At 39.5% G+C, this 125,184-nt stretch overlaps 5 protein-coding genes and 1 non-coding gene across 6 annotated transcripts; 5 read left to right on the top strand and 1 right to left on the bottom strand.

Moving 5' to 3' along the window:
• Positions 1-11,824: 11,824 nt before the first annotated feature.
• Positions 11,825-28,164, top strand: LOC117560852 (myelin and lymphocyte protein-like). The gene is made up of 4 exons (XM_034237932.1): positions 11,825-11,943; positions 25,217-25,381; positions 26,304-26,486; positions 27,131-28,164. Exons 1-4 carry the CDS (start codon positions 11,857-11,859, stop codon positions 27,203-27,205), a joined length of 510 nt encoding a protein of 169 aa, XP_034093823.1. The 5' UTR covers positions 11,825-11,856; the 3' UTR covers positions 27,206-28,164.
• A 6,814-nt stretch (positions 28,165-34,978) lies between these two features.
• On the top strand, positions 34,979-47,976 carry LOC117560850 (myelin and lymphocyte protein-like). Its single transcript, XM_034237930.1, has 4 exons — positions 34,979-35,118; positions 43,302-43,466; positions 44,401-44,592; positions 46,924-47,976. Exons 1-4 carry the CDS (start codon positions 35,032-35,034, stop codon positions 46,996-46,998), a joined length of 519 nt encoding a protein of 172 aa, XP_034093821.1. The 5' UTR covers positions 34,979-35,031; the 3' UTR covers positions 46,999-47,976.
• A 1,108-nt stretch (positions 47,977-49,084) lies between these two features.
• On the top strand, positions 49,085-54,054 carry LOC117560851 (myelin and lymphocyte protein-like). The gene is made up of 3 exons (XM_034237931.1): positions 49,085-49,176; positions 52,957-53,113; positions 53,443-54,054. The coding sequence occupies exons 1-3, from the start codon at positions 49,130-49,132 to the stop codon at positions 53,515-53,517; spliced, it is 279 nt and encodes a 92-aa protein (XP_034093822.1). The 5' UTR covers positions 49,085-49,129; the 3' UTR covers positions 53,518-54,054.
• Positions 54,055-57,675: 3,621 nt separating this feature from the next.
• trnai-uau lies at positions 57,676-57,768 on the top strand. Its single transcript is given in 2 exon segments — positions 57,676-57,713; positions 57,733-57,768. It is a non-coding gene; the product is annotated as a tRNA-Ile (tRNA).
• A 437-nt stretch (positions 57,769-58,205) lies between these two features.
• On the bottom strand, positions 58,206-86,059 carry mrps5 (mitochondrial ribosomal protein S5). The gene is made up of 12 exons (XM_034237957.1): positions 85,960-86,059; positions 84,833-84,982; positions 81,744-81,869; positions 81,545-81,658; positions 80,654-80,773; positions 77,908-77,942; positions 64,297-64,387; positions 63,819-63,865; positions 62,640-62,697; positions 60,450-60,512; positions 59,453-59,589; positions 58,206-58,773 (listed from the first exon to the last, which is right to left on the bottom strand). Exons 1-12 carry the CDS (start codon positions 86,006-86,008, stop codon positions 58,549-58,551), a joined length of 1,215 nt encoding a protein of 404 aa, XP_034093848.1. The 5' UTR covers positions 86,009-86,059; the 3' UTR covers positions 58,206-58,548.
• A 3,424-nt stretch (positions 86,060-89,483) lies between these two features.
• On the top strand, positions 89,484-102,986 carry LOC117560783 (myosin heavy chain, fast skeletal muscle-like). Its single transcript, XM_034237800.1, has 39 exons — positions 89,484-89,690; positions 89,764-89,907; positions 89,990-90,146; positions 90,240-90,267; positions 90,364-90,460; positions 90,571-90,663; positions 90,752-90,815; positions 90,895-90,993; positions 92,097-92,200; positions 92,320-92,458; positions 92,571-92,689; positions 92,921-93,070; positions 93,171-93,341; positions 93,440-93,740; positions 93,888-93,952; positions 94,052-94,139; positions 94,251-94,368; positions 94,451-94,574; positions 95,011-95,147; positions 95,226-95,481; positions 95,567-95,809; positions 96,952-97,128; positions 97,207-97,352; positions 97,445-97,535; positions 97,634-98,023; positions 98,146-98,272; positions 98,362-98,480; positions 98,568-98,764; positions 98,989-99,172; positions 99,282-99,447; positions 99,554-99,678; positions 99,778-100,086; positions 101,351-101,554; positions 101,659-101,784; positions 101,872-102,042; positions 102,131-102,235; positions 102,331-102,426; positions 102,552-102,683; positions 102,887-102,986. Exons 1-39 carry the CDS (start codon positions 89,484-89,486, stop codon positions 102,905-102,907), a joined length of 5,790 nt encoding a protein of 1,929 aa, XP_034093691.1. The 3' UTR covers positions 102,908-102,986.
• Positions 102,987-125,184: the final 22,198 nt, after the last annotated feature.

Genomic DNA, 125,184 nt, shown 5'->3' with positions numbered 1-125,184 from the left:
GTACTTGGATTGTGCCAACTAAATAAGAACCCCAACATCTTTAGGTAAACTAAATAACATATTTCAATAGCTCTGAATTTCTGACAAGCATCTGTGTTTATTTTTAAATGAAATCCTTGAGATCCTATTTAAAATCCAAATCTAATATGAACTGCTAATGTTTCTGGTAAAGAAACACACTAATGTTATGGATTCAAAAACAACCAAAATCACGATACTAACAAAGTGAATGATTTCCTGGTGATACTGCTTTTACCTGTCAGTGCTTAGATATTATCACGCTGAAAAAATGAATACAGAATTCCAACAAACTGTCATCAAATGTCTTATAAATTTAGATGAAATGTATATCCTCATAATGACCTAAACAATAAAGTCTATGGCTTTTACTTCTTTACCAGGCTAGTTACATGATGTTGTCTAAATTAAATTCTGTCATTACATTACTATGTTTTAGCTTTAACTGTAATATGTTCTTTCTACATTTCAAACCTCAGTTACTTTTATACCTGTTGAAACATTACTCACAGGTCAACTTCTTCCGTATTCCATTCTGGAGTTACATCTCTCACAGTAGCCCCTTGGCCACTGATTCTGCATCTGTGTTACCTGCTATAACTCAATCAATATTAGAGACATGTCAACATTCACCAAACAGTATCTTATCCCCAGATATGGAGCAGGTCAATTCTAAAACCGTCAATCAATGGTCAGATTGAACAATCGAGTTGGGGCAGCCGTACACTCCCCCTTTTTACACATGACTCATGTGTAACCAAAATCCTGTATGGGAAGAAAACCTTCAGGTAATAATGGATTCTAAGAAAATATCAAACATTTTTTCCCAAATGTACATCCATCATTTCCACAGTAAACACTCCAGTGAAATGAAGTGTTTCTCTCCATCCTTCAGTCCTAAAAGAAACAGAATCTTCATGTTTTAGTTTGAGTTCCACATTCTGCAAACTGCCACCTCCTGTGGGAGTGCACAAGTGAGGTTTTCCAATTCTGTGGAATGTTATTGAGGCCCAGAAAAATGTGTTAGTCCAAAAACATGCTTGATTAGTCATTGTTTTAAATCATGCAGTTGCACTGATCACATGCAGACATACACTCACATTCACACTCACACTGTCAGGTTGTAAAGTCAAGTTTGGTCAGGTCCACCCCAGAGTCAGTCATTCACAGTGCCTTGTCAAGTTACACTGTCGGTCAGGGTCAAAGGTCAGTTGGTCTCAGTCTTTTTTGGCCATGTGTCGTGCTCTGCAGAGACTTTGACATTTCAGCATAGGCCAGTATCCTTTGTCTACACAAATATGTATATATGGAGCGCCATCATTTATTAATTCACAATTACAACTATAATGTTCAAGATATCTCTAACTTTTCATTGAGACAGCTGCTTCCCACATTCCCCGAAAAGTGTTTAGCCAAAAAATGTCACTTCCTTATTGTACTACTACTGCAGTTTATCAACACCTAATCTATATTCAAATGTCTAATAGATCTATTTCAGAAACTTGTGCACATAATTATCATCTTGAGTCAAACCATTACTAGGATCTGTAAAGCTCTGCTATGTATTTCATAACTCATATTCATTTATCTTCAAATCTGGTCCACTTAAAAACAATGTTAACCTCTTTAACAGTGCGTGGAACCTTGGGTGTCCGAATATGTAACAATCACTCCTTCCTTTATCAAGGATTCCAAAAACAGAAGTCATTTCATCAATGGTTTGTAGCTAAATTTAGGAATTATCACTTATGGTAGGTATGTTTTTACTCTTTAACATCTCTAAATGTCAGTTAATTACTAACTAAATTAATGTCCATTAGGAGGTGGTGACGCTAGTCTTCCAAACTCATAATCTGGTGCCGTGCGCTTCCTGTGAAGCTGCATAAGATTTTAAAAACCACTGCAGGGTGGGTCGAGTGACCCCTCCTCCCTATTAGTCGTCAATAATATGCACCATCACAATGGGTGATTGAAGGCCTCACATTATGTCCAATTACAGCATCAGTCTTCTTTACTCTAAAATTACTTTTTAAATAGGAATATTTAGAAATGGAACAAATATTCAATCTTCAGAAAAGTTCTTAACCAAAGTCTATCTAGTGAATAGCCAACATATTTGAAAATGTCAGATGTATAAAAATAAGCCTAAATACTCCCTTACCATCAAAGTCCAAATCTAGACATAAGGTGAACAGTTTTGGTAATGGACAATTTAACCTAAAAACAAAACAAAATTGGACTTGTGTCCTTGTTATTTGTTCTTCAAAATACATTAGCAAATACCTTGTGAAGTATTCGCAACATAACCAACCCTCTCTAGGATATAAAATCCATTCATCTTTTTACTCATAGTTAGTTTATATGTCAAGATTATTAGGTGTGACCTAATAATCAGATGTGTTGTTTGCTAAACAAGGATATTAAACTTTAATCTTTTCAGCATTCCAGACCATCGTTTAAACAAGCAGCCTCCCTTCTCAAACACTAAACCTATTGTTGTACACCACCCTCTGGAAAACTGTTGCACAGTTATGCTGTAAAATCATCGCATAATTTCTTCAGAGTCTGAACAATCTGAGACAAGCCTGTCTCAGAACTTGTCATAATGTGAACAGTCAGTGATGCGTTGTCTTCTGCAGCTGTAGTGAATTGGATCAATGAAACTCTTGTTTTGCACTGGGATGTCCTGAGGGGGAAGGAACCTCTGGATCAATGTGGTACAATCAGCAGACACACGTTGTCCTCTGCACAGCAGGAATCCCCAAAAACTGCAGTTCCTCTTCACACCACTGTTGCCTCGGCAACAAGGCCCAAGCAAAATGTCAAACCCTCCTCAGAGATGCGTTCTTTGCACAGTTCTTCTGTTTCTGTATGGAGCAACTCTTCACCAACACACTGATTCAGAGTACAACCCAAAGGTGGCGCACATCTATCCAGTGCTGCTGTAATCACAGCAAATCAGCAACTGGAGAAAAAACTCAATTTAAATCTCTCCCCCAAAGGGTTACAAAATAAAACGGCTGAATGTCTATATGGTCAGGAATGCTGAAACATGTGAATGTTAAAACAAACCAATGGCAGTAGTCTACCCAGATTCTTTACTCCATTAAAAGTAGTAAAACCACATCGTAAAATATCTTGTCTAGTTGAAGTCCTGCTTCTAAAATTCTAGTCAGAAAAAAATAAAATAAACTTCATCTTTAAAATCTTTTTTTAATTTGAAACCAAAAAAGGTCTTCCTTCTCCACCCCGATCCTATTTTTACCTCAAAGTCCAAACAAACTGATGATTTATCTTTAAAAACCATGAGGAATGACAGTTCTCATAAAACACTATTCTTCCTTACTTGACTTCCAAATCAAATGAGCAAAACAGGAAACCCTCCTTAACCACTTGCCTATTCTATTATTTTTCAAATTGTTTATCTAAGTTGTGTTACAAGCAGGTTAGATTTGTAACAGAATACAAAACTAACTGTATTTAGCGCTATATTTGAAAAACAAGTAATCTGATTACAGTTACTGAATATATATTTTGAACAGTTATTATTGGTGGAAAGGTTTCCTCACAAAATGTAATCTCCATTACTAAAGCTAAAACCTAAAGAAATCATCGCGGAACAGTTTTCTGTCCTTACCACTTAATTGTTTCAATACAAACTAAAAAGCGTTGTGAAAACTCCCACTCTTGAGAACATCTCAACACTTTATTCCATCCGAGCACGAATGTTTATGACAGACACGCCCTATTAATCCAAAACGGCCTTTAATGGTATCAATTGTGAACTTTCTTAATATGAATTGTAAATGCAACGTATGTTCTCTTTGGAACACAGATAGGACAGTAGCTGCTGAAACTGGTTAATAGCAGCTTTCTGTTAACCTAGATAAGCATGTTGTTCTTATATTTTTACTTCATGTTTACTCACAAAACAATATAACATTCTTCAGACTAGTAGTTAACTTTATATAAGTTGTACTCTCTCTGAACTCTTCAAAACATCTACTTCTCCTGTCTCTCTCTCTCTGTGCCCTGCAGCTGCTCCTGCACAAGCTTCTCTCATCAATCACCTCTCTGTGTTTAGCCAACAGTGTGCTTTTAGCCTCGTGCAGCACCTCTGTTATGTTTAAACATGAACAGATCCCTCCTGTTTACTTACTCTTTCTTCATAAACACAATTAATGTCTACTAATGATATTACAAAAACTACCTAATGACAAATAGCACAAAATTCACAATGCAATGCAATAGTAACAATCAGTTCTCAAAACTTCTCATGAAAACCACAATGTGACGTAACTGCATCCCACAAAAACTATGCTAAAAACGACAAATTATAGTTTCTTATTTATTTAAATATCTACGACACATTGATCTATTAATTTTCAATGTTATTCACTCCAACTTCAGACCAGTCGTTGATTATTCACTCCTTGTTTTAAATTCAACGCTCAGCAGCCATTTTTGAGGCATTTTGAGAAGAAGCACAAGCAGTCACACTTCTGGCTGCTGCTTCAGCAATTAGAGGAAAGCTGTGAAGAAAAAGGGGGGCTTTCTTTAACCCCTGGTGACCACGCATTTCTTTATCTGACTTTTCTCCCTTATCTATTAGTAATTATTCCCAGAAAATTATTCCCCGTACAGTCTATCCAGCTTTATGGTGCGATGTTTATTTCAACAGATAACATAATCTCTTTATCGTCACCTTTGGCTAGATAGATTAACCCCACAGAACAAGAGAACGAGATTCCGGTCCTTTCAAAATGGTTATTTGAAATTTGCGTATCTCCCCTTGGATTCACTTATAATGCAACTGCAGCTCCTATGAGACTGGAAAGCATTATTCAATTTAGTTCTGGATGGAATCATTAGAAACCACTGGATGGAATCATTAGAAACCACTGAACGCCCCCGACGAGTTAGCCGTGTCGAGTTCTGAAAAAAACGCACGGGGCCTTTCACCTTCTTCTTACAGTCCTCATCGCTTCACATGGAGCTAACGAGTTAGTCGTGCGATTCTGAAAAATCCACGAGGTTCCTAACCGTTGCTTTATTAATCTTATTATTCTTAGTTAGTTACCTACCTATGCTAAAATATGCATTGCATTATCTTTAGCGTGAAGACTAGACACTGAGAAATATTCCTGACAACTCTAAAAAATTTGAATATAGCCAAATCACAGATTTTGAGTGTAACGGGTATCCGTGCTTACCTGATATTTTGTATAGAGCTCTGTTTTTAGTTGTCAGAAAGTATTTCGAGGTGTCACCCCTGGACAGCTTCGTCCGCTGGCTGCTGATGTGACTCCCGCTGAACGCCCACTCGTAAACGTCGGGGTCACCACTTGTTGGAGTTTTGAGGTTTTTACAACCCCACTCGGCTCCGCGTGTTGTTTTGACGAGTCCTGCTTAAAATCATAACAGGAAGGAAATCAGACAGAGAACACCCAGATACCAGTTTAAACAATCTGTTTTAATTATCAAAGGTAATAATACAATGCACTATAATACATTACAACACCATATAATACAATATACTAAAATCATATTGTAATGTTTTAAGAAGTAGCCGGCCACTTCTGCCCTGGTTCGCGTGCTGCGGAGATCCTTCCGGTCCTGACAGCATGTGAAGAGAGGCCGAACTCAGGAATCAACAGAATATATACCAGAAGACAGAAGGAAGGGGTGAGGTCAGCTGGTCATCTTTTCAGGTCCTCTCATTGGCAGACGCAAAATATGCTTTGTCACAATGACCCAGCGCTGGCCAGCAGAAAACCAAACGGGCCCATTTTACAACAAAACACATCTTATCACCCAAGTCATGTGTTTCTTTATGAAAGCCATACTTGTTGGGAATATAACAGTCATTATCCCATGACATCCTCAGAACTAGCTCACCAACAAGCCTAACTGTCTTCATACCCCCCCAATCATCTCTGAACTTTTATTCACCCGAAGTAAGCTCACCCTTAGTCTAAAAGGACCATTGTCTCTCTTAACTGTGTGACTAAATTCTCAAGGCCTGCAGGATGCGCATAATTAACTTAGAACGAATTTAGCCACTATATCTAATGGTTAACCAAGAAAAACACTCAAAAGGGTAATCTTTTCACTCAAAACAGAACTCACAAGTAATTCTGCATTTACCCCTCAAAAATAGCCTTTTGATGAAAAGGGTATAAGTGAAAGAAAAAGACTATTGCGCTAATCTACTTTAAAGAAAAAGGGAACATTGTTTCAGGAATCTATAAAAAACCTCTCTATATTTAAGAGGAAAAATGTATTTTGTTCCTTCAACTATTAATACACAGGAATGTATATACCCACACATATATTTAGGGATAACATGATGCAATACACCTCTTATATATTGGTGAGATTAAAATGAATATACCAAAAATATGCTGCATCACATCTTCTGCACAATACTCTTCATAAACTTCCGCACTGGTCGTGCTAATGTTGTCTTGTGTTCACCTCTGCATGTGTGTTCTGTGTGCACCTCTGCATGTGTGTTCAGTGCTGTGTGTCTGGCAAATAAAGTCAAGAGCCCCTCAAAAGTTACGGTTTATTTAATTTTAAGGATGAGCACCAAGCAACATCTCCAGGTGCTCCTTTGAGAACCAGGGCAAAAAAGTTATGTGCACCCCTGGTTATAACCCACATCCAACAAACGGCCTCTTGCTCTGAATTAAAGGGGCCCTATTCTGCTCATTTTCAGGTTTCATATTTGTATTTTGTTCCTCAACTGTGACATGTCTCCATGCTTTAATGTTCAAAAAGGTATTTGTGTTTTTCATACTGCCTGTGCTGCAGCATCTCTTTTCACCCTCTGTCTGGAACCAGAGCCCAGTTGCTCTGATACCTCATTCACACCAACGCAACTCCGGTTCAAGCTCCGTGCTAGAGCTTTTCAGGTTCAGAACCCCTCACAGCTGACACCGACAACAACAACAATGGCCGATTGTGCTCCAGCTTCCTCTGTACCTCTTCAGAAGACCAGATTCCCAGTAGGTAGCTGGTCTCTTCAGTGGACCACTGCTGCTTGTTAAGTTTCTCCATTGTTGTGTACAAACTGGATAAAACGCCGGCTTTTTGTTGTTGTTCAGGAGTTGATCCCGCCCCTGCCCCCGCCTCGACGTAAGCGTGACGTATGTGGTGCTTTTGCTCTGGCCGGACACATTTTTGGTGCTTGAAACAAACCGGATTCCGGAGCTAAGAGGCTGCTCCGCTGCGGTGTGAACAGGAAAACCCGGTGCTTTTCAAGCTCCAGCTCCAAACCGGCCCTGAAACACCGTTGGTGTGAATGAGGTATGATTGGTTAGCTAGCCGGCTCTGTTGTGATTGGTGAACCGCTTAAAAATGTCCCACCTCTTAGTCTATCAGGGGTTAGTGTGTTGGAGACAAAATGACCCTTTCTCTGTTGCAGTATTTGTCGGTGTATAATAATTGAGCATCCTGTATTTTCACATTCCCTAGCGCTGTTGCTATGGTAATGGTGCCCGTGGTGACCAGCTAAGCAATAGAATGTATAAAGGCAGCATTAAAGAAAAAGGGAAGTGGGCTCTGACCACTTCGGTAGCTTTAATCAAAGAGAAATATCACTTTTTCACAGAAACATGAAGTAGTTAGTGACTTCTCATTTTGGAAATCAGCGCTCAGGTGAACAGGAGAAGTTTGTTTCAGGTGGTTCATATTTTTTTTGTTCGCCATCTTCCCAGTGTGTCAGAGGTTAGGTTCAGCTCCAGAGCATAAACACAAAAGGGTTTGAACCTCGTTGATTCTCCCCAGGTAAAGTGCAGTCTGTCCGACCCCCCGCTCACCTGAAGGTCAGAGTTCAAAGGAGTGGGGTCAAATTGTTGTTCTTCTTCTTTTATGGAGAAGTGTGGATTCAGAACACAATGCATTCTTTATCATTGTTTGTGGATGTGTGTTATAGTCTGTAACTGCACTTGACATGGACAAACGGCCATTGTATTTTGACAGAGCTGGCAAGGGTTCCCATGGAGGTTTCTATTGTGTGTGTGTGTGTGTGTGTGTGTGTGTGTGTGTGTGTGTGTGTGTGTGTGTGTATGTGTGTGTGTGTGTGTGTGTGTGTGTGTGTGTGTGTGTGTGTGTGTGTGCTTGTGTATATGTGTGTGTGGGTCTGATGGATGTAACCAGATCCACAGTGGAGGAGCTAGTCAAAGGTGTGTCTCTCAAACATCTTATTGGTTCCTTGATGAGTGTAACCCCCCTCCCACCCCCATTTTACCTGTCACACCAAACTTACAGTCTGACAGGTGCTTTCTTTTTTGGCTCTGTGTGTGCAAGAGGGAAGATGTCTGTGGTGTGTGTGTGTGTGTGTGTGTGTGTGTGTGTGTGTGTGTGTGTGTGTGTGTGTGTGTGTGTGTGTGTGTGTGTGTGTGTGTGTTTGTCTGGTGGTTAGGGAAGATAACACAGTTTCACATCCAATTAAATGATCATCCAAACAAAGTAAAACATCCCACGGGTGCTTTGAATTTTAGTTATGGAACTTATGTCAACAGATTACACATAATTGTGTTAGTTGAACCTAATATGTTTTATTTAAACTTCATTGCATTGCTCTCAACTCCCTAAAACAATTAATTGTAATCTGTGGACATAATACACTTAATTAAAGTCAATATTTAACTTTCTTCATTGTAATAATACTCTAAGTTGCGGTACTTTAACTAATTTGATGCTAATATTTTACACTATTGAATGCCAGACGTATACTTGTTTTAACAAAGTCTTCACTCCAGTACTACTTTTAAAACAGAGATCTGAGCACTTCTTCCACCACTGACTTGATCACATCAGAAGAAAAGAAGGTCACTTTGATAAGACGTCTCGGGGACCTTTAGCTTTTGGCGACAGAGAAGCGTCTTCACACACTTCAGTGACCTCTAACAGATGGACAGGTTGGCTCAGGGTGTGTCAGCATCTTCAGAAGAAAGCATGCTACCCACTCTGAAGGAGAAACCCTCCATTTGGACCACATGAAAGCTGCTCTGACAGAATGACTCACTTTACAATATTACAATTCTGTTGTACCTTTAAAGGGTTAGTTAGCTAAGTGTGTCATTGGCACAAATCTCAAGATACAAGAAAAGCAGCCGTCATTGAGGCTGTGATTTCATGCTGGTAAAGTAGTGAACACACACACATGCATTGAAGTGAATGAGACATTATTTGCCATTAGGATTAAGCGTAATTTGAGCCAAAGCTTGTTTGCAGTACTCTCTCATTTGAGAACGCTGTACTCAAAGTCACATCTAAAAAAAAAAGACTAAAAGCTTTGAATCACAATGTCGTGTGCCTATATTTTATTACAGTGTCCTTAAAGATTTTTTGTTTTACATTAGATTTCTTGTTTTATATTTGATGTATGCACCATGACATCAAATCAAATTCCTCGTATGTGTGAACCTACCTGGCAATAAACCTGTTTCTGATTCTGATTGTTTTAAAATCTGTCAATACATTGTTCGAAATTAACATTTAAATGGTTTCCATGTTTGTTTTCTGAGATACAAAAGTCTGCATGGTGTGACTTGTTTTGTGACACTGCAGCAGTCTAAATTATATTGAATTGAGAAAGAGATTTAAAAATGACTAAGAGTCGTCTTTTGTTTTGTACAATCCCTCTGCCTGGAAACTATGACATTATGTTTGACGGTTAGACATCAGACTTCTATCAAATCATCAGCACTTGTCATACACAAAAGGTAACACAAAATAACAGACAATAAACTAAATAAAAACAATACTAATTCCCCTTCCCAGGTAATCAGGGAACTTATGTGTAACTTCCCTTATTTATTATAATTTAAAACACTTAATAACAAGAGAAGTCAGTGAGCACAGGACTGAATAAAACAAGAAAATTAAATTGTCTATTGTGTTTTACTTGTACTTGTTTTTTTACTTGTACTTCTTTTATGGTGTGTGAGCTGTGCTGTGATTTTTGGTATGTTTGTTTGTTTATTTGACTGTACAGCACTTTGGTTTTAAAGTGCTTTATAAATAAAGCTGTATTGTATTGTAAGAATAAAATATGAAATATTATTTTAAAAAATCCCCCAAAAAAACAATACAAAACCTGGGTCTTGGGTTAGCTCATAACACACCACTCAACAACGTATTCATAGCTGATTCATATTTTACATCTGAAAACAAACCCTAAATGAGATTGGAACTTTAGGAATGACTAGTTTGCATTTGTAGTCACATTTCAATGAGAAAATGGACAACGAGGGTGGTTTGTTGTTCGCTGGTTGAATCGTTTATTTTCAGTTGTCAGGTGGAAAACTACAGTATTACAGGAGATAAAACTAATTGGAGCCACCTCCCAACTCTCTTAGCTGGCTCCTGTGTTTGACTCCATTTCATCAATGTGTGTGTTTTATTTAAGTCTTTAAGTTGACTTAGTAGGAATGCAGTTCAACAGGTTTCCATACAAACACATTGTCAAAAATAAACCTAAACTCAGGTGTCCAATTATCTGTTAAATTATAAGTTAAAAGGTTTGGTTTGGTTTAAAATACCGTAAACAAGAAAATGACTTTTTTTAAAGTTCATTTTTTAAAACATGAACATCGAAAATAAACAGAAAAAAAGATCGGATTTAGATTACACAGTTTGGCTGCTGGATGCTAATATCTCCCAGGCGACGGATGTATTATAAAAACTGAATAAAAGCCTCTTTCAGACATGAACCTAGCTGGATAAATGTGGATTAATGTCAAGGCTTCAGGAGCACGTCCAAATACACACACAGAGAGAGAGAATTCATTATTTATTGCTTCCCTTTCAATAACATCCTCACTGTATTAAATTACGCACGCACGCATCATCTGCATTGCTCGAACATCCGTATAATAAACTATGAAACACTGTGAATGAGCCAATGTTATAATGTTAGAGAAGAAAACAATTGAAACACCAACCCTTACATTTGTTTCCATCTGAATTGCAAACCATAGTGCTGACAAACAGAGGTTGCCATAGCAATAGTAAAACAGGTTTTAGTAATGTAACTTAATCGCAGACTATAATATATGGATGATAAATTCTACATAATATCCTTGTCTGTTAGCCTCGTGACGACGCAACAATATTTGGATCAATATGCATTTTTTTTTAACAATGCTCTATATCTGGGTCTAAACAGTTACATTTTACAAATAAAAAATATTTAAATTCAGCACAACACATGAAACACTGCACGTCACAACAAAGCATTTTCCTGACTTTTAAAGAGGATCGTCTTTATTCTGAGTGAGGAAACTGCCATGATATTCAAATACAATTCAATAAAAACTAATGTTGTGAGTACAGTATCTATGTGTTAACCACGGCTGTATTCAATGGAGATTACCTGCAACTGCTTTTATATGCCACGGTGATCCATTAGTTGCTTCACAAACACTTTTTGTGTGTGCATGTAAATGGGTGCCACCTACACACAAAATCTATAAACATGTGGAGTGACACAAACACCTACAAGTAAACACACACAAACACACACACACACACACACACACACACACACACACACACACACACACACACACACACACACACACACACACACACACACCACAGACATATTCCCTCTTGCACAAACAGAGCCAAAGAAAAAACACCTGTCAGACTGTAAGTTTCTATCTGAGGAACGTGGAGTGGGGAGGAGACGTAGAGGGAGGTGTGGCAGGAAACATGGGGATGGGGGTGGGGGGGGGGTTGATGGCCTTAAAAAGGCAGAAATAAATAGGTTTCACATATCATTCTACAGGAACTCACACACACACTCACACAGTGTTTGGGACTATGGCTTCCACTACCATGGGCGATGTTCTGCCTACAGGCGGCAGGGTCTTTACATCCATCCCCGACCTGTTCTTCATCCCTGAGTTTGTGAGTTTCCTATTTGATCATTGCAGAAGGATATATCGTTTTTGATGGCCTCTTTTACCTTAGACTTTATATTTACCCATCTGTGTGATAGACTAAGTTACAGGGGTGGATGAATTACTCAGTTTCTTTAATTGGGTAAAAGTAACAGTGTAAAAATAATCAAGTAAAATGACTGTATTCAAAATGTTACTTAGGTAATAGTACACAAATATTATTAGCAAAAGACTCTTAAAACATAAAAAGCAAAGGTATATTCTCTTCAAAAGTGTTATATTTTTATGGATATGATGTACTTTTTTGCCACTAATAAATTAATATAACAGTTTTAAATGTTGTAGTTCGGGCAATATAGGTACTTGGTTGTAAAATACTGGAACACATAGTGTAAGATAATGGTTTTTTTTATGTAAAAGGAAACTAAATATGAAAGAAATGTAATGAAGTAGAAGTAAAAAGTTGTGGAAAATGGAAATAATGTATCACAAAATGTGTACTCAAGTAATGTATTCGAAAGACTATATTCTGTTTTATTCTATCACCCATGTCTTTATTTATCTGTTACCTTTTTGCACATTTCCTCTATACATTATATTACATTACATGTCACTTGTTAGACGCTTTTATCCAAAGCGACTTATATACTCAATACTGTGGGCAATCTCCACAGGAGCAATTTGGGGTGAAGTGTCTCAGGGAGAAAATGACATGCTGACTGCAGTGGGGTTTGAACCTGTGCTCCCTTGATCCGAACGCTCTATCCACTACGCCACACGCCCCCATTACTATACCATTCTTAATTCGGCTCAGCACAATTTTATTATTACTTGCCGCCCTTTCTGCCCTCCCTCCCTCCCCTCCCCCCCCCCCCTCTCATTGCTTCTCTGTGTCGGATAGGAATCTGTGATGTCTTGTTTTGGTCATCAGGGAGTTGAGCAAACAGAGAAGAGTCACCAGCAAAACAAACTGTGAAGATTAGAGGATTTAAGAGGTGTGGTGTTGCTAAAACCGGTTTCTGAGAGCCATGTCGTTAAATAAACACTTTTATACTGATTATTGCATTTGCATGGCACAGAGTCTATCAACTCTTGGCAACCAGTTGGGATGGTCCTTACATTTGTTTCCATCTGAATCGAAAACCATAGTGCTGACAAACAGAGGTTGCCATAGCAACAGTAAAACAGGTTTTAGAAAAATAGGTTAAGTAACTCAATGTAACTTAATCGCAGACTATAATATATATGGATGATGAATACTATATAATATCCTTGTCTGTTAGCCTCGTGACGATGCAACAATATCTGGATTTTTTTTAACAATGCTCTATATCTGGGTCTGAACAGTTACATTATAAAAATTCAGCACAAAACATCAAACACTGCAAGTCACAACAAAGCATCGTCCTGACTTTTAAAGAGGATCGTGTTTATTCTGCAGGAACAATACAACAACAAAATGTTGAAAATCCAAACCATTAAAGGTTATAAAAAGTTACACTTCCAAAGCTGATGCTATAACCTCTTTTTAAACGTATCTTTCTTTAATTCCTTTCTGTCAAGATCTTTTAACATTTGATAAATACTGAATACTGCTTTTATTCCAGCTTTTCACAGCCGTTTGGAATGGCACCATATGTCTATAAAGTGTTGCAATGATCATGAAATAGTAGTCATCCACTTTTCAAGAAATTCAGTTAGTCGTGGCTTACAAACAGCTCAAAATTGTTTGGGTTGGGCTTTTCAAGCTTTTGTTTTGCATTCAAAAGTCAAGTAGTGACATGAAGTTGCACCTTCGGGGACCGTGCCTTCAGTGTCGCTGCCCCCACTCTCTGGAACTCCCTCCCTGAAGAAATCCGCAACGCCCCTTCTCTCAACATTTTCAAATCAACCCTTAAAACTCATCTGTTCAACATCGCCTTCCAACAATAACTACACTTCCATTTCTGCCCCCTGTTTTATGTTTATGTTTTTTATGTCTTGTCCTTGTATGTTTCTTTGTAAAGTGACCTTGAGGTTATGAAAGGCGCTATATAAATTCAAATTATTATTATTATTATTATTAGAAACTCTTAAAACCTGCCATTCCCTAAATGTGTCATAAGGTGTGACTGTCCTTTGTGGATTAACATGAGTCAAGACCCCTTGCAGTTTCTGTTCAGGGAACTGAAGATTACATCTGTGTGAGGAGGTGGAAAACCAGCTTTAATTGCAGAGGGAGGTGTAAATCTAAACCAACCATCCACTCACATGGTTAACTTGCTGTTTCTGGTCTTTTTTTCTGGCTGCTGTCCAGTGCACCTTTTCATGAAATAACTTGCTGCTCAGGTATGGAAAGGTACTGGTAATGTTTGGGGTTGGCGCGGTAAAGTAACCCATCTCAGATATAAAAAGGGCGGGAAGGAAACCTGACAGAGGGCGTTTGAAGAAGCTGTCTGTTTCATTTTCACAGAAAGGAAACAGATGGAGCAATTTCAAGCTAAGAAAACCAGCCAAAGGATAATGACGAAATATGAGGCATCCACACTCGGAACCCTATGCCTTCAGCAAGCACAAGACATTTTTTATTATTTGAAATGTTGTGTACATGAGTATATTAATGTGTAACACTGGGAACATAGACAATACTGTACATGTATGTGTAGTTTGCAGTAGTTTTAAATAAACCTTGAATCTGAGGTAAGGTCATATGGGCTACTGCAGGTTAGGTTCCACCGATTTATACTGTTTTTCATTACTTTATTATCGGTCTCACAACACATGTCTCTGAAGTGTTTGGCTGAAATACCAAACAGATCATTGTAGCATCCCATAATCCCCTCTATTTCAGCCCTGTTTCAAAAGTGCTGATTCTCTGTCTGTTACTTTAGATGAAAATAAGGAGCCCCTCCCCACGCCCCTCTGAGAGACATTTGGTTAAAAAGAACTCAATGGTGCTCTAGGAGGAGATGCAGGTGATACGGTGGGGGGGTTACCTTGGTTGGTGATCAGTGTTGGGTGTAACGCGTTACAAAAGTAACGGAGTTACAGTATTGTATTACTTTTTGCTGTAACGAAGTAATGTAGAAGTAACGCATTACCAATGACATTTGTGTAATATACTACCCGTTACAATTCTCAGTGACGCAGTTACAACACATTTTAACCTGAAAAAAATAAAATGAAATGGTGTTTAGTTTTTTAAGAATATACTAACATCGCGAGACATTCCGACACCGGAGAAAAATTGTGCGGGTAGATTAGTAAACCTGGTGTTTACCCTTCGTGCTCATCATTATTGCGCAATCTATGCCTGTGATCATGCTGCGCGAGCCGAGATGATGTGTGTGTGCGTAGTTGAGCCTTTTCATATTTAAGTTTGAGTGTGTGTGTGCGTGCGCGTGCGTATGTATTATATTTTGGAAGTAACTTGCCAAACACTGTTGGTGATTGGCTAATGGTTACACAAGCCAAAAAATCGTTATGACATCATAAAGTGACACACGTCACACGTGTTTATGTATAAAAGTCATGAAAAACTGGATTTTGCATAATAGCTGACCTTTAAAGAGATACTCCACTGAACATCTACTTGACTCTAAAATGCTCACAACTTGGAAGCACAAAGGGCTCTAAAAAAGCTTGGATTCATCCTTGAAATGGATGAATTAAAGGGGACCTATCATGCAAAATACACTTTTGTACGTCTTTTATACATGAATATGTGTCCCCGGTGTGTCAGGGAACTCACCAAGTGTCAGATAACACAACCCTCTCTCTTTTACTCCATACCCAAATCTCTAAAACGGGGCTGCAACGGATCTGATACAGACTGATACAGATTTGAAAATTCTCTGACGTCAGGAACGAGGAGCTCCGCCTATATGGGCAACTCTCCACCTATCAGGAGGAGACAGCCACGGCCATTGCCGATCGAAAGCGCTGGAGACGCTGTAGTACATATGCCAGGCCTGTAAGTGGCGCTGTAGTCTGCCACAAAAGCAGCGAAGAAGACTTCCCGTGCATGGTTGCCCTTCTGTTTATTCTCCGCTGTGGCTCTTTTTCTCCCTCCCCGAGGCAAGCGTTTGCGCCTCCTGCTGCTGTAAATCGATGCAATCCCTCCCCGTCGAGGCAAGCACTGTAATTCTCTCCGTTAGTCCACCAGCAGATGACAAACACCCACCTCTCCGCCTCTTCCAAGGAACGAGGGGACCGTGCGGCAGAGTTTCGCTGGTCAACATGTCCGTTAAAGTTTCAATCTTCCGGACAAAATTAGAAAAGTGCCGGTCAAAGGTCTTCTTTGTTATTTATTGAGCTTTAAAACAAATAAATAATGACTCTATATAATCATATAAGAATAAAACTCTTTTTCTCCCCCTCTTCTGAGAGCCCAGCAGCTGATCTCAAAGCATGCTCCCCTCTCCTGCAGGGGGGCGTGGCTAGCTGCAGCTCATTTGCACAGAATCAGCCCCTGCAAAAACAGGGCTGGAAAGAGCAAATAGAGTGAAATGAGGCTTGGCTAAAATGCAGGATCTGTTTGGTATTTTGAAAAATAAACTATATTTCTATACTTTATATAGGTATGGCCCTACAATATATTGTTCAAATATAGCATGATAGGTCCACTTTAAGATAAACTGTATAAAGCGCTTAAGGTGGGGCCCTGTTAATTTTTATGAAAGTTGCTCAGTAAAAGCTGGCCTGACTCTTGAGAACAATAATCTTCTGCATTAAAGGTGGGGTAGGTCATTTTGGAGAAACCAGCTCGAGTGCGCTGGAATTTGAAAATACACAGCCGGAAAAAATCTGCCACTTCCTTACAGAGCCCCTCCCCAACACACAAATACGCGCACATGACCAATGAGGGCGCGAGACAGTGCTTTTTACAGTATTACGGCTTCCACAGATGAACTTTTTTAATGGATTTTTTGTCAAAGCACTTAAGATATTCATTGCTATCGGGATGTTAAGAGCATTCCATGGAATATAACAAGTGTATCTCGAGCCGGTTTCTCAAACTTACCTACCCCACCTTTAAGCACCTGCATTTACTTAAACCCGCCTCCCAGCAGCTCCACCTCGCCTTGTCTCAGCCCAGTCAAATACATGGAGAATCATTTAAAACCCTTTAGGACCTATTTATTTAAATAAGGGCTGTTCAAGTATTCATACTGTGGAGTAACCTTGTTTAACTATTGATAGAGTGATTAACAGACGTCTCTTTCCCAATGTAAGTCACTAACCAATCACTGATCTATACAGTATGTTCCAAAGTAATTTCTACACATAGAAGTAGCAAATGAAGCTATTAATTGCCAATGCAAGGGTTTTCAGAACATATAAACAATAGTATGAACATAAGAAATGAATCATGCTGCAGGAGGGATTTAAGAGTTTTTCTTGTACTCATTTTAGAGTATTTTATACTTCAGAGGAAGTTTTTTAGTGGCGATTTAATAAGCTGGAGGCCAATTCCCTTTGACCTGGAAAAGAGTAAATATGAATACATAATGTTCCTCTGGTATGTCCTTAGATAAGACTGGAGTAGTAGAGATAAAGCGAATGAAATATTTGCTGATAACACGATTGCTTAAGTTCAAGTTTGCATTAAGTATTGTTTTCATAGCATTGAACTGTGTTTGCTCACCTCTGTATTGACTTTCTTAACGTGCTTTGCTCGAGCACAATTAATCAATCAATCAATGTTTATTTATAAAGCCCAATATCACAAATGTTACATTTGTCTCAGTGGTCTTCACAGTTTGTACAGAATATCAGTATGACAACACGACACCCTCTGTCCTTTGACCCTCACATCGTACAAGGAAAAACTTCCGGAGAAAACCCACAGTTTAAAGGGGAACATGGGAGAAACCTCAGGGAGAGCAACAGAGGAGGGATCCTTCTCCCAGGACGGACAGACGTGCAATAGATGCCGTGTGTAAATTGAAAAGATAATACATTTACAACATAGGTAGACCAAATGTTTGGAAATGCATGTGTCTATAATGAAGATGAATCCACAAGGATGTCAGCAATCCTGTGGGAGCCATCAGGGAAGTAGTATGGTGAGAGTCAGGCAGGACCGCAGAGACAGGTTCAGCCACGACTCGAAGTCCAGGACTCAGATCCAGTGCTCAGGATAGAGGATCCAGGACACACGACCACAGCAATAGGATCAGCCTCGACTCAGGATCCCGGCGTATATATGGACACAAAAAAGAGATTTGGGGGAAACTGGGTTAATCGGAACATGAGAGTACACAGGTACAAACAGCCAGAAAGACGGAGGTGGCCCCCTCAACAGTCCAAGCCTATAGCAGCTAAACAAACGTGTCTACATACATGCACTCCCGTAGGATAGGTTGAGGGAAAAGGGTAGGAAGTAGGAAACAGAGGAGGAGAGGCACACACAGGGAGAAAGGTCCCCACTGGAACCTGAATTGATTAGAGGTAAGGAGTTGGTCTGTGGCTACGTTCCACACTCCCCGGCCAGGCTAGGCCTTCTCTGCAACCTGTTACCGTCTATTAGAACCTCGAGAGGTCAGAGAGGGGAAAGGTTTTGGATAAAGTTTTAAATATAAGATCTAAGTTTTTAGGATTTAAGTGAAAGAGTAAGAACTAAAATGCATAGGTGAAGAGGCATAACCAGAGAACAATGTTGCTTTCTTTTGGTAAACCAGAACAGATAAAGCATTACTTTCAAAGTTGAAAGCACATTTTAAAACTATAAAGAACAGGAAAAGCTTTATACATCCACACATACAGTACATATTTCAAAGCTTTCCCTAATGTTAATTGGACAAACATTATTTAAACCATTATAACTTATTTTCAATTATATTCAAGATTGCAAAGTTTCAAATATAACTTTCAAGCGTAACGTTAAACATCTAGAAATGTTCCCATCACGTCTCGTTTGGAAAAAATCAGTCAGTTAAAGAGCCTGTGACACGAGTTTCCCCCATCATCCAAACCCATCAATTTGAGTAAATATTGTCCCCTTGAAAACCGTTACTGGACTGATTTTGGATATTTGTACTTTGATAACCATTAATCTGCCCTTCAATGTTGACCATTTTCTGGATCTTCTCGGGGATTCTTCAAGTCCCGCCAAATTATGTGTGACGTCATTGCGGGCACAGCGCTCCAGCTGCACCGTTCAGGATCCCAGCATCTGCATGTAAACGCACGATGGCGCACACAGCAGCAAGCTCAGACAAGCGATGACAGTTTAATTTGAACGTGTCTGAGAGCTCATATGAGGCTGAAGGATCGGTTTATGTTGTATCTGTTAGAAGTTTAGGAATTAGGTGCGTCAATATGGGCGATCATACGGTCATGTAGCCAGTGGTGGACTGGGACTAAAAATCATCCCGGGACTCTCGACCGGCCCACTTCGGTACCGCTAGTAAATTGTCAACGGGGGTAGTGGGGGATGTCAGGGGCGGCGGGTGCTGTAGATAGTAAATGTAAATATGTAAATATTTGTGTCACTGCATCCTGGTAAAATACAAATATAATGCAATGTCTGTGTCTTTGACATTAGCGCTGCTAGCCACCTGTGCCCTGTACTACGAAGCCAGTTCAACATACCCTGGATATGTTTGAGTAACAAACTAACAACAACAAACTAACAAACGAGATCTCGCTAAGCGGTCCTACGACGCTGGTTATCAACTCGGTAAATCAAGCCAGGGTTTCTCTCACCAGCTGAGAGCGCGTTCACGTCTAAGACACGAGTGGATCTGACTTTAATTACATTTGACTCGAGTGTTTCGTCAACATAATGTGTTGCTTAAAATAATACTTCTGCATACAGTATGTGACACTGTAAGTGTTGCACGGCCAGATACGGCTGGAGAAGCTGACTCAGATAAGGAAATACATGATATATTATGATATTATATATGATCGATGATCTGATTGATGATGTAATATGAATGATAAGTGCGACACGTCGGCGTCTTCTCTGCATACGGCAGTTTAAACTGTATTTCCTTTATCCTGTAATATGACTTGAGAGATTTAAACTCCGCACACTGAGTTGATCTCTTTTCTATAGACGCCGGAGGCGGACAGCGTCAGGTAAAAAAAAGTTATTTAGCCTTCCCAAACCTGAGCCTCACGCGCCGCCTATGGGGATGTGCTAGTGACTTATCCGACCGGCCCACTTCGGTACCGGCCCAGTCCGCCACTGCACCCAGCCCACGTAAACTGTCAACGGGGGGAGCCTCGCTGCGGGGAAACGGTGGACCTAGTGTCCCGATCGGAGTGGGAATAATAATAATAATAATCCGTGCATTTTATCCATTAATTTCCCCAACATTGTGGTGAAAAAACCACACGTTTAATCCATGTTGGTGTACTACAACTACAAAAAGCATCAGTTTGTTTTCTCATCAGGAAATGCAGACCGGCACAAACAAACGATTTTTAATCATCATTCTCACGATCATTTAATGTATCATATGTTCGCCGAATTGACATGAAAGCACTAATAAATGTATTTTCATCCACTTGAGTTTACAACTACAAAAATAATCGATTTGTTTTTATATCACATCCTACGGGAGGAAATTCAGTAGCTCTCACTACCGATTTTTAATCCTAATGTAATCATCATCTTCACCACGATCATTTATGTTTATGTTCGCCGAATTGACATGAAAGTACTGACAAATATGAATATACTGTAGTCAACTTCATTAAAACGTTATTAACGTGCCTAAACTCAGTAATTCACAATTTCTACGCATGACAACACACTTTGTCCGTGTTTGGCTCTCTCGCCGCACAGTGAAGCGTTCCCGTATTGACGTCACTTCCGGCTTCCCCCAAAACTTCAAAATGAGTCGAAGGAATTTCCCCGCGATGTTCGAAATTATTGATATTTAACGGAACGGTATCGCTTTTTTCTTTTTAAACTGACGGTTCGAGATTACTAGTAGCCCAATATTTCATTGCACAACAGTTGTTGGGATGCTGTCACAGGCTCTTTAAGCAGCATTCAGTTTCAATACGGAAAGTGTTAGGAAAAATATCACTCGACTCGTTACCGGCTTGGTCTTCAATATCAAGTAGGGATGCACGATAATTATCGGCCCGATAATTATCGGTCCGATATTAGGAATTATGACGTCATCCCGATAAACCCGATACCAGTATTAATAGCCCCGATAATATACAATATATTTTTTGGGTAAAAAAAAAGAAAAAAATACTGCGGTGTGGGTGGATTGGGATGAGGGGCGCTTGTTTTTCACTCGGCTCCTCCCGTTTTGCCAGTACTGTGGTATTAGTGGTTTAGGAAGAGAGGAGTTTTTCACAAATCCAGCGCTCCCTAACTCGTGAAGCCAGCACAGTAAACAAACATGTCGTCGGTGGTATGGGCGTTGGAGCTATGTGCAACTCAAGGCATGCTCGAACCGGAGCTGCCTGGACGCTGCAATCATGTTGCGCACTATCCGTGCTGAGTGTGCTGACTTTTTCGTACAATGTCCCACTGTCTGGCTTCCTGCATAAAGTCAAGTGTGGCGAAATGTCGCTCCTCTGTTTTCATTTAAACAGCTCCGTATATCCGTTAGCACAGCTAGCTAGCACCAGATGCTAACAACAACAATGCACGTAAGGTCTCTCTCTCTCTCGCTCGGGCCACACCCTCCCGGTCCTCCAGATGGCCAGTCGGTGCCTGCCGGTGAGCGTGGAAGTGTGGTCTGCCACAAGCGGGCGACAGAAGCGGGGCTGTCAGCATCAGCTTGTAGATGGTATTTTAAACTCGATGCGCTCTGAAACTACGGGGCGGCCGAGGAAAAAAAATACACATGCGTTAATCGCCTTAAAATAATTAGTGGCGTAAACATTTTGTTATTATCGGTATCGGTCTTGAGAAGCAGGAAGTTATCGGTATCGGTATCGGAATACATGTATTTATTATCCTTGCAAGAATGGAAGTAGTCATCACATACAGAGCTGCGTGGGACAAATAGTTCCCAGAGTAGAGTCCTTGATATGCTTATACAAGAGAGGGTGTTACAGCCAACAAGATGGAAGAATACTGGTTCAAAGCAGTATTCTGGCCTTAGTTCAGATTAGCTAAGGCCTGCGTAAGCAATAAACATGACAGTCATATGTCTATCTCCATAGAGGCCAACTTGTATTTCACCTTTTAGTTTATGATTTGAGTTACAGTTGAATGGTTAAATAAGCTATGCTCCAGTTATTTAGACTGAATGATTGTATTATAAATGTTTAGGGGTGTAACGGTTCACAGAAGTCACGGTTCGGTTCGTACCTCGGTTTGGAGATCACCGTTCGGTACGGTACGGTACAACAAGAAAAAGCAAAACAAAGTCCCAAATGCATAATTCCAGGTTTGTTGTTATTTTGAACAGTAGTGCAAGTTTCAGTTTAAAAATAAAGAACTCTGACATTTTGAATAATTAACTGTATTAAACAGTTAAAAACAAACCACAAACAGTACCACACACACTCAGATGGCCAGATTATCTATAATGGCTGATGTCAAACAAAAAGGTTTCATCAAGCTGTAAAACTAAAAAGAATGTCTTGAAAATATTACATCATAAATAATAAGAAAGTGTTTCAAGAGCGCAGTCGTTGAAAAACATTATGCCAAAAGCTTCCGTTATTTATTTTGGTCTCTCGGCTCTCATTTCTATTGGTTTCTTAAAAACAGAGGGATCAGCTGCTGAACTGCTGTTGTCTTTTGCCGGGCTCCGGCAAATCTGGGTGATGCCTTCTGATGTGATTTAGCATGTTTGGCGTGTGTTTCTATTAGCATACCACTGTAGAACAACGGCGACACACCGTCCACGTCCGATCCACCACTCGCACTCCACCGTTATTGTAGTCCACAGGGAACCCGAAATGTTCCCACACAGCTGATTTAAAAGAAGCAGGTGGGTTCTAGCTCCTGTGTGTTATCTGAAATCGCCATACTAACTTTTCTTCTTGTATTTTGTTCGTTTTGTTGTTGTGTTTTTTATTGTTCTTCATTTGTCGTTTAAGGGCGGCTGGCTAACAGCTTTTAGGCGCAATACCGCCCCCTGGATTATATATAGTGTAATGGATACTGCCCTGAATGACAGACTTTTTTCCCACTCGTAAAAAAAAGCGTATTCGTCGTGTGACTGCGTGTGCCGAACCGTGACGTCTGAACCGTGACGGTACGGGACGAATACGGATACCACACCCCTATAAATGTTACAACACCAAATGAACTGGTGCTGACTTAACAGTTAGACCGTTAAAGGTGTGTCAGTTGTTGAATTGCTAAATTCTAATGTTGTGCATGTCTATGCATTTCACTTTTCACTTTTGTTTTAAACAATTGGTTTTGCATCCGTTGTGTCAACTAGTGTCGCACGACATGTCTTGTGAATTCTCCGGCCGAAGCTCCAAATAAACCATCAGTGTTTGCCATCAAAGTTCCTGCTCTCCTCGTGTCTCTCTGAGTTTGGTCTCCATTGCTTCATACGTTTCCATCACAAGTCCCTGTTTTAATTGTGCCACAAAATCATTCAGTTTTATTGCAAAATAATAGATAAAGTACGATGGCCAACACGCCTCATCGGCCCAAAACACTTCCATTATGAGTAACAATCAACAACTTACTGAAACATGCCAGTGTTTACTAAAAGCGCTGAATAAACGAAATGCTTCAAATGAAAAATGCTGAATGAATCTCAAAACACATCGGAAATGGGGACACTAAAAAGTGAAGCACACAGCTGGGACTGTAGTGCTTGTTGATGGTCGGGGACAATAACATTGGCATCGTTTCTGAAACTGCAGCATGTTTCCCCTAATGGAAATAGTTTGGGCCGTTGTGATGCATTTGCATGGTTGGCCACCATATTAAAGGACATGAACAGAAACAGGTTTTCCCCTGTATACGGTGTGTACAGGGAAGTGCCTCTTTTCATGAAACAAATTAGTTTCATGGCTGTGATGCCAAAACACTCTTTTGAGCTTACTGTTTGTCAAAGGAGAAGAGACAGACTGCGGAAATAGTGTGTCTATGTGTGTGTGTGTGTGTGTGTGTGTGTGTGTGTGTGTGTGTGTGTGTGTGTGTGTGTGTGTGTGTGTGTGTGTGTGTGTGTGTGTGTGTGTGTGTGTGTGTGTGTCGGGCAATCACATAGGGTCAAGTTGTATTTAAGCAATTAATAATACATTTTAAAAGTAGAAACAGTACTTTTAGTGATAAACAGACAGATAATTTCCACCTAAATCGAGAACTTTAAAATGGGTTCAGATGTTTTGGTTCTTTATCACTGACAGACATGACTCCAAAAGTAAGATATCGTGGTACCAGAGGTTGCGCTAGACTTTTTCGCTGCCCGTCATTTTGACGGATAGGATCGCAACATTTCCGTCAAAATCCATTATCACCCGTCGGCCTGTACACAACTCTGCCGGGGGGCGGAGAGAGCACGCTCGTGAACTGTCAACGCCGTGTTATGCATGCCCACAGCACCTCGCGGGAGCGCGCACAGCGTAAAGCAAATACTTTTGTTGATCTGTTCGGCAAAGTTAGGTCTGGAAACGATATAATTTCCTTTGGGCGGGCATGCATAACACAGCATAATACCGGAGCCCCGCTGCGGGGATACTTTGGCGCTGTTCTGAGTTTGTTCTAATCTGTCAAATGACGGACGGCTTTCAGATTTTTCCGTCATTGTTTAAAAAATTCCGTCATAGACGAAAACAATTCGGTTAATGCGACCTCTGCGTGGTACATAACGCATGGAAGTATAAAACTGTTTGCTTTACCACTTCAAAGCTTACAATATGTCAATGTTGTGTTAAAATTATGTTTCTGCTGCCCCCAAGTGGCCAAAAAAGATTTTGTTTTTGATTCTTTTATTTTTTATTTGCATTTTAAGAAAATATTCACAAAGCATACATAACAAAATAAACACATCTAGGTACATAGATTAACTACATAACAGATGACAAGTACGAAAATAAATACTAACATAATAGTAACACAAATATTATAAATAAAGGAATGGATACATTGTTAATACTCAGGTATATATGAACTATATGAATTATGTTGTTCTATACTTGACCCATGTTCCCCAACTTAGTAAACTCACAATGGAATAATTTAGCAAATGAAATCTATGTAAGGGAGAAAACTGAGAATTAGAAACCAAATGCAAAAAATAATTTAAGGCAGTTTTTAAGATGCAACATTGTAATTTGAAAAGAACAAAGCTGTAAAATGCCCCCCCCCCCCCCCCCCCCCCCCCCCTTCCTGTGTGACCCTGCAGGTTTTCGGAGGTCTGGTTTGGATGCTGGTGGCATCGACTGAGGTTGTATATAAAAACCCGATGGGCTGGGTGATGTTCGTGTCCATCTTCTGCTTCGTGATGACGACACTATGGTTCTTCATCTTCCTCTGTGGAGCCAATCGGAGCAGCAGCTGGCCCGCCCTGGTTAGACACGCCCATCACCAGCTGATTGGCTAATTCAAATACATGAGTCTGATAATAAATTGATTAGCATTTTACTTTGTCCTAAAGGCAACGTTATTTTTATTGTGTTTGTGGTTGGATGCCTTAGACGAGATCTGTTTTTAACACCAGCTGAAGATATTTAAGTAAAATCCTATGTGTCCGAAACTTCTATGTGTAATTTTAATGGCGGTTGCAGACAAGCGTCAAAATGGGACTAATAAAACGTCATCAGGGCAAACACAAGTCCATCTTTGGTGGTGATGAGTAGCCAATAGACCAGGATGTAGTTCCTTCATAGCCTTACGTTAGCCTTTTACTTCTGGCAATTGCATGTATGCCAAATCACAAAGGGGTGTTAATATGTGAAGATTATCCTGCTGAACAAAACATGCAAACATCATAAACATATGTTTGCCAAAGAGCTTATTTGATCCAATATTCTGAAATCCAATGAAAAAATCCCATTGCTTTTTGTCGAGGGAGCCAATTCAACGCTTACTTCCAGGTCTGCCTACAAAATACGTCATCCCACCGCTCTATAGGCAGTACATAGATGGCCAAAAGTGCAGGTGTTTTAACTGCAAAAAACAATCACACTACTGCCACAAAGTTGGAGCACAGCATTCAGACTATTGGAAATGTCCTCTTATGCTTTAAAACCCTTTAATTGCCAGACCAAGAAAGAAACGTTGGAAATTTGTTTGCATCTAGAAGTGTTTTTGTGCACAACATGTCAACCAAATGGTAGAGATGGCTAAATCAGATGGACTTAAACTTTTTTATTTTTCAACGAGATATCAAGCCACAAAATGTGCACAGCCAAATGGTGGTGCTGGCTGTTAAAGGGTTAACTTCATACCTTCATCAACATGTAGCCCAACTTTTTTTTGTTTCTTTTCAGGATGTGGGTTATCATTTTGTTGCGACGGTGTTCTACCTCAGTGCGTCGGTGCCGCTGGCCTTCATCACGGTCCTGGATGGCCAGGTTTTAGCAGCATTAGCAGCATTAGCGCCTGTGTCGGGGTTGAACTCAGATTTGCCCCTTGACACTTCCAAGATCTACAAGCTGCACATTGCTGCAGTGGTATGTCAAACAATCAGAAACACACACAAGCACGCATGTACACACACACACACACACACCACACACACACACACACACACACACACACACACACACACACACACACACACACACACACACACACACCACACACACACACACACACACACACACACACACACACACACACACACACACACACACACACACACACACACACACACACACACACACACATACAGACTTCTTACATATACTACACCATTCTGATAACTGCAACTTAATAAAGATACAACTCTGGGGATCATAACATGTTATCAGCATTTTGTGATGATTCCAACTTTAGCTTTTTTTTAAGGGATAAAGTTTGTGATAATATTAGTTTTGACAAAATAACTCCATACGTTAGTTATGTAAATGCTTTATTCCAGTGTCCCTACAGTTTTAAGGTGGATTTTCAGTATCATATATAATGTGTTCTGTATGTTTCAGCTTTTCAGTGAAGCTATACCTTGGTTGGTTATTGGCTAATGGTTACCCTAGGTGACCTTTAAAACAGTGTGTTGACATAACTTAATTCTACTTCAATGTGATGATTTGACTTTGTTTCTCTGTGTGTGTGTGTGTGTGTGTGTGTGTGTGTGTGTGTGTGTGTGTGTTTCCAGGTGATGTCCTTTTTGGCCACTCTTTTCTACTTCATCCATACCATTTTCTCTGCCATTCGATGGAAGAGGTCTTAAAGAAACCAACTACCCAGCTGACCTGTCATTGGAGGAAAAACAGAATGACTTTTTTGTTGTTGTTGTGTCTCTTAATTTCAAGGTCAACAAGAGTTACTTTAAAAGAAAAAACTAAATGCCAAATAACAAATGAAGGAGGGAAAGGTAAACAACCAGAATATTGCTAAATGTTATTTGTTTATTGGTCTCATTCTGCACAAAAATTATTATTAAAAAAATATAATTACCCCACAATTCTATAATCAGTATGGCAGCAGTTTCATCAGAAGGTAAAGAAGACTGACAAGTTAAAATATGTTTGCAAAACAAAAAGATATATATAATATTTTAGAAAAAAACAGTAGTAGGCCTATAAGGTAAATATGTGTCAATAACTAATTCAACCACAGATGTAATAACATTTCCAGGAGCAGGATATACATTATGATATTTTTCAAGTTCAGAACACATTTCTTTTCATCGGTCTGCAAAATTTGAATAAAGTGTCGTTGGCTTTAGGTGGTTTTGCTGTACAGGTAAAATGACCAATGACCCCCGAACTTATGGTGCAAGTCAAAGTATTTGACTTTTCACAATCGTCAGGCAGTAAACATTTCTACAAACCAAACTGTCATTAAAACATTTCATCCACATTTAATAGCAGATCTTAGCACATTTAAAATGCTTAGATCTCCTCAGAGGCTTATACTGATAAAAACCTGAAACCTTGAATATTTTAAACTTGATTTCCTGCTTGTTTTCTCCATGTTTACAATGAGCAAAACCTTAATGTATAATGGATGAACTTTCCTCCTTAACCCCCTTTTTTAAATTACATTTTGATACAAGTTCTTTCTTTTCTTTCTGTTTGGATATACAGTATGTTCGGATGTTTCCACATGATTTATCATTTGAAATCATTTCACTTTACAGGTGTCTTTCTATGTGAAATCTTTGAAAATAAATTGATTGGACATTAATCCTGGCTTCTCTGATTTTCCTTTTAAATTGTTCATGATAAATCAACACATTGTCATTAAATACCATGGGCACCATTACCTTTCTGCACCATGAAACATTGCTTGCCAGCCATTTTGATTTGTATAATATTGAGGAAAAATAGCAAGTCATTACAATACGTTTGTTTCTCCATTTTATCACAAATATATGTGCCGGTGAAAATAATCTCTGAGGGCTCTGAGGGCTTTTTTGAATGTTAGATGTATCAGCGACGTATGAGAGCCTCCCCTGTCATACTCCAATGTAACGGATAAAAAACTAAAGAAAAACTAAATGATAACTAGAAAATGCATTTCCTGCAGAAAATGCGTGCGAATGCTATAAACCGTGAACATTTGTGGCTGAATTTAGCTGAAAATGCAGAAAAAGCTGAATATTTTATTAGTTGAATGGTAGCTGCTTTTAGCTACAAAAACCAAGCAAGTGTGTTGCTGAACTTAGCGGAGAAATGCAGAAAAGTGAAATGATTTGAATCAAAATTGTTACAGCTCGAATGCATTGCAAGGACTTTGTTGAACACTTGAAAGTGAAATGTTAAACTGAAAGAGTAGGACAAATAGTGAAGAAGCTTAATATTTAAAAGAAAAGGTTTAAAAAAGGTATAAACAACAATATGTTGTAGTGGCAAATTCTTATGTTACCTAATATGGTAAAACCAAATGCAGCAGTCCCATGATGACTCACTTACGAAGTAACCCAAGGTTTCCAGGCACTTACCCCGTTCATGATAGCCACTAGGAATATGCTTATGCAACATCAGTTGGCTCTCAATCTTTTGTTCGCCTCAAAGGGTGGCCTGTGTCATGTGATCGGTGACTCTTGCTGTACTTATATTCCCGACTCCGCCAAAAACATCACCGAAACCATGCAGCACCTTAACAGCCTGTTGGCCGACATGAAGGCTGAAAACATAACATCCACAGAGGATGTCTGGGACTGGTGGTCCTGGCTTACATCGGGTGGGTGGGAAGCATGGCTTGCTGGGATAGTTACGCCACTGTTGATCATTTTCAGCCTAATACTCGGTTGTACATGTATGTGTTGTTATTCCCCTATTGAAGAAATGTTTCTCCAACATGATATCCTCAGCTTTCGCTCAGTACTCTGTCTCCAATCAGTACTCTGCTCTCCCACTACAAGACCCTATGTTACACCACACATACACCAACCTTTTGCCTCGCACAAGTGCCCATGTGTGTCCGAGTTCGATTCAGATTCTGACACTGCAGTATAATCTATGATTTCAGTATCCCCTCTTCTTATGCTTACATATCCTTGGAGTCTGTCCTCCACAAAAACAGTCACTTTCCATGATATGTTGGTGACATGTTTACTTAAACCAGCAATTGGGTGTATTCATTGATGTGTTATATCAGTCTATCCTGTCATTTGTTTCATTTTCATGATTGATCAAAGTATGATCAAAAGGGGGGAATGTAGTGGCAAATTCTTATGTTACCTAATATGGTAAAACCAAATACAGCAGTCCCATGATGACACACACACACACACACACACACACACACACACACACACACACACACACACACACACACACACACACACACACATTCTTGCAGAATATACTCTGTGAGACCGGTACCTTTGAAGCGCTTCAAATAAAGAACCAACAAGACTACTCTGTTTGTTTCACCAGTTTATTGATTTATCATTCTGATTGTACATCTCCACAGTATTGACGAGGTTAAAATATCCGTAACAATGTATAGCCTCAATTTCCTGAAATAGCTGAATAATTTAATAGTTGAATGGTTTTTGTAGCTGAAAGTAGGCTGAAGGAGTTAGATACTAAATGTAAGTAGTCTGTCTTTGTCTGTCTTTATTAGGATCCCCATTAGCACTAGCATGAGCATTGGCTATTCTTCCTGGGGTCCTCACTGTTACGTTCCCAATTGGCTAGGGGAACAAAAGGGAAACGACACGACCAGAGTAGAATTGGTATAATTATAAGTGATTTATTTATAATAGCAGCGGTAAACAAAATGGCAGGCAGGCAGCCTGAAACAAACAAAAGGGCCAAAAGGGCACAGGTTGACAGATAACCAAACTAAGGGAGGACTCTTAAAAAGGAGTCTGTGTACATACCGAAGAAATAACACTCACACTAAATACGGAACTAAACAAAACCTCACTTCAAGAGTGGTACAACTAACAAAGGGAGTCTACACAAAACACACAGCTAAACTAAAGGCAACAGTCACAAATCCTAACGATACTCTAAACACTAACTAAACTACTCTACACACTGTGAAGTTCAAACTTATTTGCAGCAATGTTGAGCCAATCATGAAATGAGTGAAACTGGATTCGCCTGTCAATACACTGATATTTATTGAGAGCCTCAGCGGCCGGAGAGTTCACAGCATATCACAGTTCTCCTGTAAGATACCAGCAAACTCTGAACTCTAAAAGCGCCAAGCACCCAACTATACAGACAAGAAGAGGAGGGCCCTAAAACACGCGGGTTTTCCTTTAATGCATGCCAGATGTCGAGACAAAGACTCGTTGCATTGTAAACCCACATGGGCCAAGCTTCTCCCCCACAAGACATCAGATGACCTCTTGACCTGTGTCTTCCTGAGAAGCTATGGATCACATTACAGGCAGGAATACACTTTAACCATTAAACAGATTCCCGAGGACAAATCACTAAACTCTATATACTTTAACAAGACCAAAATATTCCTTTACAGATCCACCCTTTTATCAATTTATGATAATCAATTAACATTAGTCTAAAGAATATTTCAGTCAATACTTAAGTCAATAAGCGTCTTCAGAGTTGTGTGGGCTCACTCACATTAATTACATCAAAAGTAGAACAAGATTGAAAACACTTCAATCACCATGACAAGATACAATCAATCATAATAAAATCATCTCTCTTCAGTGTTTGGCATCATTTGTCAAAAAGCACAATAATAAACACGTGAAATACAACAATATTATAGCAAAATATATGTTTCAAAAATAAGATATTTTATCATTTATCCCTCAGTTAATCTCATTCATCAAACACAAATTCTAAATCAGCTTACATCTCAAAGATTTACTTCAAGGCAATTACTTATTAAAACACAATTAGAATTTAGGATTTATAATAAATCCAATTGAGGTATAAATCAGACTTCAACTATCAATCATTATGTCATCTCAAAATCTGAAGGGAAAACTAAACAATTCTCAAAATGTTTAACAATCTGAAGAATCAAACATTTTATTGTATAACGACCTGAAAAGGGAAAAAATCAAAACATCTGTTCTTTATTCAGAGCATCAACTGAGATCAATATCAAAACATCTGTTCTTTATTCAGAGCATCAACTGTAATCAACATCAAAACATCTGTTCTTTATTCAGAGCATCAACTGTAATCAATATCAAAACATCTGTTTTACCTGGTAATGATTAAGGATAGTAACATTGGCTGTTATAATATTAGAAATATCTTATTGTTCAATACCTTATAAATCTGAAAATATCAATTAATTAATTAATTAGTTTAGTGTGAAAGTGTAATCTGATAAAATATATTTATCACCACTATTTACCACATATCTGTTTATTGGGAATACAAAAGCAATCATTAATTGTACATCTGTAATCATCTGGTCATTCAATTCAAATGTTATCTTTGTACGAGAGCTAGAAGACATGTTTTCCTCCTCTCTTTATGACACAGAATGTCTGGTGTGTAAAGGCATCCTGATACTGTAGATTAGCACTGAGGTGCTGATTGGCTCAAAACTCTTCTTCATCAGAGCGCCATAACTCAATTATCTGTAGATTAGCACTGAGGTGCTGATTGGCTCAAAACTCTTCTTCATCAGAGCGCCATATCTCAATCCCCCCCAATTGCTCTGCTTTTGTGGCTCAATTCAGTGAGCACTTTATGATCTCCCAGTGAAACAGAGGCTCATCTGCCTGTATTCCTTCTGCTATCTGCTTGAGAGCAGTGCACCTGCCTATTCCAAGTGGCACATCCAGATGCCCCCCCCGTGATGGGAGAGGTTATGAAAACATCTGCTCCTCCAAGAAACATGAAAACCTTGTATGACGACCTCTGAAGCCATCGCTCGTCCTGCGAGCGAAAATGAAGCCTTAAAAAAACAAACAACCCACTCCGTGGTAACGAGAGTCATATTTCTGACCCATATGCCCTAAGTGAAGCCGTTAGTCTCATCTAACTGACCCAAGGGTTGGTGCTGGTGTGACAGTTCCAAGTGTTCAGAGCAGAATTCCAGCTTCCAGTTCATGGCTCGGTGGGGGGGAGCAGACCCACGTGAGACAGTGTCAATGGCTGTATTGTTCAGTGTGAGGAGCGTCATTCTCTCTGGGAGCAGGAAATGGTGTCCATTCTCGGACCAAACCATTAATGTCATGTAGAGCAGCCATAGCATCTCTGTGACTGCACTCAGCCGGACTGTAGCAGGGTAGAACTGGGTGACTCTTAGTGAAGCTGTCCAACGCCATTAGACAAAATGGAACCACGTGCTAACAAAATGACACAGGGTCATCAATGTCTCTCTTTACCATTGGCCTAATCATAAACAAATTAGTGGGAAAAATGTGGAACACTAATCCATCATGTGGAATGTTGAGTTAATTTAAATAATTACTTATGGGTTGAAATCAAATTAACATTAGAACCAAAGTCAGTTAACAAATTGGACTTGCACAGATCAGTAATCAATACACCATTTTTTTTTCAGCTCCGTGATGAAAACGATAACAGGCAGGGATGCAAACTTGTCATCAATAAAATATTATTGGGGTATGGACAGGGTTGCTAACTTTGGGTACCTGGCTGGAGTGAGATTTTGATATCATGGGTTTAATTACACACATGCGCACGAAGTGACTGCTATCGTGTCCGTAGCGGGACCTTAGCATATATTTAGGATATATATATAATATATATATACAAATACACAATATTGGACACAGACTATAAAGGGCACACAGTTTCATTAAATAATGAAAGTCAAACACATGTTTGTTTCCACTGTTTTATTGTGTGCCTGTCGCGATAAGCAACTAATTGACTTATCGGCTCCCGAGTATTTGTGTTAGATAATCTATGGTAGGGCTAACCCATACAGTGGTGGGGCTCAAATCAGTATTTGAAATGTAATTACATACACGCTATATCGCCCCCTTGTCAGTGAAACGCCACGCGTGAGGTTTAGAATATTTCCCTGTCTCAATCCAAATTGAACTGTATGAAATTAAAATAAAATAAAAACATTTATCTTGTAGTAAATAAAAAAGCGACCTGGAGCCAATCCTGCCATTTCCTCACAAGTGAAAGAGTTCACATGCTGAAAACCCAACCCCCGCAGGGGGTCTGGGGGGATTCTCCCCCAGGAGATTTTTGAAATACTAACATAAAATACACATTCTCTCTTTTAGAGGAAAAAATAAATCCATCTATAACTACGTGACATATTTAAATGAAGCTGAAACTGCTGCTCCTCCCATAGGGAAGAGGCTGTGTGAATTACTTCGAATTACTTTGAAATTACCCCATTGTTCTTTGTGTCAAAATGGAAGGTTTCTGGCTAACGTTAGCTTAGGTACTCAGATCTTGTTCTTGAGTACAAGTAGAAGTACCAGAGTGTAGGAATACTAAGTTACAGTAAAAGTACTGCATTCAAAATGTTACTCAAGTAAAAGTAGAAAAGTATTGTCATCAAAATATAGTGAAAATAGCGACAGTAAAAGTAGTCGTTGTGCAGATTGGTTTATTCCAGAATACTATATATGATATGTTTTATAATGATTGATCATGAAAGTGTTCTCAAAGCTGGTAAAGGTGCAGCTAGTTTGAATGACTTTGTATACTGCAGGGTAGCTGGTGGATTCACTCCAGGTGGAACTAAAGTCTGATTAAACACTTGATTAGATTTCACATCATTCATCCACATCTGAAAGTAACTAAAAGGTATTATATACATGTAGTGGAGTATAAATACACCATGTACCACTGAACTGTAGTGGAGTAGAAAAATAAAGCAGCAAAACATTTTAGATACTCAAATAAAGTACCAGTATCTCAAAATTGTGCCCAAGTATAGTACTTGTTAAGTTTATGAACTTAGTTACTTTACACCAGTGGCTATACTGATAGAAAGACTAAGCCTTGCACAGAGGCATGAAAATACATTTTGAAAATGCTCAACAGTACTGGCAAAATTATAAACTGACTGCTGCAATTAGATGTTCCTCTTTGTGCTGTGGTCATAAAACCCCCAATGGGTCGCGCCGTGGTCTGCTTCAGATTATCTTCTCCTTCCAGAGGTTACCCACACCCTCTTCCTGCAGCAGCAACAGGGTGATTTCGAGGCGAGTTGATTTAACTAGTTAAACCGTTGAAATCTCCAATTAGAACCACACATACCCATACCCACCCACCCACACCCACCCACACACACACACACACACACACACACACACACACACACACACACACACACACACACACACACACACACACACACACACACACACACACACACACACACACACACACACACACACACACACACACACACACACACACACACACACACACACACACACACAACACCTTCCTGCTGCACAAACAAAGCCAAACAAAAAGCACCTGTCAGACTGTAAGTTTCTATCTGAGGAACGTGGAGTGGGGAGGAGACGTAGATGTCAGTATGGCAGGAAACATGGGAGTGGGGGTGGGGGGGGGATGATGGCCTTAAAAAGGCAGAAATAAATAGGTTTCACATATCATTCTACAGGAACTCACACACACACTCACACTGTTTGGGACTATGGCTTCCACTACCATGGGCGATGTTCTGCCTACAGGCGGCAGGGTCTTTACATCCATCCCCGACCTGTTCTTCATCCCTGAGTTTGTGAGTTTCCTATTTGATCATTGCAGAAGGATATATCGTTTTTGATGGCCTCTTTTACCTTAGACTTTCTATTTACCCATCTGTGTGGTAGACTAAGTTACAGGGGTGGATGAATTACTCCGTTTCTTTAATTGGGTAAAAGTAACAGTGACAAAATAATATGTCAGTAAAATGACTGTATTCAAAATGTTACTTAAGTAATAGTACAAAACTATTATCAGCAAAAGACTGTTAAAACATAAAAAGCAAAGGTATCTTCTCTTCAAAAGTGTTATATTTTTATGGATATGATATACTTTTATGCGACTAATAAATGTATATACCATAGGTCAAGTAACTCAATGTAACTTAATCGCAGACTATAATATATATGGATGATGAATACTATATAATATTCTTGTCTGTTAGCCTCGTGACGATGCAACAATATCTGGATTTTTTTTAACAATGCTCTATATCTGGGTCTGAACAGTTACATTATAAAAATTCAGCTCAAAACATCAAACACTGCACGTCACAACAAAGCATCGTCCTGACTTTTAAAGAGGATCGTGTTTATTCTGCAGGAACAATACAACAACAAAATGTTGAAAATCCAAACCATTAAAGGTTATAAAAAGTTACACTTCCAAAGCTGATGCTATAACCTCTTTTTAAACGTATCTTTCTTTAATTCCTTCCTGTCAAGATCTTTTAACATTTGATAAATACTGAATACTGCTTTTATTCCAGCTTTTCACAGCCGTTTGGAATGGCACCATATGTCTATAAAGTGTTGCAATGATCATGAAATATTAGTCATCCACTAATCAAGAAGTTCAGTTAGTCGTGGCTTACAAACAGCTCAAAATAGTTTGGGTTGGGCTTTTCATGCTTCTGCTTTGCATTCAAAAGTCAAGAAGTGACATGAAGTTGTTTAGAAACTCTTAAAACCTGCCATTCCCTAAATGTCTCATAAGGTGTGATTAATTAATTGTGATTGTGGATTAACATGAGTCAAAAGTAAATGTTTTATTAAAGGAATATAACTCATCTGACTCTGTTATAGACCCCTTGCAGTTTCTGTTCAGGGAACTGAAGATTACATCTGTGTGAGGAGGTGGAAAACCATCTTTAATTGCAGAGGGAGGTGTAAATCTAAACCAACCATCCACTCACATGGTTAACTTGCTGTCTCGGGTCTTTTTTTCTGGCTGCTGTCCAGTGCACCTTTTCATGAAATAACCTGCAGCTCAGGTATGGAAAGGTACTGGTAATGTTTGGGGTTGGCGCGGTAAAGTAACCCATCTCGGATATAAAAAGGGCGGGAAGGAAACCTGACAGAGGGCGTTTGAAGAAGCTGTCTGTTTCATTTTCACAGAAAGGAAACAGATGGAGCAATTTCAAGCTAAGAAAACCAGCCAGAGGATATTGACGAAATATGAGGCATCCACACTCTGAACCCTATGCCTTCAGCAAGCACAAGACATTTTTTATTATTTGAAATGTTGTGTACATGAGTATATTAATGTGTAACACTGGGAACATAGACAATACTGTACATGTATGTGCAGTTTGCAGTAGTTTTAAATAAACCTTGAATCTGAGGTAAGGTCATATGGGCTACTGCAGGTTAAGTTCCACCGATTTATACTGTTTTTCATTACTTTATTATAGGTCTCACAACACATGTCTCTGAAGTGTTTGGCTGAAATACCAAACAGATTATTGTAGCATCCCATAATCCCCTCTATTTCAGCCCTGTTTCAAAAGTGCTGATTCTCTGTCTGTTACTTTAGATCAGGGGTGTCAAACTCAATTGCATCTCGGGCCACATTAGCATCATGGTTGCACTCAAAGGGCCAGTTTTATATACAAGACTATACAAAAATACATATATAAAAATGTAATATATATAAAATAATGTATTATATTACATTATTGCCTCTGCATTGGATTATTATTGGATAGGGTAATAACTTAATAAGTCTCTTCAGTGAGAATGTCACAAAATGATTTAAAAAGAAAAGCGAAATTCTGGAAAAAAAGTCAAAATCAAAAAAATGAAATGACATTTTGAAAAGAAATGGCAAATTTGAGAGGCATCACATTTAGTTTATGGGCAACGTGCTTCTGTAAATCGCCATGTAACCTTATAATAAACATATTATATTCTTTGCAAGCTCTTGTGGCCACATAACATGAAGTCACGGGCCGGATTTTGCCCCCGGGCCTTGAGTTTGACACCACTGCTTTAGATGAAAATAAAGAGCCACTCCCCACGCCCCTCGACAGGTGATAAGGGGGGGGGGGGTTACATTGGTTGGTGATCAGTGTTGGGTAACGGAGTAATGTATTACTTTTTGCTGTAACGAAGTAATGTAATGCATTACCAATGACATTTCTGTAATATAGGCATACTACCCGTTACAATTCTCAGTACAGTTACACACATTTCAACCCGATTTTTTTTTTTAAAGAATTCACAAACATCGCGAGACATTCCGACACCAGAGAAAAATTGCGGGTAGATTAGTAAACCTGGTGTTTACCCTTCGGGCTCATCATTATTGCGCAATCTATGCCTGAGCATGCTGCGCGAGCCGAGATGATGTGTGTGTGCGTAGTTGAACCTTTTCATATTTAAGTTTGTAGCAAGTAGAGGGCTGCTGCTGCTGTGTGTGTTGAGTGTGTGTGTGTGTGTGTGTGTGTGTGTGTGTGTGTGTGTGTGTGTGTGTATGTGCTTGCGTGCGCATGTATTATATTTTGGAAGTAACAAGCCAAATAATCATTATGACATCATGAAGTGACACACGTCACACGTGTTTATGTATAAAAGTCATGAAAAAGTGGATTTTGCATAATAGCTGACCTTTAAAGAGATACTCCACTGAACATCTACTTGACTCTAAAATGCTCACAACTTGGAAGCACAAAGGCTCTAAAAAAGTATTTTAAACTGCTTGGATTCATCCTTGAAATGGATGAATGACTGTAAGATAAACTGTATAAAGTGCTTAAGGTGGGGCCCTGTTCATTTTTATGAAAGTTGCTCAGTAAAAGCTGGCCTGACTCTTGAGAACAATAATCTTCTGCATTAAGCACCTGCATTTACTTAAACCCGCCTCCCAGCAGCTCCACCTCGCCTTGTCTCAGCTCAGTCAAATACATGGAGAATCATTTAAAACCCTTTAGGACAGGGGTGTCAAACTCAATTTCTTCACGGGCCACATTAGCATTATGGTTGCACTCAAAGGGCCGGTTGTAACTTTAAGACTATATATAAAAATACATATATAAATATTTAATATATATAAAATAATGTATTATATTACATTATTGCCTCTGCATTGGATTATTATCGGATAGGGTAATAACTTCATAATTAACTATACGTCTGAAAGCAGAAGTCTAGGACAAATCATTGCAAGTCTCTTCACTAAGAATGTCACAAAATGATTTTTTAAAAAAAGAATATTTTGAAGAAAAAAAAAGTCAAATTCTGAGAAAAAAAGTCAAATTCTGAGAAAAAAGTCAAATTTGAGATGCATTGTGGGATATGTAGTTTATGGGCAACGTGCTTTTGTAAATCGGCATGTAACCGTATAATAAAAATATTATATTCTTTGCAAGCTCTTGTGGGGCCATATTAAATGAAGTCGCGGGCCGGATTTGGCCCCCGGGCCTTGAGTTTGACACCCCTGCTTTAGGACCTATTTATTTAAATAAGGGCTGTTCAAGTATTCATACTGTGGAGTTACCTTGTTTAACTATTGATAGAGTGATTAACAGACGTCTCTTTCCCAATGTAAGTCAATGGGAAAAAAAGTCTTGTTGGGCCCAGTGGCGTCACGTGACTGACAAGATAGTTCAACCGTTAAGACAAAAAAAGGTTGCTTCAATGCAGGGTTTATTTATTTATCTCGTTTAGAAGAAATCAGTCAGTGCAAGCAGCATACAGTTTCAGTACGGAAAGGAAAACATGTCTTTGTGACTTAGAGGTTAGAGGCAGCATCTGAGGTGTAATTCAGAGTCTGTTGTCATAAATGAATGCATTATTGTAGATAAATATTTGCTCCACCTGCTGTTGACTCAGGGCTCGGCACACTCTTTACATGTGGTCATCATTAGTCTTTTCTAAATCTTATCGGGTTTACACTTCACACAGCCGAATCTCTTCTCCAACTTTTATTTCACCTTTTACTTTACTTTATGAGTTGAGTTACAGTTGAATGGTTAAATAAGCTATGCTCCAGTGCTTTAGACTGAATGATTGTAAATGTCACGACACCAAATGAACTGGTGCTGACAGTTTAATCCTGTTAACACACCTTTAACAGTTAAGTCAGTTGTTGAATTGCTAAATTAATTATAATGTTGTGCATTTCTATGCTTGCTAATAGAGACCTGTATTTCACCTTTGCTTTAAACAATTGGTTTGGCATCTATTTTGTTAACTTTGAGGTTTCTCCCATTTTTCCCTTTAAACTGTGGGTTTTCTTCGGAAGTTTTTCCTTGTACGATGTGAGGGTCTAAGGACAGAGGGTGTCGTATTGTCATACTGATATTTTGTACAAACTGTAAAGTCCACTGAGACAAATGTAACATTTGTGATATTGGGCTATATAAATAAACATTGATTGATTGATTGATTGATTGAACTTTGTTAAAAAATAATAGATAAAGTACGATGGCCAACACGCCTCATCGGCCCAAAACACTTCCATTATGAGTAACAATCAACAACTTACTGAAACATGCCCAGTGTTTACTAAAAGCGCTGCATAAACGAAATGCTTAAAATGAAAAATGCTGAATGAATCTCAAAACACATCGGAAATGGGGACATTAAAAAGTGAAGCACACAGCTGTGACTGTAGTGGTTGATGGTCGGGGACAATAACATTTGCATCGTTTCTGAAACTGCAGCATGTTTCCCCTAATGGAAATAGTTTGGGCCGTTGTGAGGCATTTGCACCTGTTGGCCACCATATTAAAGGACATGAACAGAAACAGGTTTTCCCTGTATACAGTGTGTACAGGGAAGTGCCTCTTTTCATGAAACAAATTAGTTTCATGACTGTGATGCCAAAACACTCTTTTGAGCTTACTGTTTGTCAGACAGACTGCAGAAATAGTGTGTCTATTTTTGTGTGTGTGTGTGTGTCGGGCAATCACATAGGGTCAAGCTGTATTATAAGCAGTGTTGGGACTAACGCGTTACAAAGTAACGCCGTTATTTTGGGTAGTAACTAGTACTCTAACGCAGTGGTTCCCAAACGGTGTGCCGCGGCACACTGGTGTGCCGTGAGGCAAGTCCGGGTGTGCCGTGGGATTTTGTGACAACCATACGTTATTATTGCAATATACAACTACACAAAAATAATTATTTTTTAATTTACTATATCAGTACTTTGTAGGTTTATATGTACGTAATCTGCGCGACTTGCGCGTCCACATCTCCACGTGCAGTGCTGCATAAACATGGCTGAGTCAGCGATAACTCTCGAGGGGTGGAGGTACCTCCATTACTTTGAGTTTGTCCGAAGAATAGACAGGAATGTGACGGTGAGGTGCAAACTGTGTCCAGGCCAGAAGCTGTTATCCACTGCTGTAAACACCACGTGGTCAAACCTCAACACACACCTGCAAAGAACACATGCTAAGGTGAAGCTACCGCACAGCTATTTGTTGTTTGTTTATATCACGCAGTCTGTTCTTCTTCTCTGTCTTCCGGTTGTTGCCTGTTTTGAATGACAAATACACACTACCGCCGCCTGCTGGTAAGGAAAGTTATTGCCACTCACGCATGCGCAGTTCGTACGTGCTCGGCGAGTAAAGTAACGAGTTACTTTATGTAGATAGTAACGAAGTAGTGTAATATATTACTTTTTTTAAAGTAATACATTTATAATTCGTAGTTCAGGACCACGGACAATGCAGCTTCCTTGCATTGACAGTTCTCTGTGCTGAATTTCTGCTGAGTTTCCTTTGCCTCATTTTTAATGTTGTGACCTGTCTGGTTTAAATGAGTGTGTTGCTGCTTTGATGAAGCCTAATTTGATAACGTTTCAAATTAATTTCTGAAATATTTCGTTAATAAATATTTCACGAGTAATATAGTTGTCTTTGTCACATTTTATTTGGCATTAGTAAATAATTATGCACATTTACAGATATTTTACATGATATGAGTGATAACACGGGTTATAAGGGCTATTTTTGCACAATAGGTGTGCCTTGAGATTTTTACTTGTCCTTTGGTGTGCCTTGAGCACAAAAAGTTTGGGAACCACTGCTCTAACGCATTACTTTTTAAATTCAGTAACTCAGTTACCGTTACTACATGGTGCGTTACTCCGTTAGTTTTTTTTATATAGTCAACAGCCAGGCGAACAGAGATGAGAACTGTACTTAAGTATAGTACTTGAGTAAATGTACTTAGATACTTCCTGTGTCACATGCGGAGACGGGCTGTGGGCGTGTTTGTGTTGTTTACTAACAAGACTATCATGGCGGCGGCGGAGCTCAAGTCTAGTTTCTCCACCTGGAGATATTCTCACTATTTCACTTTTGTCGAGCACAAAGAAAAGAACGTTTAAGTTAAATGTAAGTTGTGTCTTGGCGGGTCAAAGATCCTATCTACTGCCCAAAACAGTAATTAAAATCTCTTAAAACATCTGCAAAAACAACATGCTGGGACGAAGCTAGTAGCTAAGACCACAGAGACTCAGCCAACGCCACTCCACCTCCACCTAAGCAACAGCGGCTGGATTTTAACCAAGGGACTGCTAGCCAGGGAAAAGTCGATAAAGCCATTGCACGGTATGTTGTAGAACACATGCAGGCTATTGCTACAGTGGAGTCACCCGCTTTCAGGGAGCTAGTTAGCATGATAGCATGTCCGGGCGGCACACGGCATATGGGACGGAAAACTTTTTCCAACTACCTGGAGAAAGAATATACAAAAATGGAAAGCCAGCTAATATCGATGCAATCCAGATTGCATATAATGCATGTCAAGTTGATCAACAGATTGTATTATTCTCCAATGCAATAACAGTACTGAAATTAAGGCTATAAGGGCATTAATGGGAGCCCTTTTTTCAAGTAACCCCAACGTTACTTTTCACAGTAACGCATTACTTTTCTGTGTAAGTAACTAGTAAAGTAACTGAGTTACTTTTGAAATGAAGTAACTAGTAATGGTAACTAGTTACTGGTTTTCAGTAACTAGCACAACACTGATTATAAGCAATACATAATACATTTTTAAAGTAGAAACAGTACTTTTAGTGATAAACAGACAGAAAATGTCCACCTAAATCGAGAGCTTTAAAGTGGGTTCAGATATTTGTTTCGCGCTCAAGCCCACACAACATACTGTTTTGGATCTTTTTCACTGACAGACAGACTCAAAAGACTAGCAGGTGAATAAAGTGAAGCATTTAGCAACTAGAAATATTTCCCCTCATGTGTTGATGGGGACCAAAAACAGAGCCAAAAGATAGTGAATATTCACCTGTATTCATCAGAAGGCCAGAGACACGACTCCAAAAGTTAAATATATTTTTACATAACGCATAGAAGTATAACAAAGTTTGCTTTACCAACTTCATAGCTTATGATATGTAAATGTTCTGTTAACAGGGTGTTTTTGCTGCCCCCAAGTGGCACAACAATATTTATTTTTCTATTATTTAAATTTGTATTTGCATTTTAAGAAAATATTCACAAAGCATACAAAATAAACACATCTAGGTACATAGATTAACTACATAACAGATGACAAGTACGAAAATAAATACTAAAACAATATTAATAATAGTATTATAAATAAAATAATGGATACATTGTTAAGGAGACTGGCTCAGTGGGTAGTGTACCGGACTTCAAATTAGGGGGTAGCAAGTTCAAGTCCCACTGCAGTCAGCATGTCGTTGTGTCCCTGGCAAGACACTTCACTCCAAATTACTCCTGTGGGGATTATCCACAGTACTGAACGTAATTATATTGTTCTATACCTGACCATGGAATAATTTAGCAAATGAAATCTATGTAATGGAGAAAACTGAGAATTAGAAACCAAATGCAAAAATAAATTAAGGCAGTTTTTAAGATGCAACATTGTAATTTGAAAATATGTTGTATTACTGTCATGTAAGAAACAAGCTGTAAAATGAACTTAAACCTCTCCCCTGCAGGTTTTCGGAGGTCTGGTTTGGATCCTGGTGGCATCGACTGGGATTGAACATGAAAACCCGATGGGCTGGGTGATGTTCGTGTCCGTCTTCTGCTTCGTGATGACGACACTCTGGTTCTTCATCTTCCTCTGTGGAGCCAATCGGAGCCGCAGCTGGCCCACCATGGTTAGTCAAGCCCATCACCAGCTGATTGGCTAATTCAAATACATGAGTCTGATAATAAATTAATTAGCATTTTACTTTGTCCTAAAGGCAACTTTATTTTGTGTTTGTGGTTGGATGCCTTAGATAAGATCTGACCAGCTGAAGAGATTTTAACTTTTTCTTACACAACATAAATCATGTCACTAAGTAAACTCCTAAGTTTCCGAAGCTTCTATGTGTAATTTTAATGGCGGTTGCAAACAAGCAACTAATACAACATCATCAGGGCAAACACAAGTCCATCTTTGGTGGTGATGAGTAGCCAATAGACCAGGATGTAGTTCCTTCATAGCCTTACGTTAGTCTTTTACTTCTGGCAATTGCATGTATGCCAAATCACAAAGGGGTGTTAATATGTGAAGATTATCCTGCTGAACAAAACATGCAAACATCATAAACATATGTTTGCCAAAGAGCTTATTTGATCCAATATTCTGAAATCCAATGAAAAAATCCCATTGCTTTTTGTCGAGGGAGCCAATTCAACGCTTACTTCCAGGTCTGCCTACAAAATACGTCATCCCACCGCTCTATAGGCAGTACATAGATGGCCAAAAGTGCAGGTGTTTTAACTGCAAAAAACAATCAAACTACTGCCACAAAGTTGGAGCACAGCATTCAGACTATTGGAAATGTCCTCTTATGCTTTAAAACCCTTTAATTGCCAGACCAAGAAAGAAACGTTGGAAATTTGTTTGCATCTAGAAGTGTTTTTGTGCACAACATGTCAACCAAATGGTAGAGATGGCTAAATCAGATGGACTTAAACTTTTTTATTTTTCAACGAGATATCAAGCCACAAAATGTGCACAGCCAAATGGTGGTGCTGGCTGTTAAAGGGTTAACTTCATACCTTCATCAACATGTCGCCCAACTTTTTTTTGTTTCTTTTCAGGATGTGGGTTATCATTTTGTTGCGACGGTGTTCTACCTCAGTGCGTCGGTGCCGCTGGCCTTCATCACGGTCCTGGAGGGCCAGGTTTTAGCAGCATTAGCAGCATTAGCGCCTGTGTCGGGGTTGGACTCAGATTTGCCCCTTGACACTTCCAAGATCTACAAGCTGCACAAGCTGCACATTGCTGCAGTGGTATGTCAAACAATCAGAAACACATACAAGCACGCATGTACACACACACACACACACACACACACACACACACACACACACACACACACACTTCTTACATATACTACACCATTCTGATAACTGCAACTTAATAGAGACACAACTCTGGGGATCATAACATGTTATCAACCTTTTGTGATGATTCCAACTTTACTTTACTTTGTTGAGAGCAAAAACTTTTTTTCTTTTTTTAAGTGATGAAGTTTGTGATAATATTAGTTTTTACAAAGTAACTTCATATGTTAGTTATGTAAATGCTTTATTCCAGTGTCCCTACAGATTTAAGCTAGGATTTTCAGTATCATATACGATGTATTCTGTATGTTTCAGCTTTTCTGTGAAGCTCTTTTTTTAATTGTTTAATCTTTTAATCAATTGGGAAATAATCTACATGCATCTTTATATATAACCTTTTTATCCATATAGCTCCAAAATTCATTTTACATCTGCACTAGAATAAAAACATACAATATGAGCCTGAAAATGAGCACAATAGGTCCACTTCAAATCAAAATGCATCTTAGTATATCTTGTTTAAAGGTCCCCTATTATAGCTTTAAATGCAAATGAGCTGCTCAACAGTGCTTTAGGAGGAGATTCAGGTGATAAGTTAATTTGACTTGTTTCTCTGTGTGTGTGTGTGTGTATGGGCTCAGAACAGTCTCATAATACACACATGCGCACAGAAGGATTCACACTTGTATTTCATGATCTGCAAAAGGATTCACACTTGTATTTCCGGATCCACACTTGTGTTTTTCAATGCACACACAAATGTATTCCGTTTCATATACATGTAAATAAAATCCAAATACAGAAAAAAGTTTTACATGTGTATTTTTGATCCTCACATATTTGTTTTCCGTTTAAAACCTCTGAACCTGCAAACACAAACAGCTTTCTGTGCACGGATCGCTTTGCATTCGTGTGTGGGTTTTTTGAGACTCCCCTGACGGTCAGCCGATTCGTACTTGTAATTATTTCTATCTATAGCCAATCAGATGTCTCCTCAATTCTAAGCCAATCACATGAGCGCGCCCCCACGAGGGTAGATTTCTTGCGTTCATGACGTAGCGCTTCATGTACGCATTTTGCGCTGTCCGGAGCTGACAGCTCCATGGAGCCTGCCTGCAGGCGCTAATGTGTCAGGACACCACCACTCTCAGTACATTGACACTTTTCGAACAGGAAATGCACGCAAATACAAGCCTTTATATTATTAAGGTACAGCGCCACTTTCCGAACCATTGATGAATGCTTGTGTACACAAAAACGGCAGGCAAAACCGTTTTAAATGTGTGTTTCCTGTATGGCGAATACAGCTGCTTTATTTATGTCTGTATGAAGTTGTTGTGAGTGTGGAGGGAGCAGCTACAGGTTAGCTTAGCCTAATCGATCAGTGCACTACGAAGCCAGTGCTAGACAGTGACCTGTTAACGGCGGGAGCCCCGCCGGTCGTTACCGGCCGATATAGTTTGATCGGTGCTCTCTATAAAGGCCGATCAGGAGAGCTGGATCTGATCGATATGGACATAAACGCGAGTGAAGTATAACCGGACGCGAGAGAGAGATCAGATCAGCTGCTGAGTCTGATGGAGACACGCTGCTCTGCATGATCACCTGATGCTCCGCCCTCTGTTTAGCAAGCTGACCGGACTGCGCAAAATGCGTATATGAAGTAATCTTACCCTCGTGGGGGCGCGCTCATGTGATTGGCTTAGAATGAAGGAGACATCTGATTGGCTATAGATAGAAAAAATTACAAGTACGAATCGGCTGAGCGTCAGGGGAGTCTCAAAAAACCCACACACGAATGCAAAGCGATCCGTGCACAGAAAGCTGTTTGTGTTTGCAGGTTCAGGAGATTTAAACGGGAAACTAATAAGTGAGGATCAAAAATACATCTGTAAAACTTTGTTCTGTATTTGGATTTTATTTACATGTATATGAAACGGAATACATTTGTGTGTGCATTGAAAAACACAAGTATGGATCCGGAAATACAAGTTTGAATCCTTCTGTGTGCATGTGTGTATTATGAGACTGTTCTGAGCCCATATGTGTGTGTGTGTGTGTGTGTGTGTGTGTGTGTGTGTGTGTGTGTGTGTGTGTGTGTGTGTGTGTGTGTGTGTGTGTGTGTGTGTGTGTGTGTGTGTGTGTGTGTGTGTGTGTGTGTGTGTGTGTGTGTGTGTGTGTGTGTGTGTGTGTGTGTGTGTGTGTGTGTGTTGTGTGTGTGTGTGTGTGTGTGTGTGTGTGTGTGTGTTGTGTGTGTGTGTGTGTGTGTGTTTCCAGGTGATGTCCTTTTTGGCCACTCTTTTCTACTTCATCCATACCATTTTCTCTGCCATTCGATGGAAGAGGTCTTAAAGAAACCAACTACCCAGCTGACCTGTCATTGGAGGAAAAACAGAATGATTTTTTTGTTGTTGTTGTGTCTCTTAATTTCAAGGTCAACAAGAGTTACTTTAAAAGAAAAAACTAAATGCCAAATATCAAATGAAGGAGTGAAAGGTAAACAACCAGAATATTGCAAAATGTTATTTGTTGATTGGTCTCATTATCAAGGTCTTCCCAAAAATTATTATTACAAATATATAATTACCCCACAATTCTATAATCAGTATGGCAGCAGTTGCATCAGAAGGTAAAGAAGACTGAAAAATCTAAATTATGTTTGCAAAACAAAAAGATATATATAATAATTAGAAAAAAACAGTAGTAGGCCTATAAAGTAAATGTGTGTCAATAACTAATTCAACCACAGATGTAATAACATTTCCAGGAGCAGGATATACATTATGATATTTTTCAAGTTCAGAACATATTTCTATTCATCGCTCTGCAAAATTTGAATAAAGTGTCGTTGGCTTTAAGTGGTTTTGCTGTACAGGTAAATGACCAATGACTCCCGAACTTATGGTGCAAGTCAAAGTATTTGACTTTTCACAATCGTCAGGCAGTAAACATTTCTACAAACCAAACTGTCATTAAAACATTTCATCCACATTTAATAGCAGATCTTAGCACATTTAAAATGCTTAGATCTCCTCAGAGGCTTGTACTGATAAAAACCTGAAACCTTGAATATTTAAAACTTGATTTCCTGCTTGTTTTCTCCATGTTTACAATGAGCAAAAGATTAATGTATAACGGATCAACTTTCCTCCTTAACCCCCTTTTTTAAATTACATTTGGATACAAGTTCTTTCTTTTCTTTCTGTTTAGATATACAGTATGTTTGGATGTTTCCACATGATTTATCATTTGAATTTGAATGAAAATAATTTCACTTTACAGGTGTCTTTCTATGTGAAATCTTTGAAAAATAAATTGATTGAACATTAATCCTGGCTTCCCTGTTTTTCCTTTTCACTTTTCCATTATAAGGAAACACATTGTCATTAAATACTATGGGAACCATTACCTTTCTGCACCATGAAACATCGCTTGAACGTCAAATTAGCCAGCCATTTCTATTTGTACAACATTGAGGAAAAATAGCAAGTGATCACAACATGTTTCAGCCTCAATTTTATCACATTTTTGTGCCAACGTAAATAATCTCTGAGGGCTTCTAATTTTGAATGTTAGATGTATATATACACTCCAAATGTTACTCTTGCAGGCTTACTACTTTCTGTATATATTCTTTAGTTTGACAGCTTAATAATATTTATGTTTTTGTCTTCAGGAAATACTTTACAGCCTCTGATGGGTTCCTATATTATAAAATATTACTGAAATCTATCCAATCCAAAAAGTGGGAATTTGGTTTGAGTTAATGCAGTTGCAAATCACAAAGTAGAGCCAGCGCAGAGCGGATGTCATGAAAACATAATAAATAAATTAAATGGAAAATTAACTAAAAAATTAAACTTCCGATGCTGAGGCACCAATAAAAACCCCGACCACCGTGTGCCCAAAGCTGCCTTCAAAGTAGAAGTACAAGTAGTAAATACACCTTTCTGTAAGCCCTTTCATTTGTTAGTTAGGCTTTTTTCAGAATTATAGGTCTACCTAACATGCATATTTGCTAACAGCTAACACATAATAAAAGTCATAAACTGACTTCAACCTAAAACTTCTTCAGATATATCCCAGAAGCCCCCAGGACACACACATCTCCCCTGGTAATTTTAACCCCCCCTTCACAGTTCAGCAGCTCACATCAAACACAAGAGATCCCTGAGTGCTGTGAGAAGAAGAGGGGTGTGTCTGCAGTGTGTGTGAGGAGCAGTGTGTGTGTGAGGAGCAGTGAGTTGGGCAGAACAGGTTTGACCGCTCACTTGGATTTCTCCTCAGGGTCAGTAACACCTGCTGCTGCTCCGTTAGCTCAGAGAGGAGTGTGTGTGTGTGTTCGTGGAGAAGCATCAGGAAGAGATGGCTGCGACCACGGCTCAGCCGATGAGCAGCCTGCCCAGCGGACTGGGGGTCTGCACCACGGCCCCCGATATCTTCTACCTGCCAGAACTGGTGAGTGGACAGAGGGACAGAGGAAATGACCTTCAAATCAGAGGGGATTCTTCCTGTCAGGATCCCTTTTTGGTAATTGATTTAACTAAATGTATCTGAACAAAGTGTTCTTATTACAATTAATATTGCAACACACCTCTACTTAAGTAGAAGCACTAATACCACAGTCTAAATATACTCAATTACGAATAAAAGTCCTCGGTTCAAATGTTACTTAAGTAAAAGTACAGAAGTATTATCAGCTAAATGAACTCAAGTATCAAAAGTAAAAGTATTAATTGTGCAGAATACCTCTTATGAATTTATTACATTTCCCTGTGTTTATCATCAGAAAATACATATGAGATTTAAATATTTGTATTTAGTAATACGTCAATATGGAGCTCATTTTGGAAAGTAAATTAAAGTAAATTAAATTAAATATACAGTATATAATACATACACATGTATTTATGTAAAAAGAAAGTTTGAAATACATTTAGTGCAGTAAAAGTATAACATTTTCCTCTGAAATGTTTTAAAGTTGAAGTACAAATTAGCACCACATTCTACCGTTACTAGAAAATACCCTTAGTAAATAGTAATGACCTAAATGATTTGATAGCATCTTAGAAATACCACAATTTGCCTTAATTAGTGGCTGCCATAACATATCATGCATCATTGAGAATTCAAATTCTTTGAATAGAAGTGTGTGTTTGAGTGAAATTGAAAGACATTGAAAGACATTCCTTATATGGGCGGAACGCCTTCAAATCTCACGTTTCTCTCATATTGTATTTGTGCCAATACAATGTGTCAACTCTTCTTCTCTCTCTCTCTCGAAGAAGACAAAAGATAGAAACTGCTCATATGACCGCTGGAATCTGCCAGAGGAAGCTGTTCAGGTTTATTTACACCTGAATGTATTCTAGGTTGTTTATTTGAGCTTTTCTTTATCAAGGGCAGGGTTGTGATGAGGTGCCATTTCAAGTCACACTTTGGATTCCAGAGAGTTTCCACTGTAAGGATGTGGTCGACACTTTATCTACAATAACTTGGCATTTAAACACCACCGATCATAAGCTCAGAGACCTGTACAAAGTAAAGAGAAGTGTTTGTTTACTCAACATTTAGAGAGATGTGGCTTCTAATCCTGCTGATAAGATACCACAGAATCCAAAGTTGTAACTGTGCAGCTTTAAAAAAGGAGCTATTGACTTTAAACACTGGTGACACAAAAAATAATTGCCTGCATTCAAGTCATATTTGATAAATAACACAGGTAAGCAGTGTCCAAATCTAAATAAGGGTGGTGAAGTGTTAGGATCTGTCTGTGTTGGTGTTTTTCTTGTCTTTTTCTATCTTTGGGTTTCCTGTTTTATTTTGTAAAGTGTTCACCCCCGTTTCCTGCCTGTCTGCTTTCTGTCTGTTTCCCTCCCCGATTACCCGATTGTGTTCACCTGGTACCTCTGTGTTTTCTCCTCCCTCCTCACCTGTCTCGTGTTTATGTGATTAGTCCTGGGTGTATTTAAGTTCTGGGTTTTCTGTCTCTCTTTGTCGGGTTGTCTTTTGTCATGACTAGTTCGTCGGTGAGTGTTCTGTTCTGTCTGTTATCACCTAGCCTTGAAATAAAGGAACTTTCACTTTAATCTGCATTTGGGTCCTACCTGCTTCACACACCGTGACATGAAGGATGTGTAAACAGCAAAAGGAGCTCCTCAGATCAGTTATCAGGACACAGAAACTGTGAAAAGTTGCACCAGAATGATCAGACCCTTGTTTAGAAACACTCTTATCCATTTTAAACTGCCTTATCCTTATGCCCCCAATCTACTTTTAAACTGTGATGGTGGAGGTAGTTTTAAGGTGAACAAAAACAAACAGCTTAGTCCAATAAGACTGAAAGAAAATATGTGTTGAGGTTGCAGGTCGTTTTGGGGGAAATACCCTACTTGAAGGGAGGGAAAATGTTAGCCTTTGCAGACCATTTACATAAAAACCTATACACTCTACAGGAAAAGGAGAACACAAAAAAGCATAGGGCCCCTTTAAGGCGACTCTTGCACCAGCATCAATCTTAAAGGTCCCCTATTATACTGTTTTTCATCAATATATTATAGGTCTCAGATATATACAGAACATGTCTCTGAAGTGTTTGGCTCGAAACACCAAGCAGATCATTGCAGCATTACCCATAATCCCCTCTGTTTCAGCCCTGTTTCAAAAGGGCTGATTCTCTGTCTGTTACTTTAGATGAAAATAAGGAGCCCCTCCCCACGCCCCTCTGAGAGACATTTGGTTACAAAGAACACAATGGTGCTCTAGGAGGAGATTCAGGTGATAAGGTGGGGGGGGGGGGGTACCTTGGTTGCTGATTGGCTAATGGTTACACAAGCCAACAAATCGTTATGACATCATAAAGTGGCACAAATCTGATCAGCTCATTTTCAGACAGGTTTTTATATAAATGGATCAGGACAAAAAGAGAGGAAATCTTTTTTCCTGAAACTTTCAGAGTCTCTTTACACAGAGGGGACATGTTTATGTATAACTTTCGGAAGCAGTTCTAAATTGGTTTGAATCCTACTTAAAGAACAGAAAAAACTTTGTTTCTATAGGCAAATACACATCTGAGTTGACAATTATGACATGTGGGGTTCCTCAAGGCTCCATCTTGGGGCCTCTTCTCTTTAACATCTACATGCTACCACTGGCTCAGATAATGAAAAACAACAAAATAAGTTACCATAGCTATGCAGATGACACATACATTTACGTAGCAATTTCACCAGGAGACTATGCTCCAATTCAAACACTGAGTAAGTGCATTGAACAAATCAATGACTGGATGTGTCAGAACTTTCTCCAATTAAACAAAGATAAAACTGAGGTAATGGTTTTTGGAGCCAAGGAACGTATCAAAGTTAGCGCTGAGCTTCAGTCTGCAATGTTCAAAACAACAGATAAAGCCAGAAATCTAGGTGTAGTCATGGACTCTGACCTGAGTTTCAACAGTCACATTAAAACAGTTACTAAATCAGCCTACTATCACCTAAAGAATATATCTAGGATTAAAAGACTAATGTCACAGCAGGATTTGGAAAAACTTGTCCATGCTTTTATCTTCAGTAGACTCAACTACTGTAATGGTGTCTTCACAGGTCTCACTAACAAATCTATTAGAAAGCTGCAGCTGATTCAGAACACTGCTGCTCGAGTCCTCACTAACACTAAGAAAGTGGATCACATCACTCCTGTTCTGAAGTCTTTACACTGGCTTCCTGTGTGTCAAAGAATAGATTTCAAAATACTGCTGCTGGTTTATAAAGCACTGAATGGTTTAGGCCCAAAATACATTTCTGATCTTCTGCTAAATTATGAACCATCCAGATCTCTCAGGTCTTCAGGGACTGGTCAGCTTTCTGTCCCCAGAGTCAGAACTAAACATGGAAAAGCAGCGTTTAGTTATTATGCTCCAAATATCTGGAACAAACTCCCAGAAACCTGCAGGTCCGCTGCAACTCTGACTACTTTTAAATCCAGGTTAAAGACTTTTCTTTTTGCCGCTGCTTTTAATTGAACTATTCACATCTTAAACTGCACTGTAACTTTTATCCATGTATTTTTTCTTTTAATGTTTATTTTATTATCTTTTCTTTTTAATGACTGATTTTCAATGCCATTTTCTTAATGTCTTTCATTTTTTGTAAAGCACTTTGAATTGCCTTGTGTTGAAAGGTGCTATATAAATAAAATTGCCTTGCCTATAACAGACATGAACAAGTGGATTTTGCATAATAGGTGACCTTGGAGTTGAGCATCAATCTTAAAAAAAATCCATAATACCTGCTCTTCCCTGTGTGTTTGCAGGTGTTTGGGGGCTGATTTCATTGATTTACTCCAGGACTTTGTGTACCATGGCCTGGCAGCCTTCTTCTACCTCAGTGCCGGGGTGGACTTGGCGTACATTACCTTCCTGGTAAAACCACTCAACTCAAGAATCTACCACATCGACATCGCTGCTGTGGTGAGAACTGATTTAAGATGTTTATTTGTATAACATTTACAGCTGCTTTTAAAGGAAAAGTTCAACATTTCGCTACATCCACAAATTAGCTTTCTCTCAGAGTAAGAGGAGACATTTTAAAGTATTTAATTAGAAAGTGTAAACTAACACATCATCATGAAAAAAATCATCTTATATCCGAGACTTAGCCTCAGAAATGTAGACATTAGCCCATGCTCTGTTTTAACTCTGTGTGTGTGTGTGTGTGTGTGTGTGTGTGTGTGTGTGTGTGTGTGTGTGTGTGTGTGTGTGTGTGTGTGTGTGTGTGTGTGTGTGCGTGTGTGTGTTAGGTGTTCGCCTTCATAGCTACACTCCTCTACTTCATCCACACCATCCTCTCCTCCATCCGTTGGAAAAACTTCTGAAAAGTAAATCACAGACATGCGTGTCCAAAAAAGTACTTTGTTTGTGTGTGTGTGTGTGTGTGTGTGTGTGTGTGTGTGTGTGTGTGTGTGTGTGTGTGTGTGTGTGTGTGTGTGTGTGTGTGTTTGTGTGTGTGTTGACAACCTGGGCAGATTGAAATGTAAGGTTCAGGCTCCATTCTGGGAAATGTAATTAGGTTTAAGGAAACAACATTAAAAATGAAAGCATGAAGGAAAATGTGAGAATTAGAAGCAAATGCTATGAAAACTATTTAAATGAGTGTCAATTATGAAATGATTTAAAGTGCTGTCATTTTGTCAGGCACCACTTCAATATGACATATATTTACTTTTTTTTTACATGTTTATTACCATTTATCATTTCCAAACCACAGATAATTATTTCACACAATGTGTTACGTTTCTTATTCTTCTTAGAGAAACATGCAGTATGTCCTTAGAGGTGCTGGGCTGTGGATTTGTGTTGCCTTTGGACAGTTGCCCACTGTAAACATGTTTAATAAAAGCATTTGAAATATTTGTTGTCACCTTTATTACATGATATGTTATGAAATCCAAAAGTTGCGTCTTGTTGCTAATGGATGCTTTTGTGATTTGTAACCTGATAGATCTATTTCTTCTTCTGCAGTATCTATAAAGAGTTAGTCTTAAAATACTTCTCACTGATCTTTCAATTGGTTTTTTATTAAGAGCTACTTCTGATTATTATAAATTGAACTATTGCCAATCATCAGTAGGCTACCTACAGGGTGGAGGTGTATTTGTTTAGATTTAATCCCAAACTTTTTTCTACTTTTAAGATTAAATAAAATAAGATGTAAAAACGAGATTTAGATGTATATGCTGCTAATTTGTTGATCTCTCAACCTCAGCATTGCTCTGCATCGCGCCGCACACTGACTGTTTGCTATAGACAGGGCCGCCCCTGGCTAACTTGGGGCCCCAAGCGACATTGTGAGATGAGGCCCCCCCCCCAACCGACAGGAGTGAAAACAATTTTTTTGGAAACAAAGTAGGCTACTTTGCAAATATAATTCCTGTTTATTATTATTATCAACACAGTTACTTTTGTATACAGTGAGGTAAATGTGCATGTATGTCGTTCAATATACGTTTACAGGTGACTACGTCTGCATTTCCTGCCAAATACTAGCCTCAAAAAGATTAAAATATAATTATTGTGCCTACTTCCATCTACGTAACATTGCAAAAATCAGGCATATCTTGCCTCAAAACGATGCAGAGAAACTAGTCCATGCATTTGTTACTTCAAGGCTAGATTATTGGAACTCTTTATTATCAGGGTGTACCAAGAAGTCAGTCAAGTCGCTTCAGCTGATTCAAAATGCTGCAGCTCGTGTACTAACCAGAGTTAGGAAAAGGGACCACATTACTCCTGTTCTGGCTGCCTTACACTGGCTCCCTATAGAACACAGGATAGAATTTAAAATAATTCTTCTCGCCTACAAAGCCCTTAATGGGCAGGCGCCATTTTACCTCAAAGAACTCATTATACCCTACTGTCCTACTAGGGCATTGCGTTCCAAGAATGCAGGGTTGTTGGTTGTTCCTAGAGTCTCTAAAAGTACAATGGGAGCCAGAGCCTTTTCTTATCAAGCTCCACATTTGTGGAATCAGCTTCCAGTTTGTGTTCGGGCGGCAGACACCCTATCCGTTTTTAAGAGTGCGCTTAAGACCTTCCTTTTTGATAAAGCTTATAGTTAGGGCTGATTAGATTCAGCCCCTAGTTTTGCTGATATAGGCTTAGTTTGTCGGGGGACATCTTACTTCTTCCTTCTCTCTGTCTATACCTGTGTACTCTCATGTTCCGATTAACCCAGCTTCCCCAAATGTCTTTCTTTTTGGTGTCTATATACGCCGGGATCCGGAGTCATGGATGATCCTGCGCTCCTCTGTCCTGGATCGCGAGCCCTGGATCTTGAGTCGTGGCTGTGGTCCTGGATCATAGGTCCTGGATGGATATCCTCGTGGATTCATTTTCCTATTATACACACATGCATTTCCAAACATTTGGACTACCTATGTTGCAAATGTATTATCTTTTCAATTTACACACGGCATCTATTGCACGTCTGTCCGTCCTGGGAGAGGGATCCCTCCTCTGTTGCTCTCCCTGAGGTTTCTCCCATTTTTTCCCTTTAAACTGTGGGTTTTCTTTGGAAGTTTTTCCTTGTACGATGTGAGGGTCTAAGGACAGAGGGTGTCATATTGTCATACTGATATTTTGTACAAACTGTAAAGTCCACTGAGACAAATGTAACATTTGTGATATTGGGCTATATAAATAAACATTGATTGATTGATTGATTAATGCAAATAAACTACTTCTACTAATAATAATAATAATCATAATCAATTCAATAATATAAATACTATATTATTTTATTATAATATAGTTGTAATATAGTCAAGACAAAACATGCTTATGACATGCTCAAAAACTGATATTTCTTAAATCTGTATTCTAGTTCCCTCTGTCAGCAATGTATCAACAACTACACACACATTCCTATCAGTATTTCTCTGTGTTGTGGTTGACATGATGATGACTGTTAGGAGTTAAGGGGAGAGGCTGAGCATCACCATGAAATGTGCAAATTGACATAATAATGAATATAAGGGGGGAAAATGCTCCATGTTTTTTAAGCTGTAAACTTTAACTGTTATGTAAGCCAACTAGACAGACAGATTATCACTCTTCCTCCTGTACATTAGCAGATAAAAGGCATAACATACTTGAATGAACGGTAAATAAATAATGCTGGAAATAACTGCATCTCCATTAGCCTATATGCTGCAGAGACTGCCTTCTTCATGTCGTGAATTGCAGCTGATGTTTTAATATGGCAATTGGCAATTTGACTTATACAACATTCGCAAGTTGTACATTTGACTCATACAATAACCCACCTTCGAGTGATGCTCTAGTTTCTTCACGTTTTGTTTTTTTCCCCTCTTGCTTGCGCCGGACTGAAACTGTCTTTTCAACGACATCTCTTCACCTGCACTAGTGGCCGTATCAAAGCCATGATTGGTCAGATGTCGATTCATTGCATCGGCTTACAGATGTGCTCCCCTTGTCACCTCTCACTCTCGCCGGGGGTGCGCGGAGAACTGAGCGGAGAACTGCGCACAGCAGCTGAGGCCCTCTGGGCGGGGCCCCCTGCGCAAGGCGGGGCCCCATGCCTGCATGATTGGCCTGTAGGGAGGGGCGGCCCTGGCTATAGATTCAACTTTAAAAGACACACATGTAGCTGACTGCAATGTTCATGAAGTACCTCTACACTTATGTACTGAAAGTTAAGCATCGTAAATAATAAAACCTAAAACTCACTTTGTTTTTGACAAATATTGTGTGAGAGATGACTAGGATGCGAAACACACAATATCTGTGAATCTGTGAATTCCATTCTATTTTAATGTAAATACTGCTATATTTTATTTTACTATATTGTTCATCATTTTTTAATGTTATTATAGTTTTCTTAAAATATTAGTAAACCTATTTCTGATTCTGAAAAAAAACATAATACAATCGCAATTACCAATCAGCAGCGTGTTAGTTTTTCACTTAAAGGTGGGGTAGGTAATTTTGGAGAAACCAGCTCGAGTGCGCTAGAATTTGAAAATATACAACCGGAAAAAATCTGCCACTTCCTTACAGAGCCCCTCCTCCAACACACACCAACGCGCACATGACCAATGAGGGCACGAGATAAGTTTGTGCACAGATGGAAGGCTGACAGGCAGGTAGGCCATCCAGTTACTTTAGCCGGGCCGGCTCAGATGATTGGTCGTGCTTTTTACAGCGCCACGGCTTCAACAGATGACATTTTTTAATGTATTTATTGTCAAAGCATTTAATATATTCATTACTATCGGGATGTTAAGAGCATTCCATGGAATATAACAAAAAGTGTTTCTGAAATAAATGACATAGGCACCACCTTCAAATTAAAGAGATCAAAAAATAATGTTTGTAAGCTTTAAACATTTGGATTGAAATTAGAGAGGGAGTGGAGTGTGTGTGTTATAATATCACAGTTTCAGCAACAACTTAAGAAAACACAAAAAGTCTGCAAACTATTACATGAGCTCTCTCGGCTCAAAGAGAGATAAGCTCCAGTGGCGCAATCGGTTAGCGCGCGGTACTTATAAGACAGTTCCTGCAGAGCAATGCCGAGGTTGTGAGTTCAAGCCTCACCTGGAGCACTTCTATGACTAGTTAGACTGTAAAGTCTGGTCTTTATTGCTTGACAAAGTGTTGGCATTGTGCGTGTTATGTATTACATATTGTGATACAAAAACACCTCGGCCTGCCATTCAGTCCTGTGAAAACTCCATCGTTAGATTACTACTTCCGCGATCTCATTACAATGATTCCTTGTGTTTCCATTTCCAAGACTCAAGTGGGAGTGCTTTAACTCCTGAAAAAAACAATGTTGTTCTTGATAACCACTGCATTTCTTCAGCCATCAACTGTACTGGAAAATCATGTTTTTAAATGAGTTAAGCAGCATCATTTTTGATGATCACATTTCTTTCTGTTATGGAAGAACAAAGCCTCCCTGTTGTCAGAGGACGTCAGTGTACAGATACAAGCTGCATTATTGAATGCTCCAGAGACAGAAAAGTTATTATCACAAACACACTTTCACAGATCCATACTTTATTATATTAGTACAAGTCTTTTCAACAAATCCTAGGGTGAGAAAGCACATTAATTTTACAGTTATAAAAGAAAACATTGATATCAAGGATCTGAGCGTTTCTTATTGACTTTTCTGGGAGTATCTGGAGAGTTTTCAAATGTGACGTCTTCATTTGGAGAAACAAGTAACCTTTGTTCTCGGATGACAAAACAACACATCTGATAGATTTGGAACATAAACTGATATTTTTCTGGAGAACAAATGCCCCTTTTTTTCCGTTTCAGCTTTCCTGGGCAAAGCAACACATTGTGACAACCCTCCATCAGTCCAGTGTCCCTCACTACCAGATAGTGCGTTTGACCCCCGCCCATTTTGAGTGTTTGATGCCCTGCGCGGCCTGCACGTCGTCCCAGTTCAGCCGGGTGTTGGGGATCTCGTCCACGGGCTCCGGGTCGGGCCTCGCCCCCTCTTTGGGGCTGGCCACCACCACGGGCAGGGGGCCGAGCTGCGCCTGGTACTCCACCACGTGTAGCTGCTTCCTGTCCGCCAGACTCTGGTGGATTTGCTGCAGCGTGGAAGACGAGAAAGATGTTGGTGAAAATAGGAATAAGGAGAAGTAGGTAAGAAGATCAATGTGATTGCGACGCGTATCTCAGCGGGAACATTTCGAAAAAACTTTGGTTTGTCTGATGGTAGAAAGGAAAACAGAGATAGAGGAACGCTATATGAACAGCTCCAGAGACTAAACATCTGCAGTGTATCATAAAAAACATAATGTACACAGAGACACATTTCAGACGATCATTTTTCTCTACATTATACACCTGAACGTCATAATGCTTTATCACTTTGTTTTGTTGCTGGTTTTTTGTTCATTTTATTTTCTGTGTCTAAAGATTTTTATGTGAAAGCACTTTGTTCGAAAGATGCTATGTAATCAAAAGTTAATTATATTATTATTATAACTTCAAAAGTGCATGGAGAAGGGGAAACGTGTGATTTTGGTGGTACACTTTGTTTCAAGGCCATTGCATTTCAGTCTGTGGGGCTTTAGGGTTGACCCTGATAACGGCTTGAAGCTTGTCTTACAATCAAGATGTTTACAAGTGTTCCTGGAGTGTCTGGAGATTTTTTTTGATTATCCGAAATGTTTAGGACCTCCCTTTATTGCATGGTAGCAGATACATTTTTCTTATGAAACCGTCCCATTGGAAAGCCCTCCCACTATCTCAACGTGACTTCACCTGATTGGCTAATCCGGTGAAGAAGGCCCTGGTGATGTTGAGCAGATTGACGGATCCTTCCACCTTGCAGTAGAGGTCCTTCATTCCGATCAGTTTACAGAGAGTGATGACGGCTCGATGGCAGCGCAGACCGTAACCTGCAGAGAACACAAGATAAGATCAGACTTTATTTATCCCGAAGGAAATTGTTGTGCCAGTTACACAAATACAATAAACTCAGCAGCATATTAGTAAAACTGTACACTAACAGTGCAGTAAAAAGAGCAATTAAATATCTACAGGAAACGTAGACGGTCACATCATTAAATGTAAATATTAACAGTATTTAGCGGTGCAAAAAAACATAGTGGCAGATACACGTTATCATAGCACATTATCAATAATGATATTGCACATATATAGCAGCGAGTGTTTTGTAATGATGGTAATGATATTTATATTGCGCATACTGTTGGTGTGGAAGTTCTCAGTTCTTCCAACACACACACATTATCATCACCATGGGATACAAGGGGGGGACATTTATACGTTTTCTCTCACGGTATATGTCGTCTGATACGAAGTGGGATAAAGTAAATTATATTACATAAACAATAAAAACTTTAATTTTTTATTTTTTTTTTAACTATAATTTAGGGGATAAAGGAGACAATGTTTAAATTGTCCAAATCCCTCCAATTGTATGACCGTGAGATTTTACTAGTCATTGTTCAGGATGTAAAAAAGGGAAATTTGTCCAAGCATGCAATCAAACAAATTACAATAAAAACATTGCAATATAACTATCAATTTGTATCAATATTTACATCGGTTAAAAAGTAGCTTTTCTTACTAGAATATTAATATTTTACTGATAAAATACCAGTATATTTTTATGCAGAAATGGTTTGGAAAAGTACCTATAAGGAAAAGGTGTTGCCTACATGTCTCTCATCTCATAAAGTAATCAAAAGTAAGCTACACCTACCTACTAAATACTTAATGAACAGAGACGTACCTTCGTTTTGTTTCTTCATGCGGAGCGTCGTCCTCTTGAACTTAGAGTTAATGTCATGATAAACTGTTGGAGAGAAAAACAACTGAGTTACACTCTCTGGATTCAGACCTGGAAAGACAGAGAGCATAAACACCTTATAACAAAGAGTCTGATTATGTCATGGTGCCAAGTGAAGGTGTTTTGTTATGCATCTTTCCTCCTGCTCTCCTTCAGGTCCTGTGTTTCTCTACCTGCCCACCAGATGTCCTTCCACATGCAGCAGCTGTGGATCATTATTTATTCAGACTCTAAATCCCTGAGCAGGAGCTGCTGAACCACGCCTGACAAACTGTACAGGAAACTGCAGCTTGATGTTGCTCTTGTGTCACATCCCTTATAAAACACCACACTCGCTGCTCTCCATTAGCCCTCCGGTTTGAATACATTTGACTGAATGAGTGAGGATTTGCTCTTGGATGCTGCACCATCAGAGGAAGGAGTTAAGCAGAAGGAATGAACTGAGATGATGGATGAGAGGCAGCGAGAGAAGTTTGAAACTCAGAGGGAATGTCCTGCTGGGTGAGGAAATCTAAGACGCAATACTAAATGTCACACACGCTGCACAGGAAGATGAACATTTGCAGTCTCTGCAGGAGGTTCAGGTTCATTTGAAAAAAGTGCGTCTTCTGTGTGAGGCATGACTCACAGACTGAAACAACGACAAAGTGAAAGCAGGAAGAAAAAAAAAGAAGCAAATTCATCCAAGAGGTTTTAATTTCTTCCAACAAAAGTTTGAAAAACGCCAAAACATGTTTAAATGTATTCTAATTTACTCATTCATTCATTTCTACTGAACACTGGAGCTACATGAATATTCATAACCAACCCTGGTCCTGTCCTTGGAGAGAGGGAATATGCTGCCAACATGTACTGGAAGGTCAGTGGAGCGCTTTGTTTTGTTTCTCCAGCAAAAACGACATTTTGTGGCCAGGTCCGGAACATCCAGATGTTGAACTTTCTGATAATGCAGCTTAACATAAATGATGAAAAACTGTTAATCACCAGCCCTCATCTGGTGGAAGAAATCCAAGCACTGGACCACCACCAAAAACTAAAGTGGCCTGCATGCAATCTGGCCACTGGAGGTCACACATTTACTTAATTTGTTACAGCTTATCGACTTTCGAATAAACAAAAATCTTTCGGGTAAAAATAAAGGTGACAGAGGATTCAGCGTTTGAGCACAAAAGGTGACAAAAATGATCGAAAAATAACCTGATCAATCACATTGCAAAACTAGCAAGAACAAAACAAGTTTGTCTTTCTAAAAAAAACTGTGAGAATAGGACGGAAGAAGTAAACAACTAATCACATGACGCTCCAGACAGGGTGCAGATGGTCCAACAGTGAGAGCTGGCATCCATGTGGACTTGCAGAATGTAAATATACCACAGTTTTGAGCTCAAACTGTGAGGAAATACAGACTCCTCTCCTCTGGAACCGGGCCGAAACAGGAAGCCAACGTTCCCCTCCGGTGGGCGCTGGTGGACGATGACTCACACATTCATCTCTCAGCAGCAGCACAAGAAGCCAAATGTCGTTTCACAATAAGGAAGTACAAGTAGTGCACTTTCAGACCTCTCTTCACAAATCAATTTTTTCCATTATGTGGCTTGTGTAGGTGCTAGCAGGTGATTTGAGGGGAAAGTGCTGAACAAGTGGAAGAAGAGGGGGAGGAGATGAAGGAGAGGAGGAGGAGGAGGAAGAGAGAGAAAAGGAAACTAGAGGACTTTAGGTCATGGAGTTGTGGAGTGGGAGAGGGTATTGTGAGCGCCTCGGTTTCTAGAAGTAAAGCCACATTCATTTTCTCAGAGACAATGCTATGTGACTCACAGTTGGATCAGTATGAAACTAATTCATCTGTCAAAGGAAACTGAGCTGCAGCCGAAACAATCTTGTTATTAAATTATATATATAAAGCTGAAAAACGATATGAATATTAAAACGGAAACTTTGACTTCCAGATAGGGCCTGGCAAAAAGATATCATATGGTGATATGAAACAAGAACAAATAAAGTTAGAATATGAACAACTTGGTAGCCGTAACATGAACAAATGAGTGTTGCATTATCAACGGTAGTGTTTCCATGCTGAGTAACAATGAGGATGTTGTTAAAGACTAAAAGAAAAAAAAGGGGAAATGCACTTACTGGTCATGTCGTTGTATAGCTCTATGTAATGCAGGTAGTGGATAGCTCGGTTCTTGGCCTGAAGATCACACAAACACATTGTTGTCATTGGTTTGCTAAGTGTTTGTTATCATTATTATTATTAGCATCTAAGTTAAGAAGTTGCTGCAGTCATAGAAACATTTTATTAACGTAATTGTTAAGTTACAAAATCATAAGAAGCAGAACACAAATGATTTTCTCTGTGGGACTGCCCTGTGATAAATCCTTCTGTAAAGAAAATACTGAGTTACATAATAATTGAGTACAGGCATATATTTATAGAAGTATATTTGCTGTGGATCTTGTGGCATATATTTTAAAACTGGTTAGACTTTCTTGTATTACAGAATCTGAAGGGAACACATATCTGTTGATAATATACATAGCAGTTTGGATTTGTATGCAAAAAATGATAAATGTGGTTTTCCTAATCTGGGTTTGTTGGAAATGAAGGGTCCTGTTATTGACTAAAAGCTATAAAAGCACTACCAAATTAGCCTAAATGGAAGTTATTATTCATCAAAGCCCTGACACTCTGGTAAAAACAATGTATTGTAGTATGTCAATTAGTATTTTACTACTGAGTGTGACCTAATAACTCAATTATATTCCAATTTAAAATACAAACATCAGGGTTCATACACTTTTTCACCAATGATTTTCAATGACTTCTCCATGACCAAAACAATTACTCTTTCTCAGCGTACCACTGAAAATTGTTTATTTGAACATGGAACAGGAAAATAAGGTCTGGACCATGTTGTGCCTATCTAAAACAAATCCAATAGTAGGCTTACTAGCTTCTAATCTACAGGCTAAAGCAACTAAGATCTCTCACCAGCTAAATACCTCGTCAGTTAAATGCCATTTCACATTTCATTACGATACAGTATTTATTATCATTATAGTATTACTATTTCTGCGATTAGATAAAATATAAATTATATTTGATGCAACTTTAGTTACATTTCCATGACTTTTCCAAAACCTTGGGAAAAATATTGTTTTCCATAACTTTTCCAGGGCCTGGAATTAGCATTTTGAATTTCCATGACTTTTCCAGGTTTTTAATGACCGTAAGAAGAACCCTGAAACATGGGGATATTAACACAAAAACTGACTCGATTAACTCAGAATTAAATAACTCTGCGGTCTTACCTTCCTCAGAGCTGTGTTTCTGTCTGCTGCTTTACCCACTGCAAATCCTGGTGGAGAGAAGAGAGACGGATGTGGTATTCATTGTTAGCAATTCTGCAAATAAACGCATATATCATCAGCTTATATGATCATGATCATTGTGACACATATGATCATTGTAACATGTGTATTAAAGCAGCCCTAGCAGCCTCTGTAATGACAGGTTGAAGGCAGGTGGATCTCAGGAGTCTGTGGAAGAGTTTCCTCAGCATTTCTGCACACTTGATTTAGTAGCTCACTTCTGAAAAGCTGTCAAATATATTTCCCCGTATCTACACAGAACACCTTATTTTCCCAATTTGAGAAATTCACTGAAACTGTCAAAGATTGATGTGAATCATGTTCTTAAAACATTTTTTTTAAAGGACATTCTTCTTCTTTATTTCTTTCAAATGATTCTCAGTGCTGTGACATAAGTTGAATTTGCAGAGTGGCTAACCTGCGGCTCCTTTGCCGTTTCCCACGGCGACGAGACAGCTGATGGACCTCTTCCTGCCCTCCTTAGCTGTCATTTTGAACACACTCTTCATCTGCAAACAGCAAGAGATGAAACATAAACACCAAACACTAACACAACCTGACTTCTATCACCTTCTGCGTATTTTAGAATAGATTTAATTCATGATCCCAGATCGTGAATTGATTTTTTAACAGACTTATTATATAAAAATGTATACCACTGTGTGAAGTGCCTGAAAACACGTAGAAAGACCAACTACACACACAAACCAACTTAGAGAGTTTCCTTTGTGTGTTTTGAATATAGCTATAACTGTGTTGGACATGTTATTGGTGAAATTGCTCATTGTGTGCCATTGTGTTTGTTCCAAGTGTATTAAATCAGAGCAAAATATCAGCCAATCAGCGTAAGCCATTTGTGATCTGATGTTATTTGTCTTTTTTACCCAAATCTCCCACATGAAGAAAGAGAATCCAAAACAAACACTTAAAGAAAAGAGGCTTGTTTTCACTCTTATTGTACATGTTATAATAATGATGTAATCTTTTTTGATTTAAATCCAGTCTTTCAAATCGTCCTTGATTCCATAGGTTTTTGAAGTTTCTGCTCCAGGCTAATAAAGGTATTGTTCCAACTAAAAGAAGTGTCTGTGTGTCAGTGTGTGTGTTTCTGCGTAGGTGAAAGCATTTGCAGTTGTAGCACTACAACAGATTGTTAAGACAGTTTATTGTGTGTGTGTGTGTGTGTGTGTGTGTGTGTGTGTTGTCAATCCAGACCAAAAAACCTGTCCAGATTTGAGTGACTTTTATCGATCTGTTAGTACACCGAGCAAACAGTCATCTGTCACACAACACACACACACACACACACACAACACACACACAACACACACACACACACACACACACCACACACACACAACACACACACACAACACACACACAACACACACACACACACACACACACACACACACACACACACACACACACACACACACACACACACACACACACACACACACACACACACACACACACACACACACACACACACACACACACACACACACACACACACACACACACACACACACACACACACATTCTTACTCACACACAAAGCAACCTGTCCTTCCTCCTGCACCACGCAGGCTGATTTACAATCTACAATTTATCACCAGGGGGCAGTATTGAATCACCACCCAGAGAGGAAGGAGTGGCGGAGAGAGGGGAAGTGATTAGGGGAAGGAGGAAAGATGAGGCTGGAGTTAACTAGAGGGGGGGAGAGAGAGAGAGAGAGAGAGAGAGAGTGGGTAAAGGGAAATACAGAGGTCAGAAGAGATGGATGAGAGAGGAGAAGTGGAGGGCTTGAGGGAGAAGAAGAGATTAAAAAGAGATTTTAAGAAAGAAGAAGGGACAATTAAGGATGAATTGCCTCTTTAGACATGACATTATTTAGATGACAAAATGAAGAAGAAACAAGGAAAGGAAAGAAAATCAGTAGGAGGGAACGTAGCGAGGAATAAAAGAAAACTAAAAGGAGGAGAGAAGAAAAGGGAGAGGAGGCAGGGTGACACAAGTGAGCAGCAGAGAGTGAAAGGTCTCCGTCTGTCCAGAGTCACAAACAATGTGTGTGTTGTATTGTACATGCGGATATGTGTGTGTGTGTGTGTGTGTGTGTGTGTGTGTGTGTGTGTGTGTGTGTAAGAGAAAGAAATAATGATAGTTATTGTCTGATGAAAAGAGTCAGGGTGTGTGTGGTGTCTTGACAACAGATGAACAAACTGCTGATTCCGCAAAAACCGTAATGAAGAACAGTACAACACACACACACACACACACACACACACACACACACACACACACACACACACACACACACACACACACACACACACACACACACCACACACACACACACACACAACACACACACACACAGCACACACACACACACACACACACACACACACACACACACACATCACACACACACACACACACACACACACACACACACACAACTTTGATACAACAACTAGCCAGTTAAACTTATGAGTTAATTAAACCAAGTTAATTAAGACAATTAGAGCACTGATTAGAATTTTTTTTAACCCTCATGTCTTATGAATAAAAACATTAGTTTTAGGCATTTTCATTTTCTAACTACTTAATAATTCTATATTTAAAGCTGCGTTAATCAGCTTTTTTTTGCGAGCCAATTGGGGCCCAGAGAAAGCTTACACACACTTGATGAATCTTGCATAATGTTATAGCGAACTATTGCCAGTTTAAACATCCAGCGTCCAGATGTGGAGCAAAACTGGCATTAATGGCCGATGTTTGTCGGATATTACTCTCCTTTTAGAAGTGAAATGAATCCACGTCTCCTACAGAAAGTGTCTGTATCTACGGCCTTGTGGTTTTCGAGCCGCCCGTATGGGACCACCAGCAGCCGTTCAAAGATTTTATCTGAGCATCGACACACACTTCATCTCGTACATTTGTATCCCCGGCAGAGAGCAGAAGTGACAGAAATACAGCGCTGAGTTTGAGTTGAGGGAAAACTTCAAAGTCCAGATCTGCTTCCAGCTTCAGGAGTTATGTAACACGGTAAAATAAATTCTGCCCGGACATTTGACCGGCGAGAAAAAAATCCTAGCGGAAACCCTGATATATACACACACACACACACACACACACACACACACACACACACACACACACACACACACACACACACACACACACACACACACACACACACACACACACACATCACACACACACACACACACACACACACACACACACACACACACACACACACACACACACACACACACACACACACACACACACACACACACACACACACACACACACATCACACACACACACACACACACACACACACACACACACACACACACACACACAGTACTCTACCTTAAATGAACACAGTGCTTGTATTGAAGTATATATACCAATTACACGTTTTTTTTCATAGCTAATAAAAGAAAAAAACAACCAATAAGTTATTAATTATCATGTTTCAACGGGACTTGAATATACTCATAGCAGTGTTTTGTCAGAAGGGTCTGCAAGTCTCCAGTGATCTGGAGCTTTTGGCTATACATGTGTGATTGTTTTTGTATTATTTGACTTTAACTATATATTTATTTGTTATTCCTTTCTTTTCACCATATCTGTAAAGCGTCTTTGAGCACCTGTAAAAGCGCTAACAAAATTAATTTATTATTATACATTGGTCATTTTAGGCGACATCCACCCATTGCTGCTAATAAAGTATATACTGAAATAATTATGTGGTTCTGTAAAAACAACATATTCCTTTAGAAACTCTAACTGTGCAGAGATCCTTTCCAGATGGCAACACTGTTTTCTGTGAATTAAAATCCAACACAAGTTGTTATTTCTCATGTTTCAATGTGACTTTTATCTAGTTGTCAGAAATGTGTTTGTAGCTTTACATTTGTCATTTTAGGTAAGATTCACACAATGCTCTCAATTAAGTATACACAGTAATAATAGTTTTTTGTCAAAGCTTAAAAGCAAATTACACACACTCAACATTCTGAGTCTTTTGGCTGCAGGCCCGTAAAAGGAGGGTAACAACATATATTTCTTGCTGTCTAAGAGTCTCTCCAGATGGGATCTTATACACTGTAAATTACAAACAAGTTCTTATTTCTTATGTTTTAATGGGACTTTTATCTAGTTTTCGTCTGGTGTGAGCACCAGGTGATGTTTCGCTTGACATTGGTCATTTTAGGTGACATACACACAATGCTGTTAATAAAGTATATATACAGTAATAATAGGTTTTTTCCCCCTCAAATGCAAATTACACACATTCAATATTCTGTGTGGCTGCAGGCCTGTACATAGGAGGGCAACAACATCTCTCTCAAAGTAAACTCTCCACTTCTGCAGAGATCCTCTCCATCCATACGGAAACACTGTTTTTGTAAATTAAATCCCAACAAGTTCTCATGTTTCAATGCGTCTTCTTTTTGTCAGAAGTGTGTGTAAATGTTCCCAGTGATGTTGAACTTCGCATTGGTTATTTTAGGACATGCACACAATGCTGTTAATAAAGTATATGCCGTATTAATAGGGTTTTTTCTCCACCTCTGCAGAGATCCTCTCCAGAAACACTGTTTTTGTAAATTAAATCCCAACAAGTTCTCATGTTTCAATTAGACTTATTTTTGTCAGAAGTGTGTGTAAATGCCTGCAGCGATGTTGAGCTTTTGGCTTTGTATTTGTCAGTTTGGGTGTAGTTGCAGCAGTTTGGGAGTGTTAGCGTTAGAGCAGATGGACGAGAGACAGCCTGGCGGTGGGAGGAAGCTTCAACTCGCTCTCACTGTTTCATCTCGCGTGTCTCCCTCTCTATCTCTCTCTCTGAGCAGGGGAGGAGTTTTCTCCAGAGGGAGGCAGAAGGCGCTGCAGCACAAGCCTCCGCCAACGCTAAACACTTCTCTGACTAGCTGTGGCACAAACACACCTCGATTCTTTTTCTAGGACTTTAAGTTGATATCTTGACTCTGAATAGTGAATAGAGAGTCTGTTGAATCCCACAAAAATAAAATATTTTGTTCATATGGTGCTCTATCGGATACATTCTTGTTGGAGAGTTACGCATTTCTACTTTGTTTAATAGATTACATTTAGATCAATATTGTTATGACTGACCAAACAGCATCAATTAATTTGTTGGTCATGTGATCACATTGTGTGTATGGCACTTGTGATGTTTTGTCATTTATTTATCCTTTATTTATCCAGGAATGTCCCATTGAGATACAAGATCTCTTCTTCCAGGGAGTCATGTTTCTATACCTCAAAGAAAGGTAGGTAAAAAACTCTTTAAATTGTTTTAAATAAAAATATGTTGGAACAGCAAACCTTAAGGATGTGGATGTGAAATACATCTCATACTATAAAGTCTCTTGCAGGAAAAAAAATATATAACTTCTTGAAATCTGAGGGTCAGTGAGATTTGAGCGTCTACAAACGTATTTAGATCCAGATTAAAGTCTCCGTGTTAATTTCAAAGCTAAGGCAAAAAATGATAATCAAACGTCTGAAATCTTAAACAGCGATCACTGTCCAAATAAAACTCTCTTCTGAAGTTTTTGAGATATCCCGCCCGCTGACAGATCCTGAAATTATGTTTGTATTTATTAAAACGATCTATATCTTGCACTGCTGCTTCAAATGTGTGGTCAGACTCATACGGATACTTTTAAAATAATCATGTTGGCTGGAAAAGCGTGTCATTCAAGGAAATTAGGGTAAAATAAATGCAGGTGATTTGTTATACTTTTCCATATCCTGTATTAAACTCTGTGGGAAACTTTACAAGTGTAAAAGATTATTTTACAACAACAGATTATATTCTTACATTTAATTGATATTGTTGTACTTGTTGGCAATTTAGAGTAAATGTAAGTAAATATACAGCTTTGTGATACAAGAGCTCTGTTAATCATTCCAACAACTCAACACTGTTTCATTTAAAGCATCTTCTCTGTAGCAGTATCACAGTAAATAAAGCTACATCTAAAACCACCGCTATATTGTTACTGTAGATCCTTTCAAGAGGTAGTTCAAATCAACCGACATTTTATTTCTTATTTACAGTTTAGAAAGAGTTGTATAGTCTTGTATCTATATTGATATAAGTGCAGATATATTCACTTCAAGCAGGTCATACCAGCAATTACTATGGCATGACTTGCTTGGAGTGAATATATCTGCACTCTCCTTGTTGTTTGGAGTTTGAATCTTGATGGTTTTTGCCTTTATTGTAAGTCCCTTTGGATAAACGCTTAAGCTAAATTCAATGCAATAATGATATTATACCAACCATTCTGCTACCCCTCTTAAAATCACTGTGATCAAAGGCATGGTTGAATGGAGATATATGATTTGATATTATTGTAAGTACAATCGAGAAAGTGGCAATCTTCTCTGTTGTGGAGAGACCATAATATCAGACATAGTTGGAGAAGCACCATTAATTAAAAAAATGACCAAATGGGATTTTAATTGTCTTCAATTACAGAAAAAGTCTTTATGATTTGCCGCTGGATATCTTAAAATTACATTTACAGAGGAACGAGGTAGTAAAACTTTAACAGCCTTTATCACAAATACAGGTAATGCTTTTAACAAATTAAAAGTCTCTGTATTAACGCCCCCTCACTTTAGATATTACGTTTTGTCGGAGCCTCCTCTCAAAACTTTTAATCCAATTGAAACGTTTTTGCAAAGTTTCTTTTAGCATCCAGCCAGCTATTATCTGTTTACTTTCAGGAAAACTTTCAAGGTTATTGTCCTCAGAGAGAGAGAGGGAGAAAAAAGAGAAAGAGAAACGGTGTTGTGACAGTGACGACGCTCCATCTCTGTTAATGAAATCGCTCAGTCCTGTCCAAGAGGCTGGAGGGAGGCCATGAGCATCACTTTCCCTCTAAATATCACTCTTTCTTCACCGATACCTCGGACATCTCTCATCCCTCGCTTTCCTTTTCATCTCAGGTCCAATCTGGTGTTATTTTACTGAGACTGTGCCGGAGACGAAACCTGACAGACATTTTTGAAGGCTGCAGTTCGAAATGTTAATGTAACATACAACATGGTGCCTATTTTTACATTTTCCCTCGCTTTATTTTGCTTTTTCCCCCCGTATTCTACTTTTGTATGTCCCTACATATTTCTTAATAAAGTTAACATGTTTCGTACGCATACAAAAATTATGAATGTATAGTTGTAGATGCCAGGTCAGTCACCATTTTAACGTTGCATTCTTTAAATCAGTGTTTCTCAAACTTTTTCATACCAAGGCAAGGCAAGGCAAGTTTATTTATATAGCACTTTTCAACACAAGGCAATTCAAAGTGCTTTACAAAAAATGAAAGAGATTAAGAAAATAGCATTGAAAATCAGTCATTAAAAAGAAAAGATAATAAAATAAACATTAACAGAAAAAATACATGGATAAAAGTTACAGTGCAGTTTAAGATATGAATAGTTCAATTAAAAGCAGCGGCAAAAAGAAAAGTCTTCAGCCTGGATTTAAAAGTAGTCAGAGTTGCAGCGGACCGGCAGGTTTCTGGGAGTTTGTTCCAGATATTTGGAGCATAATAACTGAACGCTGCTTTACCATGTTTAGTTCTGACTCTGGGGACAGAAAGCTGACCAGTCCCTGAAGACCTGAGAGATCTGGATGGTTCATAATTTAGCAGGAGGTCAGAAATGTATTTTGGGCCTAAACCATTCAGTGCTTTATAAACCAGCAGCAGTATTTTGAAATCTATTCTTTGACACACAGGAAGCCAGTGTAAAGACTTCAGAACAGGAGTGATGTGATCCACTTTCTTAGTGTTAGTGAGGACTCGAGCAGCAGCGTTCTGAATTAGCTGCAGCTTTCTAATAGATTTTTTAGTGAGACCTGTGAAGACACCATTGCAGTAGTCGAGTCTACTGAAGATAAAAGCATGGACAAGTTTTTCCAAATCCTGCTGTGACATTAGTCTTTTAATCCTAGATATGTTCTTTAGGTGATAGTAGGCTGATTTAGTAACTGTTTTAATGTGACTGTTGAAACTCAGGTCAGAGTCCATGACTACACCTAGATTTCTGGCTTTATCTGTTGTTTTGAACATTGCAGACTGAAGCTCAGCGCTAACTTTTATACGTTCTGACTTGGCTCCAAAAACCATTACCTCAGTTTTATCTTTGTTTAATTGGAGAAAGTTCTGACACATCCAGTCATTGATTTGTTCAATGCACTTACTCAGTGTTTGAATTGGAGCATAGTCTCCTGGTGAAATTGTTACGTAAATTTGTGTGTCATCTGCATAGCTATGGTAACTTATTTTGTTGTTCTTCATTATCTGAGCCAGTGGTAGCATGTAGATGTTAAAGAGAAGAGGCCCCAAGATGGAGCCTTGAGGAACCCCACATGTCATATTTGTCAACTCAGATGTGTATTTACCTATAGAAATAAAGTTGTTTTTACCAAGGACCACTTAACCAATAAAAAAACCCTCGCAGACCACCTAACTCCACAAATATAAAAAAACACATGGTTTTTCTAAAACGGATTACAAATCGCCTGAACATGGTACAAACAGGTGGCAACATGTGTGACGAAGGAGTTGCGCTGGGCAATGCAATCGAAACTTAAGCTCGCTCTATTGCGGAGATATTCCCGCGAGAGTGAGGAAAACTTAAATGTATTTACTTATTTAAAATGGGAAATGTTACCAATATACTCACAGACCACTAGGTGGCGATCACGGACCACCAGTGGTCCGCGGACCACACTTTGAGAAGCACTGCTTTAAATCATTAACTTATATACAATTGTTGAGCATTGGTAAACAAGATGAGTAGTGGTTGTACATTCTCTCCACAATGAAGGACAAACAATAAATATTTTGGCTGCCTCAAATGTTAGATGTAAAGTCCTCAAACTACCCTTCTTGTTTTATTTGTGAATTGTTAACGTTTAGTGATTATTAAGAAGATCGTCAAACATTAGTCAAACATGTATACAGCATATTACAGTAAATACACATTCATCATCATTATTTTTGGAGTAAACCCTGAACAATATATGGGACTCCATGTGTTGAATGTATATTGAGATGATCAGATTGATATTTTAGCGTAGGTGTAAAGACTTATTGTTAATGACACCTTGTTCCTTCCCTCTCTCTCACCTCCTGACTTCCTAAACTCACTCTCACAACTTTTCTTACTCCCGTCACCCCGCCCCTCCTCTTCCTCCCCTCCTCCTGTTGGATGTGTTCACTAATGGAATGCGGGCGACATCGTCCTTGGGAGACAAGCCTTTTATTCCAGTAAGCCCTTTTCATTTAATTAGGCCTGCATTTATGGTGGCGGTGGCGCGCACACACACACACACAACACACACCACAACCACACACACCCACATACACACACACACCACAACACACACACACACACCACACACACACCACACACACACACACAACACACACACACACACACACACACACACACACACACACACCACACACACACACCACACACACACCACACACACACACACACCACACACACACAACACACCACACACACACCACACACACACCACACCCACACACACACACACACACACACACACCACACACACACACACCACACCCACACACACAACGCACACCACACACACACACACACAGAGATCGCACCATAGAAGCTTCAGTCAGTTTCAAGGGGGACGCCTAATGTCTGTGACACCACCTTTATTTATGCAGACAGGGAGGCTGGGGAAGACTATCAATGTGACACACACACACACACACACACACACACACACACACACACACACACACACACACACACACACACACACACACAACACACCCACCACACACCACACACACACACACACACACACACACACCACACCACACACACCACACACCACACACACACACACACACACACACACACACACACACACACACACACACACACACACACACACACACACCACACACACACACCCCATTAGTTTAGTACGGACAGTCCATTAGTGTTAATTGAATGAAGGTAAAAGACAGCGCCACACTGAGAGAATCTAAATGAACTGGGTCTGTTACTTACAGCAGATCTTATCTTATCTCACACACACAACACAATATGTTTCTCTTAAAATAAAGCATCAAAGTGTAAAACATATTATGGGGATTTCTCTTCAGGTATAACAAGGGTTAGATGTGCTGCTTACTCTTTTAATTGTAGGGCTTATTTTGCCTACTTCTTGAGAGAAATTCCTCTTTTTTATTAGCCTTTTGTTCAGCATGGATGCAAATGTGACATTTTAGAAATATCACTTGTTGGCCTCAGGAAGGACTTCAAATGCAGGTCAGAACCCAACTCTTTAACATCCCCCCTCACTGCAAAATGAGTAGACATTTAGTGTTCAGCTGCATTTATCCTTGCACAGCAGATGTGCCTCCAACACCAGCAATGTGTTCACGCCACACTGGATCTCCCACCACTTTACATTTCCTGAAAACAGTTTCCACCACTGAGGCTTTCTGCTTCGTTGTTCTGTACAGTCTCATTCATTCACTCCCCCGGGTTTAACTCATTGTTCAGCTGTTGGTGATATGTCAATGCTGTTTTCTTATTTACGTCACTCCAAAGCTCAGAGCACGTTGAAAAGGTAATAGTTTGATATATTTAAAGGAGCCCTATGATGCACATTTTCAGGTTCATATTTGTATATTTTGTCCCTCTACTGTGACATGTTTACATGCTATAATGTTCAAAATGCTCTGATTGGTTAGCTGGCCGGCCCTGTTGTGATCGGTCAACCGCTTAGAGATGTCTCGACCCTTAGCCCTTAACTTGGCTGAACGTGGGTGAGTCCAGCGCCTTCTCTGAACTGTTACCGTCAGGCTGTAGCTACCTGAATTCCCCGAGGATAACTGGTCGAGGAGGAGGAATAGCGATTGTTTATGAGTCAAACTTTTATTGTAAACAGTTGCCGGCCTCGTTCTCTAGTTTTGAACTGAACTCATTTGAGTTGGGCCGCACTGATCCGGTCCTGTGTGCAGTGATTTACCGTCCCCCAAAGTACAACAAGGACTTTATTAACGATTTTTCCGATTTCCTGACCGGCATTATGCATACATATGACCGGGTTCTTATCTTGGGGGATTTAAACATACATGTTTGCTGTCCTAACAAACCGTTGGCTCGAGACTTTTTAAATCTTATTGATGCCTTTAATCTTGTTCAATCGATTTCTGGCCCCACGCACGAACACGGGCATACTCTTGATCTTGTCCTGTCTTATGGTCTATCAATATGTAATGTTGAGATATGCGACCCAATCTTCTCCGATCACATGCCTGTTCTATTTGACGTCACTATCCCTTGTGTTGTTGGTAAACAGTGTCCACAGTCTGCTCATTTTCGTCGCATGCTTAAACCCTCCACCGCTGTTCAGTTTTCTGCTGCCTTCAAAAATGTTGTGGATGACAGAGCATATCCTATTACTGGTGATACAGAGGAGTTACTTTCTTTCTTTAACTCCTCTTGTCAAGACATCCTTGATACTATTGCTCCACTAAAAGCTGTTCGCCCTAAAGTTAAGTCTGAACCATGGTTAAATGAGTCCACTCGTACTGCCAGACAGGAGTGCAGAAGGGCTGAACGCAAATGGAAAAAAGACAGGCTGCATGTGTCTTATGATATTTTAAAGGGCTCCTGGCGTAGCTATCAGAAAGTTGTTAAAGCGGAAAAAACGCAGTATTTTTCAGATGTTATACGTAATAACTGTCATAAACCCTGTGTTCTTTTTAGCACTATAAACTGTATACTAAATGTCCCACAATCCATCAACTTAGTAACCTCCACTGAGACCTGTGAGGCTTTTCTTCAGTTTTTTATTGACAAGGTCGCTGCCATCAGAGCAAACATCTCACTTCCTTCTCATGATCCATCCGTCATGGACACTTGCTCAGCTGTTATGGATCAGTTTGAGCTTGTGTCACTTCCTGCTCTAAAGGAAATTGTTGCTCAATTGAAACCCTCGGGTTCTCCAAGCGATGTTGTCCCTGCGCGATTTTTCAAAGAAATCTGGGACATTGTTGGACTTAACGTTCTTCATATAATTAACAGCAGCCTGACTACAGGAAAAGTACCAAAGTGCCTAAAACATGCTGTGGTCCAGCCTTTGATTAAAAAAACAAACCTGGACACCTCTGTTTTTGACAATTTTCGACCTATCTCTAAACTTCTTTTTATGTCCAAAATGTTAGAAAAAGTGGTCCTGAAGCAGTTGCAGTCCTTCTTAAATGTGCATGGCATTCTCGAGGTATTCCAGTCTTGGTTTAAACCTCTCCACAGCACTGAATCTGCTCTTTTAAAAGTTTTTAATGACCTGTTTTTAGCTACTGACTCTGGGAACAGTGCTGTTCTTATACTTTTAGACCTGACAGCTGCCTTTGACACTGTAGATCACAGTATTCTCATTTCTCGCCTGCAACATTTTGTGGGAATCAGTGGTACTGCTCTAGACTGGTTTAAGTCGTATCTGTCTGAAAGAAGTTTTAATGTAAATCTTAATGAATTTACTTCCTCCTCTGCTCCTCTCACATACGGGGTACCCCAAGGCTCCATTCTTGGGCCGATTTTATTTTCCCTGTACCTGCTCCCCCTGGGCGCTATCATTAAGAAATATGGTGTCTCATTTCATTTTTATGCAGATGACTCGCAAATCTACATGCCCCTGAAAATAAATGACCCAAACCCTCAGCAACACCTGTCTGACTGTCTGCAGGACATCAGAGCCTGGATGGCCTTGAACTTTTTAAAATTCAATGAAAAAAAGACAGAGGTCATAATATTTGGACCCAGTCCCCAATGCCCCGCCTGGGCTGGATTCTCTTGTCCCATATGTGAAACCCATTGTCACAAACCTGGGAGTACGGATTGATCGTGATTTTAAACTAGACAAACAGATTAACTCTGTGGTCAAATCCAGCTTCTTTCAGCTAAGACTTTTAGCAAAGGTCAAGCCTTTCCTTTCTTTTATTGACTTTGAGAAGATAATACATTGTTTTATATCCACTAAACTGGATTACTGCAATGCTCTTTATATTGGAGTGACCAAGGCTTCCCTGCCACGCCTACAGCTGGTCCAGAATGCTGCTGCACGCCTCCTTACAAGGACAGGCAGGCGTGAACATATTACGCCTGTACTCGCCTCTTTACACTGGCTACCAGTCCATTTTAGAATACAGTTTAAAATGTTGCTGTTCGCATACAAGGCCCTGAACGGTTTAGCCCCACCGTACCTGGCAGATCTTTTAAAACCATACACACCCACACGGTCACTGAGGTCTGCTGACAGACTCCTTCTGGTAGTCCCAAAATCGAGGCTAAAGCAGCGGGGAGACAGAGCCTTTGCTGTTGCAGCTCCAAAGTTATGGAACAAATTACCCCTCCAGGTTAGACTTGCTCCAACTCTGCCTGTTTTTAAATCTCGCTTAAAAACCCACTTATTTTCCTTGGCTTTTACTGTACAGACCAGGTGACACTTGTGCTGTAAAATGTGGTTTTTATTTATTTATTTTTTACCTTACTAGTGTTTTGTATTGTTTTTACGTCATATAGGAGAGTTTTTCAGTCAGTGGCTTCTGATCTGGTTTCATTGTCTCGTATTACATTTGTTTCATGTCCTGTCTGTTTTTATGTATTTTTGCTATGTTTTTATACAGTTGTTGATGTACAGCACTTTGTTCAACTCTGTTGTTTTTAAATGTGCTATATAAATAAAATGGATTGGATTGGATTAGCCAATCATGTACAATGTATTGGAGCGCTAGCCAATAGAAGCCTGAGTGTTACATAGTGATGCCACTTTGTTACTTAAGTTAACAAAGAAGTCCAATGGAAGGAACTTAAGGGATTTTAGCCTTTGCAGACCATTTGCATGCAAAGAAAAAATATAACACATTGTGAAATATTAATATCAACATTCACTCACCTCGATGACGCGTGAATCAAAGTCCTCATAGGTTTCTGTGAAGAGTGGGGGAGAGAAATACGTTTAAATGAATAGGCTTGTACACTTAACACATTTGGCACAAGCACACACACTGTAAACAGATTAAACCTGGCTCCTGTGAGTGTTGCAAATACCCAGAAGCCCTTGCAGCAAGCGCAACGAGTTGACACTTTTCATTGTCAGTGACCTCTGAAGGATGTTACTCTCCCAACAGCAGCCTGAACACTTCTAAGCAATTAGCAACAAACAAAGGAACACACACACAACACACACACACACACACAGCCACACACACACACACACACACACCACACACACACACACACACACACACACACACACACACACACACACACACACACACCACACACACCACACACACACACACACACATCACACAACACACACACACACACACACACACACACACACACACACACACACACACACACACACACACACACACACACACACACACACACACACACACACACACACACACACACACACACACACACACACACACACACACACACACACACACACACACACACACACACACACACACACACACACACACAACTAAACCTGATCAGAGAAAAGCAACATTAGTTACAGCTCTCTGCACATCACACTCATCGAGCCCTCTGAGTACGTGTGTGTGTGTGTGTGTGTGTGTGTGTGTGTGTGTGTGTGTGTGTGTGTGTGTGTGTGTGTGTGTGTGTGTGTGAAAGTGTCTGTTCATATAGGAGAGTGTGTGTTTGATGGTGAGACAGCTAATAGCATGGTGACAAAAGAGAGGCAATATCATCGACTTCAGACGCTCGTCCCTCGACTGTCAGCAGTTTGAGGTAAATAGTCTAAACTCAATTCCAACAGCAATGACCGAGATGTAAACAAATGATCAGGCTGGGAACAGGAGGAAACATCCAGGTGTTCCTCAGGGTTTGTAGTGAAGAGTTGATTAAGTAGGAGATTAAACTGTATGCACTTCAGAGACTTTACAATGCCTTACATTTGTACCCTTAACCCAAAGTCCTGATATAAACCCTCCCTCACGAAAAGGGAGGAAAAACTAATAATGTTGGGTCTAGACCTATTTTCCTTACACGATTTGTTCAATCAAGAGACGCCAGGGGGCTATATAGACTTTCCTGCCATGAGTCATAAAAGTCTACAGCGGGAAACTACCTTTCTTACTAAATCACAGTTTTGCAAACTAACACGTGCTTTTAAGTCTCTTCCAAAAGTTTGAAGTTAATCTGGATAAGCCTAGTTTAAGTCAATTACACTAGGAGATAAATACAGTATATTAAAAGACTGTAGTGATTGTGATTTGAACATGTTTTTTTAAACTCACTAGACTCTTTTCTGAAGTACTCTACTAAGCTACGGCCATGCTAGCAGCTCTGTGATGCTGCATTTAAGCTAAAAACATGCTGACAATGCTAGAATGTTGTTGTTTAGCAGGAATCATGTACTTCATCTTCGTTTAGCGTTCTTGCAAGCTCACATTCGCTAATTACGATAGACTTAAAAGCAGACTGATGGACGGACAAACATCGCCATGGATAAAATATGTCAGGTAAACATTAGTCTCTTGTCCAAGAACTGAGACAGAATTAAGACTAAAGTGTGTGGGAGGAAAGAGATAAATAGAGAAGGAGATGGACGAGAGAAAAATGACGAGAAAGACTGAGTGTAAAACTGAAAGGAAATGGAGATAATGACAAAAGAGATAGAAAGGAGGGACGAGGAGGAGTGCAGAGTCAGGGGAAATGAAAGAAAGAAGTCTAGATATTAGAAAGAGATAATGAAAACTGTGTGATAGAGAGACAGAGTTCTGTTTGAGGAATACAGAAAGTGTCACAGAGAAAAGAAGAAGCCAGACATACAGACATAGACGGAGAGATTTATTTCTAAATGAAGAAATTCTCCCACTTGAAGCTTTGGTCACATTCTCATCTTCATCAGTGATAATGGGCCACCATACTGGCCGGTCACTCTCTCATTATCCATCTATCGCTTCATCCATCTCTTATTTCTAAGTCATCTACTGTTTGACAAAGAGGAATAAGTGTGTCCAACACACACAACAAGTCTTCATGTTTCTATAGTTAAGACCAGAGGTGGAAGTAGTGGAGTACAAATACTTCGTTACTGTACTTAAGTACATCTTTCTGGTATCAGTACTTTACTCCACTACTTATTTTTCTGACGACTTTTTACTTTTACTTCTTACATTTTTAATACAAATACCTGTAGGCTACTTTCTACTTCTTACATGTTCCAAACAGGCTGGTTCCTTTAGTTTGAATGTGTGTTTGGTGCGTGATCATTATTATTTAGAGTCATTGCGTGCCTATTGATTTGAACACGATCCGTGTATCCATCACTTCCCGGTCTTCTCTAAAGAAGAGGGACCAATGAGAACGTTGTCATGTTGCCGTTGTTCAGCATGGAAACATTCATTAGCTAACAATGACATTATTGTTCTATTAATATAAAGGGAGGTCAGGTACTCTTTAAAACAGCTGCTAGTTATGGGTACTTTCTACTGAAGTACATTTCAAAGCCCAAACTTCTTTACTTTGACTTGAGTAAAGAAGTTTAGTCAGTACTTCTACCAGAGTATTTTTAAACACGAGTATCTGTACTTCTACTTGAGTAAAGGATGCGAGTACTTTTGCCATCTCTGGTTAAGACTGTTTGGATGTTAGTTTACCTCTGTTGGGTCCAGGGTCCGGGGCTCCGATGCTGATGCCCCCCGAGGAGTGTCCGGTCCATCCTCTCTCCCTCTTTACCTTCGTCTTCCACCTTTTCTCCCACTCATCCCTCTGACGAACTGCACAAATACACAAACAACAGATTGAGATCATAGCCCTGAGAGCACACTGTGGCCGCATCGAAAACATAAAAAGTCGCTATTTTTCATTGTAAAAAACATTTGGTAATTACTTTTAACAAATGAGATCACAGCGGAGACACATTGGCAGCTTCTATCTCACACCGTGGAGCTGTTAGTGCTTCTGTTTCGCACAAATAAAACGGTTCCCTCTGGAGTTTTTGACCACTTGTAGGGCGATGGAATGGTTCCCAATTTTGTTTATCTCATGCATGCAAGATGCATACACACAAGAATAAGGTAGTTCACATTCCTGTCAAAGGTTTCCTGCTGTTTCACTGATCGACAGGAGGCAAAGGCAGGGGAAGACATGTTTTCTAGTAAGTACAAATACAAAAGCTCAACTCTAAATACTTTTTGAAGGAACAGCTCTGCAAATGTTGTATGGAGAAGAAGAAGATGCATATTGATTTGGGATTAGCATCACTTTAAAGTTCTATCTCTTGAAAGATCATTTCCAATAAGATAATTGCTTTTTCGCTTACAACAAAAATGTTAAAGACTTATTCTTGCTATGGAAAAAAATAGCAGCCTGTTATATATCAGATATAGAGTGATATATTTGCGCACAATTTTTTTGTTAAAGTCGTTCCTTCAGGTTTGTATTGTTATGGGAGCAGTAAGTGCATTGGTACACAATTTATGATTTCATTTTCTATGCCTGCATGTCCAGAAACTAAAGTGTGTGTTCAGTGCTTTCTGTCTCTGTACCTATATCAGCTTGCATCTCCTGCTGCTCACTCTCTCCTCTTCGACTCATGCTCAGCTGATTCCCGTCCTTCATCACCAGAGAGTTCAGACCGGGCCACAGAAAACCACCACGACCTGTAGGGGAAACACAAAGAGAAGAAGACATCAGGGAAATGGACGACAAAATATATTAGTTTAGTATTTCTTGTTATTTTCTCACCTTCTCCGACGATCTGTCCTCGGTTCAGGTCTCTCCTCAGTTTACGTTTGGTCCTTTTCCCTCGACCCTTCCTGGCTCCTGAACCTGTTTCTGCCAACACACCTCTCCACAACTCCACTGCTGTCACTGAAAAAAACACATACCAACAAAGAGATTAAACTTAAAGGTCTCCTATTATGCTATTTCTAGGCATATATTATAGGTCTCAGATATATACAAATATGTAAAAAAAACATGTCTATGATGTGTTTTGCTCAAAATACTAAACAGATCATGCATTCTAGACATCCCTCATATCCATCTGTTTAAGCCCTGTTAGAGAAAAAGTGCATTTAGCATGATAGGTCCCCTTTAACAGCTTTTAAGTTCTTTCACATCTTCTACATTTTGTCTATATAAGAAAAGAAAACAAGGAGGAAGAGGTGTGATTGTGAGACATCTGGTCACAACTCTTATAACATAACAAATATATAGCATAACTAAATGCTACACCTTTACAGCAGTGAGTGTAGCTACAGCACTAAGCCATTATAGTTTACAATTGAACACGCCTATGAGGGTAATTTTGTGCAGCAGAACTGAATTAGGCTTCCCAGTAAACTCAGCTGTTCTGAGGATATATGGCTTCTGGGGGAATGTAAGGGGCTGGAAATTAAGACGTCTAACAGGTGACTTATGGGATAGCCAAGGGATTGTAATTAAAATACAATAAAGATTTAGTGTTTGCAATGACCTGGTACCTAAAGTGGGTATAGCGTATTGCATGTAAGAAGTATAATCAACAGACTAAGACCAGGGTTCTTACACCTTTTCCAAAGTCAAATTCAAGCACTTTTCAAGCATTTTCAAGGTGCATTTTCCAGCTTTTCAAGCATCTTACAGCTGTTGTAAATTACATATTTATATACACATACTCAAATGATTATTTCCCTACCTCACATTAAATCAGATGTTCTTTATGCTATTAACAACCACATGTGTGTTTCGTGATAGCATTCTACATGAGGATGACAAATTAAAGAAAAATAAAACTAAGTTTAATATTTTAAAATTAGTGATCTGTACGTAGACTAGGCCTCCCATATAACCTGTCTGAGCCGATATACAACAATCAGCCAAATAACTTTTCAATACATTATTGATTACTATTGTTGAGGTACTTTTAGGTTGGCAGTGAACATAAGCCAGAGGTAAATGGTGTACTTTTGCTCCACTACATGTATTTAATACCTTTAGTTACTTCACAGATCAGGATGAATGATGTGAAATCTAATCAAGTGTTAAATCTTTAGTTCCACCTGGAGTAAATCCACAAGCTACCCTGCAGTATACAAAGTCATTCAAACTAGCTGCACCTTTACCAGCTTTGAAAACACTTTCATGATCAATCATTATAAAACATCATATATATTATTCTGAAATGGACCAATCTGCACAACGACTACTTTTACTGTCGCTACTTTAACTATATTTTGATGCCCATACTTTTACAAGTACAAGATCTGAGTACTTATACTTATACTCAAGTACAAGATCTGAGTAGTTGTACTTTTACTCAAGGACAATATCTGAGTACTTATTCCACCTCTGGTAGCGTATTAGTCTGAATTGTAGCCACAAAATCACACAGAGCTGCATAAAAATAGACTCACAATGGTAACAAGTGGAAAATAATATTTACAAATGTGTACAATGATTTGTAGGTAATTTTGACTACTCAAGACACCTGACTTATACCTTCAAAGGAAGACTGTGTTCATTCTACAATTACATGGGATTAAAGCAACATGTAGTTTTACTTGTATAATACTTCAATTTGATATAAAGACAGTTTGTTTTCATCGGTTTTCAAATAAACATGTTTATCATATAAACTTGTTTCGGCAAATTCAGATGATAAATACAACTTTGAAGCTTCAGCATAATTACAAGCAGAGAACGGACTAATGTAACATCACAGCAAGCATAACAACAGCCGGTGTTTCTTGTGAGTGTTTCCCCGGTACACAAACGCAAAAATACACAAACACACTCGCTAGCTTCCCCCAGACCAGTAATACAAACGAAAATTAACTACCAGTAGAAATACATTGCTTTCAAAATCGCTCTGTGTCGAATCAATAGATTATATTTCGTGACTATAACACAAAATGCCGTGAGTGCTTCATCCTCTGAACACCACACGATGGCGACTGTAACGCACATAACATAGGTACGCTCCTCTGAAATGATTGTCTCCTGCAAAATTATTATTATCCCTCAATCGAGTTCGCTATTCAGCTCGCTAACGTTAGCTTAAACAAACGTAACATGTAACGTTAGCCTAATCTAAAATGCTCTTCTACAGCGTACCTTTCATGTGGCTCGTCAGCGCAGACTCTCGCATCGTTATTTTTTGCAAACTTTGCAGGAGGCTACTCGTGGGCTTGACCCTCGTCTTAGCCATGGCTTGTATTTGTCTTCTGCTAGCCAACGCTCGTTGAAACGGCAACCTCCTAGCACACAGTCATCTATCACTCATCAGAATGCCCAGGTCACACGCAAGAAAAACGCTTGCAGGTCGCGCGCATAGCGCGGGAAGGCCGCAGCGGAGCTGTTTTATGTAAAAGCGAAGCAATTAAGCGCGCTCCGACTTCTTTATTTTTCTTTTAATCTAAAAAGCGAAGTAAAGCATTTACAATTTCAAGCACCATTCCCAAAATTCAAGCACTTTTCAAACCTTGAAAAGACCTTGTACAATTTCAAGCATTTTCAAGGATTTCCAGCACCCGTACGAACCCTGTAAGACCCAAAGCTGCACCATACAAGTAAATGAGGCTCAATCAAGGTATGTTAATGCGACCAGAACTCTGCCAATAGTACATTTTGTAGAAATTCTGAAGATTAGGCCAGATACAGAGCCAATGGAAAGTAAAAAGCTGTTGGTGAGAGAGCAAAATCCATGTAGCAACACTTACAGGCACTAATGAGAACCAAGTTATTTTGATAAAGAAAGGTTTAAGCATAGTTTGCTTTAACTGACAAATTATGATTGTATTTCTCCAATAAAGCGACACAAGATTTTGGAAATAATCTTTTCAATAACTTACACTTGTTGAAGAAGCTGCCATGTCGGGTTTGCTGCCACGCTGTTGCAGGGAGCAGAGGGACAGCAGGGTTTCTTTGGAGAGACACAACCGAGGCTCGACTCGTCAACTGGGAAACATGAACTGCTCCTAAAGAGCGGAGCGACGCTGCACCTGGAGGAGAGAAAGCTCCATTAAGTAAGACGATTATGTAACAAAACTGCATTATGTGCATAAACATAGCAAGTTCGATATACAAAGATACAACTGTGGATTCAATCATAGCTGCAAACATCAGGCTTTGCCAATACTTTAACTTGAGAAATAGCAAATGAGAGGATTAGACTGGTAAATTACACGCATGCTTATAGTGACTTTCTACAAAAACAACACAATTATAAATGTATATTATGCTAGCAGCATCAGCCACCTTCCAAGTTTCTCCCTTAATTGGCAAGAATTGTCAACCCATTAACACACAGTAGGAAACGGAGACTGAGTAAAGGCAAAGCTTGATAATTTAAATAAAGTGCTGTTCTGGTATGTTATAAGTATGCCGAATTAAAGCATAGACCCACCCATTGCATCACTATATATTCTTATTTTCTCAGAGGCATCTAAATGCATTTTTAACCAGGGCGATATTACATTTAACCAATATTGAATGAAGTTAGGTGGGGGTAATATCATACATAATTTCAAGGGGAATCATTTATATTTCCCATATAACCGTTTGCAGTGTTAATCACCAGCTCTAACAAATCCATGCTTTAGTTTTAGACTATTATGACAAGGATAGTAAAACTAATTTAACAAATGGATTAGATAGCATTACAGTTGCTAGCAACACTCAACCTGACGTAAAATAGCAACAGTGACGGGGAGTTTAATATTTTTTTGACGCAAAAGTCTAACATGTAAAGAACTTGATGTTATTATTAATTCTATGCAATGTTTGTGGATGTTTTTTTATCAAATTAAAGTCATTTTCTGGACTATGCAGCATCGCTAGGCTTGTCATGGGTCATAAAATACAACCACATACAAACAACTAGTCGTACTTTTAAACGTAAATACAGTTAGCATACTTTAATATATCCACGTATGTGTTTAAACGAAGCTGTAGAGGATAAGAAAGATAAGTTATTCACCTCCCAGTGAGATACGGAGGGCACAGCACACCCGTATGGACGCCGCCATGTTGGAATTGTGAGGGGTCCTTCAGAGGACAACAATGCGTCTGAATGATGCCTGTTGAAAAATAGGTTTTGTAAGTTATTTTTCGCTCCTTTCATTTTTTATAATATGTGTAGGCCTAAGTAGCACATTTCACTGATTATTATACTTGTCATATATTTGTTTTACTTTAGGTGAACGCTACTGTGTGAGTTTGAAACTATTCCTAATGTTCAACTCTAGTCCATAGGCCTTTACAAACGTATTGTAATAAAAGGTATATAACTTTCTGTCTCTCAACATTACAATACGAATCAACCTGTGATCTTTTGAATGTGAAAGAAGATAGAACAGAGACGGTAACTCTTCCTCTTCTCATTTAGTCATCTCACTCCATCTTCATTAATTTTCAGCACTCATTTCCATTTCCTGTTCAATTACACAGAACAGCACCCCCTGTTCCTTTTTAAAAACTCTGCCGCCATTATTGTAGGGATAAGGATCGGTGACCGTGTATGTATAATAAGAACCGTGCGTGTGTCGGTGGCACACACACACACGACTATTTGTGTTCCTTAATTTTATATTGATTTAATTGAGTCGTCTTTGCTGTTTTCAAAAACGGTGTTTTTAAGCATGATGAAATCCATAATTTCATAAAACACAGTCTGTGAATCATATTGATTTGAATATTATGTTTGAATCTAATGAGCTCTCAGTCCCGGGTGGAAAAGAAACAGAGGAAAAACAAATGAGTATTTTTGAAAGCAAATATAAAAAACCCACAGATCCTTGGTTTCCCCATATTTCTGCAGAAATAATTTATCGCATCAAGAGCAGTCGAACAAAGATAATTATAATGCAAACAAGCTGCAGGAGAAGATGCATGCAGGAGAAAAGGTGAAGTAGATAATGGAAGAGAGAGGGTGGGGAATTGAAATCTTGTTAACAGATGAATATAAAATAAAACAAGAAGCGCATGTCAATTATTCACATTGCATTAAGCTTCTTCACTATTTTTCCTAGTCTTCGAGTTTAACATTTCACCTTCAAGTTTTCAATAAAGTCATTGCAATGCATTTGAGCCCTAACAATTTTGATTCAAATCATTTCACTTTTCTGCATTTCTCCGCTAGTTCAGCAACACACTTACAGAGACCATTCAACTAATAAAATATTCAGCTTTTTCTGCATTTTCAGCTAAATTCAGCAACAAATGTACACAGATTACACTTTACAGTATTCACACGCATTTTCAGCAGGAAAAGCATTTTATAGTTTAATATGTACTTATATAATTATATAATTCATTGCTTGAATAAATGAGTACAACAATGATGTTGTATTTTAAGTAAAGATAAATATATACAAATATAAATAGTTAAATTAATATGGGAATAATTGAATCCGTGGAATTGTGATTTATCATAAATGTATACAAATGTGTGTATGTTTAATTTCTCTTTTTATTTTACTGAATCACTTAATTATGCAATTAGACCATTTACTTTTGGATGCTAAACTGCTCTATGGTAAAAGTAATCAAACTTTGTAAAGATGATCAGTATCATCGTTTCACGATGAACAATTACATTTTAAAAATCAAAGAACTTTATAAAACATATGTATTAATTAAAATGTAAGTTTTTGGTTCCACAATCTTTTCATCAGACTGAAAAATGTGGCTTAAAATCATTCTATGATGATATAGCGTAAACTAAAAGATGGTCAGGGGTCAGTTATATCTCAATCAATCTCAATCTTTATTTATTTATATAGCACATTTAAAACAACCTTCAGTTGACCAAAGTGCTGTACAGGCAATAACTACAATATTAAATAACACAATGGGAGTACAATAATAAAACAATCATTAAAAACATGATAAAAAGCACAACAACTAGAAACATATCAAAAATAAAATAAAAACACATACAAATATAACAATTTAATGTTCAACTAGTATTAAAAGCCAGTGCAAAGAGGTGAGTTTTTAGCTGAGATTTAAAAAGTTCAATAGACTCAGCAGTCCGGATATGTGCTGGGAGGCTGTTCCACAGTCTGGGAGCTGCAACACTGAAAGCCCTGTCACCTCGGGTTTTTTTCCTGCATCGAGGAACCACCAACATATTTTGCTGAGCTGAGCGCAATGCTCTAGCTGGAGCATGGCGGTGCAACAACTCAGGCAGGTAATGTGGTGCCAGTCCATGCAATGATTTAAAAACAACAAGTAAGTACTTGAACTGAATCCTGTAACTGACAGGAAGCCAATGAAGGTCTGCCAAAACGGGTGTGATGTGGTCATAACGTCTCTTCCCAGTAAGAAGGCGTGCAGCCGCATTTTGGACCAGCTGCAGGCGACGGATCAAACACTTATCAACACCAATATACAGGGAGTTACAATAGTCTAAACGAGACGTTAGAAATAAGTGGATTAGCTGTTCAAATTCCTTACTAGGAAGATAGGCTTTTACTTTCCCCTTCATATATATATATATGTTTTGATATATGTTTTGTATGTAAAATATATAAATAGGTTTTTCTAAATGACAAGTTATTAGTTAATATGATTTTTAGGAAAAATAGGTTTCAAAAACAGAATGAAAGAACATGTTAGAAGGAGATTTACGGCGACTGAATTACGAGCCCTCCCGGATCAAATCCAACATACAACATGTACTGGCAACACCTGTTGTCCAAACCGTATTTGGCAAGGGACCAGAATTAACCTTGCTGTGTAAGCAATCCAGATCGTATATGAGGGAGCCCAACAGGACAGAGTGGTGTGGTGGAAGACCTTTGGAGACTTCAGCTTGTGGTAGGCTTATCTTCTGCTGTAAAGCATTTCAATGCATTCTGTATTTGCTCAATTTGTTTAAAATATATTCATTGTAAAAAATATCATGAACATTTTTGTTGATTTAAGACCAATATGATATCTTCTCAATAGGATTGTGGAGTATTTCTGATTTTTCAACAAGAGTGGAACAGGTATGAACATATTTCAACTACATTACATTTGTAAATATATGTTATTCCGTCAATCTAAGTTAGAAAAACGTTTTGATGAGCTAATTACTTTTACCTCCATACTGGAATGTGTTCTGGTACACAGGAAAATAATTGAAGTGTGGACTGTTACCAATCCACATTTCAGTTGACTTCCTACCTCTGAGAGCAAAGCAGCTGACCCCCACACTGCTTCCTGGGCCCTGTATAGTATCTGCCCACTGCTTCTAATACTAGGATGGGTTAAATTCAAAGACTACATTTCACTGAGTGCGGTGCTGTGCACATTTGTGTGACGATTTAACGAGAATTTGATTTGAATCCTTTCATTTCAATTTCAAGGACAATTCTATTTAATGGGGATATGTTTATTTTTCTTTGATGACGGACATTCTGGGCTGTTGAATCAAATTGATTGAAAACATTAAAATAAGTAAGATTAATAAGATTTATCTTACTTGTGTGTACTTCACAGAAATAAACTGCCACCATGAGTACCGACGCGGAGATGGCCTTGTATGGCAAGGCTGCAATATACCTTCGTAAGCCAGAGAGGGAAAGAATTGAGGCTCAAAATGCACCATTTGATGCCAAGAGTGCTTGCTTTGTGTCTGATGTCAAGGAGCTGTACGTGAAGGCAACAATCCTCAAGAAAGATGGTGCCAAAGTCACTGTCAAAATACTGGGAACTGAGGAGGTTCGTATCATTAAATCAGTGTGTGCAAGGAATTCAATTTGATCATTTTCATGTAACACATTTCCTGTTCTAGGAGAGGGTAGTGAAAGAAGAGGAGGTATTCCCATTGAACCCTCCCAAGTATGACAAGATTGAGGACATGGCCATGATGACCCATCTCAATGAAGCCTCTGTGCTGTATAACCTCAAAGAGCGTTATGCAGCATGGATGATCTACGTAAGACTAATTGCCTAATGAGACTGAAAAATGTTTGCTGGAAACATGAAGTTACATTTAAATTCTCTGTGATATATTTTAGACCTACTCTGGGTTGTTCTGTGCCACTGTGAACCCCTACAAGTGGCTCCCAGTATACGATGCTGAATGTGTAAGTGCCTACAGAGGCAAGAAGCGTATGGAGGCTCCACCCCACATCTTCTCTGTCTCTGACAACGCTTATCAGTTCATGGCTACTGGTAAGTCATTACCACTCATTTAAAACGCATCAGTATAGAGTTTCAGTTTTTAACATGTACTTGATTGGTTTATGTTTTTTTTTACTTTTACAGATAGGGAAAACCAGTCTGTCTTGATCACGTAAGTTTGTAACATTTACAATTGTGCCAATTTAGTTTTAATTAAGATTAATCAAACATATTGGTCAAGTTCTTAATAATCTCTGTCTCTACCTAGTGGAGAATCTGGTGCTGGAAAGACTGTGAACACCAAGCGTGTCATCCAGTACTTTGCAACAATCTCAGTTTCTGGACCCAAGAGAGACGAATCAAAGGTATGTTACTCTATGATGATGACGATTCAGGATTCTTTATCTTTAGAAGTTTTTTCAGGGATGAACAAATGAAGTCGTTTCCTGACAGCTATTCTTAACCTGGATTTTAGGGGTCACTTGAGGATCAGATTATTGCAGCCAATCCATTGCTTGAGTCTTATGGTAACGCCAAAACTGTGAGGAATGACAACTCTTCTCGTTTTGTAAGTATGGAACAGTTTCTACAAACGAGAGAAGCATTGTTACATTGCACATGTGGAGGGACATTAATGATTATGTTATTTCAAACAGGGTAAATTCATCAGAATCCATTTCAACACAGCTGGCAAACTGGCTAGTGCTGATATTGAGACTTGTAAGTAACAATCCTTATAGTGTATACAAACTTCTGTAAGTAAGATTTAGCCTGGCACTGACATGTTCAAAACTTGTAGATCTGCTGGAGAAGTCTAGAGTGACATTCCAGCTCGAGGAAGAGAGAGGCTACCATATCTTCTACCAGATGATGACCGGCCACATACCAGAGCTCCTTGGTAAGGAGAATTAGATATTGCAATTGTTTCAACCTTATTAGTAGGGGTGTAACGGTATCCGTATTCGTCCCGTGCCATCACGGTTCAGACGTCATGGTTCAGACGTCACGGTTCGGCACACGCAGTCAAACGACGAATACGCTTTTTTTTACGAGTGGGAAAAAAGTCTGTCATTCAGAGCAGTATCCATTACACAATATATAATCCAGGGGGCGGTATTGCACCTAAAAGCTGTTTGCCAGCCGCCCTTAAACGACAAATGAAGAACAAGAAAAAACACAACAACAAAACGAACAAAATACAAGAAGAAAAGTTAGTATGGCGATTTCAGATAACACACAGGAGCTAGAACCCACCTGCTTCTTTTAAATCAGCTGTGTGGGAACATTTCGGGTTCCCTGTGGACTACAATAACGGTGGAGTGCGAGTGGTGGATCGGACGAGGACGGTGTGTCGCCGTTGTTCTACAGTGGTATGCTAATAGAAACACACGCCAAACATGCTAAATCACATCAGAAGGCATCACCCAGATTTGCAGATTTGCAGGAGCCCGGCAAAAGACAACAGCAGTTCAACAGTTGATCCCCTCTGTTTTTAAGAAGACAATAGACATGAAAGCCGTGAGACCAAAATAAATAACGGAAGCTTTTGGCATAATGTTTTTCAACGACTGCGCTCTTGAAACACTTTCTTATTATTTATGATGTCATATTTTCAAGACATTCTTTTTAGTTTTACAGCTTGATGAAACCTTTTGGTTTGACATCAGCCATTATAGATAATCTGGCCATCTGAGTGTGTGTGGTATTGTTTGTGGTTTGTTTTTAACTGTTTAATACAGTTAATTATTCCAAATGTCAGAGTTCTTTATTTTTAAACTGAAACTTGCACTACTGTTCAAACATAAATAACAACAAACCTGGAATTATGCATTTGGGACTTTTTTTTGCTTTTTCTTGTTGTACCGTACCGTACCGAACCGTGACCTCCAAACCGAGGTACGAACCGAACCGTGACTTCTGTGAACCGTTACACCCCTACTTATTAGAATTTTACATTTATAAAAAATATCTACTAACATGTTTATCTTTTTTGGATTCTAGAACTGGCACTCCTCACAACCAACCCCTACGACTTCCCCATGTGTAGCATGGGTAAGATCGTTGTGGCTAGCATTGATGACAAAGTGGAGCTGGAAGCCACGGATGTGAGTAATTTTCAATTCAACATATTTAAATGGACTTTGTGAAACAAATGCAACATCATTACAACTCTTTTAAGAACTTTTGCTTGAACAATTATGTTTTTTGTGTCTTTTGACATCAGAATGCTATTGATATCCTGGGCTTCACTCATGAAGAGAAGATGAGCATTTACAAGATGACCGGTGCTGTGCTTCATCATGGTAACATGAAGTTCAGGCAAAAGCAGCGTGAGGAGCAGGCTGAGCCTGATGGCACAGACGGTGAGTATTTAGTCTTAGCTCAAAGCTCAAAGCTTGGCAACAGCATTGATACATTTCTTGATAACGTTGTGTTCTTCACAAATTATGATGGACATTTCTGAATTATTTTCAGATGCTGACAAGGTTGCTTATTTGCTGGGTCTGAACTCCGCTGACATGCTGAAGGGTCTGTGCTATCCTAGAGTGAAGGTCGGAAATGAGTATGTCACCAAGGGACAGACTGTGCCTCAGGTAAACAATGATGGTCAATATCAAACATTCTACTGTTTATAAACAAAAAATGTAGTACAGATTTCATTAGGAAAAAGATATGCAATGTCAGTTGGCATTTTTTGTACTTCTGTCAATGAGTTCTAATTGAATTCTAAGTTCAAGGGCGATCTTTGATTACATTTTAGTTTAGTTTTGGAATTTTAGTGGCATGTATCTTGAAAATAATATAATATACTTTTTTTCTTTAAGGTCAACAACTCAGTGCCTGCCCTGGCCAAGTCTATCTATGAGAGGATGTTCTTGTGGATGGTCATCCGTATCAACAATATGTTGGACACCAAACAGCCTAGACAGTTCTACATTGGTGTGCTGGATATTGCTGGCTTTGAAATCTTTGATGTAAGCCAGAGTTTGAACAATTTAGCAGTTGATACTTTTCAATAAATAATAGTTCTTATTGCCTTGTAAGAGATTATGAAGATGATATGTCCTTTTACAGTTCAATACATTGGAGCAGCTGTGCATCAACTTCACAAATGAGAAACTGCAACAGTTCTTCAACCACACCATGTTCGTCCTGGAGCAAGAGGAGTACAAGAAGGAGGGTATTATCTGGGAGTTCATTGACTTTGGTATGGACTTGGCTGCCTGCATTGAGCTGATTGAAAGGGTAACCACTTCATTTATTATATCATACATCATATGTAACTGTTTTTTTATTTGTTATAATGTATCACTAAATTATATACCTCTTTCAACCTTTTCAAGCCCATGGGCATCTTCTCCATCCTTGAAGAGGAGTGCATGTTCCCCAAGGCCTCAGACACATCCTTCAAGAACAAGCTGTATGACCAGCATCTTGGCAAAAACAAAGCATTTGAGAAGCCAAAGCCCGCAAAGGGCAAGGCTGAGGCCCACTTCTCCCTGGTGCACTATGCTGGTACCGTGGACTACAACATCTCTGGCTGGCTGGACAAGAACAAGGATCCCCTGAATGACTCTGTCATTCAGCTGTACCAGAAATCCTCAGTGAAACTGCTGGTTTCGCTGTATCCTCCAGTAGTTGAGGGTAAGATAGTAACTACAGTAAAGACATTTAAAACCAGAGATAATATATACTTTTTACTAATCAAATGTATATTTGTAATATTATTTTAACTCATCAACTATTACTTGTTTATGCTAATTTTGTGACATTCTAACAAAACATCAACAGATGCTACTAAGAAGGGAGGCAAGAAGAAGGGTGGTTCTATGCAGACTGTGTCCTCACAGTTCAGGGTAAGCTTTCTCAAAGCAAACATAACTAATAGATCTCTGTTTAAATTAAAACTCCCAATTGTGGCATTTCATGACATGAGACACCATTATGGATTACAGGAGAACTTGGGCAAGCTGATGACTAACTTGAGGGCCACCCATCCTCACTTTGTGCGCTGTCTGATTCCCAATGAGATAAAGACTCCAGGTACATATACAACAGTATTGATGACTGGTTTGGTTTTTAATTCTGTGCTGCATCAACTAAAATACCTACTATTTATTCAAATAATTAAATATATCATATTTTTTTGTACAGGTCTTATGGAGAACCACCTGGTTATCCACCAGCTCAGGTGTAATGGTGTCCTGGAGGGTATTAGAATCTGCAGAAAAGGTTTCCCCAGCAGGATCCTCTATGCTGACTTCAAGCAGAGGTATAATGTTTTTATACATATAATTTTAACCTCTCATTATTACAATGTAATGCTCCTCCTGACAATAAACTCTTTCATATAGATACAAGGTGCTGAATGCCGGTGTCATCCCTGACGGTCAGTTCATGGACAACAAGAAGGCTTCAGAGAAGCTGCTTGGGTCAATTGATGTTCCTCATGATGAATATAAATTTGGACATACCAAGGTAAGTACTTTACATTTACTTCATAACTGAGCTAATGAATATTTACCAAAGACGCTGTACAGTGTATTTGTTGTATGTTACTGTGACTACGGTAGTATGTATTATACATGTAATTAATGAAACTACCTCAGGAGGTCAACTCTGGTAGCCTTTCTTTTTCCATCCCGGCAAATAATAAAAAATAACAAACAATACTTCCTTGATTATGATGAAACAAGTAATTAAGACTTGGCCTTAAAACCATTCCATCCGACCAAAAACCATCATGTAAATAGGAGTCACATATTTCATTTTGTTTGTTTGTTTGCTTGTTATACAGTGTTTCAAGTGTTCATTACTTGAATTCATCATTTATTTGCTGAAAGACATTTATATTTCCCCTCCTCAAAAAAAGGTATTCTGATTCTGAAATAATTTTTTGTTTCTGTTTGTTCAGGTGTTCTTCAAGGCTGGCCTGCTGGGTACCCTTGAGGAGATGAGAGACGAAAAACTGGCATCACTGGTCAGAATAACTCAGGCTTTGTGTCGCGGTTATCTCATGCGAACAGAGTTTGTCAAGATGACAGCAAGGAGGCACGTTGAAAACTGCTAATTCTGATCAATGGTGTAAAAAAATAAATATAAAGTCTAAAACCAATTTTTTCTGTGCAGGGAAGCCGTATACACCATCCAGTACAACGTGCGCTCCTTCATGAATGTCAAACACTGGCCATGGATGAAGGTCTACTACAAGATTAAGCCTCTGCTGCAGACTGCTGAAACTGAGAAGGAGCTGGCAAATATGAAGGAGAACTATGAAAAAATGACAACTGACCTGGCTGCTGCCCTGGCCAAGAAGAAGGAACTGGAGGAGAAGATGGTTTCCCTTCTGCGGGAGAAGACTGATCTGGCTCTGCAAGTAGCATCTGTAAGTAAACGTCAACAGACAAATACACTTTTTCATGTTTGTGAATATATAAGAGCTAACATGTATTTTTATGAAAATGGTCTAGGAAGGAGACAATCTGTCTGATGCTGAGGAGAGATGTGAGGGACTCATCAAGAGTAAGATTCAGATGGAGGCCAAACTCAAAGAGACAACTGAGAGACTGGAGGATGAAGAGGAAATGAATGCTGAGCTCACTGCCAAGAAGAGAAAGCTGGAGGATGAATGCTCTGAGCTCAAGAAGGATATTGATGACCTGGAGCTTACCTTGGCCAAAGTGGAAAAGGAGAAACATGCCACTGAGAACAAGGTTTGTAATCAATGATCTGTCCATTAGTGCTGGGGGGAAACGATTATTTTGAAAACGATTAATCGGGCGATTATTTGATCGATTAGTCGACTAATTGAACGATTATTTTTCTGTTGTTCAATTCATAAAAAACGTAATGTAAAAAAAACGTAATGTAAAAAAAAAAATGTTCACGATACTGTGTCTCAGGGGATCTTAATATTTAAGAACCTATTAATGTGTTATACCAGATTAACGGAAATGATCTCAGCTAACTGACGATACAAACCATGTTTACCAACACAAAACAAAACACAAGTCTCATAAGAAGCAAACTAAAATGCTATCTAAATGACCCCTGAGCGAAAAATGCTAACGGACATTGGCACAGAACTCAAGATAAAAGTACCCTTATTACTTATCGTAGCTGCACATACAAGATATCCGATTAAAGCTGAGACTCCACAGATTATGTAGGTACATAGTATCATCACTGAGTGATCCGGACTCGCGACAGGGGAAGCAAATACAGTCATCACAACACGTACCTTCACAGAGCTTCTAGGGAGATCGTCTCACCGCCGTAGCTGTCAATCTGATCAAAATACGTGTTCAATGGCATTCAAATGAGAAAAAACGCGGCTGAATCGGTTAATCCATAGGTTTTTAACGTCTATGTATAAAACAATTATTGAATTTATAATCCATAATTCCATTTTTATGTAAAAATCGGAGAGCAAATGCTAGCTGCTAATGGTTGCCACCACAGCTAGCTGCTGCTTCCGGTCAAGCAGCAGTCTCAGTGAGATATAAATATATAAATATCTTTGCGTTTTGGACTAACTTTAAAATATTCCCATGCTTTTGAAGACCTAGGGCGAGATGTTTTCGTTTGAGGGCTTCGTGCGCAATCCTGTGAGGAGGAGGTGATAGCCGTTTCAGTCTCCATTGTGTTAGAAGTGCGATTGCGAACTGCTTGTTGCTTTGGGTGACCCACGTGTGTGTGGCGACCATATATACAGTCTATGGTGGCGACGCGTCGACGCGGAAATATGTCGTCGACGATATTTTGAAGTCGACGCGTCGCTACAGCACTACTGTCCATTAGGTAGTGAGATTATAATTATTTATTTGTATTAACAACATCTTTCTTGCACACTTAGGTGAAGAACCTGACCGAGGAGATGGCCTCTCAGGATGAGAGCGTTGCTAAGCTGACCAAGGAAAAGAAAGCCCTTCAGGAGTCTCATCAGCAGACTCTTGATGACCTGCAGGCAGAGGAAGACAAAGTCAACACTCTGACCAAGGCCAAGACCAAGCTTGAGCAGCAAGTGGATGATGTAAGTTTACAGTCACTTGATTTGGCAAAGCAAGATTATTCTTGAACATGATCATTAAAAATGTATACCTTTGTTTAGCTTGAGGGTTCTCTGGAGCAAGAGAAGAAGCTGCGTATGGACCTGGAGAGAACCAAGAGAAAGCTTGAGGGTGATCTCAAACTGTCCCAGGAATCCGTCATGGATCTTGAGAATGACAAGCAGCAGTCTGATGAGAAAATCAAAAAGTAGCTTAGTTTTTCTGTTTAAACAACATACATTTTTTTAAAGAAGTGTTCAATTGCATGAACTCAATGGACTTTATCAATTGTGTTCACAGGAAGGACTTTGAATGCAGTCAGCTCCTTAGCAAGATTGAAGATGAGCAGTCTCTGGGTGCTCAGCTCCAAAAGAAGATCAAGGAGCTCCAGGTGAGATATTGTGTTACACTAAACAATACTACATACATTTGCTATTATGTGTAATAAAGTGAATGATTGCTAAAAGAGAAAACATCTACATTCAACAGGCTCGTATTGAGGAACTGGAAGAGGAGATTGAGGCTGAGCGTGCAGCTCGTGCCAAGGTTGAGAAGCAGAGAGCTGACCTCTCCAGGGAACTTGAGGAGATCAGTGAGAGGCTGGAGGAGGCTGGAGGTGCCACCGCTGCTCAGATTGAGATGAACAAGAAGCGTGAGGCTGAGTTCCAGAAGCTCCGTCGTGATCTTGAGGAGTCCACTCTGCAGCATGAAGCAACTGCTTCTGCCCTTCGCAAGAAGCAGGCTGACAGTGTTGCTGAGCTGGGAGAGCAGATTGACAACCTCCAGCGTGTCAAGCAGAAGCTTGAGAAGGAAAAGAGTGAATACAAGATGGAGATTGATGACCTCTCTAGCAACATGGAGAATGTTGCTAAGGCAAAGGTACACTAGCATTACTATCTTTTTTTATTATATTATATGTTACCAATATGAATATAGTACATCATGTAAATTATTTTATGAATAAAATCTGATCACTGATCTTGTTTATTTTTCCTCATTAGGGAAATCTTGAAAAGATGTGCCGTACTCTTGAGGACCAACTTAGCGAACTGAAGACCAAGAATGATGAAAACGTCCGCCAAATCAATGACACAAGTTCACAGAAAGCACGCCTCCTGACAGAAAATGGTATCTACTTGTTTTTGGTGAACCATCTGTGGAGTATATGATTGAGAAACGTAACACAAACTAACGTATTATAATATTTTTCACACAAGGTGAGTTCAGCCGTCAAGTTGAAGAGAAGGAAGCTCTTGTCTCTCAGTTGACCAGAGGCAAGCAGGCCTCCACACAGCAGATTGATGAATTGAAGAGACAGATTGAGGAGGAGGTTAAGGTAAGAAACCATTAAGATAGTATATATTTGTATGATTTGTTTGTGATTTAGAAATTGTGTAAAGGTTCATTATATTTCTTACAACAGGCCAAGAATGCCCTTGCCCATGGCCTGCAATCAGCCCGCCATGACTGTGATCTGCTGAGGGAGCAGTTTGAAGAGGAGCAGGAGGCCAAGGCTGAGCTGCAGCGTGGAATGTCCAAGGCCAACAGTGAGGTGGCTCAGTGGAGATCGAAGTATGAAACTGATGCTATCCAGCGCACTGAGGAGCTTGAGGAATCCAAGTGAGTGACATTCAAACTGTTAAATGGCCAGAAGTGTAGCATTTTAGCAAAAACTCTACTGATTCCTGAATTGCTGGTAATAACATTAGTATTTAAAATGTGTATAGCAATCATTTAGATTAATTAATACGTAATTAGTTGTTTCATATATGCAAATATAACTAGAAAATAACTCGTAACTTTATGAGTTTAACTGAGCCACAAATACCTCCATTTTCAAACAGGAAAAAGCTTGCCCAGCGCCTTCAGGAGGCTGAGGAACAGATTGAGGCAGTGAATTCCAAGTGTGCTTCTCTTGAGAAAACCAAACAGAGGCTCCAGAGTGAGGTGGAGGACCTCATGATTGATGTGGAGAGGGCCAATGGCCTTGCTGCCAACCTGGACAAAAAGCAGAGGAACTTTGACAAGGTAACACAATTTACTGAGTTTGGTCAAAACACACAAACAATGACATAATATTTATTTTGCCCTGAGACTTTAACATAACCAAATAAACTGTATGAATTGTATTATTCAGGTGTTGGCAGAGTGGAAGCAGAAGTATGAGGAGGGTCAGGCAGAGCTTGAGGGAGCACAGAAGGAGGCTCGTTCTCTCAGCACTGAACTGTTCAAGATGAAGAACTCTTATGAGGAGGCTCTTGATCATCTGGAGACCATGAAGCGTGAAAACAAGAATCTGCAACGTGAGTTCTACATAATGTCACAGAGTTCAACATGAGTTGGACATTTTGTTGATATTTTACCATTTAAGGCTCAACAATATGATAAACCCCATGTATCTTTCTGTAGAGGAGATCTCAGATCTGACTGAACAGATTGGTGAGACTGGCAAGAGCATCCATGAGCTGGAGAAGACCAAGAAGCAGGTGGAAACAGAGAAGACTGAGATCCAGACAGCTCTTGAAGAGGCTGAGGTATTTATTTCCTGGGAGTTCATAACATTAAAAATCATTGACAAATATATATCAGTGTTTGAAGGCAAAGATGAGTGTTTAATTGTTTGATTTCATTAGGGAACTCTGGAACATGAAGAGTCTAAGATTCTGCGTGTCCAGCTGGAGCTCAACCAGATTAAGGGTGAGGTGGACAGGAAGCTGGCAGAGAAAGATGAAGAGATGGAACAGATCAAGAGGAACAGCCAGAGAGTGACTGACTCCATGCAGAGCACTTTGGATTCTGAGGTCAGGAGCAGGAACGATGCCCTGAGAATCAAGAAGAAGATGGAGGGAGATCTGAATGAGATGGAGATTCAGCTCAGCCATGCCAACCGCCAGGCTGCTGAGTCCACGAAGCAGCTCAGGAATGTGCAGGCACAGCTGAAGGTATAGAAAAGGAACAGTTTATTTTCCAACTATGGTAGATTGGGCTACATTTTGGCATTTATGTATATATGTTAGGGGTGCTGAAAATAATCGTTTCTACGATGCATTGCGATGCGGACATGGACGATTCGGTCTCGATGCAGTGACGGAAGATAATCGGTTATAGCGTAGTAACGTTGCTTCCTGATTTTCCGGCCGCGGCTTTACTATACAGTTTTTTTTTCTGTCACTTTAATATCAAATCGGTCGGTGACGCAGAGATCAGGGAACAGACGTGACAGCGGCACAGCAACACCAAACACGGAGTAGTCTGCTTTATCCACCAACCCAACACCACCAGTCCAGAACCAACAGCAGAAGGGCCCGCTCTGAATCACTCCGTGTCGCTGCGGCTCAGAGACACAGGGATTTATGTTTTTCAAAAATAATCGCGTTACAATCATGTCAGGTTTTTGGTGGATTTAATTAAGTCTTGGATTGCAGAGTATGAATGTCCTCTAGCAATTTTCAGACGATATATACGTGTGTAAAGTTTGTGAAGGCAGGAGGAAAAAAGCTTCCGCGATCACCGTCTCCTCCGTTCCTCCAAACCCCGCCCCCTCCCTGAAAATAATGAGTGACAGGCTGATAGTGACCCGATAGAAACTTTATTATTCACTTAATCACTGAGATATAATGAAGCTAATTTAATCTCATACATTCATGGGATGTATGCAACAGTAAGACAGAGAATGTGAGTGTGCACCCACATGCAGTATTTTTGTTTGTATATGCTATTGTAAATACTCCTGTTGTCTGATGTGTTCAGACTCAAGTCCTGTGTGTGATGCCACATTCAGGACATTCAGTGTCCTTTTTTTAACAGAAGACCGTTGCTGAAAGCTGCAGCTAGACTGCAGAAGCATTCTTTTTTTGTTTTTGAGGATGGAACAATTTCACACACAGATATAGGGAGGCTAGACCTATACAATTAATTTATTTTGGTTTATAAATGAATGTCAAGACATTTATGTTATTGATTTCTGAAGCACTTTCTAAATAATAAAAAGAGAGTTCATATGTATTTACTGCATGTATGCATTGATGAAAAATAAGCCATGTGCAGTAATATAGAAAATTGAGGATGCAACGCATTGGTATGAATCGTGATGCATCGGGATATCGAATTGAATCGAATCGTTGACAGGATAATCGTAATCGAATCGAATCGTGAGACCAGTGAAGATGCACAGCCCTAATATATGTCTGATCTTTTTCTCACTAGGATGCACAACTGCACCTTGATGATGCTGTCAGAGCCCAGGAGGACTTCAAGGAGCAGGCTGCTATGGTGGATCGTAGAAACGGTCTTATGGTGGCTGAAATTGAGGAACTTAGAGCTGCTCTGGAACAGACAGAGAGAAGTCGCAAAATTGCTGAGCAAGAGCTGGTTGATGCCAGTGAGCGTGTTGGACTTCTGCACTCTCAGGTGAACAAACCTAATCATTTCAATAATTCAAGAATCAAATACAATTTCAACATGAATATTGGCCATGTGATGACTTCAGAGGCTAAATATTTGTACCTTTTTAGAACACAAGCCTTGTGAACTCCAAGAAGAAGCTTGAGACCGACCTGGTCCAGGTCCAGGGTGAAGTGGATGACACTGTGCAGGAAGCAAGGAATGCAGAGGAGAAGGCCAAGAAGGCCATCACTGATGTAGGTTTCAATGTCATGTGTTCCTACTTTTAACGGCCATTTTTTTTGTTGATATTTCTAATTAACATGTTTTGATGTCTCCTGTAGGCTGCTATGATGGCTGAGGAGCTGAAGAAGGAGCAAGATACTAGTGCTCATCTGGAGAGGATGAAGAAGAACCTGGAGGTTGCTGTTAAGGACCTGCAGCACCGTCTGGATGAGGCTGAGAACCTGGCCATGAAGGGTGGCAAGAAGCAGCTCCAGAAACTGGAGTCTAGGGTAAGAAAAGTCATACTAAGATTTATATAGCTGAAAGAAACCTTTTGAAAACAAGCTGGATACTTAATGTTTTAATGTTATTCAAAAGGTGCGTGAGCTGGAAGCAGAGGTTGAGGCTGAACAGAGACGTGGAGTAGATGCTGTTAAAGGTGTCCGCAAATATGAGAGGAGAGTTAAGGAGCTCACCTATCAGGTATGGTTACTTTCATAGTTACAATGTACAGTACCAATTAATCTAATATACTAACCTTTTAAAATATTTAAACATGCAAATCTAAATTGGCACAGACTGAGGAGGACAAGAAAAATGTTGCCAGGCTGCAGGATCTGGTTGACAAATTGCAGCTGAAGGTGAAGGCCTACAAGAGGCAGGCTGAGGAGGCGGTAAGGACAATATATACATTGTTTTGTAGATATGTCTGATTGTTAAGATTACCATCACATTCTTATATTATATTTTAAAGTGTTTGAAGGTTTCTGTACCTTAAACTATGTATCTCTTATTCCAGGAGGAACAAGCCAATACTCATCTGTCCAAGTGCAGGAAGGTTCAAAATGAACTGGAGGAGGCTGAGGAGCGTGCTGACATTGCAGAGTCCCAGGTCAACAAACTGAGAGCAAAGAGCCGTGACTCTGGCAAGGTAACTATAAAGACATTTCAGCTTTTATGAATGAAAATTAAATTAAATATCTCTTAATGCAATACTTAAGTCTTGACAGAACAAATATAGCCCAAATCTTTATGAAATGAACAACAGAGAAAACATTCAGATGTATGCAGAGTATGATGTTTATGCTTGTGCATATACACTGTATGTATTTATATTTTGTTTGTTTTTTACAGGGAAAAGAAGCAGCTGAATAAAGCACTTGAGTTGATTGGCTGTTTCTAATCATATAATATGATGTGAAATATACCACAATAAACGTTTTTTTATCATTAATGGAATTCTTCTTCTTCTTCTTATTTCACCAAATAGTTTGGCTCTCAATAACTTCAGCATACTTTCAGCTACATTCAAATATCAAAATATTCAGCTTTTTCAGTACATGATGGGAAACTTTCAACTTGTTAAAAATATGTTATAGTTTTTGAAATATTCAGCTTTTTAAACTCTTTTTTGAACATGTAACTCAATGGAATGAACCTTCAAATCCTCTTTTACCTCCTACACTGTGCGCCAAATGCTACTCCTTCCACATACTTTCAGCTAGAGACTTCATTCCAACTTTAAAACGGTCACAAGACATTCAGCTATAAAACTCATTCTTCAGATTTTTGATATTTTTAAATTTGTACACATTTTGAGATATTTATCTTAGTTTGGAGCTTGGTAAAGAGGCCTTCTTCAAATGTTAACATTAGTCTGTATTGCGCAGCTCGTTAAGGCTTAGAGTGCGTGATGTCACAGTTAGAGTGGAGGAGAGCTTGAAATTTGCCTCAAATTTGTTTTTTAAAACTGACATAATTCCCAAACCCTACACTCCTGGGACATCATTGTATGCTTGAATTGTAGGAAAACCTCTATTAGGTTGAAAAATAAAAACATTTGAAGCAAAGAACTTTAAGAAAATGCCTCTTGAGGGCATGAAGTGACAAACACTTTGAACATGTCTCCATTAAGGCCCATTGTAAATTCAGCCTCATCTTTCATCACAGCACCAGCTGCACACCTTTAGTTAATCTGCCAAAAAGCCACATTCTTGACCCGAAAGTACACAAAAAATCAGACTGAGACGCTCCTCAGGGTCCTGACATGCTCCACGTATTGACATTTTACCGATAGCAGATGCCATTTTTAAACTATAGTTAGAAATCAGGGTTCGTACGGGTGCTTGAAATCCTTGAAAATGCTTGAAATTTGACGTGGTGTTTTCAAGGTTGGGAAAGTGCTTGAATTTTGGGAATGGTGCTTGAAATTGAGATAAAGTGCTTGAAAATGTAAATGCTTTACTTTTACAATAAATTGCTGTCTGACTGAATAGTTCGCTTTTTAGATTAAAAGAAAAGAATTGCTTCGCTTCTAAAACAGCTCCGCTGCGGCCTTCCCGCGCTATGCGCGCGACCTGCAAGTGTTTGTGTTACGTGTGACCTGGGCATTCTGATGAGTGATAGATGACTGTGCCAGGAGGTTGCAGTTTAAACGAGCGTTGGCTAGCAGAAGACAAATATAAGCCATGGCTAAGTCGAGGGTCAAGCCCACGAGTAGCCTCCTGCAAAGTTTGCAAAAATAACGATGCCAGAGTCTGCGCTGACGAGCCACATGAAAGGTACGACGTAGTAGAGCATTTTAGATTAGGCTAACGTTGCATGTTACGTTTGTTTAAGCTAACGTTAGCGAGCTGATTAGCAAACTCGATTGAGGGATAATAATAATTGCAGGGGACAATCATTTCAGAGGAGCGTACCTATGTTATGTGCGTTACAGTCGCCATCGTGTGGTGTTCAGAGGATGAAGCACTCACGGCATTTCGTGTTATAGTCACGAAATATAATCTATTGATTCGACACAGAGCGATTTTGAAAGCAATGTATTTCTACTGGTAGTATGTTTCGTGCCTAAACCAAATGTGACTTGCTCTCTCGAAATCAGTCACATTGACCCGAAGATACATCTTCGTTTGTATTACTGGTCTGGGTAGGGGTGTAACGGTATCCGTATTCGTCCCGTACCGTCACGGTTCGGACGTCACGGTTCGGCACATGCAGTCACACGGCGAATACGCCTTTTTTTACGAGTGGGAAAAAAGTCTGTCACTCAGGGCAGTATTACACTATATATAATCCAGGGGGCGGTATTGCGCCTAAAAGCCAGCCGCCCGTAAATAACAAATGAAGAACAAGAACAAAACACAACAAAACGAACACAATATATGAAGAAGAAAAGTTAGTATCTATGGCGAGTTCACACAACACACAGGAGCTAGAAGACCCACCTGCTTCTTTTAAATCAGGTGTGTGGGAACATTTCGGGTTCCCTGTGGACTACAACAATGATGGGGTGCGAGTTGTGGATCGGACGAGGACGGTGTGTCGGCGTTGTTCGACAGCGGTGCGGTATGCTAGTGGTAACACGTCAAACATGCTCAATCACATCCGAGTCAGTCTCAGTCCCCAGCGAGAGGGTTTTCTCGACGGCAGGTGACATAGTTACCGCCAAAAGATCTGCCCTCACTACTGACAACATAGACAAACTCATCTTTTTGAAGAAAAACTTGAAAATAGAGTAAAGCTTGAGTACCTTTATTTAGGCATAATGGCCTCACACACTCCCAAGTTAATTACACATGTTAGACATTGCTCCTAAAAGGTACAGATTTTATTTTGTTTTATATTATTGTATTTATTTTATATTTTGACATCAGGAGATGTTATACAGTTCTGTATTGCCTTTTATTGATTGTGATTGAAACACTTTCTTATTATTTATTTTAATATTTTCAAGACATTCTTTTTAGCTTTTTAACCTTTTTGTTTGACATTAGCCATTATAAATAATATGGCCATCTGAGTGTGTGTGTTACTGTTTGTGGTTTGTTTTTAACTGTGTAATACAGTTAATGATTCCAAATGTTAGAGTTCCTTATTTTCATACCAAAACTTGCACGATGGTTAAAAATAAATAACAGCAAAAACCGAAACCGTACCGAACCGTGACCCCCAAACCGAGGTACGAACCGAACCGTGACTTCTGTGAACCGTTACACCCCTAGGTCTGGGGGAAGCTCGCGAGTGTGTTTGTGTATTTTTGCGTTTGTTTCCCGGGGAAACACTCACAAGAAACACCAGCTGTTGTTATGCCTGCTGTGATTTAAGTTACTCAGTTCTCCACTTGTAATTATGCCGAAGCTTCAAAGTTGTATTTATCATCTGAATTTGCCGAAACAAGTTTAATATTCTGAAAGCCAAGACTTTGTTTATTTGAAAACCGATGAAAACAAACTGTCTTTATATCAAATTTAAGTATTATACAAGTAAAACTACATGTTGCTTTAATCCCATGTAATTGTAGAATGAACACAGTCTTCCTTTGAAGGTATAAGTCAGGTGTCTTGAGTAGTCAAAATTACCTACAAATCATTGTACACATTTGTAAATATTATTTTCCACTTGTTGCCATTGTGAGTCTATTTTTATGCAGCTCTGCGTGATTTTGTGGCTACAATTCAGACTAATACGCTACCAGAGGTGGAATAAGTACTCGAGTACTTGAGTAAAAGTATAAGTACTCAGATCTTGTAGTGAAATTATAAGTACTCAGATCTTGTACTTAGCAAAAGTAGAAGTACCAGAGTGTAGGAATACTCTGTCACAGTAAAAGTCCTGCATTCAAAATATTCCTCAAGTGAAAGTAGAAAAGTATTCTCATCCAAATATAGTTAAAGTAGCGACAGTAAAAGTAGTCGTTGTGCAGATTGGTCCATTTCAGAATAATATATATGATATGTTTTATAATGATTGATCATGAAAGTGGTCTCAAAGCTGGTAAAGGTGCAGCTAGTTTGAATGACTTTGTATACTGCAGGGTAGCTTGTGAATTTACTCCAGGTGGAACTAAAGATTTTGATTAGATTTCACATCATTCATCCTGATCTGTAAAGTAACTAAAGGTATTAAATACATGTAGTGGAGTAGAAGTACACCATGTACCTCTGAACTGTAGTGGAATAGAAGTACACCATGTACCTCTGAACTGTAGTGGAGTAGAAGTACACCATGTACCTCTGAACTGTAGTGGAATAGAAGTACACCATGTACCTCTGAACTGTAGTGGAGTAGAAGTACACCATGTACCTCTGACTTGTGTTTACTGCCAACCTAAAAGTACCACAAAAATAGTAATCAATAATGTATTGAAAAGTTATTTGGCTGATTGTTTTATATTGGCTCAGACAGGTTATATGGGACATACAGATGGGTCACTCATTTTGAAATATTAAACTTAGTTTTATTTTCTTTAATTTTTCATCCTCGTGTAGAAGGCTATCACGAAACACACATTTGGTTGTTTATAGCATAAAGAACATCTGATTTAATGCGAGGTAGGGAAATAACCATTTGAGTATGTGTATATAAATATGTAATTTACAACAGCTGTAAGATGTAAAGCTGGAAAATGCACCTTGAAAATGCTTGAAAAGTGCTTGAATTTGACTTTGGAAAAGGTGTAAGAACCCTGAGAAATGTAAGAGGTTCATTTCTCATTCAGAAAAATGGAAAGGCTCTCCTTTCACTGATCACTGCACATAACCATGGTAACCTTTGATCTCTGGGCTCACACACAGGTGTTTGATAACATTGTCACCTCAAACACAAACACAACAACTGTCTCAGCCTATTATTTTCTGTCTGATGGAGAATTCATACTGACTTCAACATGTTCCACATATTTTATACATTATTGGTGACGTATGGTTTTAGTTCAAACGTTTTCAGTTAAAATATTCTGCTGCTTTTCAAAGCATTTTTGCTTTCTTTTCTCTTCTTAATACATATTCATTCACTACTAATTAAATGTAACTCCTTCAGCCTACTTTCAGCTACAGAAACCATTCAACTTTTACATTATTCAGTTATTTCAGGACATTGAGGCTATACATTTTGTTGTTTATACCTTTTATTTTACATATTAAGCTTCTCCACTATTTTTCCTACTCTTTCAGTTCAACATTTCATTTTCAAGTTTTCAACAAAGTCATTGCAATGCATTTCAGTTCAGCAACACACTAAAGCACAGCTAAAAGCAGCTACAGAGACTATTCAACTAATAAAATATTTAACTTTTTCTGCATTTTCAGCTACATTTAGCAACAAATGTACACAGTTTACAGCATTCACACGCATTTTCAGCAGGAAATGCATTTTATAGTTATGGATGCCTTCCATATTTAACATGAAGCATTCTCTATTTTTTAGAGGATCCTCATCTTGGCTGATTTTGCAACAGTGCTGTTTATGTTTAACATAAAACTGCATATAAAGACCTAATTAACTCCATAAAGACATGTTAAATGTAGTTACCAATTATCAGGAGCTGTTTGTTCTGAAAGTACTTTTGAACACTTCTTTTAAATTCCCATAGACACCCGTTGTTCTCCGAGGTGTTTTCACTTAATCAGCTTGATTAGGCCCTATCTGAGTGTGGGGGTGTGTACAAATTATTCCCTCTCTCCTGTTTGTTTAGTTGCACCTGTTAGTGGAGGATAAATTATCCCTTATCATTCTTTTAGGAAATAAACTTTGGTCACCTCCACTAAATCACTCCATCCGACCTGAACCAGAGCACTAATCAGCCGCTGATTGAAAACAGCTGTGCAGGTGTGCCAGGCCTTTAATGATCTCATCAATGTTCATCAACATAGAAACATTATGGGTTTCCTGGGTAATTTCACATATACATATAAGTAATGGCCATCAGTTATAATTGAACATCTTTGTTTTTATTTTTCCTTTTTCTTTGCTTGTTTGGTTTGGCAATTGACCTAAGATACATTACCCATGAGTCTCAGCATGCTTTCGGAGGGTTAAATTAGAGCAGTGGTTCCCAAACGGTGTGCCGTGAGGCAAGTCCGGGTGTGCCGTGGGATTTTGTGACAACCATACGTTATTATTGCAATATACAACTACACAAAAATAATTATTTTTGAATTTACTATATCAGTACTTTGTAGGTTTATATGTACGTAATCTGCGCAATTTGTGCATCCACATCTCCACGTGCAGTGCTGCATAAACATGGCTGAGTCAGCGATAACTTTCGAGGGGTGGAGGTATGCCCATTATTTTGAGTTCGTCCGAAGAATAGACAGGAATGTGACGGTGAGGTGCAAACTGTGTCCAGGCCAGAAGCTGTTATCCACTGCTAGAAACACCACGTCAAACCTCAACAAACACCTGCAAAGAACACATGCTAAGGTGAAGCTACCGCACACGCTATTTGTTGTTTGTTTATATCACGTAGTCTTTTCTTCTTCTCTGTCTTCCGGTTGTTGGCTGTTTTGAATGACAAATACACACTACCGCCGCCTGCTGGATCTGGATTAATACTGAGCAGAACCCAGAGGTATCACGCTCAGTGGGGGATGGATGATCCCCGCTAAATGTCTCTTAAAATTTGCCAGAAGCACTCCACGGTTTCTGCGATGACAGCTTCTTCTGGTAGCAAATTCCACTCTCTGATTGTTCTCGGAAAGAAGGAGTATTTAAGAGTGTCACTAGTTGCGAAAATTCGCTCGAAGTTCAAAGAGTTGGCTTTGCGGGTTGCACTTCTTCTAACTGGCTCTAGGTACATTGATGCATCAATGGCTGAGATGTTATGGACAATCTTGAAGAAGAGAACCAAACGAGCCAATCGCCGCCTTTCACTTAATTCCACCCAGTTCAATCGCTTAAGCATTTCTGTGACACTGCTGTCCCATTCATAATCTCCAAAAATGAATCTTGCACCTCTTCTTTGTACTGATTCCAGGGCATCACTGTCTTTATCAGTGTAGGGGTCCCAGACCGAGCTGGCGAACTCTAGTTTAGAACGTACTAGGGCCACAAAAGCTGTCTCCTTCAGTTTCTGGGGACAGCGTCGCAGGTTCTGGCATAGGAAGCCGAGCGAACGGTTTGCCTGTGTTACAATTTGGCCAATGTGTTGGCCAAATTTCAGGTTGTTATGGATTTCTACCCCAAGATAAGCCTGGATTTAAAAGTAGTCAGAGTTGCAGCGGACCTGCAGGTTTCTGGGAGTTTGTTCCAGATATTTGGAGCATAATAACTGAACGCTGCTTTACCATGTTTAGTTCTGACTCTGGGGACAGAAAGCTGACCAGTCCCTGAAGACCTGAGAGATCTGAATGGTTCATAATTTAGCATGAGGTCAGAAATGTATTTTTGGCCTAAACCATTCAGTGCTTTATAAACCAGCAGCAGTATTTTGAAATCTATTCTTTGACACACAGGAAGCCAGTGTAAAGACTTCAGAACAGGAGTGATGTGATCCTAGGGGTGTAACGGTATCCGTATTCGTCCCGTACCGTCACGGTTCGGACGTCACGGTTCGGCACATGCAGTCACACGGCGAATACGCCTTTTTTTTACGAGTGGGAAAAAAGTCATTCAGGGCAGTAACCACTACACTATTTATAATCCAGGGGGCGGTCTTGCGCCTAAAAGCTGTTTGTCAGCCGCCCTTAAACAACAAATGAAGAACAAGAAGAAACACAACAACAAAACCAACAAAATACAAGAAGAAGAAAAGTTAGTCTGGCGATTTCAGATAACACACAGGAGCTAGAACCCACCTGCTTCTTTTAAATCAGCTGTGTGGAAACATTTCGGGTTCCCTGTGGACTACAATAACAATGAAGTGCACGAGTGGTGGATCAGACGAGGACGGTGTGTCGGCGTTGTTAGACAGCGGTGCGGTATGCTAATGGTAACACACGCCAAACATGCTAAATCATACCAGAAGGCATCAGCCAGATTTGCCAATCACCGGAGCCCGGCAAAAGACAACAGCAGTTCAGCAGCTTCTCCCCGCTGTTTTAATAAACCAATAGACATGAAAGCCGAGAGACCAAAATAAATAACGGAAGCTTTTGGCATATGTTTTTCAACGACTATGCGCTCTTGAAACACTTTCTTATTATTTATGATGTAATATTTTCAAGACATTCTTTTTAGTTTTACAGCTTGATGAAACCTTTTTGTTTGACATCAGCCATTATAGATAATATGGCCATCTGAGTGTGTGTGGTACTGTTTGTGGTTTGTTTTTAACTGTTTAATACAGTTAATTATTAAAAATGTCAGAGTTCCTTATTTTTAAACTGACACTTGCACTACTGTTCAAAAATAAATAACAAACCTGGAATTATACATTTGGGACTTTTTTTTGCTTTTTCTTGTTGTACCGAACCCGTACCGAACCGTGACCCCCAAACCGAGGTACGAACCGAACCGTGACTTCTGTGAACCGTTACACCCCTATGTGATCCACTTTCTTAGTGTTAGTGAGGACTTGAGCAGCGGCGTTCTGAATCAGCTGCAGCTTCCTAATATATTTTTTAGTGAGACCTGTGAAGACACCATTGCAGTAGTCGAGTCTACTGAAGATAAAAGCATGGACAAGTTTTTCCAAATCCTGCTGTGACATTAGTCTTTTAATCCTAGATATATTCTTTAGGTGATAGTAGGCTGATTTAGTAACTGTTTTAATGTGACTGTTGAAACTCAGGTCAGAGTCCATGACTACACCTAGATTTCTGGCTTTATCTGTTGTTTTGAACATTGCAGATTGAAGCTCAGCGCTAACTTGTATACGTTCTGCCTTGGCTCCAAAAACCATTACCTCAGTTTTATCTTTGTTTAATTGGAGAAAGTTCTGACACATCCAGTCATTGATTTGTTCAATGCACTTACTCAGTGTTTGAATTGGAGCATAGTCTCCTGGTGAAATTGTTACGTACATTTGTGTGTCGTCTGCATAGCTATGGTAACTTATTTTTGTTGTTTTTCATTATCTGAGCCAGTGGTAGCATGTAGATGTTTAACCTGTTAAGCCCGAAGGTCCCCGCCGGCGGGGACCCTGGGTTTTATTTTCACGACACTGTGTCTCAGGGCATCTTAATATTTAAAAACCTATTAATGTGTTATACCAGATTAACGAGAAGAATCTCAGCTAACTGACTATACGAACCATTTTTACCGAAACAAATCACAAGTCTCACAACAAGCGTTAGCATTAGCCCTTAGCTAAAACGGGCAGATGCTACTTCCGGTGCTAACTAGCAAAAACGATCTTTAAAACTTAATATTTTCTGCACAAACTACATATCATCTGAAAGCTGATACTCCACAGATTATTTTATTATAAGTATCATCACTGTAGGACACAAACTCACTGAGATATCAGCCAGAACAGAGAAGAAAAAAAACAACAGTTTTCAAAACCATAACAATAATTATGTCTTACCGTTGCTGTTTTGTGATCAAAGCTCGTGTTCAAGGGAATACAAACGCTGTTTAAGGATAATCCAATGTCTATTAGTCACTTTAGAATTGTTCCTGATAATCTATCATTACATTCATGGCAGCAGAGTAGGTATAAAGTTTCGCAGTCCCAAGCGAATGCTGTCTCACGTGCTGTTTACGCAAACCTCTCTCTACTTGACGTAAGTGTTTAGCGGGACTTACTAACTGTCACTCGATTCTATTGGCTCTAACGGTTCAGAAAAGGTGTCAATCACCCAAATCGACCAATGGGTTCCAAAGATATGATCCTGCGTAGTATAAACTACGCCCGCTCCGGCTCCATTACGCAGCCAGAAGGGAGAGCTTCACCACCGAGGCGAGCAGCTGCTAGAGATGCTAGCTGACGATAGCTCATACCAGATGACTCTTCGTCATATGATGAAGATCTCCTCCAGCCAGACCTGGATCCGGACAGTAGTGACTCGGATGTTGAACTTCCACCACGGGAAAGGTATGTAATCTCTCTGTTTTTATATATTACTTATGTGTTTGGTGGAACTGCGTCACAGTGCTAGCTTAGCCAAGAAGCTACAGGAATGATTAGGCAAAATGCTAAATAGTGTTACTTGTCTTTTTGGAGTTACATTTTCTAAATGAATGGCCAGTGAATGAATATATACATGTGTTTACTTATTTATTTGGTGTAATATTATTCATTTATAGTCCAATATTATCCTTTTTATATATTACTTTTGTGTTTGGTGGAACTGCATCACAGTGTTAGCTTAGCCAACAGGAATGATTAGCCAAAATGCTAAATAGTGTTACTTGTCTTTTTGGAGTTACATTTTCTAAATGAATGGCCAGTGAATGAATATATATATATATATATATATGTGTTTACTTATTTATTTGGTGTAATATTATTCATTTATAGTCCAATATTATCCTTTTTATATATTACTTTTGTGTTTGGTGGAACCTGATGTGTTTGGTGGAACCTGATGTACTTATATGATTCTGTTTTCTTCAAGGTTGTGTCTTCCTGGTCGAATGTACTTATTGTAAGTCGCTTTGGACAAAAGCGTCAGCTAAATGCAATGTAATGTAATGTAATGTAATGTAACTGCATCACAGTGTTAGTTTAGCCAAGAAGCTACAGGAATGATTAGGAAAAATGCTAAATAGTGTTTCTTGTCTTTTTGGAGTTACATTTTCTAAATGAATGGCCAGTGAATGAATATACATGTGTTTACTTATTTATTTGGTGTAATATTATTCATTTATAGTCTAATATTATCCTATAAGTATAAGCCAGTGAATTAATCTAATCTCTTTGTTTTTCCACATTTGTTAGATGAGGAGTGACCCCAGCAGGACAAAGCCACACACCCAGAAGACTTTCAGGGAGCAGCTTGCTGCAGAATTGTTGGAGTTTGCTGAAGGCCCTGCTGAAGGCCCTGCACCTCCACCACCCCCACCCCCACCCCCTCCTCCACCACTCACCCCCTCCTCCACCACTCACATGCATGTCCGAGTATTATGGGGAAGATGCCACCAAGGTCAGGAAGAACTGCAGGAGGTGCCTAGATGCTGGACTCAAAAGGGTGAAGACACCTGTGTACTGCAGGAAGTGCCAGGTCCCTCTGTGCTTCACTGTCAAAAAGAACTGTTTCAGGGAGTGGCACGACCTAAATACTGGAACATTCAGGTAGGTATAAAGTTCAGGTAGGTATAACGTTTTGCGAGTGTTTATTTAAAAAAAAATACTTGTTGTTTTTATATACCTAGTGTGATTTTATTGTATAGTGTGTTGGTAAAATATTTGTTGTTTTTACAAACCTACAGTGTGGTTTTATTGTATAGTACATTGGTAAAATGTTTGTTTTTACATGCCTATAGTGTGTTGGTAAAATGTTTGAAATAAATCTGCCCCAGTTGGAGTCAAATGTTACCTATGTTTCCGTTTTTTTTTATTGTGCAAGTACACCTACACACAATGACCTACAGTGTGGTTTTATTGTATAGTGCGTTGGTACAGTTACATACACACACAGCTATACTTACACATACACACCTACACATACCCACACAGCTACACTTACACACCTACACATACACACACACACCTACACTTACACACACCTAGTACACACACACACTCACACACACAAACATATATATTTTTAAAAATTATTTAAAAAAAAAAAAAATGTTTTGTTTGTTTTGGGTGGAATGAATACCTAATCTATAGTGATGATTCAATGTAATACAATGATTTTTATAGTCTGGTACCTGAAAAAGGTCAAATGGCACTGATGGAACCAAATGTGCCCAAAGCTTATTCCGCCTGGACTTTATTTTCATAAATCTCTCTAAAAAGGTCAAATGTCACTTGTTTTGCGTCAATCTTGATACAGGGTACTTATTATATGTTATACTTTGGATTCCAAAAGCTTTTAGGCTACTAAGCCATCATTCAAGGTTGGTCTTCACTATAAGTAATGGGTTTTCTTTAGGCGGAGACAGGAATTTACATTTTTTTGCTATGTTCCATCTGAATTTATTCTGACACAGAAAAATCTATATTGATTCTGACACTTCTACATCCAACTCACAGATGTAACCTTGCTTTGATAACAGCAATTATTCATATAAACCTTATTATGAAGTTATAGTCATTTGTTCTGGGAATGTCATTTTCGAGCCTGAAACCTGAAAAACAGGCTCGGGGTTTAACAGGTTAAGAGAAGAGGCCCCAAGATGGAGCCTTGAGGAACCCCACATGTCATATTTGTCAACTCAGATGTGTATTTACCTATAGAAACAAAGTTGTTTCTGTCCTTTAAATATGATTCAAACCAATTTAGAACTGTTTCCGAAAGTCCCACCCAGTTTTCCAGTCGGTCTAGTATTATGCTGTGGTCAACAGTGTCAAACGCAGCACTGAGATCTAATAATACTAACACTGAAGTTCTGCCACTGTCTGTGTTTAAGTGGATGTCATTAAAGACCTTTACAAGAGCCGTCTCAGTGCTGTGGTTTGGACGAAAGCCTGACTGGAACACATCGAAACAGTTATTTAAATGTAAGAAATTACTCAACTGTTGAAAAACAACTTTTTCAATGATTTTACCTAGAAATGGGAGGTTTGATATGGGCCTGTAATTATTCATTACTGAAGCATCTAGAAGATTATTCTTTTTTAAGAGCGGTTTAATGACTGCAGTTTTCAGGGCCTGTGGAAAAATACCTGAGTGAAGAGATTTGTTTACTATATGAAGTAGATCTGAGGCCATGCAAGGCAAAACATCTTTGAAAAATCCTGTTGGAATAATATCAAGGCAGCAGGAGGAGGATTTCAGAAGTTGTATAATGTCCTCTAGGTTTTTATCATTAATCTGATGGAATTGTGTCATGGTGGTTGAATTGATGTTAAGTGGACACAGAGACAACACATTTGCTGTTCCTGATGCAGAGGCACTGACTGCTTGTCTGATTTTCTGAATTTTGTCAGTGAAAAAGGAGGCAAAATCATTGCACGCCCTGGTGGATAGAAATTCAGAGGCTACTGACACTGGGGGGTTAGTTAGTCTGTCGACGGTAGCAAACAAGGCACGTGCATTGTTTTTGTTTTTGGTAATGATGTCAGAGAAGAACGATTGTCATGCGTTTTTCAATTCCAAATTATAAAGGCCAAGTCTCTCTTTATAGATTTCAAAGTGAACCTGGAGATTTGTTTTTTTCGACATTCTCTTTTTTCTGGTTTCACGGTCATGGCCTTTCTCCATGGCAATATGTTCTTGCTAGACACTTCCTTTACCTTAGTTGGAGCAATGGCATCTATAACATTTTTAATTTTTGAATTAAAATGATCTACTAGCTTATTTACTGAGATGTTAGCAGGGGCAAGTGTGGAAGAACAATTCAGAGTAAACATTTCCCTAGTATTTTCAGTTAAATATCGCTTTGTGGTTATCTCTTTTTGAACATTTTTGTGAACAGAAATAGAGCTCTCAAAAAAAACACAGGAATGGTCAGAGTGCAACATCAGTCACCACAACCTTAGAGATATTCAGACCCTTTGAGATAATTAAGTCCAGAGTGTGCCCCTTATTGTGCGTGGGCTCCGTCACATGCTGAGTCAGTCCATAGCTATCAAGAACACAACACAGTTATTTAGCCCCTCTGTCCTGGGGGTTGTCAACATGGATGTTAAAATCACCAACAATGACTAGACGGTCAAAGTCAATACACACTATTGACAGCAGTTCAGTAAAGTCATCAAAAAAGCTTGCACAGTATTTGGGTGGTCTATAGATATTTAGGAACAGAGCTCGAAAGGAGCATTTCAGCTGAAGGGCCACATATTCAAAATAATAAAAATGTCCATACGATGTCTTCCTGCATTGAAGGGAATCATTGAACAGAATAGCAACTCCACCCCCTTTCTTATGCATTCTTTCCTGACTCATAAAACTAAAGTTGGGAGGGGTTGATTCGATAAGAACAGCTGCACTGTTATTTTGTTCAATCCAAGTTTCTGTTAAAAACATAAAATTGAGATTGTGCTCAGTGATAAAATCATTGATTAAAAATGTTTTTCCTGCCAAAGACCTGACATTTAATAAAGCTAGTTTAAGTTTGTTAAACACACTATCAGTGTTTTTTGTAACAAGCTGTGGCTGACATGGAATCACTGCTAAATTAGATAAACTCACACAAACGTTTGAGCGCTTCCTGTTTCTAAGATGATTCACCGCTCTTAATCTATTACCTATCAACACAGATAACGGCAAAGCTACTGGCAGGCAGGGCCCCGACATTTCCTGGAAAGAGTTGAGAGTGCCATACGCCCTTGAGCCTGGACCCAGCTCATATCAGTAAGAGTTTGTTGTGTTTTGTACACACTAGGGGTGTAACGGTACACGTACCCGTACCGAAATTATTCGGTACGGGCCCTTCGGTTCGGTACAGGTGTGTACCGAAGTGTACCGAACGAATATAACGTTAAACGTAAAAAATTGAGAACGTGAATAACTTTTTGGAAGTAATCTCAGGTGCTGCGTCGCAGCATTCAGAGTAATTTGCTCACATTGGGTTCAACGCGTCATAGAGCGAGCAAGTCATTTCATTGGATGAGAGGCATACTATGAGAGCTGGTCAGAGGGATGCGTTCAAATGTAGTCAGTAATTTGAGGTACTGTCAAAAATTAATGGCGAACGCAGATAAAGTTGAGCTCGAAAATCCTCCAGCATCATTGAAGTCTCCGGTTTGGGAACATTTTGGTTTCGCAGTTACGTACAAGGATGACGGACAAAGACAGGTGGACCGAACCAAAGCTGTTTGTCGGCATTGTTCAACACAAATTGGTTACGCGGCTGGCAATACATCAAACGTGCACACTCTTGAAAAGGCATCACCCGAACGTGAATATCACCGGTACCAAAAGAAAAAAGACTGAAGTGCAAACCCAACTCCCACTAGCATTTAAGCCTCCACCACTCGCAGAAAGATCAGACCGAGCCAAAGCTATTACAAACACCAAATATCCTTATGTTGCCATGTTAGCAAAGCGCTACCTAGCTGTATCTGCTACCTCTGTCCCTAGCGAGAGGGTGTTCTCCACAGCAGGAGACATTGTTAGTGCCAGCAGATCTGCCCTTTCGGCAAGCAATGTGGACAAGTTCATTTTTATTTAAAAAAACATGAAAATACAATGACAAGCAAGTCATAATGTCAAGCTGGCTGCTTAGGTGCTAGTACAGTAGGCTACAGTTCAAATACAGATTATTTCAGTTCATCAAAATGCTGCACCTTAATGTTCATTTTATTATATTTTGTATTTATTTGAGTGAATATTCACAGTTTAATAATAATTAAAAACCCAAAACTAATAGTTTATGTTTTGTGAGTACTAGTACAGTAAAGTTCAAATACAGATTATTTCAGTTCATCGAAATGCTGCACCTTAATGTTTATTTTATTATATTTTGTATTTATTTGAGTGAATACATTATTCACAGTTTAATAATAATAATAAAAATATATATATATGTTTTGTTTTGTGAAAAAAAATTCTGCTGTACCGAAAACGTACCGAACCGAACCGTGACCAAAAAACCGAGGTACGTACCGAACCGAAATGTTTGTGAACCGTTACACCCCTAGTACACACACATCCTTATCAGGCTTTGGAGACTGCAGATGCTTTCTTGAAGGGAGGGGAGGTGGTTGACGTAGGCGCGGTGATGAAGACGGGGGAGATGGTGCGCATCTCTGCAGTGATTTTGGTGGGCGTCGTTGAGGAGCGGGAGTAAAGGACATGCTGCCAATCCTGCGTATCGCCTTAGTTTGGTCTTTGAACTCCAGGAAGGAATCGGTGCCAACCCTCTGTATCTCCTTTGTGTGTTCAGCGATCTCCAGGAGGGTGGGCGAGGGTGAAAGGGTGAACGGAGTATCCTCAAAGGCGTTGACAGGGGGGGGGTGGGGGTGACGGGCAGTGGAGACTCCTCCATGTGTCTCATAGGTCTCCCATAATCAGAACATTCCTCAGGCGGGTGCAGTGATAATTCTTCAGGGTTTTCTGCGCGATGTGTTGTGTCTTTCTCCTGTTTTGATTCCTCTTGCCGCTTGTCCTTGGCAGAGGGAACAGATTGATGACGCAGGCAGTTGAATATGTTAGAGATAAACAATTTCACTCCTGACTTGTTCAGGTAAACTCCATTTGCCTTGAAAATATGTCTGCGAGAAATTGATTTCCGAAGCTCATCCAGTTTGGTGCGATGATCACCTGGTGGTCTATAGAAGCTACCAATGTAGAATGTTTTTCTCGCTTGGGAAACCTTGACCGAGACCCACATGATTTCAATTTCTGTGTCTGTGGTTGCAATCCTTGTTGCTGTAAAGCCTTCCTTTATGCCGATGAAGACTCCACCTCCGTTTATATTGCGATCCTTCCTAAAGATAGTATAGTGTTTGGGGAATATTGCACCATTCTTTATAGTTTCATCTAGCCATGTCTCATTCCCAATTATGCAATCTGGTTTGCTGTCATCGATGAGAGCATGCAGGTTGGGGGTCTTGCCCTTTACGCCACCACAGTTGATCAAGATTGTTCGCCATTGATTATGTCTGTTGGTTGTGGTCCCTACAATGTTGTCAGCTGAGTCATCTACAGAGGTTGTATTTATGGTTGACAGGCTTTCACTCACTTCTTGGTCACTGATTTCAGATTGGTTTTCAGTTGTCAATATTACATTGTTATTGGTGGTTGCTGGGTGTCCGTTTTCTCTATATTGGGTTATGGGTTCGAGATCTATTCTTGCTTCCTTAGTTTGACTAGTCGCAGGTTCCAGGGTGGACCGCGAACTCGGAAGACGTAGTTTTTTTACTCATCGGCTGCTGTTTTTGCCTTGGCCTCCTCGACTTTATTCCTGATGAGTTCACGATCTTCCTTGTTGTAGTCATTTGAAATGCTTATTCTCTGATACTTTTTTTCACTGTTTTTTTAGTTTCCTCACATTCTTGAATATTTTCTCTTTGTCATCCCTGTTGTTGAGTACAATATGTAATGGTCTGTTCTGTTTGGGGCCCTGGGTAGCCTGTGTTCCTAGTCTGATAACCTGTTTGGTCTGAACTTTCCCTATTTCAAAAATGTTTTCACAAAGACTGTCAAAGAACTCTACCGGCGTTTCTTCAGTACTTTCATCTGCTTGGTAAATGATCAGGTTGTTCTCTCTGGATTCACGATCATCTGTTTCCTTCAGTTGTTCATCTCTAGCTTCTTTCATTATTTTCTTGAAGTTTGATGGTGCAGATGTTTCACTTGCTTTGGTCATTTCTGCCCAGGTCTTCACTGTGTCGGCATATGAAATGTGTATCTGCTGCTTTGCGTCTGCCAGGAGACATTCTACTTTTTGGGACACTATTTTCGAAATCGCCTCGGCTGTTTTGTCTATCGACAGTTGGCTAAATAGTTCCTTGGTAGGTAACCTAGCAGCTTGGATTGCAGCAGGTTCACACGATAGACAGTACCAATGTAATGAAGCAAATTTGTTTATGGCCTTACCCATGGCTGCCGGTATGTTCTGGTATTTGAAGCAAGACCATTCGTCACACCGTTCGCACTGTATAAGCTCTTTTTCCCCAGTGTCGCATTTAACACACTTATCATCCTTGTTTATAGTTTCAGTTGTTCCACTCCTTCCTTGGCCGTGCTTTATTTCAGTATTATCACCGTTCTTTCCTGTTTCTTTATCCACTTTTTCCTCCGCTGTTCGACTGTCAGCATCCACTGCAGGCTGCTGCATTCCTGAATGCACGTTCGTAATCCTACGTCACTCCAGTCAATACACACGGTCAGGGGGGCCCAGACAGCAGAGCTGTTTTTTTTGGGGGGGGGGGGGATCGTCCACAAAAACTATCAATTAAATCCAATCGGATCGTTCTAGGTCGAAAAAACCTCCAAACAATTGTCGCGCGCTGTCAGCTGTCGTTTCCTGCGGAGCGGAAACCATCCATGGGTATTATGAGCGTTGTGGTTCAACGGTTCAACCGATCTTAATCGCTTCGTGAAAGCGAAGGAAAGTTAATGCCACTCACGCATGCGCAATTCGTACGTGCTCGGCGAGTAAAATAACGAGTAAAGTAACGAGTTACTTTATGTAGATAGTAACGAAGTAGTGTAATATATTACTTTTTTTAAAGTAATATGTAATATATTAAAAAAAATGTTGCTTTGATGAAGCCTAATTTGATAAAGTTTCAAATAAATTTCTGAAATATTTCGTTAATAAATATTTAATGAGTAATATAGTTGTCTGTCACATTTTATTTGGCATTAGTAAATAATTATGCACATTTACAGATATTTTACATGATATGAGTGATAACACGTGTTCTAAGGGCTATTTTGCACAATAGGTGTACCTTGAGATTTTTACTTGTCCTTTGGGAACCACTGAATTAGAGTCGTAACAAATTCAAATTGCTTTATGGTTGTGCTTGGGATCAAAAGACTGCCCTTAAATTGCAAATACATCGTTGCTGATCAGCTTAAGGTGCTCAACATCATTCTGAGCATAGTAATAGATTTTTTCTAAAGAAATTCCCCCAATGCGGTTTATTTTCAGGCATGAAAACGGGTCAGGGGTGAAAAGGGTGAGAAGGATATTATCCCTCTAGGGGGGCATGCTCCCCCGGAAGAAAATGTTGAATATTCCATATTTTAAAGCATCAATCTGATGCATTTTGAGATGCATTTTTTTGCCAACCTGGGGAGAGCTGGAGAAACTTAACTTCAGCCATGAGTCAAAAATATGATGGCCTCCTTACTAAGTATTATGCAAGACATTTCATGCCAGCCTGTCACTGGGTCTAACATTTACAGTATATGAGGCACAATGTGGTAAGGGCTTAATGCAAATGGCTTAATGCATATGCAGATGGTGGACATGCTGTAACTTAACTTGTCTACTCTTCCATCATGACTGACAGCCAATACAATGTTATGTAATTCAGATTTTAATACATTTTATTGGCAAAGATAGCCTAAAACACACAATACAGTGGTTTCCAGCATTATCAAAACATTAAAGGTCACATGTCATGGCCATTTCCACTGATCATAATTCCATTGTTGTGGTCAACTAGAATAGATTTATACTGTGCAATTTTCCAAACTCACATTGGTTTCGCATACAGCATCTCTGTAAAGCAGGGGTGGGGAACCTTTTTCCTCTCAAGGGCCATTTCAATTTTTTCAACATCCTCCGAGGGCCGTACAAATTATTGACCTCTGCTTAAAAAAACTAAAATCACAGCCCATTCATTTGGCCTTTCTTTCATGCTGTGCAAAGAAAAAGCAATCTCTTAATCCAGATATCTTGCCATGATGATGCATGCACGTGCACGGTTGTGGCATGACCACCAAAACAGAAAGATATGGACACAAGATGTGTGCAAATGTATTTAGTTTCCTATCCATGTGGACATGATTTAAGTGGGGGGGGGGGGGGACCTAACCTCCTTTAGGGGGCTCTGGGGGCATGCTCCCCCGGGAAGATTTTTTTTTAAATGTTAAAAGCATCAATCTGGTGCACTTTGAGAGCAACATTAGGAGCTCTATGGATACATCTCTCAACACCCATATGAAACAGAACTGTAAGCAGATTTTCTTTTTCTTTATGGATATTTTACAAATCACTCCCCTTTCAAACTGTATTCTTGTTTATTAATAACAACTTTTTTTTTCTGTCATATAGTATTTTGTACCTGTTTACTTTATTCTCTTATTTTTTTTATAATAATGATCATATAAAGATGTGTCTTTACCTCACTGGTTGTAGAAAAAGCTTCTTATATTCGTTAGCATAGCTAGCTAACCAGATGCTAATAACAACACAGTTATTGACTGTATGATCAGGATGACAGTCATGAACAGATCGCCACTGGGCTCTCAACTAAAGACACAGACACGCAAAAACTGCGGCATGTGTACGGCTCCTTATGGGTACTGCAATTTTTGGAAGTGCCGGAGCGGTGTTCTGGTGCTCTCTGTCAGAACTACACCCCTGTCAGACGAGACATATACCACGTGATGACACGTTGGGCTCGTGTTGTGTTCAAGGACTCTGACCTTGGCCAGGAAAAACAGGCACTCGCTTGTTTAATTTTTTTGCGGTCTAGATTTTTTTCATTTTTTTCTTTTCTGCATGTGTTTATAAATTACCTCGAGGGTTCCCCACCCCTGCTGTAAAGTATGTGTATTCAGCAGTATTCACTCTCTCCACTAAACGGCTCATTGCAGCTCTTGCCCCCCCCCTCCCTGTGAGCCCAGTGTGCTCCGATTGGTCGGGACCAGTCGGGACGTTGTGAATCGCGCTAAGCTCCGTGGAGGTGTGATTTCCTTGTTTAGCGATACACAGCGAAACACAGCCAAACTCACCCTGAGCACACACAAAGTCACAGCCGAAGTAAAAACAATAAGTGTGGCTTGATATTGAGTAAGAAAAAGGTTGATAAACGCTGTGAGAATGGGTCTGCAGAGAGAATTTCGCCGCGATCCCAACTGTCTGTTATCAGCCTGCAGCCAGGGAGGAGAGATCAGCAGAGCTGCATGCACTGAGTGTGTGAGGAAGTCCGTGGATTGGTCAATTTGGACCAATCAGCGCGGACGTAACGTAATGGCTCCGCGGACGTAACATAACGGCTCCGCGGACGTAACGTAACGGCTCCACGGATTGGTCCATTTCGTTCCGGGGACGACATAACATCATGATGTCCCCGGAAGAATCAAATGGACAGTGACGTATCTCCAACGAGGCGTTTTGGGGAGGTATTTTCTGTTTTAGAGTTTTACTCCCTACATGGTGTACTTTGAGGGTTTTGACTCTGCACACCGTTTACATGCATAAAAACCTTCATAACACACAAGGGGACGGGTAATAACCGGAAAAGCATGACATGTCACCTTTAAACACTTTTCAAGGGATAGTGATATATTATTTTAAATCTGTTAAGGTCAACATAGAAAAGGAACATAATCAATCTTGTTTTGTACAAAATACTGAATGAAAGGGAGAGGAAAGGGATGTCCTTGTGATACTGTAACTGAAACACTCCCTCCTGAGACTTAAAGAGCCTGTGACAGCATCCCAACAACTGTTGTGCAATGAAATATTGGGCTACTAGTAATCTCGAACCGTCAGTTTAAAAAATAAAAAGCGATACCGTTCCGTTAAATATCAATAATTTCGAACATCGCGGGGAAATTCCTTCAACTCATTTTGAAGTTTTGGGGGAAGCCGGAAGTGACGTCAATGCGGGAACGCTTCACTGTGCAGCGAGAGAGCCAAACACGGACAAAGTGTGTTGTCATGCGTAGAAATGGTGAATTACTGAGTTTAGGCACGTTAATAACGTTTTAATGAAGTTGACTACAGTATATTCATATTTGTCAGTACTTTCATGTCAATTCGGCATTATATTTGTATTTTACCAGGATGCAGTGACACAAATATTTACATATTTACATTTACTATCTACAGCACCCGCCGCCCCTGACATCCCCCACTCCCCCCGTTGACAATTTACTAGCGGTACCGAAGTGGGCCGGTCGAGAGTCCCGGGATGATTTTTATTCCCATTCCACCACTGGCTACATGACCGTATGATCGCCCATATTGACGCACCTAATTCCTAAACTTCTAACAGATACAACATAAACCGATCCTTCAGCCTCATATGAGCTCTCAGACACGTTCAAAATTAAACTGTCATCGCTGTCTGAGCTTGCTGCTGTGTGCACCATCGTGTTTACATGCAGATGCTGGGATCCTGAACGGTGCAGCTGGAGCGCTGTGCCCGCAATGACGTCACACATAATTTGGCGGGACTTGAAGAATCCCCGAGCAGATCCAGGATATGGTCAACATTGAAGGGCAGATTAATGGTTATCAAAGTACAAATATCCAAAATCAGTTCAGTAACGGTTTTCAAGGGGACAATATTTACTCAAATTGATGGGTTTGGATGATGGGGGAAACTCGTGTCACAGGCTCTTTAAGGACACAGTTCGTAATACTCCCAGAACCAGATCTCATTTTTTCTTCTTTGCCTGGACCACCAGTGTCTCCATGGCCCGCTTTCGCTGTTTTGCCACATGTCTCAGCCTCGCCCTTTTCTCTTCTTCAGCAGTCTGTTTCTTGGCCTGCTGAGCACTGCCAGATGCTTGGGAGCCATACTTGCTCTGTTGCTGCTGCTTTTTTTTCTGATTCATCTTCTGCTGGCGTTTGTATGTGGCTGCTGCAGAGTTGATGTTCTTGCATAGTGTTCTGTCCACCTCCCCGAACTTCACATCCTCCCTTCTGAAGAGTTGCACGGCTGTCTTCCCCCTGGACTGCGGGGTGTACTTGACCGTCTGGATTGCATTAAATGTTGGTACATTCATGTTGCCACTCGTTTGGTCAATTACTTCATTCATCAAACTAAAAGAAGACTCAACCCTTGGTCCGTGAAAGATGGAGAGGCAGGCCCGGACTGGCCATCGGGAGGACCGGGAGGTTTCCCGATGGCCTGGCCTGTTAAGTGGCCTGCTGGCCTGAGGAATTTTTTTAATGTATTGTGAACGCAATGCTGCACAAATGGTGACTGGCTGTCTACATGATGTGGCCTGCCG

Source organism: Gymnodraco acuticeps, unplaced genomic scaffold (genome assembly GCF_902827175.1).
Source record: "Gymnodraco acuticeps unplaced genomic scaffold, fGymAcu1.1, whole genome shotgun sequence".
NCBI lineage: Eukaryota > Metazoa > Chordata > Actinopteri > Perciformes > Bathydraconidae > Gymnodraco > Gymnodraco acuticeps.
This window is presented reverse-complemented; position numbering and strand designations above follow the sequence as displayed.

Bases quoted from the DNA above. Each gene is read 5' to 3' on its own strand.
- LOC117560852 (XM_034237932.1), top strand. From the start codon at position 11,857: ATGGCTTCCACTACCATGGGCGATGTTCTGCCTACAGGCGGCAGGGTC. The intron at 25,382-26,303 runs GTTAGACACGCC...GTTTCTTTTCAG, and splicing joins GCAGCAGCTGGCCCGCCCTG to GATGTGGGTTATCATTTTGT. The intron at 26,487-27,130 runs GTATGTCAAACA...GTGTGTTTCCAG, and splicing joins AGCTGCACATTGCTGCAGTG to GTGATGTCCTTTTTGGCCAC.
- LOC117560850 (XM_034237930.1), top strand. From the start codon at position 35,032: ATGGCTTCCACTACCATGGGCGATGTTCTGCCTACAGGCGGCAGGGTC. The intron at 35,119-43,301 runs GTGAGTTTCCTA...TCTCCCCTGCAG, and splicing joins TGTTCTTCATCCCTGAGTTT to GTTTTCGGAGGTCTGGTTTG. The intron at 44,593-46,923 runs GTATGTCAAACA...GTGTGTTTCCAG, and splicing joins AGCTGCACATTGCTGCAGTG to GTGATGTCCTTTTTGGCCAC.
- LOC117560851 (XM_034237931.1), top strand. From the start codon at position 49,130: ATGACCTTCAAATCAGAGGGGATTCTTCCTGTCAGGATCCCTTTTTG. The intron at 49,177-52,956 runs GTAATTGATTTA...GTGTGTTTGCAG, and splicing joins CCTGTCAGGATCCCTTTTTG to GTGTTTGGGGGCTGATTTCA. The intron at 53,114-53,442 runs GTGAGAACTGAT...TGTGTGTGTTAG, and splicing joins ACATCGACATCGCTGCTGTG to GTGTTCGCCTTCATAGCTAC.
- mrps5 (XM_034237957.1), bottom strand. From the start codon at position 86,008: ATGGCGGCGTCCATACGGGTGTGCTGTGCCCTCCGTATCTCACTGGGA. The intron at 64,388-77,907 runs GTGAGTGAATGT...TGCTGTTTGCAG, and splicing joins TTGATTCACGCGTCATCGAG to ATGAAGAGTGTGTTCAAAAT. The intron at 60,513-62,639 runs GTAAGTGCATTT...TCTCTCCAACAG, and splicing joins GCTATACAACGACATGACCA to TTTATCATGACATTAACTCT.
- LOC117560783 (XM_034237800.1), top strand. From the start codon at position 89,484: ATGAGTACCGACGCGGAGATGGCCTTGTATGGCAAGGCTGCAATATAC. The intron at 90,461-90,570 runs GTATGTTACTCT...CCTGGATTTTAG, and splicing joins CCAAGAGAGACGAATCAAAG to GGGTCACTTGAGGATCAGAT. The intron at 101,785-101,871 runs GTAGGTTTCAAT...TGTCTCCTGTAG, and splicing joins CCAAGAAGGCCATCACTGAT to GCTGCTATGATGGCTGAGGA.